Raw genomic sequence first — 135112 nt, forward strand, 5'->3', positions numbered from 1 at the left:
AAGTGAACCACGAAAAAGATTCTTAAACGAGCGCCATCGACTCAACCCCCAAATGAGTGTTTTTATTTGAGGATACACATCGTAGAGTAAAAAGAAGAATACGAAGAACAATTTGCAACACCATCGGCTTTGGTAATACACTGCGGGAAATTGTTGTGAAATTAAGCAATTTCTTTACTGCTTTAACATCTATTGCATGTTAATTAGTCATCCAATAAAACCGCATTGAGGTTTACGTATTGTGTGCACGTAAAAGAAGAATATTGTATGATACTTTCTATTCATCCTCGTGGTAAAGATGGATGATGAAAAAAGCCGACAATCGCCAGCAGAAAAAAGTAAGTTTGAAGTGGTTGACAGCATTTGGTGCAATTAATGATGTTATCTTATCCTACAACGCGGTGCTAGGTTCTAAGAAGAAAAGTGACCGGAAGTCCCGTTCCCGTAGCCGTAGCGTCAGCCGTACAGAAAAACGCCGCAGCCATTCTCGCAGTCCCACTTATCGCCGGCGACATGCCGGAACAGGCTCGTCTAGCCGGAAGCGTTCTCGCAGCCCGCCTGTTTACCGTCCCAGACGTAGATCACCGCCACCTATGCGTCGACATAGTCGAAGGGGTAGACGCAGTCGCTCGCCTACAGGAATGGGAGGAAGGGGTACAGGTGGGATGTCAATGGACATGATGGGTGCCGGTGATCCGGGAGGTGGAGCATATATGATGCAAGGTGGTATGTACGATCCGTCCTGTTATGGAGGCTATGTCAATAATGGCGTGTATATGGGCGCCTACGGTGGGTATGGCTACGAAATGGGATATGGCACCGGAGCGATGATGGATCCATCGCAAGCCATGATGATGGGAGGAGTGGCAACGGAATGGGTAGAAGCACCTGTTCAGCAGGTTGTTCAGGAATCGGAAGAGGAGAAACGTAAGCGTGAAGGTAAGTGCGTGTGAAGCCTTTTCCGATTATTTATGTAAATAGTATGAAGTTCGTAATTTATCTTTGTCCAATCAATGTTCCATTCCTCGTCATTCATTATTCAGCTGCAATTACATATGAACTGTTGAACCAACGGGCGGCGTTAAAAAAACAACGTGACGATTACAAACAGCGTGGTGGGGCATTGAAGCGTGAGCTAAAAACGCTCAAAGAGCAACGATCAGATCTCTGTTCCGGTCGAGAACCACCGTCCCCGACAACAAACAATTTTATAAAGGAAAATGACAAATTACAGGTAGGTGTTTTCCTTATTCAACGCATTTGAACAATTTTTCTTGTTTATGCGGCGGTCGCTAGATATTGAATTTAGACCGTTGTAGTCTTTAAGAAACTTTCTTAAATCTTGATCCAGTCAGCCGAAACACATAGAATGTTTAACGTAATCATTCTTAGTAGCTAGCTGGCTTGAACACTGTTTACACTCTCTATGTCAAATACGTACACTATCAAACATGAGCGATAAATCTTTATGAAACCCATAGATTTGCCTACTCGCGACCACGGGTCGCACATCTGGAAGATAGTTTTCTCTATTTCTCCACTTCTCCCACAGCCTTTTATTGATGATTGAGAGATGAAAGTGATTGCAAATTGCAACAGGAGCGAACATACTGCACACAGGAATGAATCACACACGTAGACGGAGAGGGATGAGCCCTCGCCCGCCATCCGTAATGCTCCCTTTAGGCTGCGGACAGCAAAAGGTCGAGAACGGCTAATGCATCTGCACACGATGATGCTATAGTAGGATAACAAAATTGTCAATCATGTATTCTGTAAAAGCATTCTCTGTAAGAGTAGGATGCATTTTGAAGACCTAGTGGCTAGTTGGAATTTTATAAACGTTGTAATCTGCCTCTACTCTTCAGAATACGCCTGCTCCTGCCCGAATGTCCTGGGGCACAACAGTTGTAAATTAGTGTTTAAGCTTCTGAACATCTCCTGTTGGCCTGTGGATCATTCGAACAGGATGTTCGTCCTTCTGCTGTGTTCGGGAACCTACCCCATAGAGACATGAAACGTGTTGTCATTCACCATTCTCATCCTTCCCAACGGTCCCACCTTTGTGATGATGCTTCCGACCACGACTGCCGCATCATTTGTAAGACTTCTTTCGGTGAATAGTTTTAGCAGCTTAGTTGACTATCCGTAAGGATAAAAACCTCTCATCTGAAGCAGCACACTTCTTTCCTTTATGGGTCTTCGGTCGTGCCGTAGGTGATACTAGATGTACCCTGCAACGTCGGTCATGCAAACGATTTTCTAGCACCAAATAATCGTACAAACTATACGTTCCTAGACACAGCACCATTTGGTGGGTCAGTGCTGGTCACCCGTTTCGTCCGTTCATCCAATACCAATACGCCGTGTTCTGCTTTTCGTTAAGAGTCGGATTAAAGAAAGGTTTTAAACGCATCTTCGAGCTCTTCCAAATGGTGGCAAATCGAGCCTAGTCCCGTATTAATCTGTGTGTTTTTCTTTTCTCTTTTCTGTTTCGCATCTCCTTATATTCGTCGAATCGGTTGGTGATTGTGATTGTTGGTGAAACTAGTCCCAGATATTAGATAAGATCAAAACGATCGAAAACGTCATCGATATGCTGGATGGCATCATTGCAAAAGACAGAACACCGTCACCACCACCAATTCCAATGGGTTCATCACTTCCTCCGCTTGTCACTGTTCCGGATCCAACAGATGCATCCTCGTCCGCTGTTGGTGCTCGAGAAGGTGACAGCGAACTTGCTCATCGAACGCACACAGATCGTGTAGGTACGGATGGTCACGAAGGGTCCGATTCGCCTTCATCTGAACGACTTAAAAAGGAGGTTTTGGAGAGCATGCACGCACGCGGAAAACGTAAATCATCAGACAAACGGTACGTTTTTAAATTTGGCATTCCAAACAAATATTGGAGTACTCGAAGGACTCATGAATGCATTAAACCGAATTTGCTCGATTTTTTTTCTTTTTTCGCAGACTCTCCGATCATTCCGAGGGAAGAAAGAAACTTTCTCCTTACAACTACGTGCATTATGACCCAGAGTTACATTGGTGCTCCTCGTGCAACGTATTCCCCAAAACGGCCAGAGACTACTTGACGCATCTTCAATCAGAACAGCACCAAAGCCAACTTGTCATGGACGATAATGCAACTGAAGAACAACTGCGAAAAGTGGCGCCTTGGCGCTCACAACTGGACACCGACGACACCATGGTTAATCCTGAGGCACCGACAAAACGGACACCAATTCGTGGCCTGGAATTTTTCGTACCAGCTTCGGCTTGGTATTGTAAGCTCTGCAATTATTGGATGGGGGATTTGCATTGTGCTTCGTGGCATTTGAAATCACAGAGTCATACGGATGCATATGGCGTAAGTTGGGGTTCAAACACTTGCAAATGGTTGTCGTGGATAGTTCTCACGAGGAGTGAAAAGTTTTTATAAGTTCTTGTGGTTAGATTGCCTTAAGATATTCAATTATTTTCTCTACTCAACAGGAATATATCGACGACCATAAGAACTACGAAAACGATTGGATGGCGGAGCGACAAAAGGCTTTTGAAGAATTCGGCCTTTCATCAGCCAACCAGGAAGTACTAGGAGATGGAGAAATCCCAGCGCCGCCTCCACCGCCGACTGCTGAAGAGTTTAGGCTTGCTTCCTCCGATGCGCACAAAAAAGAATTGTTAGAAAACTCTTCTTTCCAGATCGCCCCCAAATTGAGTTCTTTGACGGAGTGTCCGTCGCCAAAAGACGAAACAGCAGCGTCAATGAATGAGCTACAACCGTTGTCCTCAGGAGCGGCAAAGAAAGCAAAGAAGAAAAAATTACGAAAAGAGGAACGGAGAGAGAAGAAGAAAAAGAAGCGTTCAAAGAAACGGAAACGAGCGGCCGCCGCCTCATCGAGTTCCTCTTCAAGCAGCAGCTCGGAGTCGTCTGATTCGGATTCTGAGTCGGGTTCGGAACAGGGCAGTAAAGAAAGTACGAAGGAAGTGAATCATTTTAATCCAGCTAATCCCATACACGCAGCCATGCGTGATATTTTAAATGCAAAAGAAGTAAATGCTCGGGAAGTAATGGCAGCAGCGGCCGTCGCAGCTGTTGCTGCAGCTGCAGCTAAACCGACAAACGATACTGGTGAAATAGGTGAGTATACGAGAGTTTCAACTTCAAACTTCCCATGGAGCTTCCCAAACATTTAATCGTTTTTTTGTTTATAGGTAAATGGACCGTTGTTCATCCGGCCCAAGAAAGGAAATCCGGTACAGGTTCGTCGGGCTCGGCTTTACCTTCGAACTCCTCGGAAATGGACACGAAAAGACGCAACGAACGTGAGAACGAAAAAGAACGAGATCGCGACAGAGATCGTGATCGCGAAAGAGACCGACGAAGTCCAGAACGTAGAGATCGATGGAACCGTCGCGATAGCCCAGATCGTTACGGTGGACGAGATCGCGATCGTGGAAGACGTAATGATTACCGTGACTATCGCGATCGGCGTGATCGCCGTCGTAGCCGATCAAGAGGTCGTAGAAGCCGTAGCGGAAGTGGTGGCGGCGGGCGGCGGTTCCGTAGGCGTTCGTATTCCCGCTCACGTTCGCCTCGTTCTCGATCACGCAGTCGATCACGATCAAGCCGGAGTAGTCATCGAACGATTGAAAAAGCGATCGTCAATTTCCCCCCAGAGCCAAAAATGTCTAAATCTGACAAGAAAACACATAAATCAAATACTAAACCATCCAGTCGGATAGATTCGGGTACCAACGGGGGATCTTCAAGTAAAAAGAACAAATCAACTTCGGGGAGCTCATCAGGGGCTAGCAAAGGAACATCAAACAATATGAACGCGGTTCCGAAAAAATTGCCCTTTATTGGTCGAATGCCAGTGTTTAAAAAACAACAGGCTGAAAATGCTAAAAAAGAAGAAGCAGCTGCGGCAGCTGCCGCTGCTGCAGCGGTCGTTGATGATAGCGATGCTGCTCAAGCTGTTGATGTTGCTGAGGCTGGCGATGCGGTCGTTTCTGCTGTTATGGGCAGTAACAGTAATTCTAATGAAGAAGCTACAACTGGTGCTTTGCTTTTTGCTCATAGTAGTGAGCAAGAGTACAATGCTGCAATTGCTCAACAAACAGACTCTTATCAATACACGACTCTCCAGATGGAGGGAACAGTTCAACCCGAAGAAATGGATATTGCAAGTGGAGAAGATGAGATGTGCGAAGAAGATTCATCAGCTCATCATGAGGTTCCCGTGGAGGAAGGTCTACCTCTCATCCCCGCCGAGGAGGACCCTGATGCGGTCGTCACAGAAGATGGGATTGGTCCACTTCCAAAAGATTTCCAAGAAGCTCTGGACATCATTTACGATGGTGGCGATAAACCCAAGCGTGCTGATGTCATTGCTAAGGAGGCTGCTGCTGCAGCCGCCGCCGCAGCCGCAGCAGCAGCAGCCGCTGCAAAACCCCCGGAAATGGTACCGGCTCCGCATGAACAGGGTACACTTATGTCAGGTATGGGTGTGCCAATGATGATGGACCACGATCAACCACACATGATCGTTCCTGAAGCGATCGATATGTACAACCAGCAGTACGCCCTCGAATACGGGATGCATCCCGCCGCGTACATAGCGGCGGCGGCTGAAGCAGCAGCTGTCCACGGCATGATGGGCATGGGTCACGGTGTGGTTTCAACCGAGATGCACTATGTGGAAGACGAAGCGCAGAATCAACCACTCGACAATATGATGTTCGGCCCGATGCATGCAACCTCTGGCGCAGCCGCAATGATGCACCACCATCAGATGGTGGCGACTGGAGCAATCGATCCAAACGCAGCCGCTTATGCTATGGCAATGGCATCAAGTGGTGGCTACGCGCCGGAAATGATGGCCATTCCCAATCCAACGACAGATAGTGTATCGGAATCACACGATCATGCGTTAACGGATGAGGCTACTTCGGACGACGTATCTGCAGAGCAGTACACATCCGAGAATGCATATACGGAACAAACGAATTTAGCTGATTCTTACGCCGAAGGTCCGAATGATTCAGAAGAGGCATCGGAAGAAAATAATTTCGATAAAGAACCCAATACCATGTTAGAAACTGCATCGAAAACAGATGAAGAAAACGATGTGCCAAGTAACGAAGAGGCGACAGAAACAGGTCATAAAAACCCGGATGAAAGTTTATATCAGGAAACTTATCAACATGTTGAGACAGAACCAACTGTCTCCGAAAATGAAGCCGATCAGAGTGTCGAATCGCCACAGGACGAACAATTCGAGGAAGAAATAGTACTGCCTAATGAAGGCTTCGAGCAAGTCGCGTCGTATACCGTAGAAGAGGTTTTACCTTCGCAGGACGATTTTGTGCATACTGAAACAGAGGAATACAATACAGAAGAGGTGCTACAGTCTAATGAAGATTTTGCACAAGCGGACTCGTATGAAACTAGCAGTGAGGAGGAAGGGGTTGCTACGAATGAAATATTTGAATGCGCGCCTCAGTCCCAATCAACTCTTGATAATATGGTAGTTCTCGCGATGGATGAATATGTAGTAGAAGACACTGAAGAGCAGTCTCAAGATTCCTAAAAATTCGGCATCAAAAGAATAACACCTTCGGTTTTGTAGATCCGATTTTTCTGTCATAACCATGTTATTTTACAAAATTATGATAACTGCCCAACGGCGCATTGCTACGATTGGTATGAATTCTCCACCAGATTAGTATCCTAACGTATGTTTGCATAATCTTTTCAGTTCATTAATTCGGATACCCATGAATATTGTGTCTTTCTATACTACAAAATTCGTTGGTTTTGTGCAGCCTCCATGTGTTGAAAATTTCAATTTCACGAATTATCACGTGTGCACATTCGTTGTAAATACAAAAGATTGTGCACTCTAAAAATATAATTAAAATAAAAATAACAAGAAACGGAAATTATAATTTCATTTATTTAATCAAGGCCTGATGGCTTGATCAATTGGATACTGCAGCCTGCAGTGCATTAGATGCAACCGGTGATGGAGGATTGCAGTTATATACAGGGCGATTTCTAATTTAATTAGAAGCATGGTATAAGTATGACGGGCAAAAAAAATCTTAATATCTTCAAAAAAACAAAAAATCTTTGAATTCTAAAAAATCAAATCTAACTAGTTTTAGAAAAATAAGTTTTTATAGCACCATCATCTACGTATAACAGCTGCAACTTTTATGCTTTTGCCATTCGGACCATAAATTCAAATGTCAAAGACCGAACGTCAAAGCCAAAGCGCTCGGTGCGTCGTATTAGGAGAAAAATAAGAACATTTTTTTGCATCGTTGTTATTATAACAATAATCAGTGTGTGTTAAAATAGGATAAGTTAGCTGATATATTATCAATCATATAAACTTTGCGTAGAATAATAACGCGTAGTGGTACCGAAACACTATGGCTGACGCAGCAGCAAGACAGCTTCAATACGAATACAAAGCGGTAAGTTGCGGTGTGCATCGAATGCCGGGCATCTTGGAGCCCGTGTACCGAACATAAGTTATAAAAACATACATTTTCCTTGTAGAATTCGAATCTCGTACTGCAAGCCGATGTTCGCCTCATCGAACGACCGCGGCGTGATGAAGCGACTGGTGAAGTTATTTCTCTGGTGGGCAAACTTGACGGTACACGCATGGGTGACCGTGCCCAGCGTAGTAAACCGGAGAAAACCGAGGAACGCAAGGCAAAGCGACAGAAACGTGATGAAGCGCAATATGATTTTAATAGCATGAAAGGCGCCACCCTTCTTTCCGAGGGCATCGATGAGATGGTCGGCATTGTTTACCGACCGAAAACGCAAGAGACCCGTCAAACGTATGAAGTGTTGCTTAGCTTCATACAAGAAGCAATCGGTGATCAACCGCGTGATATTCTGCGTGGTGCTGCAGATGAAATTCTGGCCGTGTTAAAAAATGACCGCATGAAGGAGCGTGAAAAGAAACGTGAAATCGATGGTCTGCTAGGGAGCGTTGCAGATGAACGGTTCGCCTTGTTGGTGAATCTCGGTAAGAAGATAACCGATTTCGGATCTGATGCTGCTACCGCCATCGGTGGAGCCGGCCAGGCAGGACCCGGTGGAGACGAGCCGATTGACGAAACTTATGGTATAAACGTGCGGTTTGAAGAATCCGAGGAAGAATCGGATGAAGATAAGTACGGTGAAGTTCGTGAAGATGATGGACAGGATGAGGGCGAAGAAGCTCGAGACGATGGCATTTTGCACGCTGAAAACCTTGGAGGTGGGGAGGATATGAACAAAAAAGAAAAAGCACTCGATCCGCGGGACATCGACGCACATTGGCTACAGAGGTGCTTGCGAAAGTATTACAACGATTCTATGATGTCCCAGGCGAAAGCGCTCGAGGTATTGAGCGTGCTGAAGGAATCAGGAGACGATAGAGAGTGTGAGAATCAATTGGTACTGTTGCTGGGCTACGATTGCTTCGATTTTATCAAACAGTTGAAGAAAAATCGCCAAATGATCTTGTACTGCACAATGCTGGCGCAATCACAAAGCGAGAGTGATCGAGCAAAAATTCGCGAACGGATGAAGGCAGACGCAGCTCTAGCAAAAATTTTACGCCAGCTTGATACAGGAAAGCAAGACACACATGAAGGACGGGAATATGCGAACGGCGGTGGTGATGGATCAGATACAAAATCCAATCTTCGGTCACGCCGAGACCGTGCCATCGATGACAGCGCCATGGACGATTTGGATGGACACGCCATGGGCGGAGGAGAACGGAAAGGAACGGGTGGTGGACAAATTATTGGAAACCGAACGGTGCTTGAGCTGGACGAGCTTGCTTTCACCCAAGGGTCGCATTTGATGGCCAATAAACGTTGTCAGCTGCCGGACGGTTCGTTTCGTAAACAGCGTAAGGGCTACGAGGAGGTACATGTGCCCGCTCTCAAACCGCGTCCATTCGACGACGATGAAGAGCTCATTGCGATCGAAAAGCTACCCAAGTACGTCCAACCCGTTTTCAATGGCTTCAAGACACTGAATCGAATTCAGAGTCGACTGTACAAGAGTGCGCTGGAGAGTGACGAAAATCTACTACTGTGCGCACCGACAGGTGCTGGCAAGACGAACGTCGCTCTCCTAACGATGATGCGCGAGATCGGAAAACACATCAATGACGATGGAACGATCAACGTGGACGAGTTTAAAATCATCTACATCGCTCCGATGCGATCGCTGGTACAGGAAATGGTTGGAAATTTTGGCCGCCGTTTAGCAACGTACAACCTAACTGTGGCGGAACTTACTGGTGATCATCAGCTGAGCCGTGAACAGATAGCTGCAACGCAGGTCATCGTATGTACTCCTGAAAAATGGGATATTATCACACGTAAAGGCGGTGAAAAGACATACACACAGTTCGTGCGATTGGTAATTATTGATGAAATTCATCTACTACACGACGAGCGTGGCCCGGTGTTGGAGGCGCTCGTAGCTCGTACGATCCGTAACATTGAAACCACGCAGGAAGATGTGCGTTTAGTTGGTCTTTCGGCAACTCTGCCCAATTACCAGGATGTGGCAACGTTCCTGCGCGTCCGGCCGGAAACGGGCTTGTTTTACTTCGATAATAGCTACCGACCCGTAGCACTGGAACAACAATACATTGGAGTGACGGAGAAAAAGGCACTGAAGCGCTTCCAAGTCATGAATGATATCGTGTACGAAAAGGTGATGGAACACGCTGGCCGCAATCAAGTATTGGTGTTTGTCCATTCGCGTAAAGAGACGGGAAAAACTGCACGTGCCGTTCGGGACATGTGCCTTGAAAAAGACACGTTAGGATCGTTTTTGCGAGAAGGTTCTGCAAGCATGGAAGTGCTTCGATCCGAGGCGGATCAAGTAAAAAATCAAGAGCTGAAAGATCTTCTCCCATACGGCTTTGCGATCCATCATGCCGGAATGACACGTGTCGACCGTACGCTGGTAGAGGATCTCTTCGCAGATCGTCACATTCAAGTGCTTGTGTCAACTGCTACACTGGCCTGGGGTGTGAATCTTCCGGCGCATACCGTCATCATCAAGGGTACTCAGGTGTACAACCCAGAGAAGGGCCGATGGGTCGAATTGGGAGCGCTCGACGTGCTGCAGATGCTTGGTCGTGCCGGTCGTCCACAGTACGACACGAAGGGCGAAGGCATTCTCATTACGAACCATAGCGAATTGCAGTATTACTTGTCGCTGCTAAACCAGCAGCTGCCGATAGAATCCCAGCTCATCTCAAAGTTACCGGACATGCTGAACGCCGAGATCGTGTTGGGTACCGTACAGAGCGTTAAGGATGCCGTCACGTGGCTCGGATACACCTATCTCTACATTCGCATGTTGCGTCAACCGACACTATACGGCGTTTCAATCGATGCCGTGCAGGAGGATCCACTGCTTGAACAGTTTCGCGCTGATCTAATTCACACGGCTGCTCTCCATCTGGAACGCAGCGGGTTGGTGAAGTATGATCGAAAGAGTGGCCACTTCCAGGTAACCGAGGTCGGACGAATTGCTTCACACTACTACTGTACGCACGAAACGATGCTAACATATCACCAACTTTTAAAACCTACACTGAGTGAAATTGAGCTGTTCAGAGTGTTCTCGCTGTCGGGCGAGTTCCGCAACATAACCGTGCGTGAGGAGGAGAAACTAGAGCTGCAAAAACTGATGGAACGCGTACCCATCCCTATCAAGGAAAGCATGGAGGAACCAAGTGCGAAAGTGAACGTATTGCTGCAGGCATACATCTCACAGCTGAAGCTCGAAGGCTTTGCTCTAATGGCTGACATGGTGTACGTGACGCAATCCGCCTCACGACTTCTTCGGGCTATCTTCGAGATCGTCCTTCACCGCGGTTGGGCTCAGCTGGCAGACAAATGTCTCACACTGTGCAAGATGATCGATCGGCGTATGTGGCAGAGTATGTCTCCATTGCGTCAGTTCCGCAAAATGCCCGAGGAGATCGTAAAGAAAATTGAGAAGAAAAATTTCCCCTGGGAACGCCTGTACGATCTCGAGGCGAACGAAATTGGCGAGCTGATCCGTGTGCCGAAGCTGGGTAAAACGATCTATCGTTACATTCACCAGTTTCCCAAGCTAGAGCTTTCAACGCACATCCAACCGATCACACGTTCGACATTGCGAGTGGAGTTAACCATCACTCCCGATTTCCAGTGGGATGAGAAAGTGCACGGGCAATCGGAGGCTTTCTGGATTCTGGTTGAAGATGTTGACTCCGAAGTGATTCTACACCACGAATATTTCCTGTTGAAAGCCAAATACTGCGCCGACGATCATTTGGTGAAGTTTTTCGTGCCTGTTTTTGAACCATTGCCCCCTCAATACTTCTTGAGGATTGTGTCTGATAGATGGATCGGGGCCGAGACACAGCTACCCGTGTCCTTCCGGCATCTGATCTTACCGGAAAAGAACTTGCCTCCTACTGAGCTGCTTGATCTGCAGCCGCTACCGATTAGTGCGCTTCGAGATGCATCATTCGAAGCGCTGTATGCGGATCGATTCCCGCAGTTCAATCCCATCCAGACGCAAGTCTTCAATGCGGTGTATAACAGCGAGGATAACGTGTTCGTAGGGGCCCCTACCGGGTCAGGTAAAACAACGATTGCAGAGTTTGCTGTACTGAGACTGCTCTCTCAGAACCCGATCGGACGCGTGGTGTATCTGGTCGCACGCGATCCCCTCGCGGAGTTGGTGTTCCACGAGTGGCATCAACGTTTTGGACAGTCCTCCCTAGGATGTAAGGTGGTGAAGCTAACGGGCGAGACCGGCACTGATCTGAAACTGATCGCCAAGGGTCAAATAATCGTAACAACAGCCGACAAATGGGATGTGCTGTCTCGTCGTTGGAAGCAACGTAAGAATGTCCAGAATGTGCAGCTATTTATTGTGGATGAGCTGCAGCTGATCGGGGGCGAGGATGGCCCTGTGCTCGAGGTGGCCTGTTCACGAATGCGTTACATTTCATCCCAAACGGAACAACCGATACGTATCATAGCACTGTCTGCCTCGTTAGCCGATGCACGCGATATTGCTCAATGGCTCGGATGTAGTACTAATGCTACATTCAATTTCCATCCCTCGGTACGACCGATTCCGCTGGAACTTCATGTACAAGGGCTGAATATAACACACAATGCATCGCGTGTCGCTGCTATGTCGAAGCCAGTGTACAACGCCATCGTCAAATACAGCCCGCACAAGCCGGTCATCGTGTTCGTTACGTCCAGAAAGCTAGCTCGTCTTACGGCGATCGATGTGCTGACATACTGTGCTGCCGAATTGCAACCGAATCGATTCTTCCATGCTGAGGAGGACGATATCAAACCATTCCTCGATCGTATGACTGACAAAACACTCAAAGAAACGCTGTCACAGGGAGTAGCTTACATGCACGAAGGTTTGACGGCATCCGATCAACGTATGGTGGAGCAGTTGTTCGATTCTGGCGCAGTTCAGATTGCTATTTGCACGAGAGATCTCTGCTGGGCACTCAACATAAGTGCCCATCTGGTCATCATCATGGATACGCAATTCTACAACGGACGCAGCCATTCCTATGACGATTATCCTATTACTGACGTGTTGCAGATGGTTGGACGTGCTAATCGACCCCTGGAGGATGATGATGCTAAAGCGGTGTTGATGTGTCAAAGCTCAAAAAAAGATTTCTACAAAAAATTCCTTAACGAACCGCTACCGGTCGAGAGCCATCTTGACCACCGGCTGCATGATCACTTCAATGCAGAAATCGTCACCAAGACTATCGAGAACAAGCAGGATGCGGTGGATTATCTGACATGGACGTTCTTGTATCGACGACTCACGCAGAATCCAAATTACTACAATCTACAAGGTGTCACTCATCGTCATCTCTCCGATCATTTGTCGGAGTTGGTCGAATCGACACTTTCCGATCTGGAGCAATCGAAATGCATCGGAGTTGAGGACGAGATGGATGCACTTCCCCTCAATCTGGGCATGATTGCGGCATACTACTACATCAACTACACCACAATCGAGTTGTTCAGTCTGTCACTTAATAGCAAAACGAAGATCCGCGGTCTGCTCGAGATCATCTCATCCGCCGCTGAGTATGAGGATTTGATTGTGCGGCACCATGAGGATAATATCCTACGCAGCTTAGCATCGCGGTTGCCGAACAAACTAACTGGACCAAACGGCACAACACCCAAGTACAACGATCCGCACATTAAGACGAACCTATTGCTCCAGGCCCATCTGTCGCGATTGCAACTCGGTGCCGAGCTACAGGGCGACACGGAACAAATCCTTGGCAAAGCGATTCGCCTAGTGCAAGCGTGCGTCGATGTTCTTTCGTCGAACGGCTGGCTTTCACCCGCGGTAGCCGCCATGGAGCTGGCTCAGATGGTAACGCAGGCAATGTGGAGCAAAGATTCTTACCTCAAGCAACTGCCGCACTTCACCAATGAGATCATTAAGCGGTGTCAAGAGAAGAGCATTGAGACGGTGTTCGACATTATGGAGCTGGATGATGATGATCGTAGCCGCTTGCTTCAGATGACCGATCAGCAGATGTCCGACGTGGCACGATTCTGCAACAGGTATCCCAACATCGAGCTAACGTTCGCAGTTCTAGACAAAGACCGTATCCATTCGGGATCGTCCGTCGACGTGGAAGTAACACTGGAACGTGAGGATGATGTCACGGGTCCGGTTATTGCGCCCTTCTTCCCGCAGGTTAGTAATAGATCGTTTATTTACTCTAAATATGGCACATACGGGAATATATCGAGGGTGAAAACAGAAAAAAAGAATATGTTAATGTCGCTTTGAGCACATCAAACATGTCGCTGTACATAAGCACGACTATACTGTTTTCGAAAGTTGTACGGTGCTTGATAAGAAAGCTTGTTCGTATTTCAGACTGCTTTTGCACCCTACGATTTTAATCTTTACACGATGGTTCATCATTACTGCATACCGGTGCATCGTGTGGGAGCATTGTTTTGATTAGGCGCCATCAGGCAGGATGGTTCTCTGGACTTTGTGATCAATAAACAGGATGTGCCAGTTCACATTGCTATAAAAGTATCGCTTCAGCTGTTGATCGATAGTCCCTCTAGTTGATGTGGATGTTTCGTAAGATTTTATAGATTATTACACCAACCGGAACTGCTACACTGCTGTTCTGCGACAATTTTAGATCATTAATCTGCTGAATATTTAGCTACAATAGTTAATTTTGGATGATGGAATAAAAATCATCAGTGTCAGCTTTTTTTAAGGTTGACATTTTTTTAAGAACTTGGTTACATGATAATGTTGCGCTGTACATGCTAACAAGCCAACATAGATATCAATCGATTATCGAAAGTAAAGAGCAAAATTAGCATCCTTTGGCGCTTGTCGTATCAGTCGATTTCTCTCATTGGGCATGTGTTTAGTGGTGGCCACGTGTAAATTGATCCCGCACCAATCGTGCTCCATTGGTTCCGTAAACGGAGTGAGAAGGATCGAGACATTATCGATATAGTAAAGAGGAGCATGTGCCCAATAAATCAGACGAAGATTAAATAGCACCTTTTCCAATAATCGATCATTATTAATCGGCTCCAAGCGCCCGATGGTATCTGATTACCCGCGTATCAATTCGACAGAAGGATGAAATCAATGAAAGCCACAGAAACCACAATGCCCTAAAAAATTGGGCTGACGTTCATTCACTTCAAAACGATCAATGATCGCTCGTTTTAATGTTTATTTTGTACTAAAAGTTTCGCTTGATAAACTACTGATGCGATTTCAAAATTTGAATATTTTTTAGGCGAATGATTTTCGATTCAATTTTTAATTAACTTTATTTTTCTTGTTTAATTATTAAAACTGTCTACTTTCTCTTTCTTTCTTGTGCAGAAACGCGAAGAAGGCTGGTGGGTTGTGATCGGCGATCCAAAGAACAATTCACTCCTTTCCATTAAACGGCTTACGCTGCAGCAGAAGGCCAAAGTAAAGCTTAACTTTGTCGCCCCGAGTCCAGGTCACCACGAGTACACGTTGTATTACATGAGCGATTCGTATCTGGGCTGTGACCAGGAGTACAAATTTTCCATCAACGTCGGTGACTTCCAATCGGAGAGCGAAAGTGAATCCGATTAAATCTCTTGGTAGGCCACACTTTGAAGCCCATATTTCATTGCAACTTTCTTCACTACCGGATGTGGGGGGATTGTACAAGATTTTAATTAAATACTTATATGTCATAATCAGAACAGCGTGAACAATGGATTTACATGTAATTATTAGAAGAGTCATATGTAATAAAAATACAATATAAAACACAAACTAAACGACTCTATCATGATTTGTATGTTTTTTTTGTTTGAGAAAACAGTGCATTGTCGTGTGAATATCACTTTGTCCATCGTATACCTAGGAAGCACCCTCGCTTCTTCGCGTACAGAAGACATAGGTCATGTCCTTCCGGTATTCTTTGCACCTTTCCGCTCCGGATTCAAATGTCAAGACATCAATCCACGAAACCCAATCCCCGAACGTATCTAACATTTCGTCTCAGTCGTCGTGTGCGAGGTTCTACGAAGTGCAAAAAGTCGCCCGAGTGCATTTACCAACGGTTGTACTCCACGTGGTGTAACACCACGGAAGATGGCGCAGAATATCAACTAATCGATCGGATTACAATCTAGCAATGAAAACGGCCCCACACACGAAATGTGCGCCGAAATTTAAGCCGCATCGAAAAGCTTACCCAAACCCAGTCAATTGATATTGATTACGAAACGAAACCCGTGAATGGTTGCGATGGAGTAGTGAGCATTGTTTGGATCGACAGAATCTACCATCTTTGGGTCCACAGGGAGCCAATCCTGTAGGGTGTCCAGCGCGGTCTCTGCTTCCTCATCCGATGTCGGTTCCGGTCGAAACGACACGTTTCTTCCGTAGAGTTTTACGGATGCGGTGCTGCGAAAGAAAAAAAAACCAAACGCTCGTACATGGCCAAAAGCATCGTGTTGCATCTCGTACTTGCGATGCTTTAAATGCCCTTCGGCGTTCTGCCATTTAACAGAGAGAAATATTGTGCTCTTGTGCTTTGGTGAATAAAAATGAAGTAAAATTGTTTTCCAGCTCGTTATTAGTTGGCGCCAGCCACACATCCTGGCAAAAGATCCGTGAAATGTTTGACAGCTTCAAGGCGCATGCAAGCGCCCTAAGATCCAATCGCTAATTGCCGTCCAGTTACGGATCAAGGGTTGCGCGTGTCGGCTGATTTCGAAATCTCGGTCTGATCTTGCCACGACGCGGCTCTAGTACAGCGCTAGATGCTGGTAATGATCATTTTTTGATTGATTCGTAGCACATACAGAGCGGGTCGTCATTGATTTATTGGCAGAGAGATTATATTTCAAATTCCTAGAAATCTAAATACATCAGGGAATGAAAGGTTTACTACTGTTTCCAGAAAATCCCATCCAACGAACCTGCAACCTATGCAGGTTGCTTGGTAGAGACACGTTTGTAAACGTAGTTTTACAAATGTTTTGTCATGTAAATTTCTTGTCGGATAAATCTTTGTGCAACACCGACTTGCATTGATTGATGAGTACGGGCTCCCGAACGATGCATGCTGTAAAAGGTATCGGTGGATCGGTGAAAAGGAAAAGGGTTCCTCTTTTTCTGAGAAATAGACAAGAGGACTGAAGTGTTTGTCCGAGCTCTGGATCCATCGAATGCGAGCTTAGGCGCCCCAAGCTCTTGTTAATGACGCACGTTGGAATGGATGCCACTTTTCTATTTTCTTGACCGTAAACCGAAGCTGGCGAGAAAACCACGTGATGGAGCAGTTTTTTTTGGAATGCACTCATCACACAATCTCTCGGAAGCAATTGTCAAGAGCATGGTTTGTGCGTACCCGGGATGCACGGAATTTAAAACAATTATAGCTTGTTCCCCGCACGGAATACGAATGTAAGTGAAAGCCTCGTTGCGAGCCAGTATTTGCCACCACCCAAGGAGATCACACTGAGACACAGGCTCCCAACACCTAAGTTGCATGCAGACACCGGATGACATCTATAGCCGTTGGACGGAGATGTCGACTTGAGCTGGCAGTTTGAGAGGGGCACAAGTGGGCCCCGGGAAGGAACAGTGCCGTGACGGAGAAAATGCAAACAAAACAACCAACCCAGAGGTGAAGATGAAACCCGGAGCCTGAGAGGCATGCACTCGCTGCATGATTTGTTTATTTTCGGAACTACATGCAGTCGTTCGTTTGTCTGTCTGGCTGACTTCGTGGAGTCTCTATCGCGGCACACTATCGCAGAGATCACTCGGTTGCAATCGGGTTGGGCTCTCGACCCTCTGGAAACACACTAGTTTAGTATGTGTGCACTAGTGCCTTGCTGGCACACACCTTCGTTGCACACGTTGCTTCAGTAAGCACTCCTGTTGCAGCACAGTTTAAGGCCGGGAACGTGCTTAAGATTCGTCTACTCCAACACAAAAATGTCCTACTCTATATTGGGTACGAACGAATCCAACGATGCTTCATCCAGTTTGTCTCAACCCATTTCGGTACCACCGTCATGGACATGCTGGTTCGTCTCATTATGTAGGTGATTGACGTCAATTTGAGTAGGCCGATGCTTCGCACTGTTTCGGAAGACTTATGCTCGTTAAAGGCACTTGGGTTTCTATTATTCTCCCGATCTATTGATCTCAAATCCACGAGAATGTAAATTACCGTGCACCTTTTATAAACAAAAAAGAACAGCAGAGTTGATCAACGCCACTGCAGAGTGACGGTTTTAAACTAGCATATCCTTGTCGCTTATCACTACTAATATATACATCGCTCACTACTAAGGACTCTTTGACACCAGCACTGGCGCACATCTTCAAGAGTTACGGATCGTGGGCGTTTTGGGGCAAACCCCAACGCATCCGATCAGTGTGTGAAAAGAAAGCATGCCGTGGAGTTTGTAAATGGGCCAATGCTTAGTTGCTTTAGGCTTTGCATGCCAGCTTACAGCCACGGCGTGGTAAATTTTAAGCTAAGTGTTGATTTTAGTTTGTTTGCTTCGGGATTGCAATTTGTAACGACAAGCATCGTGTGTGCGTGCTTTTTTGTGTGTTTGTTTGTGATATTTTATGAAAGGTGCTCACCGCACCCAACATGCATTAAATGCATCATAGTTTGTGATAATGGTAGGTGTTACGTTATTTTACAGCCGAAAAGCAGCCCTGCGCGTTGCGCGATCGCAGTTGCATAAATACACCCATCCACGCGCAATAACATCCTGATAGCATCGTGTACCTGTTCGACCATGGTGACTACGGTTTGATCCCCGTGGGGTCATCGCAGTAAACGTGCGAATACACGCATGAGCCATTTTGTTTTGGTCAACCGTTTGCGGCTGAAGGCACACGCTGGATGAAACGTGAACTGCCATGTGCCGTACGCCTTTGGGTGTGTTATCAGTCGAAGGACTGCACGCTCACGTAAACTTATGCAGGCTCCCTGTCAGGACGCGTGGGTTCACCTGCAATACACAACCGGTATGACATAAGCGTGACCTCTGTGGCTCGCTACGATAGACGCTTGCAGGTACGGTTTCCCGAGTACGAGCTATATTTGGAGGAATTTCACACGACTCCTCGAACACGTGCGCTGATTTATATTTAATGATGGAACACACCCACCTACCCAGCCGATGGTAAAGGGCAACAAACCGTGATGAGGATGATTTACGGAATTGAGTTTGTGAAAATACACTCGTTGCAAGTGCGGTACAATACAGGTAGGAGAGGTTAATTTAACAACCGTTTGTTTTGGCCTTGCTCTACCTTGCGCGCTCGGTTTGTTTGGGTATGATGGTTATTTTTAAGGATCTGCCTCGGAGATCCTCGAGCTTTTACGCCCACGCGGTAGCTGTTGTGAGCGCGTGTCGACCCTCTCGTAGGGGGTGGCAAACATCCGCACACCCCTAGCAAAGCCAGCTGGCACGATGTCACGGCGTGAGCTGGTGGGCTTGCATCAGGAACTCGAGCAAAACGATTGACCATGGCGACGGCGGCGAAAGGGCGCGATAATGAACGTCGCGAGTGCACTCCCGCCACAATAGTTGTGTGCCGATAATGGCTGATGCTATTTTCCCAAGATCAGCCCACGTCTGACGGTGAGGAAAACGTCGCCCGGGCGAAAAGGGCAGATAAGCCGCATTTGCCGTCGGCGCTTGATAAGCCACCCTCGGTTGCTTTTCCATTAATTTTGTTGCTCTCGACGCATGCGTATCCTTGAAAATTAAACCGCTCCTTTAGCCTTGGTCGAAACACGAACGACTACAGAAGCTACAAAGCAGCATCCTTGTGTATGCGTTTGATCTGATCCTTCAATCACGTTGTACGTTATCCTCCCACGAAATTCCATCGCTTGGTGTGCATCAACATCCCGCCGACACCCGCGCACGGTTAGAAAGAGCAAGAGAAAACATACACTCTCTCTCTCGTTCTCTCTTCCTGACGTGCACTTTTGCACCCCATGCAAGAGTACGAAGAGAGCCGTTCGGGTGAGAGAGACTTAGGCTATTTATACACGACTAGCTTCTAAAGTCCTTGCTTTTTCTTACCAATATATGAAAAAATAAATTTGAATGAAATGTACAACTCTCTGCTTGTGTTATGGCTAAATGAATGACGAGGATAGCTGGTTATGTAAAGCATCCAAAAAAGGACACATTGAATTGCTTGGATTAAGGTTGCTTATCAATGCATTTTAGTGTAGCAGATTTTTACCGTCAATAACCTTATCGTTGTTTCGGAATTCAAAGAACCTCAAATCCTCCCAATATTACCAATCATAACCCTAAAAACGTTGTAAAAAAGTTGCCGAAGAAATCGACAAGTAAAATAAGCACAACATCTTCGGCTCAAAGTTATGTCAGTCGTGTATACGAACCTTAACGCTCTTCGACGCGCGCGCAACGAAAACCGAGTGCTCTCGGGCGCATGAATGAAACTAGCATTTAATTCGCCCGCTCGGCGCATCGATGCACGTACTTTTCGAAAAACGGCCGAAGCTAATGGACGTAGCTTTCTGCGCCCTGCCAACCGTCATAACCACGCCGTTTTCTGTTCCACTCGTGGTCCTTCTGCAAGGACGTGTTGCGTGTGTACTGTGAACGTTTGCTGTATTTTTTTTTTCGCGCAATCCAAGCTCAATACGCAAAGCGAACGTGGCGCATCCTTCGTGTGGACGGAACATCATGTGCAGCAACAACGCGCCCAGCTGTGCCCATTCGCAGCTGCTCCTTCGGTCGCCGTGCTAAAGTTCGTGCGTTTGTGTTGCCGCGTGCGGATCCGGGTTGGGGGGAACACTGGCAAACGCATTCGAGTCCTCGAGTCGGATGTGCCCATATGTGCAGGAAGTGATCGTCCATTGCAAGCTGGCGTCCGGAATCGGCGTTTATGTTTTCTAACTCGCTTTCCTCCGCGGACTCTCGCCTCTCGCCGGCGGGAATGAATCCCCGCGGTGTCTTCCGGACGGTGGAAACGCATTCCTCAAGCAGCTGAGGTCGGTGTGGTGAAGTAAACGCGGTGCCTGTGACGAAAGAGCCTGGACAGAAATCCTACGTACGTCCGATTACGATCCTTGCTTGACGAGCCTGAGCGCGAAGGCTTCTGGCTAAGTTTCTAACAACCGCGAAGCACCGAATTCCGTGCGTGCGTTTAGTGACGTGGCAATCTTGCATGACCGGTGAACTTCAGCTAAAAATATCGCCGTGCCTTCCTCCGGCACCGTGCGTGTGGTTGGCCAAGAAACAGGTGCATTCCACGTCCGTTTCGTGGGTGTTTTCCTTCCCAATTTTCTTTCCGACTCCGAGCTCGGTCGGAAACAGGCCACAATAGCCAGCGGCCCAGCTAGAGTGTTGGTGTATGTGTGGTTTTGGGAGTTTCGGACTTCCTATCCGGTTGATGGATTGTTTCGGAATTCGTGCGTTGCGGGTGTGACACGCGTATGCTCTGGTTTGATGAAACACCGCTTTGACGCGGTTGCAGGTTGTTGAACAATTTCGCCAGTGGCCCCAATAGAAAGCCGGTACGCGTTTTGGCATACCGAATACCTCGTGAAGGAAGAAACGCGAACGATAAGGTGAAATTAAACCACCGCAATTGGAAAGAGCTAATTTTAGAGGCAATCATTCAACTCGTACGATTCAACGTAATCGGTAAGTTCCGAAACCTCAATTGGGTTGTGCTGTAGCTTCATTTTCCCACAAAGTATACTTTTAAGGCTTCGGTATGCACCTGATTGCAAAATTGTAAAACAACTCAACAACCCTAATAGCTTGCAATTCGTAAGGTAGTAAATTCCTCTCCCATCGATGTCTAGGGTTACTTAGACTTTAATTTATCACATCCAACGGTCAATGAACTCACAACCATGTAGGGCATATGAACGAGGCCTTCGCGATCCTTTCTTAAACAAAGTGTACAGAGAAGCATATTTGAAATGCCACTCGACAAGGTACCAAATCAAACACTCGGCAACATATCTCTCGGAAAACCCACGCACAACCTCTCGATTTGCCTACACAATCGTTCAACTGTCCAACCTTGTTCCCGTTAGGCTTCAAACTTTCCCCATGCAATGCACTTCCAGTTCAAGGAAGCCAGACGACATGGCTCTCTAATCCAATTCGTCCCGCACGGACAATCCCATTGGGGGCAGGACAGTCCACAACATTGTGCCAACGCGTTTGGCATAATTTATGCTTTCACCGCCTACGCGCGCACATCGCGAGAAAATTGCACATGGCCGTTCTTTGATTTCAGTGGGTGCTTCTTGGCGGGAGATTAACAAATTGCTTGCGATTATTGCTCCAATCCCGGCGCAATCGAACACCAGGGTTATTCCGCGGGCGTTGAATTATGGCTTATGCTCATTCCACCGACCCATCGGGATTTTCTCGCGCGTTTCTTCATGGCAAACATGTCGATAAAGAGCCACTGGCCACACTGTTACAATGTTACGATGTTCAGTATTTCAGCCCTTGCTGCCTCTAGGGCTTTACAGGATGCGAGGAGGCGTGCCCGATTCAATGGGGTGAATATTTATAGAACGTATCCAAACGTAGCCCATTCGTGTGATGATGCCGCAGCAATCGATCGGACAAGGACTCAGGACGATAGCCTTTGGTTTCTGTAGCGCATGTGTACAGGAACTTTGAAAGATTAACCTGTAACGCCCTTGAGTTTGTAAAACTGTTTGCATCAGGCCAGATAATTTACCCTCATTTGTTACACCACACCCAGGGAAACTCCCACTCAATCAATCGCGAATGTTTTACGGGACACTCGCTCCCGGTGAAGATCCCCCAAGTGTGCGATTACACCACCAGCAAATAGGCTCATAACAAAACCGTTAATTCTAATTGCGTGACCTGATAACGTCTTTTCACCGGCGTTCGTGATAGGTGAGTGGAGGTGCGAGTACACTCTGTCCATAGTCAGGAGGACGGTGGTCCACATCAAGGATCTGCTTCGTCCGCAAAAGGTCATCGGAGGTAGTGGCCATCATTCGGCCGCGACAGCAGATTACAGTCAAGGGTCACGTTCAGCCAAGCTCGGGCGAGCGTGGCCAGCTCGGTTGTCCCGCAACCAACTCGAGCGAAACTTATCAAACTGGGCGAGCGTGAAAATGAAAGCAAAAAAAAAGCAGAAAGAACACAACAAAAAAACGACACAAGATTAACAAACAGTAAACAGTGGAGCCAAAAAGGTCACGGTGGCAAACATCGCTCGGAAGGCGGACACTCTTGAATCATTCGGTGGGCGAGTGATTCAACCAACTGCTGCGGTCAACCGATCGCGGATGGTGCCCGTTGGGGAAGCGTATTTTTGGAACCGGGAAATTGTAGTAACTCCGATTAGAAACCAACCTGCCGCGTGTGTGTGTGTGTGCTTGTGGCGCTTTTACTACAGCTTGGTGCCAAATTGTTTCGTGCAGGCTCTGGCAAAAGGACCAATCGCTACAGTGGGCCTTATCGCGGGGCAACTTACGATTTCCACCCGCCGGTGGCTCTGAAGTTTTGTTGTCAAAATTTCACCTCCACCAAACACAGGGTCTTATCTAATCGATCCAGGCCAGAGTCATTGCGCTTGAAGCGGTCAGCGACCGGCCGTTTGGCGAGTGAAATGTAGGTAAATCGAATATCGGTTGTCAGGTCATTATCTACGAGTACAACAAGGCATGGTAGAAGAAGCAAAAAACCACCCATTTATGGCCTAAATTGATGTTTGGATTTTTCTATTTTTACCATACCTTCGCTTTGTTCCGCTTAGCGTTTCAACGGTTACTAAGTCGCGATTTTATCACGCATCTGTCACTCGGACTGGATGCGTTTTATGCGTCAAAGGCTGAGTGTAAAAGCTTAGCTGTAGCATTTTTAATAAAGCTTGTTCAATCATAGACAGCCAGCTGTTTTGCGTGAACTACTTGTGACCGTTTCACTTTTCAATCGTCACCTACCTAGCCGTGCAAACCTCTTGAAAACGCATCAAGGCTAGCAAGTTATAAATAATTCATACGCACACCTCGTGAAATTGCGTCCCCATCACGGTGTTCCCTTCTCTGGGTCCGGCAACACGCGTTGCACGAAACGTGCACAAATCACTTCCTCATCACGCGACAAACACGCGTAACCTACTGACGAACGGTGACCTCGGCTCGTTGTGGTCGGAAGTTCAAGATCCTTACGAACCGCAAGTAGACTGGCCGTTTACTAACGGTATCTGAAGCATTCGCAAAAGGACATTAGTAGGCACTGCTTCCGTTCACCTGTGTAGAAGCTTTTCGGATGAAACCAGGCTCAAAGGGGCCCGAGATAAAAGTACGCATTAAAGAAATTGAATTTCTGCAGCGTCCTACACTCGAGTTTTCAATAGCCTGAACCAATTTAGTGGTGTCTTTTACGGAAAATTATTTTTAAAAAGGTCAACCTGCTTTACATAACACAGCCGAGGTTGTGCTTGTTGGTCTTGTTGTTGGGTGTTCGCTCGTAATTCCTACGTTAAGAGATCCAACATTCATTGCCACCGGTGGAACCTGATAATGGTATTGCAACTGCGGTGATGGTGAACATTAAAACCCATGAATGACTGGCGCAATTGGTGCACAACCCAAGGCAAGCCTACGTCCTCTCGTATATTTTCATGTTGCCTATTATTGGCAACCTCACATTCTGTAATCAACGCCTCCCGAATGACCTCTCGGTTCGCCCTGGTGACAGTCGATTACCGGTGGCCCTTGGGCTGATAATGGATGGTACATGAATGGATCGAACCCACGGGACACGGGACGCGGCAATGCCAAAAAGGCCGGGCTTTACACTTAACGACGTTATCGTCACGTTCCATAACCACTAGGTATGCAAACAGCAAACTGCAAGGAGCCCACACTGTGCGAGAACGATAACTTTCTCCCAACCGATGCAGGCTGGGAAGCGTTTCGAAAAGATCCCGAAAAAAAATGCTGGTCCCATCGGTTTCCCTGCGTTTCCTTCGAAAAACTCGTTCCGGCTCGATCCGGCAGGGCGATAACCGAAACCCGAGGGCTGTCTGCTGTCGTTTCCATGTTTCCCCCTAACTCAAACCACATCGAACCACGAGGTTCACGTGATCACCGCGTGATCATCGCCACAACCTCGTGGCGGTTTGAAACAGGACGGCTCATGGCGCGTCCGGTGACGCCGGCCCTCAATTAGGAGGGCACGGGTCTAGTGGTTCGATAGAAGAAGAAAGATCCCAACTAGATCGAAGGCAGCATCGGGCGCACTATCGCGAGCATGGCATGGCGATGTTTAACTCGGTTCGCGGTTGAATTACATAATCGCTGGCGCCTAAACGTGTTGCGCCAACGTCAATAAAAGTATCATTGGCAGGCGGTTCTTCTTACCGTCAGCAAAACGTGCCCAACAATGTCAGCCTGGGACGTGGGAAGTGAAATGCACACCGAAGTCTGTGAATTTTTGCTGACGAATGGAATCTTCTCGCATGCGAGAAGCTCTCGAAACGCAAAGTCTAGAACAAATGGAATGTCGTCCTAGAATGTAGATGATTCGAGGCGCTTCGAATGGGTCGAAAACCCGGGTAAGCAAAGAGAAACCGATCAGCCAACGATCATTAATCTATGCGCATGTCAAGCCGACGTGGAATTATGCGTAGGAAGCGCATCCAGTTCGATGAGGGGGATGCATAATAAAATCTTTCCCGAGCCGTAAATGGGTTTTAAAGCACCACTCAAAGGAAGTTTTCGTACGAGTCAACATAAACCCAATGCCAGACACAATAGGGCGTTGATTTACGAGCCACGAACTCGAATGCCTTCCACGGGGTAGCAGCTTCTCGCGATCACTCCGTCGGGGTGGTGCACTTTAAGCCCTGGCGCTATTAGCATATTGATGAAGAAAGCCGAGACACCAATTAACTCTCTCTCACACTCGGTTGTCTCGACCGTAGCTCGGACCGTGACGCCAGTGAATGCCGTTTTCGGGCTGTATGCGTTCCAGCTGGGAGGAAAGAAAATTCAATCATACACAAATATAGAATTAAACATGTCAATTTCTGGCTGGCCAACAGTGCAGCTGGCCGGCGGTTGTTGATCGATGTTCCTTCCCACATGCACTCTCGTTCCTGGGGTTAAACCTATCCAACGGTCGGTTTCAGCGCACACCCACTCGCCCACATTCCGAACGCTTTAGTTGGGCTATTTTTAAGCAAATGTATTTAAAAAAAAGTACACCACGCGAAAATGGAAACCCTACGCGATCGGAATGGTGACGTTAAAAGTGCAGGCTGATTCGAGACAGTAGAGATGTATTTATGGATCGCGGATAAGCTTGTGTTTTCTCCTTTAAAAAAAGACATAAACCCTTTGCTAGACCCACCAGACTCCTTTCCAAACCGATCGACAGTTTGGAATGGTTTGGAAAACAGTTGGGAAACGCAGTTGATCGGCATGTGGCGTGTAGCAGGCATGTTGGGCAATCTATCATCGAGAGGGCAATTCAGTAGGCTTTCCTACGACCCACGGGCAGCATTTGCGTGGGCTTCGAAATTCCACCAAAGTATCCCCGGGTGACAACCGAGCGCTGCACATTTGCGTGGGCTCGATCACCGTGAAGGATCAGTCGCTGGAAAGCGCACAACAGGAACAGGTTCCAGCATCCCGCCGATTAGGCACTGCTGGTGAAAAGCAGTGCTCTGTCCTTCTCTACCATCGGTAACCATTGCCAGAAGGAATGCTGGGGAATGAATGGATCAACAAATCCCATAGACATAGGTTCAAGATGAATCTGTCACTCTCGCAGGGATGCCTTTCTATTCCATGCTCCGGATGTTTTCACGCAACGATTCCTACCTGCGTATCCAGCGTCCGATCATCCTATTTCCACGTTTTTCTCCTGTTCTTTTTCGTCCGATCCCTCGATAGTGCGGCTCCTTGCGGGCGGCTTCGGAAATAACCATGCACCGAGCGCGTGATCGTCGACCGGCTCGACACGGCACGAAGACCACCATGCTGAGCCAAAGCACGTGTGTGGAAGCGTGGCGAGGATGCCGCACAACCAAGCGAACCGGGAAAAAGGATTAGGGGGCGACGGGCTATAAAAGCTGTTCAACCTCGTAATCTATAATTACCACCGCGCCACCGCGGCCACCATCGGGCTGCGAACACTGCGCAGAAGTGCGCTGCAAGCTTGGGAAGTGCACCGACATGAGATAAGACCTCGACATCAGAATGCGCCAACGCATACCGATACCAACGGTGCGCCATAACGCGAAGTTTCCATCTTTTTGGAAGCCTCAATAGCCGGAAATGGTCTAGCATCGTCGACCAAGCGCTACGCGTGCGTACTATCCTTACATTTGACGTCAATTGGTTCCTGGATCTTGCGGGACTTAGCGAACCGGAACAACTGACACACTTTCCGCAGCCTCCGGGAGGCGCGAAGGCTAGTCTTGTGATTAAACTTCACCTTCTGCGAGGTGGCGGATGGTTGAAATCGAGTACGAAGCAAATCTAGCGTCCGCTGGCAGGATCGGGTCAGGACCTCTAGGTGCGGGTCGTAGACCTATCTTGTCCCTTGCCTGGCGCACTACCGGGAACATGGCGTTTGAAAACCATGAGTCGGAGTAGGAGTGTGTGTCTGCCGGATCGAATGATAAGCACCGACGACGGAATCGTATTTGAGCCTGATAAGAGCCTGCTAGGGTTCCTATCAGCTGTTTACCGTGCGTCACACAGCTCAAGAACCCATCCATCGGTTCTTGTTGGAATGTGGGTCAAGGTGTGTACGGACACGGATTGCTTAGCCTTCCTGTCTCGGCAAGGACGATCTAGAATCAGCTGTAAGGAACCTTACACCAAAAATGCCCAAACATGTTCTGTCAATCTTTCCAAAAATTCGTTCTAAAGGACTTTTCGAAAACACACTTCCAAACCATCCCCAACCACTACGAAAGGGCGATACTACTTCCCTTTTGCACATCGGATGATTTAGTTTGCTAAAAAGCGGCTTAAAATAGGTGGCAACCGCATATTTAACGATTTTCCGGTGTGATCTTGAAGCCAAAGCAACCGCAGCAATCGTTATCTTGGGCGCCAGGGCTTATCGTGGCGAGATTCCCAAGCAGAATGCAAAATGGCGCCATTCGCTTCGAACAGTGTGCACCGCGCAATTGGGATGCATTTTTCGCGGACGTTATCGCCAGGGTGTTCGGTTTTGTTTGCGTTAGTCAGTCGGCCCGAAACAAGGGCGATCATGTTTCATACCTACCGAGGCATATAAATAGCCAAATTTACAACAAAATGGCTAGACCGAGGGCGAGAGGGCCATATAGACACAGAAGTGTTTAATTACTTTGACTAAGATAAATCCTGGCAGTGTGTCAGGGTGATAAGATGCTGTACATGGCGCTAAGGAGATGGAATGCACCACGAGCGCAAACATATACTACAGTAAACGTTTGCGACCTAAGCATAGCGTGGTAACTAATGACATTGAATCAGCTGTAAGAGCAGCTGTCCTCTGGTCTGCCAGAGAAGAGGCCACGAGGTATGACAAACCGCGGTTTGGGTGTAGTAAAGCGACTTAGATAACGACCACGAACGAACGAAAGTAACACAATTCACCTTGGGCAGCTCTGGCATTGGGAAACTCTATGCGCTAATACGGCGGCTGATGGTCGAAACGATCGGGCCCATGTCGAGCAACGATGAGCAATTTGTGTACATTTTTTTTTGCTGGCCCAGACGATGGCCCAGTGGACTCCTATCTCAGACGGGCCAAGTGGAGACGCCACCATTGCGATCTCGAGCAGAATGCTTCAAGATGATTATATTTTTAGCGAGACGCGAAGCGTTGAACCGTCCCAGTTGCCATGCGAAAGCCGCGTGATGGGTAAACTATAGTATCTTCGGTTGGTGTAGTTGGTGGCAGTAGATCTCGATAGGTTCACCTCCGCGCTGGTGGGCAATAAACGCCACACGGTGATGTTGTTAACAATGCCAGGTCGTTCGCCCCACGATCCCCTTAAAGATGATCCATTATAGATGCAGGTGATCTACGTTACATGAGATATTACATCGGCGATCGTGGAACCGTATCGGGTGGAACTGGAACGATTGTCACGAATTAAATAATTTCGATTGCACAATCCCTTCGATCGAGGGATCAAGTGTCTCGTCGTCTTGGTGTAGAATACACCAGGCATACGAGATGGTTTGCGGTGGTGTTCCTCTATCGCAGCTCCGGAACAGACGGAATTATCACGCGTCATTGCGCGCCGTTTGGATTACGATCGGAACGCTTATGTAAATAGCAGCTTCTGTGCATTGCGAAGCGTATGCCGCGTACGATTTATCCTCTTGTACAAACAGAGTCGTTCCAATAATCCATAACCATTCCACTTGACGTCAAAGCCCCCATACGAGACGGGTGTAAAATCTGCCAGAACAGTTTCGCAAATCGACAAAAATAGAGATGAAGAACAGATAAATTTCGTCGTAGGTGTCGTGAGTAACCTATAGACTGTCGGGTTTGCACGTTAACTGTAACCGATTGGAGGGGAATGAAAAACCATGGAACCAAACTGATAAGACCTTACATCTGAGTTCGCGACCTTTATTGGTGGCCGCAAGCCTCCGAACCATGGGGACTAACTCAAGCCTCCAACAATCAACCGGAGCGAAGTTTTGATAACAAAATTGCCCACCATTTCCAGCAAGCTTTACCGGTCGGAGCTGCTGCTGCTGATTCGTGGAGCAACACCGGCAGTTGATCGTATGATTCGAATCTATTCGTTAAACAAATGCCAGCAGCATAGCATGGAGCTGTCAAAACTTACGGTTCCCTTGATAGTGGAACGCGATCACAATAGGAGTGTTGCCTCGCTTTTTTTTTGGACGATTGAAGATCGTACCTTGAAGCCTGTCCATTCGAGAAGGTTTTGTTCCGCAAGACAATAATAAATTTTCCTTGTTTACCGTCGGCATTTCGGGGCGGAGATAAAAGCAAAAACACACTCAGCCGATAACCTCCTTTCGCTGTTGCGTTGCACTTGGTACAATGGCTTGGAATGGCGGGATTTCGACTGGATTAACCTCTCGACAGAAGTGCAAATAACATTGCAAGAAAATATTCATCCCTGCCGTTGCGGCAACTTCGGATGCACGAGCCAAACAAACCTAATTCAACGGAGGTTACTTGATCGGATAAATATCGTGCATGTCTGATGCGCCGTGAAGGTGAAACATATCCGACGTCGCCATGTGTGCTGTCCTGCTCGTTCCACTGCTTTCCCTTCTGGGATGCACTGGCTCGATGCACATTACTTCAATCGCCATCAATTGGAATTGTTCAAGCTCGTGCCATAAACCTCCCGATGGGAGGACGCCATTCGTCCTTCTGCTTGTGATGATACCGTTTAGGGTTACGTCTGCTGTTGCCCTAGAAAAGAAGAAGAAATTGAGATAAATTGTCGTCATGTGCGTTGCAGAGTTCGTGCACCTTTCTTCTCTCCACTCGTGACGGAATACGATAGCATCGTGAACGGTACTTTCATGCGACAGTAACTACACCTTGATCACGCGCAATGTAGGACATTAGGCCCCCTTTGATTGTTTCGCCCGGCTCTGATGACGGTTCAAGTGCCGTTTTTGGTGCAACGGAATCCTAGCTCACTGGTGTCACCTTACTGTGGGCGCAAGATTACCCCGGCTGCATTTCGTCCGATAAATGGAAACTAGCAGGTTGTTTGCAGGGGAAAAAAACTTAGAGACACGTTAACGCAGGTTTGCATTTGAATTAAACCGTTCCGAAGCGTGTCAGGAAACCGTCCAATGCCTGTCACGTGCGGATGTGTTTGATTCACATGTCAATCTACGTTCATGCCATGTGGCCGCGTCCTCCAAGTGGCTGGACCACCGATGATAACCTTGTGGCAGTCGTGGAGGAAACAAATAAAAAGGGGCATCTCAGAAATACCCATTTCTTCCACCTTACGCTTCGCATTGCTGGTCCTCGTGATCACCGCGCGCGAAGGGAACCTATTTATGGCTCAATCCTTGTACAGACGGCAGTCATCTTATCAACGTGCGGCTTGCGGCCGTTCATGGATGCGCCATAGGGTCCGCTAATCAGTAACTGATCTGCCAATGTATCAACATAGGCGTTTATACGATTTGTTATTACTCCCTAAGTTCGTGGGATCGCAGGACAAAACCAATAATCTCACGCCTGGGTGCTGGCAACTCAGATCAGATCAGGTGGCATGCTGGCGCTAGGTGAAAATCCCAGAAATTCGGTTAGAAATGTTTATTATAACGTTGATGATCTTAGAGATTTGGTGAGTTCATTGATATTTCAAGCTGATTTTTCCATCCATCCGTACATTTTTGACGATTGAAGTGCATTTTCGAATGCATGCGTCAACACAAAACACGTGGAAATTGTTCAGCTGATCACTTCATGATCGCTTAAGCCCTTCGTTGGTATGATAAAACAAGAAGGATGCAAGAGAATTGCAGTGGTGCCTAAAAATATGACCTGCGCGTTGCGTGAATATCTCCGCATTTTTTTTAATGTACTACGCAAACATTTCGAAGCAGAACGAAACAGTTGGACGGACTCAAAAAATGCACCATCGAGCACCATGCTTATAAGTCAACAAATAAATCCTGATTACAGTGTGTGCATATCTTGAACCAACCACCAGACATCATTGCGCATCAGACGAAGATAAATATGTAAATCGTCATGATGCACTTCCGGAGCGGCAATTAATGGTGATGACTTCTTTCTTTTATCTTCGAATTGCGTCGAAATCAGTTTGATTTGGTGGTATTCGTACCTCTGCTGCCGTTATGCGATGTCGATCCCGAATAAGAGTACAAAATTCGGATATTCGTAGTCTCGGGTTGTTTGTTTTTCGAAATTGTGTAGACTTACGCGATTTCATTCATCGTTCAGTAGCTGAAACGTAAACAATTCCGTTCAGCTCATTTGAGAATTTTCAGCCAGTGGTGTTTAACATGCAATTTCTATGCTATTGGTGTAATTTGCTTTAATAGGTGTTTGGTTGGCACATATTCAAATAATATGGATAATGTGTGTGTCTTCCATTATCATGAAAGCAAAACCTCATCAACTCAAAGCCCTGTGAATAGAGAAGAAGATTGCGAGCGTGTCCTACTTTTTAACAAGCAGATCTAACCATGTAGGTTTGTTTGCAGTCGCTGCACCATTTCGAACAAATGCACATCCGTCGGATGCGCTAAGAATAGAATTTCCACAAACTACAACCTGCGGCCGTCACATGGCGACGGATCTTGGCCTTTTTATTTCGTGTATATTCATCCGTTTAACAAATTACCTTGTTCTGACGTTCGGCCTTTACTGTCGGATGGTAGAAGATTGAAGCCATATGACCAGCTAAAATCTTTGGACGCATGTCGTTTGGGAAATAAGGATAATACACAATAACGCATACCAAATGGTGCAATGGAACCTAAACATCGTAGTAAGGGTACACGCTTCCTTCCATCTCCTTGAAAATCCATTATTGGAAAAGCTTTTTATTTTTTTCCAAGAAACCACGGGATCTTAATCTGGCATACGTCAATAATCCTATATAAAACTCATGTAAAAAATGATTAGCCATACAATGAAAAACCGCAATCGCAACTAATGGGTTTATTGTTTTTCTCTTACGTTTCCACCTGTATAGTTCCGGAACAATTCGATCGGTATCTTGCAGAGCCTTTCGAATTCGCATACATCTTTTAAACCTAACATCACGTCGGATCCCAAAATCGTCTGAATGCCAGCGTTCGCAGAAATGTTGGTTTCGCAGAGTCCGCCCGTGTACAGCCACTCGTTGGCCACGGATTATAAACCCGGCGGAGGTTCTCCTGGCGCTAGAGAGGCTGGAGACAATGGTGGCGCTGGAGGCTACTACTGTAGGCCAGTTTCGTTGCAGTTCAGTTCCGGACCTCCGCCGTTCCAGCGACAGCTTACACCGCCCTGCCTTAGCCCAACTGGTGGCAAGTTGCCAACTTCGCCCCGTCGGTCGTGTCTGGTTGTACGAACGGACGAGCCTTCCACGCCGGAAGAGACGGTCCCGCCGCGCGTGGCAGTGAAGTTGATGACCTTGGCAGAGGACGAAACTGTGTCGGCAATGGCGGTTGGGCGCAACAAGAAGAAAGTCGTGTTCGCGGACGACCAAGGTGGACAGCTGACGCAGGTTCGCGTGATGCGGGAACCATCCTACATGCCACCGATATGGAGCTTGCAATTTTTGGCCCACGTGACCCAGGGTATGATCAGCCCGGTACCCCAAGAGCAGTGGATCGTCGACTTTGTCCAGCCGGCAAGCGATTATGTGCGCTTCCGACAGAAGCTGGACGACCGAAACGTGTCACTCGAGAATGTGATCATTAAGGAGACGGAGCAGCTGATCGTGGGCACGGTTAAGGTTAAAAACCTTTCCTATCACAAAGAAGTCGTCATACGGTCGTCCTGCGATAGCTGGAAAACTCATGAGGATACTTTCTGTACATACAGTGTGGTAAGTAGACGCTATCAGGGCGATCTAGCAAAGTCTAGGACGATCAACAGACAGGAGAACTCGAAAGTTGATTGATTTTGCCTTATTTTATTAGACAATGTGTGTAGAAGTGGACTGATGCTTATCTTTCTCCTCCCCAGGTCGGCAATGGAGCGGCTTCCGCTTATCTGATATTCGACACCTTTTCCTTCAAGCTAACTCTTCCTCCTAAGTCCAGACGGATTGAGTTTTGTGCCGCCTTCAAGTGCGATGGCGTCGAGTACTGGGACAACAATGATGTAAGTGTCTCTTGCCGAGTGCAGTCTACCAATACGTTCGTATCCAATTTGATGAATGCGTTCGGTTTCTTCTCATTTTGGCAACAGGGTCGCAACTACTCCCTGACGAATCGCATCGCCCCCCGGGAAAACTCTGGGGCATTCCTGACGTCGTCTTCTGCCAGTGCCTTTAACAACAGCAATGGCGCCCGCAACGGCATAACGCCGGCTGCCGAAGGCTTCTCGTCGCCATACGTGGACCCCGGTGCGGTTCTGGACACGTGGACCGACATGAGCGTTGAAACGCAGTCAGGGCCTTACTGGTAATTGCCAAATGCCAAGCAAAGTCAAAGAACCGCTGTCCGCCACACACAGAAACACGTTCCATTATTAATCGAGTAAACGGCGACACCCGGATGCACCAACCACCGACCCTGGGTCGCATTTAGTTTCAAGAAATTAGAAAAGTGCCGTTAGGAGTGGGTGTGAAAATCAAAAAACTACTAGCTCGATCATCACATATGGCAGGACTACGGTACAGATCGCAACAGGATGCATCATAGAACTCATTTGAAAGATACTCCCGTGGTGGTATGCTGCTTTGCGAGAGAACATTCCGTCTGCAGGCAAACAGGAGATTAAGGCATATTAAAAAAAAAACAATTCTTCTGGGTTAACTTGAGATTGAGAACATTGGCAAAAAGACCTTCGATGCATGTCGGTAATATTTCCTTGAACAGCACAGCAGCGTTCCGACATTCGAGCGGTGGAAAGACGGGAAGGGGTGGGTAACAGGAGCTATTCATGCTAATTGCATATACCGTACTTAGTGAGGCACACGAGCGTCGAGCAATAGTACCAAAAAAAACATCATTTAGATATTTGGAAAACATTTTTTTTAAACACAAGCGCACGAAACGGTATATGAAGAGATTGTACAGACCACCGCCTTTCCACTGGAATACTGTTTTCTAAATTACGACTTAGTAAAACTAGTGTAGCAGACTTTAAGACTTAATGCAACTCTAAGCTTCCTTACTCTCGACGGTGCTTGGGCGAGGAAGCACACCTTCTGTGTTAAGTCTATGTTTTTCTCGTTCCGTTGAGAGAAGCAAATAAGAAAACAAGTGATTAAAACTGTTGAAACTGTTAATAGACCACAACAGTTACTAAAACTTCCTCTAGTGACCTCTAACGTACATTCGAGACATGTTCTTCAAGGCGCGAGTGTTTTGAAATATTTTCCCCGGAGACAAGGACAGAAGGAGAGAACAGAACAAAAAACAAGCGAACCACACGCACTCGTACGCACAATCGAAATCGAAAGTGTAAATTTTTCTGGTTGAAAGAGGTAATTTTTCAAAATAAGTTTCATTGCCATAGCTTTATCATATTTAGATATTTCCTGCTCCCCGCTCCTCGCCCTGCTCCACGTCGTTTTCACTGCTTGGGTCATCAATACTAAAAACAAACCCGAACTTCTAGTACACTCGCCTGTATTAAAACATATCAATAGAGGGAAATATTTGTGGGTGTAATAGGAGTAGAGTTCGCAAAAGACTTTGCAGACGTAGTTTGAATAGTGTTGTTATTAACCAGTTATTGAGGTACACTTACGACCATAGGCCAGCAACAGATTTACATCTAAACATAATTTCACACTTTGCTCATTTGTAGATAGTTTAAGGAGATATGTGCTAGCATTAGGCTTTTGATACTAACTTTAGATTGCTTGATTTGCATGCATACACATAATCGATGAGGTAGATTGTCGATTACGCACTAGGTCAAGAGGTTACGCATCGTATATCGTGCGTTTGGCATAACCGTAGAGAGAGAGAGAGCGCGCACAAAACCGGTTTTCATGTTGCGTCCTTGCAATCGGTTAAACCTCCATAAAGCGCTACCATTGAGAATTAGCTTGCTATCCTCTTTTGGGGTGAATGATCTCGTCAACTCTCCGAGGTCTACTACCCACGTTTACTTCCTTGTAAGCATTTTACCAGGGCGTGCTGCAATCGGACGAAACAATCGTTGTAGTATGTTTTCCTTCAAAAATACTCCCAGACACTTGATGAACCATTGGCCTTTGTGTATCATGAAATCAAAATCACCAATAATCCACTGTCTCATTCAAAGTGATCTGGAAAGGGATCATGAGACTGTAGTGCACCTCACTTGCAGACTTCAAGTCATACGTCTCACGTCACATGCTTGGTTGGCGTTGCCTACTTGATGCTGGTCCAGCCCTTAATACGAATCACTTGGTGTTAACGGCTTTCCTTGTTTTCCCCCTTGGTTCCGTTCCCTTTTCTAGCTGCTTCTGCCGTTGCTGGAACTGCGTGCAATCGGCGTTCAAGTGTTTGTCTAAGAAAAAGATCAAAGAACCCAAAGCTCCCACTAGTTTGCACGACTAGCAGTAAGTTGTTGTTGCGTGGTTTTTAGTAAAATAGATTCAGTTGATACAAATCAAATGCCATTGCTTAGGAATGAACGCTCAAAGATAACCACTAGTTATTGTAGTTTTGGAAAATTATGAAACTTCTCATCCATATTTACAAACCCAAATCAACGGCCATTGTCAGCTGCAGGACCCTTGTAGCATATGTCCACAAGGGATTCATTCTGAATTACATCGCTTCATTTCGTTGATCCTTTAACATAGCTCTTAGTATTAGGAAGTATTTTGTGTTTGTGTGTGTATTTTTTTAATTGCGTTAGTTGTAGAAACACAGCTCCCTTGATTATGAGAATCCGTCATGCAAGGTTTCATATGTTTTAATTCTTCCTTTACGTGATGTACCTTTACAGCAATACCTTTGACTGTTCGCTCAACTACTGCTCCAATTATGAGGATCACAAGGCAAAGCATTTCGCCGGGATGCATCCCCAGATGAAGCCAATCAGTCTGAACCTGTCATACACGCCGAGCACAAGGATGACGATCACTGAGACGAATATTACCAGCGAGCGGCGTGCAAGTACTGGCGAGTTTTTTGAAAATAAAAGATTCAACTACCCTATCAACTCCAAATCAGCCCCTCCTCTGGGCCGTAGTGCCAGCAGTGGCAAACTGTTCTACATACGTGAACGCCAAGAGAGCGAAGATCTCCTCACTAATCTGCTTCGTTTGCGCAAGGTGATGCTGAGTCAAAATGTAAATATTTGAGAGATATATTCGATCAATTACTACATCGGCTAGGTGTTTTAGGCTATGGTAGGTAAAATAGAATTCCAATCACGTCACTAGCGCCGTGCCAGATTTTTTTTAAATCGAATTCATTGCGAACAAGTAGTACAACATCTGAGTGATATCGCATGGAGATTAAATTATGATGCGTGTTGTATGACCGAAGAATACTCAAAATGAACTGGACGATTTATTGTTATACAAGCATCACAAGCTGTAGTAACAGTCGAGGAGGAATTTCATAAATCTTGTCCCGACATGAAATAGAGAGAAAGTGGCTTATTCTAGAATATATAATAAGTGATACATTCACTATGATATATTTTCGTACACATCAATTCGGTCCAGGGATGATTGCAATAGAAAAAACAACAAACAGATCCTTCACACTTACTAAGCCTACAGTGCAGTGCAGTGAAGGTATTTAAGATCGAGGCGTCCATCGAGAAAAACGGATATTGCCTGAGTGATAATTTGTTTGTAAGCAATGGTGATAAGATGCCAGGACATGAAGAGAGGTAATGAAAGATATATCGAATAACGCCGAATGAAACGGTAAAGGATCCGATTTAAGAAAAGAGCACGGCTAGGAAGATAATAATAACTATTAATTTAATAATCATATATACGGCAACTAAAAGACTGATTGTGTCCACAAGGTAAATTAAATCTGGAACAAAGTGTGTTTAAAATTTCGGAACAAACGCATGAAACATAGCACAGCGGTTCCGTTCGGTTTTGATAGAAGTTTATGGTGTCGGTGTAGCTGACATGTGAAGCACAGCACATGCATGCCACGATATTGTAAAGCACCACGTGGATAGCGGATGTAGAGGTAGATGAAGAAAAAAATATATAAGTTTCTTCTGATAGAAAAATGTTACAGCGGATTTGGAAGAATACTGGCGGGTGGCATCATTAATATATGCCATATATGTAATGTGGTATCCACTTGCGCCACACAGTTTTCTTTATCCAACGTTTTTATAAAATGACAGAAAACACGTCTGAGAACAGTGATTGTAGAATAACAAAACCATATTCAAAAACAAAGGTGTAGGGTGAATCAGAGACTTGAGTAAAATATTCAGTTTCGACAGAAAACAAAATAAGAATAGCTGTTATGTTTGAGAGTGATTTCTGAGTCAACTACAAAAGTGAAAACTTTGCGTCCCTATCACAAACTATGGCCACAAGTTATGTCCAGCATATAAGAGCACATTTAATTGCGTATGCTTTCATTGAAAGACATTATTGTTGTGTAGTTGGTCTTATAATTAATAGATTTTTAAAATACTATATATGCTAGTGATGCTGACGCTGCTACTTTGCGATTAAACTGTGCTTTATTAGAATTGTATCAAATCACCACCCTTTTAGGATCTATTATAGTAAGCAACATGACCGTTGGGAAAATATTGGGCACTTTTATTTGTAAGCAATCTGTACATATTTCCTGATACACGCTTCATTAAGAAGAAAAGTGTTGTTCTTTTGTTCATAGACTATTCGTCGAAACTTTGTAAATCGATGTAGGTAGTTGTTCACCGAATATAATTTAGTGAGTAATCTGTTCCTCCTGTACTGATCTTTATGATCACAAATAAACAGAGTATAAGTTTAAATGACTTTCGGTGTTGCATTTAATACAATTAACATGTTTGTGAGTGTAGGTTTAATAATGAGAAACGGGACACAATCATTATTGTGTTCTAGAATAAATACATACGAGAGCTGTAGTGGATCACAACTATTGCGCAGCCTCACATGGGATCGATGCTGTCTATCCACTGACAGCATTCGAGGATCGGATCAGCTTAGTTAATATTCGATCTCACGATCCGCTGCTGAGGAGCGAGCATTCTTCTTCTTCTTTACTAAGGTTTTAACACGGTACGATGCAGAAGTCCAGCTACCTGGGCCCTCCTGTATTAATCCGTGTTCTGACTCCACTCAACCTTAGTAGTAACTAGGACCGGCAACTAAAGGCCATATGTCCAGGGAGCGAGCATTGCCAATATATTTTATTGTCCGCTTGTTCTTCTTTCGCTTTTGCTCTGTTAATGGGTTAGGATCCGACGCCTCTAGAAGGCTACACAGGCTCTCCTTTCCAACTCCTATTCCGTCACGTCCCCGACGTGCAGAGCGGTAACATGTATCATCGTATATCTAAGCTTGGGTAAACGGGCTGGTTCCAACCCCTTGGGCGGATGGTGACGCATGGCTAAACAGGGGGGGGGTGGGCAGCGCGGGTAACCGGGCTGTCTGAACGTCGGGGGGACAGCCAGACGCTAAACTTAACTGCTCCGAGGCCCTCCAGAGGTACTGGGGGCTCGAGCGCGGGGCCAATCACCCTGCCTCGAGTAAACTTAGACTACGGAAAGCAATCAGGACATTCTGCGAACTGGACTCAACGGCAACCGACCCCTGCAACGCCCCCGGACATTGATAATGGGCTCATGGAACGTACGCACTCTGCACAGAGCCGGAGCCTTGAAGCAACTAGATGACGCCCTAGCCACACTGAACATGGACCTTGTAGCACTACAAGAAATACGATGGCTAGGGAATGGTGTGCTAAACAGACGTGGTGAAAAACGGTACCACTTGTACTACAGCTGCCACGACCGCCACCATATGCTCGGAACGGGTTTCGCCGTGGGTCCGCGGCTGAAATCCGAGGTCATCGACTTCAAGGCTATAGACGATAGGCTATGCACCCTGCGCATGCGAGGCAAATTCTTCAACATCAGCCTCATAAACGTTCACGCCCCTACCGAAGACAAAGACGAAGAGGAGAAGGACCTTTTCTACGGCCGCCTCGCAAAAATCATTGATAAGTGCCCTAAGCATGACCTCAAAATCATCTTGGGGGACTTCAATGCAAAAGTCGGTAGGGAGCCAATGTATCGCCAATACATTGGTGATCACAGTCTACATGAGCACAGTAATGACAATGGTAATAGATTGGTCCAACTTACAGCAGCAAGTAATCTGGTTGTGGGAAGTACCAAGTTTGCGCGTCGGGACATCCACAAAGCTACTTGGGTGTCCCCAGATGGAGCCACCTCCAACCAGATCGACCACGTGCTGATAAGCCGCCGAAGACAGTCGAGCCTGTTAAACGTCAGAACCTATAGAGGAGCCAACATCGATTCCGATCACTATCTGGTTGGCTTAGTGATACGTTGCAGAATCGCCCGTCCCCGTGACAAAGGGGATGAGGAAAAAATGCAGGCCCGGCTCAACACGGACTCCCTAAAGGACGCTAAAGTCCAACAGGCATTCGAATCCGCTTTAGGAGAGTCTCTATTACCAGCAAATCCATACAACACTACGAGCGAACGGTGGAGCGCTCTAAAAACAAAGATATTGAACTGTGCAAAATCCACACTACCACCACGTCGGGGCAACACCAAATCTGGCTGGTTCGACGACGAATGTAGACTTGTGACGGAACGTAAGAACTGCGCATACCGAGCAATGCAGCAGCGGCATAGAACGCGGGCATGCGCAGAGAATTACATACGGCTCAGACGAGAAGAAAAAAGAGTACACCGCACCAAGAAACATCAGTGGGAAGAACAACGAGTGCAGGAGCTCCAAGGAATCAGAGTGCGATACGGCCCAGGAAAAAAGTTTTACCAAGAGATAGCAGGTCATCGAAAAACCTTTATACCTAAGGTGACCTGTTGTCGAAATAAGGATGGAAATCTGGTCAGCTACCAGCCAGAGGTCCTCTCGCGATGGGCTCAGTATTTTGATGAATTACTAAATGATCAGTTCAACGAACAGCTAGAGGCTCCACTAGCGGATGATGTCATGCTACTGCCACCTAGCATGGACGAAACCCGAAAAGCAATCCGTCGGTTGAAGAATAATAAAGCACCCGGCACCGACGGAATATCAGCCGAACTGATCAAAAACGGAGGTGCAGCACTTGAACGCGAAATTTATCAAATAATTACTGAGGTGTGGGATAGCGAATCGATACCTTGTGATTGGAATCTTGGTATCATCTATCCCATATACAAGAAAGGAGACAGGCTACAGTGCAGCAATTACAGGGGTATTACGGTGTTGAATACCGCCTATAAGATCTTCTCCTTAGTCTTGCAAGAGAGACTTGTCCCATTCGTAGAAGAGATAGTGGGAAACTATCAGAGGGGATTCCGAAAAGGAAAATCAACCGCTGACCAGATCTTCACCATGCGGCAGATCTTGGAGAAGATGGCGGAGCAACAGCTCCAATCTTTCCATCTCTTCATAGACTTCAAAGCCGCATACGACAGCATAGCCAGGGTAAAACTTTACGACGCAATGAGCTCTTTTGGAATCCCGGCCAAGCTTACCAGGCTTGTTAAAATGACCATGACCAACGTCACATGCCAGGTGATGGTGGATGGAAAACTCTCAAGGCCCTTTGCTACCACCAAGGGTCTGCGCCAGGGCGATGGGCTTGCCTGTCTCCTTTTCAACCTGGCGCTAGAGAGGGCCATCCGAGACTCAGGAGTGGAAACCTTGGGGACCATCTTCTACAAGTCAATCCAGATTCTGGCATACGCTGATGACATATACATCATTGGTTTGCGGCTCTCCTATGTAGCAGAGGCTTACAAACGGATTGAGCAGGCGGCTGAGAACCTCGGTTTGGAGATTAACGAGGCAAAAACCAAAATGATGGTGGCACCGTCAGCGGCCCTGCTAACAAATACTAATGCGAGTCTACGCAGGGGTGACGTACAGATAGGTGAGCGAACCTTTGAAGTCGTCCAAAACTTCACCTATCTTGGGTCAAAAGTCAGCACCAACAGTAGCATAGAAGTTGAATTACGCGCAAGGGTGCTGGCAGCCAACCGGTCATACTACAGCCTGAGGAAACTTCTCCACTCAAAATACCTGTCGCGACGGCTGAAGCTGGAACTATATAAAACACTCATAGTTCCAGTACTCACATACGCCTCTGAGACATGGACCTTGTCCAAAACTGACGAAACCCTCTTAGCCGCGTTCGAGAGGAAGATGCTCAGAAGGATTTTTGGCCCCGAATGTGTGGAAGGACAATGGAGGAGCCGATACAATGACGAGCTCTACGAACTGTACGATAGCCTCACTGTCGTGCAGCGAATTAGACTCGCCAGGCTCCGGTGGGCTGGTCATGTCATTAGAATGGCACCGGACGACCCAGCCCGTAAAGTCCTTTTAGGCTGCCCACATGGACAGAGGAGGCGTGGTAGGCCCAAACTGAGATGGAGTGATGGCGTGGATGCGTCCGCCAAAAAGGCCGGGATCAACGATTGGCAGACGACGGCGCTCGACCGCGAGCGGTTCCGGTTTCTCCTGGAGCAGGCCAAGACCGCCAAGCGGTTGTAGCGCCTGATAAGTAAGTAAGTAAGTGTTCTTCTTTCGACTGCAAAAGTTTTCTTTATTCATTATTGGAGCTATTAGTCGTAATACAATATCAAGACGATGATATTGTAATGCTTGTTAAGTTTCACATCTATAATTTCCTTTTTACATTTTATCTCATATTTATTTTTTCATACATTAAAATAAAAAAGGTGTATTTTTATTGATATAAAGCTCTTTTATTAGAAATGCAAACTAATAATTAACGGAAATACATTTGACAGCATGGAATTTTGAATATCTACTGATGTTACATATCTGTCGTCCATTGACAATTGTCAAAAGCGTGCATCTAGACGTGTGTGTTCGCGCGATTGTTTTGGAGGGTAATGTTTGCAAAAGGTTTTATAAATTTTTTATCCATATTATCGCTCATACCGATATTCCTTTCAGTGTTTTTGAACAACAATTATCAAAAAGTTGTATGGATTATGCTATGTTCGTGAGAAAACCTCTGGGTTGTTTGGTGTAGAGGACGATATCGTACTTTGTGAAAAGAAAACGAAGAAGAAGAAGAGGACGAAGATATCGTTCAACACCCTTTCTGTGCATATTGCTAAATTCCAATGTGCTGGCGTTGCTGATTATTGCTCATTTTGGCTCTGCCAGCTTTGTAAAGGAGCTTTGGGAACGTTTATTTCCCTTTGGGAATTATTCGTCCAAACTACACCGTTATCCTAGATAAACGTAGATTTCGTTGATTTTGTGTATCTATGCGCGGCAACAGCAATTTGCACTTTAGTAGCGTGCGGATGCATTCCGTCTTGCATTAATACAAAACAAACCTAGCAACTGCACATCGACAGCTCCCTAAAAACGCGGTTCTAGCCTTTTTGTGACGAAATGGACAATTGTCACAACTATGCCACCACTTGTAAGTTGCAGAACATGTATTCATTTAGCACGCAAGATTCATCTGTTTGATGTATTTTTTAGCGAAAAAAAGAAGGATACCGATCTCTGACGATATACATATTATTATTAAAAAATTTCGCGATAAAGACAAACATGATGAAAAGCCATGTAAGTGTTGATCGGTATTTGCATTGTATACAGTTATGGATGAAATGGATATTATGTCCACGTCTATTTTATCTTCAATCGATTTCAGCAACATCGGGCGACCATGACTACGACGATGACCATAGCATGGACTCGGAGGAGCTACGGCGAGTACGGCACCAAGAACCGTCATCGTCGTCTAATTTAGTCGGTGTCACGTCTAACAGCAACAGCAACAGTACAACTTGCCCCTCTGGCAGCACTTTACAAGCGGTCGGTCTCGGGAGTAATCACACGGTACAGGTGCAACTGCAACCTCAGCAGCAAATTATCATTGGACAGTCCCACACCGGACTAACCGCCAGCAGTAGCGCTAACTTAGCATGCCAAAGCAGTAGTAGTGGAGGAACCGGTGGTGTAGCCACAAACACATCAGAGGACATCAAGATGATACTGAAAAAGTTGTCCAACATCGAAGACCTGTTGAAGGTGGTTGCCGAACAGAGTTTGAGCCGCTTGACAGCTCTGAAACAAGAAACGGGAGTGACTCTCACGGCAGCGCCCGGTGGCCACCTAACCGCAGTGGAAACAACTCCAGTTATCCACCAAACGACACCATCGGTTTCAGATAACGAATCGTGTTTCAAATTTCCGATTCGTTCATTAAAGGAGTTAATTGAGCTTAATAAGAGCATCTGTGGCGACGAGTCACTGTACAACAAGTTGTTCGAGCATCTCACCAAAATAAGACTGGATTGTGACCAAAACATCGTCATCAATGCACTGACGTCGATCGTTAGCGACGAGGTGCTCGATGCCGTTACGTGGGACACTGGCAAAAAGTTTAAGTTGTCCTCGGTCGTGCTATTTAGCGATTCGCTGTACGGTGAGCATAGCATGCAGAAGGAGTGGTGATAGTTAAAGCTACTTTAAACACAAACCCTAGCATTGATTTTTCCTTCTAATTGTTCTTTTTGCAGTCGCCTGGTTTAAGGATAAAATGAAGTACGATGAGTACGTGACCGAGATGAAAGATGCCATTGAGCGATCGCACAAGCGCTATGCCAAGGTTAAAACGAAACGAAATCAACAAAACAGCCAGTCCTTGCAACAACAGCAGTCTGCATCAATCATGCACTCTCCTCTAGGAACTAGTAACAGTGTTAGCGCAACAGCTCCAACTGGCCCCGTCAGCTCGATTAGTTGCGATAATAGTGCGTTAATACTAAAGATGGAATCTCTTGAATAGTGAAAAGCAATGTTGTCCCTCGAGATGACACTGTTCTGTTGCTATCGCATAATTTTCCTAGGAAAAAGGATCTAGACACAGTTGATTGAACTAGTTTGCCTCTCGCCCTTTTCATATGCCGCAATAGAGCGGCACATCGCACTTGTGTTTCAGTTTGATTGTTATTTTTGCATACATTTTCACCTTTATATTTGGCATCTCATATCGATTTTTCGGCCAGTGAGTCCGAAGTAATCATGTGCTGCAAATAATGCATTCACTCAAACCATCATATTTTCAAAAACTTATATTTTTCGTAAAGCGAAAGATGGTGTATTTTTCTACAACCGCAAATTAGAGCAGTTAGGGACGAGCAGGATAAATGCGCTACAGCAGAGGAAGAAATACGGTGGCACCACCGGTATCTGGTGGAAGCTGTTTTAGTTATAAATTTGTTTCATTTTGTTTTGTTTTGTTGTTAGCATATTCTGCTAGTGTGTCCTTTTTAGTAAGCAAGATCATAGAAAAGATAAAATAGTAACTATTCAACAACATCAAAAAATGCACTTATTTTGAAATCAGCAGACGACGAAAGTGCAATACATATAAGTATGCGGAAAAAGTTTAGGTATAACATAAAAAGATACGATGCTGTAAAACAAAACTCAAAAAAATAAAACAAAACAAGAAACCCTCATGTGTCAGGAAAAAGGTTTTCGATTGATTGATTCTCAGTAACCGTTGAAGAAAATTTTCAAGCTGATGAAGAGCACCGATCGTTACCTTGAGAAATAATATTTAGTCAAATAGCAAAAATGAAATTCAGTTTTAACGTTCGGAATTGCTTATTGCCGGAGACAAGATGGTCATATCTGTTGAAATACATACCACTTTCCTCCAGCGCTCCTTTCGGAATATTTTGTTCAAAAACACCGTTCGGTCAACAGAAGTACAATACCTTTTTGCGTACGTCCTCCTTGTTGTTGCTGGTAAATTAAACAATGTTGATAATAGATTCTAAACGAACGAAATATTTTTCATTGATGCCTTTGCCTCGTTACAGATTCACAGTTTTATTACACTTGTGGCGCTGCTTTTCAGTCGTCCGACCCCGAAACGAGACGTTCAGGATTTTGAACTAAGTTGGAAACGGCAATACGCCCTCATCATTTGGCAGTTATTTTCCGTAATGATGCAAGTTCACATACATAATACAATTTCAATTGTAAGCACAAAACAATGGCATTTGAAACATAATCAAACCTTTGAAAACTGCGCTTTTTCATTCCTTATTAGGTTCGAAATGAAGCTGAACCCCTGTTTCTTTCTCTGTTAAGAATTGCATTAACTTGGGTCGACTTATGTTGTTGGATTGTTGTGAGTGGAAGCCTCAAAGAGGTATCGCAAAATATGTTTAAATCTGTAATCGCAGTCCAACATTTCCTCGCATGGACAATATTGGTGGCCGGTTTATTCTGCTGAACTGTTGAGCAATATGTTGATTGCATATTCATTCGGTAAATGCTTGAGTAAAAACACACGGAGCAGTGTATTGAATTTTTGCATTTCATAATTCGTTTCATTCGCAATGATGCTTTTAATTTTAAAAGAATTATTTTAGGCTATATTGTGCATGAATCTTGGATAAATATTTTTCAATTCATACGTTATCTTCTAGATACATTCGTATAATCATTGATTCTCTACATCAGTGCCGTTTGTAACGGCATTTGCAGGTCGTATAGCGTTTCCTATTAGCACCTTATCTGCTAGAACTTTCCGCACGGCTTGGCGCATAGCGGATATAAAATTCAACATACTTTCCGATTCCTTTTTCACGAAGAGTGCATGTGCCAGAAAAGGAATTTTACGCAACGACCGGCCGCTCAGTCCTTCCGATAGTTGTACGACTTGCATTAACATGTCGAGCACCGTACTATTTGGCTGGCTCGTATCGGTTACTTCTGCGTACGAAGGAAATTCATAATTATCAGTTAGTTGAGGTGACTTTCGGGTCTTCATTTCCTCTCGCGCAATAATTCCCGTGGATACCAGATGGTGCAGTGTCATACGATAGATCTCGTAAATACCATGCGCTGTCGGATTACCGATGTATTGCACGAAATCGGCGCGATCCAGAAACGCTGCATCAATGCTTTCCGTCAGATTAGATGTGGCTAGAATAAACACATTCGGAAAGCGTCGTAAACGATCCAGCTGCGTCAAAACAGCATTCACCACGCGTATGCTATCAGACGGTTCATTTGCTACAACAAAAATTGCACGTTGCATGTAAAGTATTGGGCAAGATAAAGGCTAAACGAAAGGTCATCCAGCAACGCTTGATCCTCTACTTACATGAGATTTTGTTTCTCGCATATGCGATCGATTCAATTTCGTCGATTAGTACACAAACCAGCGAAGATTCATCTTCCAACAGTGCTACAATTTCGCAAAACACCTTCTGTACCAGCTTGCCACTCTCGGAAAACCAGCGAGAAAACAGGCTGTGACTGTTGATCTCCACCAGGTGCGCATGTTTGTAGTTTTCGGTCAACTTAATGGATAACTTTTGAGCGATGGCCTTGCAAAGGCTTGTTTTTCCAGTGCCGGGCGGCCCATGGAACAGAGCCAAACGGTTGCATGTAACCAAATTCCTGTCGACGCCCTTCCGAGCAAATAGCATGGACGTTTCAGCAAATGCTAACATACCATCTTTAACTTTCTCCTCGTAGATCAAACTCTCCCACAACCCGTGCAGCTCACGGGATGGCAGTAGCCAATGATTCGATATTTCTACCTCTTCATCGCCATGGCCAATAGTTTCCCGTACCGGTGTCAGGTCTTGCAGCATGTAGAAGGTAAATTGCAATGCCGATCGAGGCGTAAATTGATCAATATTTGTGCAGAATTGCACCTGCAACACGAATGGCACCGGTATGGTGAGGATTGTCCCCATTGGAATATTCTCACGGTCTTCAATGATAGCGTGAACATGCTGATAAACGTCGCTTCGCTGCTGCAACTTATTAAACCTACAAGAGGACAATGGACGTTCAGTAGGGCTAACTTATGATGAATATAGATTCGAATTTAATCGTGATACCCGCGTGCGCACGCCACTTCTATCAGTATGGATGGAGTAATTTCACTCATGCTAAGTAGATCTTTCAATAAAGTGATAAGAAAATCAAGGACTAACCAGTGTATAGTTTGCAAACAAAAAGGTGTGCAATATTGGCGGTTTTGTTGAATTTGATTTGATCGTTCAAATTTCAAAAACAGGTTTAGTAAAAGGGACACCACAATGGAGAACATTTTCAAAAAATGACATTTGTCCAAGCAGATATTATTGATCATAGCCGTTATATTTCTTTCCAGCACTATACAATTGGGTTATAAATATAAAATTTATTAATTAAATAAAGTTCTTTAGTGTTTGGTAAAATAATCGCTTATAAAAGCTAATGCATTATTGATAACTTGATAAAACTAATGCATTATGTTACACCATAACGCCATTGTTTTAAATCCAATATGAGTAAGGGCAGCATCATTAAATGCTTCACATATTTCACAAATAACGACTACATATTCTGAAACATTGACTCCCAAAAAACACGATTTTATATTTGCTTTTAAAGTATACAAAAATTATTATAAAATTATACTCTCTTAAGTGAGAATTTATGAGGGATTGGATTAACTTTAACATTTTTTGGCTACGGTAAAAATATAAATGAAGCTGTTTATTAAATACTGTAAACGCTCATAGCTGAGGACGATGTATAACTAAATGTAAATGTATATTCCTTGCATAGTGACGCGCTTTTTTCTTTTTGCTTTGAAGTACTTGCATGTAAGTGATAAATGGAAACTCCTAGTATTTATGTTTTCAGGAAATGATCTTTGGTTCGAGAATGTTCCTTATAGATACAGATTTTATGACCTGTAAAGGTGGTCTAGAATTCATAAGGCACGTGCATGCTATTTTTATGATAACCTGCAACGTCTTTGTGCACAACAATGAAACATAGAATGTAATCCATAGAGAGTGTTTGGATGTCCTCACTGCCATATGCTATGTAGACCAACCACATTACAATAGCTGCCAGTACGTTGATTAGTGTATGAAATGCTGCTGCTCAGAAATGCTGATTTTTTTAGGTTGAAAATTGAGAAATATATCTTCCAGAGAAGATTCACTAATCGAATAGTTTACGATATGTTCCCCATGTTTCTCTTTCAGCGCGATAGCTAGATCGAACAGATTCGATAGTTTTACAGAGAGGCTTACGACAAATTTCAACAAACCCTGCAAATAAAAAAAAACAAAATGTTGTAAATTAGCTACATTCCATCATACAAGCAGTCAAACGCTTTATCCTTCTACTCACCTTATGTTCCTCCTGTAGCGAAGCTTTAAAACGCTCTTTTACTTCTAGAATTAGTTGCTGATTATCGAAGGCTACGTCGTGTTCGTTAGACGCCGGTGTGTTGTTCAACTTGAGTAGGAAAATATATCCCTGGCCATAGCGTTTCTTCAATTGTGGTATGGTGCCTATGCAAGAAAGTCGACCATCGACCATTATGGAAAGTCGATTACAAAGTTCTTCGCATTCGTCCATGCTGTGGGATGTCAGGAGTATCGTTTGATTTTTTCGTTGAATAATTTTGATAGTCTTCCAGAGGAAGTGTCGAGACTTTGGATCGACACCCGTAGTGGGTTCGTCTAGCAGCACAACGGAAGGTCCTCCAAGTAGAGCCAATATCGTGTTGACCTTGCGCTTGGTACCACCCGAGCACTCTCGCAATGCGTGGTTTTTATACTGTTGAATGTCAAGCTTCGCCAACCAATTCATTATGAGGCTTTCTCTAGATGAGAGACTTTTTAATTGCGCGAAATAATCGATCACCTCGTACACCGTCATGAAATCGAGAAGTACGTCCAGCTGTGGACAGTAGCCATATTGGCGACGGTATTCAAACGCGTTAGCGTCGTGCACCTCGCATTGCTGTAGGTAGACCTTGCCGTCCGAGAGCGGCAAGTTGCCTGAAAGCATCTGGAACAGAGTCGTCTTGCCTGCACCGTTCATTCCAAGCAGACCGAAGCATTCGCCCTTCTTCACGGCAAAACTGACGCATTTAACTGCCTCGTGATTAGTATAGTTTTTTTTGAGCCCCTTCACTACTATCGCATACTCTTGCTGACTAGCATTGGCTGAATCCAACAACTTTTTAACCATCTCAGACTCCTTATCTACGTCATCATCGAAAGGACCGGGACTGTCGATTTCATCTTGCCCACGGCGCTCGGGATCTTGCTCAACTTTTGGACGCTCGTCCTTTCGCGATATCGTACGGCTTACTTGTCTGTATACCTTCCGAATGTTTTCCCCTGCCAATTCACGACTTTGCTTTACTTTCTCCATCATGTAAATGTTTTCTACACCCTCGTTCAATACGACTACAAGAACAAGGAAAATAATCATAAAAGTAGCATAAAATATGCTCGGATAGATTCGGTCCTTTAAGAGCTCGTGCGCCTTAGAATGGCTGCCGGCGTGTTGTTGGCTTGCTAGATGCTCATATAGCATAAGCTTCTGATTTTCATACACCACACGCATCGAATGCTTGAGTGCAAACTCGGGTACGATGTGCATCATACCTATCCACACCGCATTATTTTTTATGTTATCGTACTCGCTAGAGAGTAAAAAAACTCCGCCAACTAAAAAGTGATAATATATATGCCATTGAAAGTATAGTAGATGCTCATCACGAGCTAATTTTTAACAACTTACCTCCCACTATCATAAGATAGCTCATGATTGTGATGGCAGTGTTAGTATTTGCCACACATTGGCTAATGATGTACACTACCAGCAGGGCCAGCATGCCATACAGCACAAGAATTAAAAATATATGCCTACACGACGAAGTAGAGAATGCATCTTCACGATCTATTAACACCACTAGCGCAATTACCAGTGAGCAAATCGTGAAATGAATTATCAAATCGAATGTGTATGTACTAATCCAGTACACATATCGATTGATATTTTGCAGCTGTCGGAAGCCAGTCAGATGCTCTTGCAAGGGCACTTGCAAGTATATTAGGATGTAAAACATAAACGCTGAAGCAAAACAATCGAAAATACGTTATAAATTGCCAAAGGCGGTTATAGATGAAATTGGTACCTATCGATACGAGCTCCGTGAAGAAATACGGCGTTTGAATGTCTATCAGCTGTTTTCTAGTAGAAGGAATGTTTTGTACTTCAACCAGAGCTTCGGAAAGACCGGAATGATAGCGAAGAAGTATTGTAGTGGCTATTGATTCCGCAATTCCGGTACTATGAACGAGATTGTTATTGTAGAGTACCAGCATTTCCACGTCGTCTCTCGTAATGTTACACTCAAGGGCAATTACCAGCCGGTCGCGATATTCGATGTAATCTTTATCTATAAGTTCCCTAAGGGGCAATCCGAACAATGATACATTCTCGTATAATATCAGCTCTACACCATTAATCCACATACGCTCCGTATCCTTATTAAATGTTTGAAATAAATAATCCTCAGCTGCCATGTTAATAACCAAAATACCCAATGGTTTTTTGATGTTGTCCGCTTTCAAAACCACGGCCGGAAGGGCCGTTGCTGCGTCAGCAATTCCATTGGTAAATGTGAAGCATAGTGCGGTCACTATTAGAGGGAGCGCAAGAAGCCAGCCGTAAATGTGCTTGTTGGATTTCATATGGATCCACTTTTTACGCCATATTGCTAGGCAAATGTTTTTGATCTGCATTGGCGTCATTTTGAAACCTTTTTTAGTTGATGAAATTGACGTCGGCGAATCAACATTGTGAAGAACAATTGGGTTGTCTACGTAATCGACACTTTCCGGATGATGCTCCAGCTGAATTTTTTGGTTGCTAGAACTAAAAAAAGTATTTAGTAAACTTTTGATTTCTTATTATTGATAATCACTTACTTTAAAAACACCTCTTCGAGGGTCGCATTTGCAATGCCAATAGATTCGATACCCAAATCTTGTTGACCCAGCTCTAACTCCTTCAATAAAGATGGATATTCAGTCATTTCGTCGTAGGGCAGAGTGACGGCAAACACTTCTTGCACCGAATCACGCATGATGACATGTGGTACATGCTGACGAATCAGTTCCCAGGTTTTGTTCTGAGCAAAATTACTCGACTTGAGCAATTTTAGTGTGTACCCCTTGCCGTAGTGATGCTTTAGGTATAGGGGTGACCCAAACGCTACTAGCTGGCCTTCTTCCATGATCGCAACCCAATCGCCGAGTACGTCAGCCTCCTCCATAAAGTGCGTTGTCAGTAAGATCGTATGATTTTGGCGTAGCTTCAAAAGCACATCCCAAATGTCACGCCTCGATTCTGGATCCAAACCGGACGTTGGCTCATCTAGTATAAGTAACTTCGTGTGTCCAATAATGGCGTTTGCTAAACTTAATCTCCTTTTCATACCTCCCGAGAGTGTATGTACGAGAGATTCACTTTTGTTCAGCATGTTAACTTTTGCTAGAACTAACCTTGCCTCTTCTCGGGCTTCGGCATTATTTAAGCCACGCAGACGGCCAAAAAATTCTAAATGTTCGCGACAATTTAAATATGAAAAGAAAACATCATGCTGCGGACAGAATCCAATTTTTTGCCGATACTGGTTTGGATTACACTCGCCATCCACGATGATCGACCCGGACGACCGTGGAAGTATTCCAGTGATGATATTCATCGTGGTTGTTTTGCCAGCTCCGTTGTGTCCCAGTAGCACTGTAATGCTGTGATTGTAGATAGAGAGCGAAAAATCCTTCACAGCCACTTTGGCTCTTCCAGAGCGACCATTGAAAACCTTGTTTAGCTTAGAAATGCGAACGACGCGCCGTGAATCTCTATTCGGTGTTTCTTCAACATGTTGACTAATTACACCCTGCGTTTCTTCTGGGGCTTGATCTATGTTCTCCAAGCTGATAGATTCAAATCCGTTTACCATGTCATTGCTGTTGGCCGAATCATGCTGCAGTTCGTGCTGACTTTCAGCATTAATTTTATTCTTACTCTTTGTTCTGCTTCGAGCACTACTTTTCACCGTTTTCCAGTAGCTCTGTGATAAAAAGAAGTTTTTTGGCTTTGGGGTTCCGTACTGACCGGGAAAAACGTTCGAAACGTAAAACCATAGAAATACCCACAGTACAGCCCCGTGCAGTTGTACGACGTACAACCGAAACAGACTTATTTGGTCTATTCCGGGATAACCAATAGTGAAGAGATCACCTGCTCGAAACAAATGGCCTGATGATTTGAAGGAATCAAATATTTTGCCACCATAATAAAGCCCGTTGACGGGAAATATGCAGAGCGGTAAAATTAGCTGCTTGCTTAGACCCGAGAATATCAAAGGAACGAAAACTGTTACGGGAGCTACAGCGGTCGCAATGGTTGAAGATGCTAGAGTGGTACTTAAGAAAAAAGTGAACGCAACATGGTTCGTTATGAATTCAAACCCCAGTACGAAAAGATAAATCAACTGTGCTGGATTTGTTTCCCACACGCCACTGAAGATAGTGATCGCTAGACAAACTAACAATACTAAGCTAAACTGGACGAAATTTATCATGAACAGTGCCCCTTCATTCCAATAACTTGCGGATGTGGCTATTTTCAAATATTCTTTCATACCATTCGCTCGCTCCTCGACCAACGGTAGGAGCAGGATATACGTGTTCATTATGGTAAACCCTACGGCAAGAACTGCAATGACAAGATTTATCTTCGACGGTTCCTGTGGTCCTTGTTTTTCCTTCACTGGAATGTGATCATAGCGAATTGTAACACGGGGTGTTTTTGCGATACCTTGCTGTCGAATTGACGTAATATGCATCACGAATGCCTGATCAATCGCATTTTGCAGCGCCAAAAATCCACTCTCGATATACTCGTTGTCGCGTTTTTTGTAACTGAAAAATACATCGCGAGAATAGATTGTATCGGTCTGGAAATTATTGTTTTTAGTACGAATCGTGTACACTAGCACGCCTTCTTCCGATACATTGTGAAAGCTAACCCCAAAGCAAATATATTCGTTATCTAGCAGGGCAAATTCTAACTCGCTTTCACTTTCAAACGGTTCAAGTCCTGCAATAGAACGGGCAAATCAGTAGTACAGATGAATGAAAAATATATACTGTTACAAGTACATACGCTCGTCCACAATGTACAGCGTTTGACGCACAGATTCCATAATATTTTCAGTCATTTCTGTCCGTGGAGTGTAGTATACTTTGTTTATGTGTTCGCCTGGAAAGTTGTCCGCTAACTCATCCTGTTGGAAAAAGACAGAAATTTGAATTGATTGTTATTCTGTTAAAGTTGAAATCTGTTGAAATTTCATTTTAAGTCACGTCCTCGTTTTGCACAGGACATGTGACATCGTGTATGCAATATCCTATACCTCCATAGCCCGGATTTTCCGGCTTTGGGACCATGGAACGTATGAACTATATAAGGAAGAAAAGCCTTTAAGTATTTAGATGACGTCCTAGCCACACTATGAAATCTGTGGGTGAAATAACAGTGCCACAGGTGAAATCACTTGCATCCAGACAGACCGCCATGAGAGTGCAATACGGATCAGGCTCAAAGCTCATCAGCTACGAAACCCTCTTAGTCGCGATAAACACGAAGATATTCATAGGATTTTTAGTCTCGTATTTGTGGCAGGACAATGGAGCCATAGTTCAACCACAATAGATCCTTATCTTTTGTTTTACGCATGTCAATCATGTTGTCACATATCATGATGTTCAAAATACGGCCAGGCCGTTCTTAAATAAATAACAATAACAATATCAGGATGTGCATGAGCTCTTAATAGGTCAGTTTTTGCGATAAATATAGTACACACGATACACGATTCATATGTACCGATAACTAAACAGTGATCGACATATGAAAATCCTTACATACCTGATCAATGCTTCCACTCTTCCAGTTCTGCACGGCAGACGAAGCATTTTGGCTCTGCAGTATGTGTACAACGGCAATAACAAACAGGATGGTCACAGTGCTGTTGACGATGTTACGGAAAATATGTCGCTTCTTTTCTGTTAATCCTTTTCGAATGAATAAAACCAACAGGGGCGACATTATAAGATAATAGAACAGCACTATTAGGAGAAAAACTAAACAGATTCAGACGACTCGACAATAATAAAACACGCCTGTCAAAGTAAAAACTGTCATCCTCAGGCACCATCGATGGCAGTCGATTTGAACAATTAAATTATAGCATCTTTTTTGTAATACTATAATAATACTAAATAAATTATGTCGATTTAGTAAATAAATCAACGCTCAAATATTCAATAATTTCAAATACTTTAATACTCCTTCCTATCCTTAAAAGCCCTTTCTACAATCGTATTTGGATAATATGTTGTTGATATAAACCAGAAACCTGTAGAAACTAGGGATACAATTTGGATTGGGTTGATAGTAAAACAATAATTTGTGTGTTGTGAGCAACAATTTGTGTGTTGAGTGTAATTTTCTTATCATTGTCAAACAGTTTTTATTAGTTCTATTGCATATTTCCTCTCCTACACCAGGTTCCTTTGCTTTGATTGTGCTTTTTTAATGAGCTGGGATTTGTAAAATGCCGACCACACAGCTTACACTCATGCGGTCTTTCTCCCGTATGAACTCGCAGATGAACTTTTAATGTGGATTTTCGCTTGAAACTTTTTTTACAATATGTACAGGGAAATTTTTTCGCATCGCTGTGCACTACCTGAATGTGTCGATCATATGAACTTTTGTACGTAAAATTACGACGACATGTATCGCAGTGATACAATTGTTCTCCCCGATGGATATTTTCATGGTCTTTCAACGCAATTCGTTTTTTGAAAATTCGATCACAAAAAGAGCAGGGATAGTTTTGCGGTTGATTCTTGTGTGTATTGTAGTGATGCTTTTGCCACTTAGCTTTTGATGTAAACTTCCTTTCGCACTTTAAGCATTGATACAGCTCGACAGGTACCTCATTGTGCACCGTCTCTATGTGTTCTAGAAGTTCCCTGTTGAACTTAAAAATCTTTTCACAAATACTGCACTGGTTATGTTTTTTGATAGCAGGTTTGTGTACTGTTAAAATATTTTTTTTGTGCAATGTTCTATGCTGACGAGCAACAATTAGCGAGGAAAAATTTTGGTCACATAAATCGCACTGGTGACTAAATCCGTTTGGGTGGTGTTGTTCAAAATGTTGTTCCAATTCTTTCCTATCATGGAACTGGACATTGCAAGCCACACATTTTAAGGTTGCTATAAGGTTACACTGGTCATTATTACTAATCAAACGTTTTACCAGTAACATTCGTTGTTTCTTAGTAGCATTACAAAATGTATGATTGATCAATTGTGAAACAAATAAAAAGGACTTTCCGCAAAAAATACATCCGTACCCAGAACTGCATTGTCGATGGAGATCAAGATCTCTTTGCGAGTCGAACGACTTGTCGCAGAACAAACACGCGAATGGAATACGATGACTATGTATGTGAGCATTAAGATCGGAAACACTTTCTAAGGTCAGTAAACACATTGAACATTGGTAAGGAATCTTCTGCTGGTGGGTCGTATTCAAATGATGCTGAATGGCGACAGCGTTTCCGGAAAACGAATTGCAAATGAAGCAATTTTGCATTTCAGAACTATTCCGATTGGAGAATATAGCACATACGAGGGCTGTTTCTGGCTCGTTTTCTATATTACATATAAACTCATATTCGTAATCTTCGACCTCAGTTTCTTGACACCCTTCGGTTTCAGTTTCGATGCTTTTGCTGAGCAATGGTTGTTCGAAGACAAAGCTTTGACCCTTTGTTTCAATATCAATTGGTACCAAAGTATTTTCGACATCAGTTTTTTGACACTCTTCGTCTAATAAACAAACTTTGGTTACTGGAATGGTTTCAGTTTCGATGCTTTTGCTGAGCAATGGTTGTTCGAAGACAAAGCTTTGACCCGTTGTTTCAATATCAATTGGTACCAAAGTATTTTCGACATCAGTTTCTTGACACTCTTCTTTTAATAAACAAACGTTGGTTACTGGAATTGTTTCAGTTTCGATGCTTTTGCTGAGCAATGGATGTTCGAAGACAAAGCTTTGACTCTTTGTTTCAATATCAATTGGGTGCAAAGTATCGTTTTTCAATTCCACTTCGTCCGTTCCTTGTACAAGACTTTGCTGTTTCCTGTTTTAAAATTGTAATAATATGTTGTAGTTTAGTGACATGTTAAAATGTTAGAAAGGATTTTTTATTACTCACTCCAATAAAGAACAAAACAATCTATTCGCTCGTCGAATCTCGTTCATAACGCTAAAAGCTATGTCGATCTTGGATTCACATTTACTACAAATATTTGCGTAAGCATCTGTTGGAAGAAGCTGCTAAAAAATAACATATCAAACGTAGGGTTTACACAAATTTACACCAATTACGATGCTATTCAAACCTCAGTTCCCAGGAGACTTTGCAACTGTTCGTATTCTTCTTCCGAATTAAATCGCTCAAACAGAGGATTAATTGTTTCATCTTGTGATAAACAAAAGCGACACGTTTTAAGCGATAGTTCTAGGGCCATGATAACCAGCTTATTGAGTTACAAACGTGAAAAGATTAAATCAAATTCCTACTAAACATTTGTTATCCTTTTTCACATCGTTTTGATGTTTGTTTATATTTTCATTGAGCACTATAGGTAGCTTATCGGACATATATATTTTTCAGCATGACAAGCATCATAATATTTGAATTTGAGTGTTGTTTGTGCGGTTGACAATGGTTGTAAGAGTTTTCGTATAATTATTCCAATTCAGTGAGTTCAGTAATTATTTTCAGAAGTTCATGGAACTAGAAGAATTTTACAAGCGCATCACCGTGCATTGAATAGATGATCGGTTTTCCTGCTCGTACAGTAAGAAAACCTTAAAACACTTCTTTCAAATCAAATCAAAATTAGAATCTGGTTTTAACTAAATAGAAAACAAAAAGAAGCGAATTTTATTCTGAAAGATACATATTTTTCAACATTATTTAGCATATCGAGCATTTGAAAACTTGTGACATTAATTGATTGTTGTGAAATTAATTTTTAATTGATAATGATACAGATGTGCTTTTAAAAATCCCAACCACGATACTCTTTAACCACTGCATTATTATCCTTACGCATTCGCCTAACTGCACTCGCTTCACCCTTTGGAACGAGGCGTTTCTTCATCTCTTTCTTTTCGCGTTGTTGCATGTCTCCCTTAATTCGATAACTGATCAACGAAGGGGCAATTGTGCTGGCTGTTGTGGAATATGATCGAACGCTTCGTGCATCGTCCAGAAGCTTACGCACCATAGCCATACGGTACTGACGCGAGTTCTTATCAACTTCTGGCTCGCTTTCAGGATCATCGGATTCTTCAGCCACGTTAACTTCTGTATCGAGTTGATCAAACCGTTCAGAAAATTGTTCTCCGTGTTTTTGCTGTTGTTGAATTACTGCAAGATTGCAGGGTTCAATGTCTTCTTGTTCATTGTGATCGGGAGTTTCCAATTCTTCTTGCAAAGACATAGATTGAAGATAGCTAAAAATGGCGGCATTAGGAGCATTTTTCTTGGAGGCCTTTGGATTTGCCTTTTCTTCAGAATATTTGATTTCTTCCTCTAGTTTATGACGATATTCTTCCAACTCTTTTTCATCAATTTTCGATTGTTCTTCTTGCTCTTCATAATTTTCTAATGAAGTTTCCGACAAACTATCTCCCTCAGCATCCGATAAGTCGCTTTCATCATAATCTGGTTTACCATCTGCATGATACTCTTGTAATAGGTCATTTTCCATTTCCTGCGTAAATCCATATCCCGAACATAACACTTCTCGATCGAGTTCATCGTCTCGTTCAAGATCGCAAAATCGAGGAAAATCTTCGCTTTCATATCCAAATTTTTTACGAAATAATTCTCTCACGCCTTGCACATCCCGATCAAAATACATCTCGGCATTTGGGTGTGAGGTTGAAACCATCTGGGGAAAGTCAATTAGCACCGGTCGCTGATCTGTAGTGATCATAATGTTGAACTCATTAAAATCTCCGTGAATTACTCCGCAGTTACCAAGTCGTACGACTAGATTCATTAGATCATCATAGAGTCCTTCAACATTGCCCACTTCAGACACATTCGTCAATGGATAGCCATCAACGAGCTCCATGATGACGCAGTGGCGATTAAAGTCGATTGGTTTAGGAACAGGAAAGCCACGGTCGTACAACGCTTTCATGTAGGCAAACTCACGTGTTGCTGAAATACGCGACAAGTAGAGCCAACTCATTCTATGCCGTTTGCCGTGGTAGTCACGCTTTTCCCGTACATTACGAAAACACACACGTCCAAGTCGGTGCAGTTTCAGGCACAGAGCAGTTCCCTCTACATCCACTACAGTGTAGATATTGGATTCTTTGCCGACGCCTATTTGATTTCCAAATCCTGTGATGGCTTCTCGTAGAGTGAGAGATTTGAGAGCCAAATAATCGTAGCCCATATTTGTTAGGCGATATCCGTCAACTGAAATCGATAAAATGGCATTACAAAAGACTATTGATATAGAATAATACCTTGTTGTATGTTTACTTACATCGTTTTCCTCGCTCGTATGACAAAAGTTTGTGCTTACACAACTCACGTAGCAGTTTATGAACACCTCCTGCTTTTATACTTGCGATAGCCGCTACCAACACTCCTGGCACAAGCTCATGGTTTTTCATGCCCATCTCGATCTAAACGAATGGTCGCTTTAGAATGTCACAGTAGATTTATACGGCACACTTTTACTTACCGCAGTCAATATGCGAAAATCCTCCTTGCTGAGGTACCGTAGAACGGCTACATCAAGTTTACCCATCGTGATTTCCGAGCACTTTTTGCAATCAACAACTAAGCACCTCTATTGATTTCTGAGTTCTTCCTCGTGTTTTAAAATTGTGTTTACGTTTTACTGTCAAAGTTAACACGTCAATAATGCAAGATAAATAGAGCCATTATCATTGACATAAGGTTAAAGGTATACATAGTGTGAGATGGATTTGTCTTATTTAATTTTCCGCAGAGAACGTTTAAAAAAATGTATCACATTTTAATTTAAAAATATTTTTCAATGATTTTTACGGTGAATAATACCGTTGGGCACCTCTAGAGATATGGCATAACAAAAAAGTTAAATCTTTCTACTGCTCATATCAACGACAGGAACGGGGGTAAGGACGGGAAATAAAATAGTAAACGTCACTACTGTGAGTTGGAAGTTATGGTGGAAGCAAGAAAAAAGTGGTACAAATTCAACCTGCTGTGAGGAAATTTTGTTCGGTATTCGTGTTAAGGGCCCATCTGGCTTCCTGGTGAAAATGTCTCCACCCGGAAATGGAATATTTGTGGTCCGGGGTGAGATGTCCACTTTAACCACGGCGATGCGCCGAGGATCCAGGTGGAGCTTCAATACCTACCAGGTATGGGTGAAAATTCGATAGACCATATATCCCCATCTGGAATCGTCCACTATGCCACGGCAACTTGTATTAACGTGCTTAATCGTGCTAACAAGACCGGGGTTTCTTAATTTATGTTGTAGGATGACGATAAGGATGTGCTGTTGAAAAGTTTTCAAGAGCTAAAAGAAATGCTACTGCAAGTAGAGGATCTTCGGTTGGTCGAACCAAACGTTTTCCTAGCCCCATTTCTCGATGTCATTCGTTCGGAGGAAACAACGGGGCCGGTGACCAGCCTTGCGTTATCGGCAGTAAACAAATTTCTGTCGTATGGCCTGATCGATCCAACACATTCGACGCTGGCGGCTACGGTGGAAAACATTGCCGACGCAGTGACACACGCACGGTTCGTTGGCACGGATCAGACATCAGACGGAGTAGTACTGATGAAAATTATTCAAGTACTTCGTACGCTAGTGCTTAGCCCGGAAGGTAGTGCGCTATCTGATGAAAGCATGTGTGATATCATACTGAGTTGTTTTCGGCTGTGCTTTGAGCCGCGACTTAACGAACTTGTTCGTCGCACGGCCGAAAATGCGCTGAAAGACATTGCGCTGTTATTATTCATGCGATTGCCACAGTTTGTCGAAGGAGGAGGCACGCTCAAGACGCTAAAGATGCGATCAAGTTCGATGGAACAATCTAGCAACCGGAGAAAATACAGCAAATCGCACACGAAGGATGAACCAAAACCATCTACTACAGCACCAAACTCGTCAACGTCTACGGTACCGATCCCGAAAATCGTCACTGGCTCTTCAGCCGAAGATCTAGCAAATCAGCCTGGTGCTACCGAAGAACCAGTTACACCTGTAATGTTAACGGCGCCTAATCGTTTGAAAGCCCTTCCACTATCCACCACCCCGGCTACACCAGCCGGAGTGATCGTTGACCTACAAGGGACAATTTCACAAACACCTAAGCCTCCGGAAAGTCAGGCAGTGTTGCCGTCCGGAGAGGAGGCAACAATCGTAGAAACCGAGCAGGAGGAAGCTACAACTTCGCAGCAGGGCAGCGATCCATCGTTTGTAAACTCTGTTGGTGTTCGTTTTACTTCCCAACAGCCGGATGAGGAGATTCCAGTAGTAACAAACAGTGCACCGCTTTCTCACGTTCCGTATGGATTGCCTTGTATAAGAGAACTCTTTCGTTTTCTTGTGTCACTGTGCAATCCAATGGATAAACAAAACGGTGACGTTATGATCCATATGGGCTTAACGTTACTTACGGTGACTTTCGAGGTTGGTGCAGACAGTATCGGACGGTACGATTCGTTGCTCGCAATCGTAAAAGATGATCTGTGTCGCAATCTATTTGCACTTCTCGCCACCGAAAGGATATCGATATTTGCGGCCGGTCTGCAGCTTTCGTTTCTGTTGTTTGAAGCGCTACGGGCACAATTGAAATTTCAGCTCGAGCACTACTTGACCCGGGTGGCGGATATGATCATGAACGATAGCCCGCGAATATTGTACGAGGCTCGTGAGCTTGCGATGGACAATCTTTTGCAGCTATGGCGTATTCCTGGTTTTGCTGCCGAGCTGTACATCAATTATGACTGCAATTTATACTGCACGAACCTTTTCGAAGACCTGACAAAGCTGCTGTCGAAAAATACGCTCTCAGCGACGCAAGCCATTTACAGTATTCATACACTTTCGATGGACGCGCTTCTGACGATCGTCGAGTCCATTGAGCGCAATTGTGTACAGACTAAAAATGGACAGAAACCGAAGTACATGCGACACTCACGAAACAATTCGTACTCTACCGCCAAACTCGTCTTAGATACATCCGCAGCTCGGAGCAATAGCTCGGGACAGGTGGCAGAAGAATTGGAGAATGCACCGGGAGATGTCGGTGAAGATATAAATGGCTCTGTAGAGTTGGTAGTGGCCGTGGAAAACATAAGCAAATTTCTACACTCTAGTCAAAGTGATCGATCATCTCGGAGAGCGGAAACAACCGGTGGTGTTGAATCAATTGAAGATACCGGAGATAATGCCGGCAGCGGCGAGATGACGCTGATGTCACCTCAAAGGCTAACGCACGAAGAGTTGGCTGCTATCAAGCGCAAAAAACGTCTTCTAACACAAGGAACAGATCTGTTCAATCAGCGACCTGAAAAGGGCATACAGTTTTTACAGGAGAATGGGCTGCTAAATCAGGTGCTTGATCCGCAGGAAGTTGCACAGTTTTTACGTGAAAATTCGGGATTGGATAAGAAAATGATCGGAGAATACATTAGTAAGAAAAAGAACGTCGAGAGTCGCATCCTAGAGGTGTTTGTCAAGTCATTCGATTTTGCTGGTTCAACAATTGATCAGGCACTGCGGTTATATCTGGAAACGTTTCGCCTTCCCGGTGAGGCTCCGTTAATTTCGCTCGTGATGGAACACTTTGCCGATCACTGGCATGTGAGTATTTGGTATTTCAATTGAGTGCACGCTAGTACTGATAATACTGATAATTCTTTCTGACGATTTACTCTAGGAATGCAATAATGAACCTTTTGCCAATACGGATGCAGCGTTCCGGTTGGCGTACGCAGTCATCATGCTCAACATGGATCAGCACAACCATAATGCAAAGCGTCTAAATGTACCAATGACAGTGGATGACTTTCTGCGTAATTTACGCGGGCTGAATGGAAATTCTGACTTTGATCAGGAAATGCTTAGTAAAATTTATCATTCAATACGGTATGTATGCACCGCTTTATCCTTCGAGCGGAAATCCTTGTCATGTTATTTAATACGCTCATAAACACAATCTTTCAACGATAGAAACGAGGAAATTGTAATGCCAGCAGAACAAACCGGCCTGGTGCGAGAAAACTACCTCTGGAAGGTGCTTCTACGCCGTGGAGCAACTAAGGACGGTAATTTCCATCACGTTTTCGGCCCACAGCACGACCGAGAACTCTATCGAGTAATTCAGGGATCAACGCTTGCGGCGCTTAGTTTCGTTTTCGATAAATCGATCGACAATGTACCGCTCTATCAGAAGGCGATTGGAGGCTTCATCAAATCGGCAGCCATCGCGTCACATTTCCAGCTGCACGGAGACTTTGATGCGCTCGTACTCACTCTATGTAAATTTACCACACTGTTAACGCCTCCTCCAAACGATGCCCACGAAATCACGGCCAGCGTAATGTTTGGACAGAACGTGAAGGCGCAGCTTGCCATGCGCACCGTGTTTGGTCTCATTCACGAGCATGGTGATTGTATGCGAGAGGGGTGGCGACACACGACGGATGTACTGCTGCAACTGTTCAAGCTTAAACTATTACCGAAGGCTCTAATGGAAGCAGAGGATTTCTGTGAAGTCAGTGGGAAAGTGGCGTTGCTTCGGGAACCAAACCCCCTGCCAAAGACCGAGGCGGGTCTGTTTAGTTCGCTCTATTCTTACCTCGCAAACGATGGCCAGCGTCAACCATCGTACGAGGAGCTCGAAATAATCAAGCTGTCGCGAAAGTGCATTCGCGAATGCCAAATTGAGCAAATTATAAACGAGTCCAAATTTTTGCAGCTCGAATCGCTGGACGAGCTTATCGGTTGCTTGCTAGCGATGATGGTACCTCCGGAAGCCCACAAATCCGCCGCACAGCCGTATGGCGAGTGTACGGTCGTGTTTCTACTCGAATTATTGGTGAAAGTGCTGATACAGAACCGCGATCGTCTTTTGCCAGTGTGGTCTAGGGTGCAGGAGAAACTGTACGCTTTACTGGTGGCTGCCTCAACGAACGAGTATACTTATCTGATGCAACGTACGACAGTTGCGCTGCTCAAGTTAGCCATCTATTTGATGCGTAACGAGGAAATTTGCTCTACCATTCTGCAAAGCCTGCGGATGGTGCTGGCACTTCGGCCCGCTGTCATATTGGCCATATCGAAGCCTGTTTCGATCGGTATGTACGAGCTGTTAAAAACGAGTGCCCAGAACATACACACCGAGACGGATTGGGCGATTGTGTTTACGGTGTTGGAATGCGTAGGGGCGGGTGCAGTGCCACCCGAGTACACTGTGGAGCAGACATCTGCGGTGAGTGCCGCCAAGTCCGATAGTGCGCTGAGCAGTGAGGAAGATTCGGGTCTGCCAGACCGTGGCAGCATTTCCGAATCCGAGCTTAGCTCGATTACACCGCTACCTCTATTGACGACGACAACGGCTTCTACACCGCCACCAGCCGTACCGAGTAGTCCAACTGCGGGCGATGCCTGGATCATGGTTAACAAAGATGCGATCGATATCGTGTCGGCCGGATCCAGCGGTCCCGCGCCCCCGAGTCCTGTTCATCATTCAATTCAGTACCATTGCAAGCTGCTCGAACACTCTCCATTTGCGTTGGTTAAATGTTGGGAAAGCCTGGCTTTCATCGTGCGTAATGTCGCCCACATCACGCCGTACAATTTTGAAAGCTGTGTTCGCTGTATTCGCACTTTTGTGGAAGCCTCGATGAGCCAACAGCAGCAGATGCATCGAGATTACTATACTACGAAAAAGAAGTCTGGTTCGACGAAAGAACGTCAACGGAAACATGGGGCCTCAGCAAGCATCCAAGGTGCAGGAATTTCTTCGTCGTCGTCCTCGTCCGTGGCGATGGACAGCAGCGACAGTGAATCTGAAGAGCTGCCCGAACGCTACCAATCAATATCGATCCAGCTGCTTGACCTCATGCATACGTTACATACGCGCACTGCCCAAATCTTCCGCTGGTGGGCTGAAGAAGGAGGTGCCGTGCCTCAGTGCTCGTCCCTCTGGTCACAGGGATGGTGTCCGCTGTTGCAAGGTATAGCTCGTCTAGCAACCGACCAACGCCGCCAAGTGCGGACAAGCGCAATCACTTGTCTACAGAGAGCGCTGCTCGTACAGGATCTTCAAACACTGACCGGGCTCGAATGGGCTGGCTGTTTCAAACAGGTAAATAAGATTGAAAAAAAAAACAAAACTTGTTACTGTACTAAATGGCTACTCCATTCGTGTTTAGGTTTTATTCCCGTTGCTTCAGGAGCTGTTGCATGAAAAGGCGAACGGTCCGGTAGAGGTGTCGTTGCTCGAGGAATCACGTATTCGAACGGCCACTATCATGTCAAAGGTGTTTCTGCATCATCTGACACCACTGATTGCGTTGGCTAACTTCCAAGAGCTGTGGCTTGAGATTCTGGACTATTTCGAACGATTCATGGCGGCTGGTTCGGACATGCTGTATGAAGCGGTATTGGAAAGTCTTAAAAATATGCTATTGGTTATGCATTCGGTACGTAGATTCTGCTGTGTCCTTTAAACTGTATAGCGTATATAGAAGGGTTAAAGCGTGATTATTTTTCCGTACTGGGTATCGCTACAGGTTTGCGTATTTCACAATACCGACGGCATTACGCATTCCATGCTTTGGGATGTTACTTGGCAACGGATATCCGGCTTTCTGCCTAACCTGAAAGATGAGCTGTTTAAACACGAAGGTGCGGATTGGTACAATGAAGCAGAAGGAATTTAAAATGCAACATTTTTGGGCATGTTTTTCAATCATTTTTTTGGTTCATTATTGCAGCCGTCCGTCCATCGGTTAGTATAAGTGGAGGAAACAATGGAGTTGGAGGTAATGGTAGTGGATCGGGTACAGGAGGAATTTCTCATACCAACAACTCTCAGACGACGGTTGCACCGTCGCTTGATGGAGAACAGCGGCATATTTTAGAAGGAGGCCAAATCAACAACAGCACACCTGTGCTAGACAACATAAATCCGCGAATAGTGCTACAATCTGCACAGCCGAATGTTGCCGCTTTAATGTCGTCATCTCCAGATTCGTTTACTGCTCAGTTTGGTCTATCTACCAGTCATCCTGTTCCGCCGTTGGAAGTGCATCGAACTCCGGTACATCGAGTTGCGCCGAATAATTTGCTTATGAGTAGCACAGCAACGGCTGATTTTAGTGCCCTTCCGATGGTGTTGCCTGGTGTTCCTGCAGCGTTGCCTCCACACCAGCAGGAAATAGGACGAATCGAACGTGATAATCAGCTTGATTCAATCCACACACCTCCACTCCAGCCGGCAACTGGAAGAATCGATCATAATAATCAGCTTGATTCAACTAGTGCTTTGGGGATTATTTCACATGATTCATCAGTTACACCGGTTCAAGGGGGTTATCCAAATGCTATGAGCGTGACCGATATACCCAACAGCAACGTACCATCAGTACAGCGTCCAGAATCTGTACCAGTTGCAAGACTACCGGAAGATATATCAAGTATACAACCTCGGCATGGCTTCGGTATAACTGCTGCCCCACCAGTTCCTGATATAGAGTCTGGAAACGTTCCTTTGAGTCATCTATTGGCCGGTTCACAGTACCCCTCACTTCAACACGTGCCTATTGGTATCGCGCAAAGCTTTGCACCCATTTTCGTGCAGCCAAGCTCAGTTCCAGCCGAAACAAGCGACATATACTCGGACTACATCAACGATCCTTACAACTTAACTCTGCAAATCGACAGCGAATCCGACCGTGTGACTACTAATACTACAGCGATAACTACGGACACAGCGTTAGGATTGGTACAGGAGACAAAGCAAAATTTTACCATGGCCACCACAACGATGGCGACGGCTACAACGACAACAGCTACGCCTGTTCAGCTGGCAAATGTGTTCCAATCGGCGCAATATTTTAGCTTTCCTCCCGCTGGTCACATACCTCCGGGATCCGAAATGCTCTTCGGAGAACCGTAAGCCGAACTTGGTTTTGGAATACATGGTTTTGTTTTTATATTTCAAACATTCCTAACAACATCCTTACGGTGGCCTGATCCTTTGGCCGAAATAATGCGTTTTTGTATTGATGGGAAATTGTTAAATAATTTAGTATTCCACGCATAATTATGATGATTTTGAGGGTGTGTATGCCAGCGCTTTAAATATGAGCGATTAGTATGATTTTCCTTTTACCTAGGGACTATTGTTATCTTTCAACTGAGATGCTCTTTTCATTTTTGATCAAACATTGAAGCAGGAAGTAACGAGGTATTTATTGGTGCAGTTAAATAGACCTACCCCGGCTAATTTGAGCATAGTGTAAAGTTATATTGTCTATATCTCTAGCCATGATGGTAACAATTGTTGATCAATTTTAATAACAGTGTTTTCGTTTGTTTTCTTTTGCTATTTAGATCAATCCATTTTACCCAAGAGTGAAGGATGTAGCTATAATTAGCCACATAGTTCTTGGTTTTATTATTTCTTGCGTCTATTTGCTATTCGTTCTGGACAAAAGGAGTAGCTGATTTTTCCAATCTCTCAGAGAAAAGTATCCACTGCATGCGTAATAAAAATGGCCACATGCATACATAGTGTCCTAAAGATAGAACGGATGATGTTCAATATGTTCGATAGCAAAATGAGATCAAACTATAAGAAATAAACATATTACAAGTATACTTACTTACTTATCTTGCGTTAAACCCGCTTAGTTGCCCTGCTCTGCTGTAAACATGCCAAATCTTTATCCTGCGGCGTACTATGCACTTACTTCCTGTTTACCCATGTGTCATCTTCCGCCTAAAGGATGAGGACTAGCACGTTAACTCAAGATTAACGACAGTACATATTGCCGCTATGCACGACGAAGTCATAACGGAATAGGATCTGGGTAAAAGCACATATATAATCTTGAATCAGCTTCAGATCTTAACTAATGTGAAGTGTTTTGAGTACATTCATTTATTACGACGGGTTCTTTACGTCGCTTTCCTAGTTACGTTTCCGTGGTCGCTTCGGTTCGAAATATGCTTAACAGCTGTTCCGGGCTATGTTGGCAGCCACTTTTGTCGAGCACGATCGTTTTCTGTCGCGATTTCGATCCTCGATCTAGACTGACGTCACTTTTTCGCATGTTCAATAACTTTGACAAATATTTTATCAATTCCGTGTTCGCCTCACCATCGATTGGTGGCGCAGCTGAAATATGTTGTTATAACATTACATGTAGTTTATAACGTTTCCAATAAATCAAAGCTGCATCGTTATCGCCTACCTATTTGGCACCCAATTCCTTCGTCGCTAACATCGGTGATTCCGCTGGTTTTTGCACCCGGTTTAGCTAAAATCTTCACGATTAAATTTCCTGTCTTTGTATCCCTCTGTACTGGACCGTTGTTTGTTGCAGAACTTTCAGGATCCTTGTTGGTTTTTGAATTTTTACCACCTTTGATCGGTTTCTTTGACATGGTACGACACGCGATAGTAGTTTGTTTTGTGAGGTTCGTTGATTTTATGAGTGTTAAAGTTACTTGATGATACATGCAAAAATGCAATAAAGCGACCGTGCGATGGATGCACCTAAGATTCGTGGCTGTTTGAGCTGGTATGTTTTGTTTATCGTCAGCTGATTTTGACAATTCACGATGCGTAAATAGCGGTAACTGTGCTAAGCCGGGCTATGATTGTAAGTTGTTATTTATATTAGAAAAGATAACAAATCCAGATTGGTTAGTTTGATTATACCTACAGAGTGGACTGGAACGAATTAATACAGGACGTGAGTATTTTAATAAGCATTGCAGAATGCTTATCAATCAGTATGAAAGCAGGTGATCAAAGGAAAGCAATCTTTCCCCCTGACATTGATTGGTTTGACCTCAATTGAATAGTAAGGCTTTATCAATCCATGTAAATAGCAGCATTATTTACCAGTGCAGAGATCATACGGGTGAACTCAGTTTGTTCAGAACTGCATATGTTTCAATAGTCAATTATCGTTTACTCGAAGATCGAATTTTTTATGTTAAACGCTGAAATAATATCGTTATGTTCATGAGACAAATTTGTTGTTAAAAATGAAATGGTAACTAGTGGCGGGGTGACATTTCTTAGCAGTGGTACTACTCCCGAATAAGCATCGTCCTTTCCTTGAAACAGCAATAAAAGCAGTCGATGTACACAACCCTTATATAAGGGCGAAGCAATCTTATCGATATACAAACAATTCTTTCGGCGATCATTGTGCGATCACCTATTCGATAGCCTTCTATTTAAACCAAATTGTAGCATTCCTATAGGTGTTTACTTTCGTGGAATGAATTCGGTGTTTCGACAGTTTTCCGCAGTGCTACTCGGGACTAGTCTGAGAGGGTCAATTCGGATTAGTACCGATCTGGTATTATTGAGCCATCTCCACAAACGGAACTCTGCATTACAGACGGCGACTTTGTTATTGAGGCGAGAATTTTGCTGTCTCGAGATGAAACCAAAAGTATACGTGACTAGAAATGACTACGCAAGAATAGGATTGGATCTGCTTAGAGAAGAGTATGAATAGTCTAATAAGTATGCTTATGCATTTACCTTGATAATATAAACATTGTTTTCAGATGTGATATTTCATTGTGGGATGAAGGATATCCAGTGCCGAGAGACGAATTTCTCAAAAATGTTGCTGGTAAGGATGCGATTTACTGTTCACTAAACGATCGCATCGATAAAGAGCTACTTGATCAGGCGGGTCCTAATCTTAAGGTCATCTCAACTATATCTGTTGGGTAAGTGATCCAGAAATGAAGCTTCATTTTTGAAAATTAATGCAAATTTGCTAATCATTTCATGCAGATACGATCATATTGATGTGAAGGAGTGCAAACAGCGCGGTATTCGTGTCGGTTACACACCGGACGTGTTAACGGATGCGACAGCAGAACTGACGGTGGCTCTGCTGTTGGCTACTGCTCGTCGAATCTTCGAAGCTAATAAACAGGTGCACACCGGCGGGTGGAAATCATGGTCACCGATGTGGATGTGTGGCAAAGGGGTGAAGAATTCAGTGGTAGGAATTTTTGGATTTGGCCGCATTGGACAAGAAATTGCAAAGCGATTGGCACCCTTCAAGCCTTCACGCATTCAGTTCACCAGCCGGTCGGATAAGTTTCTCACGGCGGAAGATTTGGGAGTGACACAGGTACCGTTCGATGAGCTAGTTGAAACGAGCGATTTTCTTATCATTGCTTGTTCATACAACATTGAGACGGCCAATCTATTCAACGATGCTGTTTTTTCGCGAATGAAACCCTCTGCCATACTGGTGAATACAAGCCGGGGCGGAGTAGTTGAGCAGCATGATCTGATTCACGCCCTGCGAGCGGGTAAAATTCAAGCAGCCGGGCTAGACGTAACCACACCAGAGCCACTTCCGTTGGATAACCCTCTACTGACACTACCAAATGTGGTCGTATTGCCACATATCGGGAGTGCTGATATCGAAACGCGCATTGAGATGTCGCGTATAACAGCTTGCAATATATTGGCTGGTTTAAAGGGAATAAAAATGTTGTCGGAAGTTTAGGAGCTTTGCTCATTCTCTCTTAACACATTTCCATATCGTCCTCATCACAAAAATGAACTGATACTGATTGAATGTTACAAATAAAATGCCAGAATTGCCGGTATTTCATGCCATGCAGTCGTGTTCAGATAGTTTTGTTACAACTGCATCATAATGTCGTTTAACTTCCGACTCGCATTGGAGGTGACACTAGTATGACTCCATCGCCTCGCACAAACAACATTGGAATGGTGCGTTTGGTAGTTTTGTAAACTTCCTCGTATGTTTCCTCGTCGATTTCTACTGTAGTAACAGTTTCCTCGGCGTCCCCCAAAACCATGTTAAGATGTTGATCAAATGCCTATGCGCAACGAAGGAAAAGTTATTCGACCAGTCCTTTAATACAACTTACTCTAATATAAACCGATGGTGACATACATGTAAGCGTCCTCGCAGTTCTCGCTCGTAGCGCATTTTCACGTATATTTTTTCGTCCAAACTAAGCCGTATAAGATCCAAAGGTTCCTTCACCGGAATAATGGGCATCTAGTGTAAATGGACAAACAAATAGATAGAATCTTGTAAAAAGAATAATAGTTTGATTCTTACCTGTTCTTCTTCAGCCATTTTGCTAGTAGTTTCGAATTATAAAAAGAATACAATATACGATGGCAAACGCCGCCTTTTATCGAATCGAATTGACGCTATTTGGCAAAATGTCAACAACATAAACAAATAGAAGCTGCTACGTTTATGATACGTGCTCAATTCTGGATTCAGTTCATAAATATGCACTAAATGACAACAAAACAATCAATCGTTTTGAACTATGATTTATCATGGGATCATAATGTTTTTTGACACACTCTATTTGATTTAATTATAAAAATAAACTAGGAAGATTTGAATGGACTGAATTAGATTAAAACTGGTGTTTTTCAAGAAGTATGTTAGCGAAATGACAACCATTAAAAATGCTATATTACCACCCTGTTGATCAAATTGACAGCAACCAGAGCAATCTATGTGTGGACGAGGAGCCTGGCACATGGACTTGATAGTTGCCTACCGAATGTAAATATTGTAAACATGTGCTTGATTGTTTAGGATGGTGGCGACATCGTAACTATCTGCTAAACAAAATTACTTCTATTCAACTATTTGCTTGACTTACTTTCTTATTTGACCATCAGATTCGTGTGCTATTAATTTGTGGTAAGCATCCCTTCCATCCTATTTGCTTCTGTTATTTCAAACTAGCTTATACCGGTAAAAGCTACTTTGTACAAATATGAAACATGTTTATAGTTTATTAATATTAGCTTTTGCTAAATAAACATGTTTTACGTATTATTTTTGAACTTATCTTTACGCCTGCCAATACAATGTTGTGTGGCAACTCTACTATGTTAAAATTGACCAATCTGCTAAATATGAGGCATAGCAAACATAACCTCACTAAAACTGTTGTGATCTTTATTGCAGTTTTTTCGATATGAGTTTTCGTGGCCGTGGAGGAGGCGGTGGTGGACGTGGTGGGGCACGTGGTGGTGGAGGTAGAGGAGGAGGAGGTGGTTTCCGCGGCGGCAGAGGTGGCGGTGGAGGACGTGGAGGCTTCAACAACAGAAATTTTGACGATGGCCCGAAAAATATCATACCTCTTGGTTACTACGACTATCCATGCCAAGATGAGCTGATCGCTAAGGTGGAAGTAGAGAATGTACCGTTCTTCAATGCACCAATCTACATGGAGGGAGAAAAGCAAATAGGCAAAGTGGACGAAATTTTCGGCAATTTAAAAGACTTTTATGTGTCGATCAAGTTGAATGAGAACATGAAACCCGACGGTTTCAATTCGAAGCAGAAGCTGTTCATCGATTCAGCCAAGCTCTTACCGCTGACACGGTTTTTGCCTGGAAATCAAAACCGTAGACCGGCCGGAAGGGTGGGAAAACCAGGAGGTGGACGTGGTGGACCTGGAGGACGTGGAGGACGTGGTGGTGGTTTCCGTGGTAGAGGTGGTCCTGGTGGTGGCGGTGGAGGCGGCGGAGGAGGTGGTTTCCGCGGCAATCGGGGAGGTGGGTTTGGCCGGGGTGGAGGTGGTGGCGGATTCCGTGGAAGTCGTGGTGGCGGTGGTGGTGGTGGAGGCAACCGTTGGTAACACCTACATCGTTCAAATTGTGTAGGTTGTAATTCTAAGTGTACTGAAGAATACACTGTCTCGGTTTAAAGACTTTATAAGTGCTTAATGTTTAAGAAAGTGAAAATATATGTTTTTTTCCTATCATAGAAGAAGCATTCTGTAAGCAAATAGTATGTTTTATAATTCTTCTAATATAATAGTTATCACATTTGTACTACACTTAAACACTGGAGCAGTAAGGCTACATGCATTATATAAAAATAAATCAGGACATGTATAACAATATTTCAAACAATATATTTACACTTCGAACTTTGTGTTAAGGATAATTTAGTCATGAGCAATCACATCTGCAGACAGGACAGCATTTTTTCTCCTGCAGCCATCTGTTGATGCAATCCGCATGAAATTGATGGGAACATAGGTTCAGTTCCCGGCAATCTTCGTCGTCGATGGTCTCCAAGCATATAGGGCAGATTAATAACGATTGGTTTAGAATTCTTTTTCTGAAGGAAACATAAAAAAGGAGGCATGTATATGAAGTTATAACATTACGAGGATCACACGTGGTCATTCGTACGAGTTTGAATCCTGATCGATGGGTACGTCCAGTAGCGAAGATTCACCGCAGAAAATGGTAGGCGGCAAAAAGGTTGCCAGAAACCGAATGAGTTCGAATTCATCGTTGCAGCAGAAATTCTTACGTAGCTGGTATTCTTCCTGGTACTGATGCGTGCTGGCAAAACAGTGCCTACTCAACATGTGATCCGCAAGGCTTCCCTCGGAACAGATATGGACGGCTGCATTTTCTAACCTGAAGCACACGCATACTGGACAGTAAACTTCTCCTAATCGCGATTCTCCAACGGCGGACGTATGATGCGCAATCCGCAAATGCGTGAAGAGTGCGTCAACGGTCAGACGGTCAAGGGCACAGTACGGGCAGGTATAGATCTTGATACCGTCATGCTGGTCTCGATTCATCTTCCGCGCGTATTTTGCGATCAACTCATCGTACGAAATCAGACGCTGCAGCGGGTGTCGATGCTCTAAACACGCACCGGACGTTGGACAGACCAGACAGCTAAATGCGCGACCATTCTGAAAAACTGTAATTGCTTTCTTTTTGAGTTCTAACTCACAGTATCTATCGGTGTTGTGTTGATTGTAGAGCCCTTAACTTGGGCAAACGAACACGAAACTGCTTTAAAAATCGAGCAGGTACTTCGAACTTACGGCTCATTGTTAGTGCGAACTTTATTACTTCTATGCTCACCAGCGGAGACCAGACGAGTAATACAGGCTACAGTCGGCTAATGCTGAGCAATTGAAGGGATGGTGCCACTGACAATGGCAAAGGCTTGCACCGATCCGTAAGACTGATAATGAATGATTTGACGAAGATCACATACAACGAACTGTTGCAAGCGTTCATAAACAAACATCTCGCCGTTTTTACAGTCTGTTTCATATTCTGCGCTACATCATTTGGAAAGAATGTCCTACATTGGTTGGTTTGTATAATTTGAAAAATAATTGAATACCTTCCCATCTGATTTATTTTTAAAAATTTTAAACTCTGCAAGTATTACTTCATTAGTTTTTATCTGGTGGGAAGTGCGCATATTTTCAGTTAATGTGTAATAACATATTTCAATAATTTGCAACATAACTATGGAAATGCGAGCAGACAACTACTAGACAGTGAAGAGAACTAATATTTTGCACACCATGTTAAAGCAGCCATAATAAAAACACCGAACAAGCGATGCTCTTGAAAAGAAGTTTGAATCTTCTGAACATAATCTTTTGCGCGTGAACCTTGACGATCAGCACGTGAAGCTGCTGGTCGGCACAACAATGATATTTTCAAATGCCCTATGCATGTGATTGATGTTTGATTCCTGAATGATGCGCGGTTTATGGATGCTGCTGCCTGTAATTCACCTCATTTCTCCGCCAGTGTGGCGGAGAAGTTCACCATAGCGGGGTTCTCATTTTTTAGAGTTGGATGAGAACGAATTACTAAAGTACATCTTGTATTTGCTGTTGCACATAATAAACTTAACATACACTAACTTTTGAACTTTGAACATGGAGTGATTTTTTTTTACAATTAAATTTGGAATAGTAGTGTTTCTATACTAGACACAATAATACATGTTTCTGATTGTAAAAACAACCAAACATACGAGAAAACACATAATTTTTAATATCTTTTGGTTAAAGTAAAAATAAATGGAAAGCAAGGTTCCAACGGAAACAGGAAATGGAAGGGTTTCCGATGGAAACACGTTGACCGCCGGTGGCTAAAGATAGAGTTAACATTCTAGAATGCTTTATGATATGTTTTTTTTACAATACAATCCAGTTCCTGCTGGTTTCTTTAAAACATCGTATCGTATTTTTCATTCGCTGAATTGTGCTCAAAGAATGAAAGCAAACATCTTTACATTATACATACTTTCTACTCATATTCCTTCTACATCTTGGATTCACAAACGAAGCAAAGCAAAAGGGATCCAACAGAAATGCAGACATGTGCTTAACACGATTTTCCTGTTCAAACCAATGAATTATGTTGAACCGAAGATTGTGTGTGGAATCCAAATTAGTCGAACAGTGCCATGTCACATTCTGGATTCGAACGTTTTGGTAATATTTCGAAACACATTGACTATGGAGTTAAGAAATTCAATTATAATTGAAAAAATGCTTCATCGTTGTTACTTTGAATTAAGCGCAGTGTGAATCCACCGAGCGGATATTAATACTAAATTAATGAGATACGTACATAGGATTTACACCAATAAGCAAAATCAAAAAATTAAGGAGGATTTTGATAACCGATAAGACAATTTAAAGTATAGCCGGGAGAAGTATCCTTATGATTAGTGACACGTGCCAAAATGCATTATATCAACAACATAAAAACGCCTTAAATTTGCTTGCTGACAACAAAATGGCTGAAAATCTGTCGGAAAATATTTACCGAGGTTCGATTCCAAGACCCTTTTTGACATTCGGCTGCAGATTTTTTTGCGTGGTTGTTTTTATTGCTCGTGTCTTGAACAGCTTGTAGAGAATTCTTTCACGCCTATATTTGTGAATGGATTCGATAGCGAATTCTCCTTTGCAAAGATGCTTTCGCAGATCCTTTCCGGTTTGGGTACGGTAGGAAACGCAGGGAAAAAAAGGTTCGGACGTACTTTGGCCGGATGCCGTCCTGTTCGACGTGATAGCGTAACGATAACGTACTGGCATTGAACGTGTTTGATATTATTTTTCTGGCTATTCTCCAAGTATTTGCTTTAACATTCTTGTAAGGCATTTTCGTGGGGCGTCTGGCGTTGCTTTTCCTGAAAGGTTCCATTCACTGTGGTCGTGCGTCGTACAGTTCCGATTGCCGTATAAGAATACCGCTAGGAATGTTCCAGAAAGCAGTGAAGAATGTGGCCCAAAATTTATGAAGCAATTTTTTATTTCCAGTATACGATTCTTTACTAATTTGCACCTGTAGCGAGACGCAGTCCAAACATTTGTATGCTGCGAATACTCGCCAGACAGCCTGATAAGTTCATGATTTTCCTCATATCCCTACCTGTATGGATGATATGGTTATGATTGAATTTTGCGTGTCTCTTATCCTTGATAGGCTGCCTCAACTTCACCAGCTCTCCGATCAACAATGCTTGGAATAATAAATTGCATATGGTTGAACGACCGACTCAATGTTGAGGCTTCCATTGTTCGTCAAGTTCTTTCTCTCTGTTGTAGGACATTCTTGATTGATTGATGTCCAACACAAGGGATCGGTTACCTTGACCCTGATGTTGAATATGAACTTGATACTTTGAGCTTATTTCAGTCGCAAATATCGACCCTTGTTTGGCTTTTCTCAACAGTGCAACGGATTGAATCTAACAAATATTATTTGGAACGACACACATTGAAAACTCAATTTATTGAATGCTGATGTTTTGAGGCTGTTCACAATAACATGTAATTCGAAGAATTGTTTCCAAATTCCAGGACAATCCACGAGTTCACTTCAATGTCGAGGTTTTGCATGGATGGAAAATGAAATAAAAGCTAAGATAATGGAATTCTTATATCGCTTTGAAAATGTCAATCCCCTGATTCACGTAACTGAAGAACACATGCGTTTTACTAAGTGTTCTCACTTTGTTCTGCTTGTCTCGAATACTAAGGTTTTCCATATACCAATGGGGTTTCAATGGGTTGGGAAACCTGCTATCAAAGACGTTACTGGGAATCAAATTCTTCGAGTATTTCGTTGCAATCTTATTTGGATTGAACTGGATTGGAGAGTACTCTTCAACTCCTTTTTGTGCGATTGACTATTCGTATTATTGGCTGATGATCACTCCTTGAAAATAACATTGGACGGGAACTGAAAACGAGAAGCATATTGTGTTGTTGTGTAGCTTATTTTTTTATTTCAGTATGACAAAAAAATTTAGTTTCCTGCAGTAAAATTTCCCGTTTTGTAACAGTACATTGGTTATATATTACAACTCCATTACAAGACTTTCCAATCATGCCAAAGTGTTATCAGTATCGGTAACGCTTTTCAATTAGATACTTTCCATTCCACATCAGATGCGCAATGCATGGAACAAAAACAAAGCACCACTTCCAGGAAGCCACTTTATCTCTCGGCTGGAACATATGATACGATCCATTAAACGACGCCCGACTGGCGTGCTGGGCATCAAATTTTCCACTTCATAATCCACAGCGTCGAAGTGATCTTCGACGTTGAAACCGTATGAAAAATTGGAAAAAGGAGTACACGAAAAACGGGCCCTGAGGGAATACCGTGCAGCCTAAGGTTGCGTGTTGCGAAAACAAGCAAAAAAGCCCAATAATTTATCACGTCGGGTTTGCGAATACGAGCCGTGGATTAATTAGCACTGAGGCTTTCTCGAACGAATTTGCGGCAGCTTAACCGATGTTGCAGGATCCCGATTGTTACGCTTGATAAAAGCTAGCTTTATCGCCGCCTTTTTTCGCCATAGGTCGCCGGGTTCAATAGCTCGAAAACTTAGATGTTGATCGCCCCTTGTTCATACATGTTTGATGTATCAAATCATCAAACAAAAACTGTGGATGCCGGAGGATATTCTAATAGCCAGTCAAATGATCGAATGTGGGAGTTGTTAAGAAGTGTTTGCAACGCGTGGGAGGGATGATGTAAAACATCATGCACAACGTCACCCCACATACATGAAGATGGAACGTAAATAGGTCGTAAAATTTGTTACAATGCGATTTTGATTGTAGGCCCCTCTTACCGTCCACTCTCTCTCGCGAAATTTCCATCATATTTAAAGAAGTGAGTAGAACGGAGGAGGTTGTTGCAGGTTGTTGATGAATATTCATGCAAACAATATGAATTTAATATTGCAAAATTGTCTTCTGCCCACGAATGTGCTGGAAATGGTTTCCATCTACGAATGTGAAATGGTTTTCGTAATTATTTGACTGTATTATTATGCTTCAGAGAAAATAATTGCTACGCATTTTCGTTGCTGTTAAATGAAGCGGTAACACGTGAGAGTGTTGATTAGTGGCAAGAATTGATGATGAGACCACGCTGCTGGGCTTGGCTCGCGCCGTGATAAATTATTTTCGGTGTAATTTTTGTCACTCTAGCAGCCATTCGCTCATTTATGCCAGCACAATTTACATTTTTTTTGCCACCATCCTTGCGTTCGTATGTCTTTCTCAAAGTTCGTGGAAAGTCGTTATTTTGTGAGAGTTATGGCACCCTGCTTGGTGAACGTTTTCCCTTAAGCACATCATCCCGTGAACGTTCACACATTCTTATTATAAATTTTGGAACACCGCGGCGAAGGTGAAGAAACAAACGTCGTGGTGATAAATATTTGCTTGCTAGTGCATCTTCCGTTTAATGAGTTTTATGTTAATTCGCATTCGCCAGGTGTTTCCAGACAGCTCGCCGCCCTGCACGTTTATCTGTGGACGCGAACGGTTCCAAAGAAGTTGCCCGGATGCGGTCATGATGTTTACCCGGGAGGTGACATTCGCCGCAAGTGTAATAGCTGTCCGTGTTATTACGAACCGTCGCTTTGCTTGGTAATCGTAAAAAATGCTACAGGCTCTCGAAATAAAAATTAATTTCCATCGTAAATGACCAGCCAACATCATTCTTGTGAAACTTACGTGGCGGTGGGAAGAAAATTACCAACGCTTTCTTCCCTTTCAAAGTGTTGTAAACGCCAGGACTATAAATAGCTCCGTTATGCTTCGTTACGTATTGTCGTTACGCGTTAATTATTTGTTGAAAAAATAAATCGATTACACAACGAGTTTCGCTTTTGTTGATGCATTTATCATCAACACAGTTTCCGGCGACCAGGGGCAATCGTTGACACAGAATGTCTACTCCAAGCAACTGCATTGAAGGAGCTTTTTTTCCACTTGGTCAACACAATTTAACCAGTAGCAAGCAGGATCGTTTGAATGTAAACCATTCTACACGAGGTTTTTAGTTGGTGAGGAAAGCAAAGAACCAGGAAATGCAATTTGCGCTTAACTACAAATACACGGCGGATGGAGAAAGGAAAACCAAGTCCGTGTCAAACGACGAAACGAGAAACTTGGACTAATTTTGAAAACAAATATACTTCAGCTGCTGTGCAAGAGCTTGTGATAAAACAACAATTTGCAGTCTTTGCGCCTTTTTAACCTTATTGGATGAGCGCTCAACTTCCACACCTTTGTAGGTTGAGATGATCGGTTTAAGTTAAGGTCGCTTGTTCATTCAATAAAAAAGGCTACTCGAGCTTTTGCAAGATAAAACAACGTTGAGAAATATGCAAGACGAAGGTAAAGCTGCGAAGCTAAATAAAAATAAAAACATTCTGCTTCTTAAGCAGCCGCCAACGGCGGGGAGAGAGTGAATGAAGATGATGGAAAATGCGAGAAAAAAGGTCTTGAAAATTAAAATTTGTGCCACAGAAAAAAACAGAATGAGGAGCGCTATCAAGGAGAGCTTCTCGCGAATGTTTGCCACAACTTCCTGCTGTGAAAGTGTAGCTTTGGTAGAGAATTGATCGCAGGCGGATGCCGTGCTCTTTTTCTCGCAGCGAAAAGTCAAAGAAAAGGCAAAAAACTATTTCCCATTCAGTGGGTTTCGTGCTCCACAGGGTAAACAAAATCCCATTCGTCTAGATCGTCAGTTCATCCTCGACGGAATTTTGGAGCTCAAAAAAAAAATGCAAACAACGAATGGACGGGGAAAATTTGCCCAACCACATTTGCCTCACTTTTTCCCATCGTTTTACAGAAAATGAGTTGTGGGTTTTTGCTTCCACGTGTTGCATCAAAATCTTAAACCAATCGTCCAGAACTGGTTCAGTGCTGGAAATCGGGCTCTGAAATGGTCGTGGGGTATTTTGTTTTTCTGTCGACGATTTTAATTGAATTTTAAACACACCGGCGTAACAGAGTGGTGGTTTTTTGGGTTTTCCTTCTACCTCCAAGAGGTGGATGAACGACAAATTACAACGTAATTTATACCGCCACTTTTGCGCAGTTACGCTGTATTTCGATGGCGATGGATAAAACCGTAATCGTAACCGTTGAATTTACCACAGATTTTGAAACACCTTTTTACGACCATTCAACCGGTTCCAGTTAGTTCGGCAAATAAAAGCGCTGAAAGAGTATTGTTTTAATTTCCGATCGATGTCCAAGGAAAAAGGGATCGATCAATGAAACGGCGAAGGATACCCCTTTTGGGGTGGATTAGTCTAGGCACAATGTCTGGCCATTATCGGTAGTTAGCATATTTCAAGCCGCACAAAGATAAATCGTTCGCTTTTCCTGCAATCTCCACACAGGAAAGCTTTCACCGCACGCTCCGTTTGCTTCCCTTTAAACTAGAAAGCCGGGTAAATGGGATGTCCTCGCCTGGCCCATCCGAACGGTATCGAGAAAGCACGAAAGGGGAAGTTGTTGATGAGCGTTAATTTATGTAAGAGTCGTGTCGGTAGAGCCCTCTGCTGTTGGCCATAAATTTAACGTCAATATTTGAACAGCACGGATGGTCGAACCATGGTGCGATTCTGCCCGATTGGATGATCTCGCCAGACAGTAGGCGAGCCAAACAAGTGATGAAAATCACGTGTCGGCTATCTTTAAATACCGATCCGATCGTGGGCGCCCGTACGCGTCTGGTGGTCCCTTTGGAACGGCTCTAATGAAGGTCGACGGAGCGGAAACGAGAAGTCCGTGAAACGGCCGCACTTCACGATGGTTTCCTTTCGACCATTCGGTTTAGGCCAGCAATGATACACACATTGGAACCGCTACCGCCAAGGTCAGCCAACATTGGGTGACTCAGATACGACGGGCATTTCCACGAGGGATGCTCTTCGCAGGAAAAAAGGCCACCCTCTGACGGGGCTGCGCAACGTAATGCGGAATGGGCGCACGTGTTTGCGTGTTGGAATTTATCTTAGACCCCATCAAAGCGGTCGTGATTGATCAAAAGGTGCAGAACGGTGCTTTCTGTTTGCTTTCTGCCTTCGCACCCGCGAGCCGCAAGGGATCAAAGTGCTAGAAATGGTAGCCGCAACGAGTCCACGGTTGAAAAGTAAATCAGGCCCGCCCAAAGGAGCGGTCGATTTTTGTTTGCGCTCCGTTAAACGTCCCGCGGACAGATTCAAGTGATTGTTTCCATCTCTAACGTATTGTTCTATGTGTATGCTTTCTGTTGAAAGGCGTCATTCATTTCCCTGTCAATTGAGTAAATTATATGATCAATCGGAATTCGTTAGTTGGCGTTGTTTTATGCGTCGATTTTACACAGATTGATATCTTTTCCTTGGCTTTAAAAGGCGTTGGGAACACTTTAATACGTTGAGCATGTCTCATCTGGTGAGAATTTCTAAAGAATAGATATTGTGCTAGTCGTTTTGCAAGGCGGAATTGAAAAGGACTTTCTCGAATGACGGATTTTCTTTGATGCTTCCTGGTATTCAGCTAGCAGGCAGCTGAAGAAGGATTTTTGAATGGTGCGAGAAACAGAAGAGTCGACAAAGTGCAAAATTATCAAAGCTCACATCAAATTCTGCATCTGAACCTCATCAGCAATGCAGCTTAATCATTCACACTTCTTCATTTGCATCACCATGGTTTGTTATATATTTTGGCTGAATCTATGCTTTTCATTCGAGGCGTTATTACCATTCAAAGGCTAGAAGAAAGGAGATCTTCTAGAAGTGAGATTTCCGACAGAGAAAAAGAAACGCTTTTCAATTACCGAAGAAAATATCTTTTTTCTAATGCATTTTGAGCTGCGGCAAATAAACGTGAGTTCCATTTCCGATCTCAAATAAAAAAAATATTATGTGCTTTTGATTGAAACTTGATTTGGTTTGAACGCTTGCAGGTATATTGTGCGGTAGGAATACTACATTCATCGGATTTTTCACATAACGATTGTTCAATAGTTCGTAGAACATAAAATGCATATTTGATGCAGTACGGAAAATCCTGGATCACAACAGCTTTATACTTTTTTTGAAACCTCGATAGAGCAATGGAGCTGGTTTCTATTTTGGATTTGCTAAAGCTCTAAAAGACATTTTTGCGTCAGCTGGTTAGCTTTCGCTATTTTATTTTACTTTATTTAGGTAATCGTTCCAAGTAATAGCAGTGATAATCGCTTTAAAACTTGCTGTTTGTCCGTTCAACAAAACAAACAGTTCCATAAATTCCCTGAACAGGCACCCGCTATCGCTTCCCATTTCAAGATTTCAACGATATCAAATTCATAAAAATTTAGAAGTAAACAAATTTCCTATGTGATAAACTAAATAACTTTGCCATTAACGTACCTTATTAAACGTTAAGAATATGATTTCTGGACTGTCCCTTCAATCGGTTCAATACAAGAAACGAATTTTAAAAGTTTCCACTGTGGTTGGGCAGATGTACAGGCAATACGTTTTCCTTAACGAGCTTTTAGAGGCGTTAGTTTTCATCCATTGTTTATCCCTTTTAATGTTTGTTGCAATATGAGAATCTCAGCGTTTCTTGACCCATATGTATGATGTGGCAAATTATTTAAAGAAATAAAAGTAGAACAAATGAAAGAATATAATTAAAAGTCTATAAAACAAAAATGCAAACTGACTTGAGACACATCAATTCGAATAGCAGATCGTTAAGTTGAAGGGTGCGAAATTATAATGTGTGAAGGGTCCTAAATGTGTTTTTCTGGAGTTATTACTGGTTGCGGAAAAGAAAGAGAAAGCGAGAGAGAGAGAGAAAGAGAAAAAAGAGATGGCCGAAACAACCCCATACAACTACACTTTATTGGATATCAGTCGATCGTGACGATCAAAGGACGTGAGACGAGTGGCATTTTCTTGTAATCAACGTTCGTATTTATACACCAAACTGCTCCTCTAAGCGATGAAACGAATCGATCTCGCGCTTTAGAAATATTGTGACAGCTGAAATGGCAAAATGTAGAAGCTTTCGCACGTGTTCATCTGGGATTTGATTGTTTGCTCCCGGGGTGTGCTAACGCTCGAAGCAATCGATTCGAGATTGGCTACACTTTCGTTTTCGTGGTGCAAAAAAAAAATTGCTCCACAAAAATAAATGTAAGAAAAATGCCGAAAAATCCAGAGGGCCAAATGATGTAGTCTCGCTGCAAGCGGTGAATATTTAATAAAAACACAACGGATACAGCCCTCGCTGTCTCGATGTTTCTGTTGCTCTTGATGTTCACACTGTAAGGGTACCTTCGAAACTTCGGCTAGTACCTATATGTAAGGCAGAAAAGCAAAAAGAAAAATACAAGCCGAGTCATGAATCGCATTTCTTCCGATGGCATTTGCGCAAACGGCTGGACGAACGGACTGGTAGTCGCAATAAAACGTCGGTTTCACATTCCAATCGTTCGTACTACGGTGTGGAACCATTTATTCATAACATTTTTTTCCCATTTCAAGTAATGCCATTGGAACAGGCTGGGATTCCGATCCGGCTGCAACTTTATACTGGCACTTATCGACGGTTTCAATCGAACGCGATGTCACTGAGCGAAAACGCTGAAACAGGAGTCGGAAACAGAGCGGTAGTTGCCAAAATCAGGCGCGAGAAAGGTGGGACATTTTCAACCGGATGCAGGACGTGATATTTCCCTCGCAGGGAATTCCACCTAAGATTATACGAGTTTTCCCGAGTGGGCGCTAAAATGGGTGCAATTTAACGTCACTTTTAGCAGGTCGTTTCATTCACTTACCTTTTCTAGCTGATCTCTGTTGAGGAACTTTTTCATTTGGAATTTTGACAAGGAGTCATCTTCCGGGACATCGCTAGGACATTGGTTTTGTTCGATGCCAATGTTTGCGCACGCTGCTCACATTACCATGGACCACTGAAGCAGGGTGTGACGGTTACGTTTCATACTTAATTTCAAATGTCAGCCCGTGAAACCTTTTCATTTGACGGGATCTTATCAGGTAGCACTTTTATTCATTTTTTTATTCTATATGCAAGCCTATTAGTCTTATGAACGTGTTTCATACTAATAACCTTGTGAATAACAAAGAAGTTGGTGTTACAAAAACGTTTGGACTGATGAAAGATTAAACGTGAAGAATTTTCCAAGCAATGAAAAAATGACAACGCACCCATCACGGACATGGTTTCTCAAGGACAGCGTTTTCGTAACACTGTCAAAAAGAAAGGAATGTGCGAGCCCAAAGCTGGAGCAGCCATTCTTCGGCACGACGGTTTTCCCCTATGGGAACCTTTTATGCAAAGCAGGTCAGGCAAACAAGCAACAAGGCTCAATTATTCAGCTTGTTGGTGTGATGTTCGGGGAAATTATCACATTATCGCAACCTTCGCTCGCTGCCGACACTTCGAGGTCGGAAGGAAGCGTTGTTTCTCGGTTGTTTCTTGGCCAATGAAAATGCAGCGCAATGGCTAGCGGAACCAGCAACGGCCGAACTACTCAAGACCAGGGCCCAAGGATGTTGTAAACTTTCCCATCTTTGTCTTTTTGTGAAACTTTCCATTTCACTTCCGCTTGCGCATCAGCATGATATTTCGAGCACTAATTAATTTATCGCAATGGTGGGTCACGTTGAGGCATTAAGGCGAAATTATGAGCGAGTTTCGTTGGAGCCTTCTGGTCGTTGTTTGATTTTCCGGCGTGCTCCTATAGGTTGACCTAGGTTTACTTCTCACGCGATGATGGCACTACAAGAGAATCGTACTTCAACTAAAGTTAAAGGAACGAGCGGTGCTAGGACAACTTGTTCCGCCATGTTTACGTCTAGGTTTGGGTTTATGGACGCAAGGTCAGTCGTGCCATCATCGCTAGCGGTATAGGGGATGTTTGACGTAAAAATTGATTAACTACCCCTATTTGCGGAGAATGATGAACACTCCTCAACCACGACCATCGAGCTGCTCCAAAGATCGGACGAGTTTCCACCGATGCAAAAGTCCATCATAAAACTGCGCGAAAGCTTTCAGTATGAGCAAAGAATGCCATCTTCTTCACTAGCCGCAGTGAAGTTTGAGTTCGTGGAAGTGCAGCTTAATTTCCGCTACTGAAACAAGAAAAGGTTCCGTTGCGAGGGTGGCTTCAGAGGGACTCATCTTTGTACTCACACTGTACATGAATAATAACTCATCTGGGAAATGGGTAGTGAGTGCGGATCTTATACCGTTGTGCCTTCAGGAGGGTCGCAATACCATGATGGGCCGGTCTGGATCTCGAACGGACGGCGGCTTGTTTTTTGGCTCAGGACTTCCATCGGGGGCCCTTGAAAGCCTCGTCGGGTGCTTTGAAATTGAACGCCGAAATCCGTGAAACGCCGCCTAAGAAGGCGGTACAAGATTGGAAGGTAGCAAAATTAATTTAGCGCAAAGTGGGTCTTTACAAGTTTTATTGTAAAGCACTGCTCAAAAAATGCTTCTTTTCTGTGATTAATCAAACTACCTGCAAATGCACAAGGCGTTCGAGTTTCGAGGTTTCAAAGGTGATCGGGACCTGGGGCTGAAAACAGGTTGTCAATAATTAGTGGTGCTTCCATTAAAATAAAGCACCATTGCGTTTTGAAGTGTGGATAATTGATGTTTCGCATGACTTCCAGGGTCTTGAGGATGGAGAGGGATCCACAGGTTGCTAGGATGCACGGCCTATTGACGTTTTTGTTGTGTCCCATCCTTTGGACCAGGCAGTTTGGACTCGATTGCCGTTATAATTGGAACACGAAGCGGTAGCACGCAGCCAATGGCAAAAAAATCAGAATGATTTTGAACAGACACGCTACTCATGTTCGCTTGGGTCGGCCAATTACTTGTCAACAAATTGTTTTCCTGATGGTGTCTGTTTCCAACCAAAGCTCGAAGGGTCGATGTTCTAAGACTTCGTTAGTGTTTTGTATTTTTTTATGTATTCGACGAAAATCAAAGCAGATTAGATTTCATTCCAACATGTGAGTACTACATTGCTAAAGTATCTGGTGTTGTAAAACAGATGGCATGGTGAAAACAGCCTATTATAAGTCTCTGTGTATTGCAGCCTTAAAGGTTGACTTACGAATTAAATAAGCTATAGATCAGAGTGCGGCAGGAAATATGATGCTTTGTTGGGTGTTGTTTACCTGTGCCTCATTTATCTGTTATTCATGCCTCGTCGAAAAGGTTCTTCTCTACAGTTTACATCTCAATTCTTGACCTACTCATATGGATACCAGAATTCAGCGAATGAAGGAAAAGAAGCTCGCACGAGTTGAATGTTTTATTTCCTGGTATTTAATGACTCCTTTCGAGATTACCGAGCAATTGGGTCTTTCTCGCTCGTAGAACGTTACTAGCTGAGGTTACGTGCTTTTAGACTAGAGCTCAACGACAGGTAACACCGATGTCAGCCCAAGGGACCGATTGCTGGTGCAGGCAGGCGCAAAATGAGATTAATTAATCGGATAAGCAAGAAAGCCCTCCGTTCCGGTGGTGGTTGTCTTCTTGTGGGATTGGTGTTTCATTCTGGACGCTCTCGTTTCAACACCGGAATACGTCCCGGCTCAAATTTCCATTTGTGACTTTGAATTTTGCTGCCGTCCCAAGGAACGCTACTCGGAATATGCATCCACGATTCATGTGGCCCTGAACGACGGGATGAAGACTAAAAGTCCCCATCAACCATTAGCATGAACATCTCAGCTCGGGTCCAGGGGCTTTTTTTTATAGAAAATGAAGATGTGCTTATGGCAGGGATGGAAGAATGGGCCAAATGGCGCTCCCAAAAAGTTGTTCCCAAATGACAAGGGTTTCTCTTCTGTCCACTCCACCAAACCTGCCTGGTCACGATAGAAAGAGGGCCATTTAGATCGTTTAGATTCGTGATCCTTGAATGTCCTGTCAGGCAACGGAAGGATGTTTTTTTTGTGCAAGATACTCAAACCTCTACGGAAACGGCAACAGGTCGTTACGAGCCGACATGGCATTCGGTTGGAATTGCCAGAATGACTTCGATGGTATCACTGTTTTGGCACGTAATGGTTGTGAGTATTTCTAAGTCTGCATTTATGGATCCTGCATTCGTGAAGTGTCGCCGGCTTGAAGCAAACTCCCAAGATTACCAGCTCATTGTGCTACAAAAACAGAATCCATTCGAAGAGTAACCGCGCGTGACATAGGCAAGGTTGTAAGCTCGTGTATAAATTTCGATAAGCGGAACTCCGACTCTAATAAATACGATATGGATCGCTAAAAGTCATCGTTCCGAAACTGAAATCCAGCCCGAAAGTACGCTTCGGGAGTGTTAGCTGCAAGGTGCTTACACACTGTGACATTGTTTTCTCTTGCGTATAATTCTCTTACATTAAGCAAAATGTTCAAGCGGTGATAAAAAAAAACAACTTAGCAGCTGAGCTTAGCAATATTAATGATGTTTTATTTTTTGTTATCATATATAAAATATATAAAAAATTCATGAACGCAACTTTATTTATTGTTCGTATTGATAAGTGTTGCATACGTTTTCAATCAAATCGGATTGTAAACTGAAATGGTAATGGTAAATATTGTATTTTTGGTTATTATTTCAACACCCAGTAAACTAAAATGATAATGCTACAATATATTGCATTTCCGGTCGCTCTTTTAACACCTGGCTGCGTGTCTGTTTTCGCGACGGTTAACTGAAATGATTTTGATTGTTCGATGCCTCCAGAGTAAATCTACCTTTATGGCCACAAACTCATTAAGCGCTGTGTTGTTTATGTAGAATTTATTTCTGAAATCTTCCCATCCGTTGGTGAAGCTATCTCAGGAGGCTGAATTGGGTGCGATAATGATTCGAACAGACGTGCACGTGTTTAAAACGCTGTTTAGCAACACATACTCGAGAAAAACAAAAAAAAGCAAACTATTCTCTCAGGACCATTGGCAATTAATGAGGATGCTTTGTTGCGACGAACGCATTACGGATGCTTTGAATCAAATGCTGATTGAATGGTGGGTTCTAGAATTTTATTCGACAAGAAATGTGATGCAGTGATTGCTTGTTAATTGTTTGTTATGGCTACAATTTTCGATGTTTTTAGATTCCAATTAGTTAGTGTTGTCTATGTATAATGAGCAGAACGAAGAACAGCAATCAAGGTGTTTTAACTTTAACGAAAGAACTTTTTTTGCTTTTCTGCATGTGATGTTTCCTCAAAATTAAGTATAAAATAAATCGCTAGATGCAACAGATTTTGTGTTGTAATTGAAGGTTTGAAGAAATATGCACCATAAAAGATTCTCCCATGAACACCCGAGCTTCAGGCGGTATAAATAAGCGATTAATTTTGATCAAAAGATTGAAGCCAAGTTCGTTTTACTTGAAACACGACAACAAAATGATCAAAAAATGTCAGCAGAGCCACAGTAAGATAAATTGGAAAACTGGCGTGATATTCATGTTTTTGCTTGCTGTACTATTTCCACGAAATCATTGAACGCTGACCAGTAGCATCCCATTGGGAATAGGTAAATTATTGGTAGCCCTAAATAGAAGCGCTTTTTACATTCCATGAAGCTGCTTCACTGTTCCGCACCATAGTATAAGCATGCTCTTTTGTATCTTTTATCATCAAAATGGTATTGATCTGCATACTGTCTTCACCATAATGCTAATTGACCAAGAGGATTTCAGAATGTTACGCTGTGGCAAGTTCATAGAAAAACAAATATCGCATGGTGCTTTTCATTAAAAAAAATGCTTGCAGAAAAGCACAAAAGCGAACTTTTTCTATAGATGAAATTCAGAACATGTGCCTGTCACAAGCTCCACGTGTTTGTCCATTCAACAGTTTCTTTCAATACGTAAGCGAAACAAACAAGCATTAAATTGTTAGTATATTTTATTTTTCATTCTTGCTAGTGAGTACCACAAAGGATTTGAATTTCATATAACGTTCATTAAAATATCCTCTTCTCTTAGCGGTAAATTGTTTTTCCGTTGAATTCGTGAATCGTTTCGATGAAATGACGTGACGGATGCCGTCATCGCTGCGTGCGGTTTTTATTCACCATAACGCGTCCCAGTCCATTCTTTCACACTCATTTGCCAACTTTCATTAGTGGCTAGCTAGTTTGTATGGTTTTAATTTCACTCATCAATTGGCCATAGAATTTGTACATATACTCAACTAATGCTATGCTAAGAAAATTCGAATTCAGTGTCACAAATGCGTGTAAAAACATTTTCCGGAAGTGCTCGCGTGCACGTCCGCTCGCACCCATACAATCCGGCACGCAAACGCTCTCACTTACAGGGTGCTGATAAATTTATTTTTCTTTGTATCCTGCGTTCCGTTGCATCACAATTCATGTTACACGAACATAGTCGGCCCATGTTTCGCATTCTAATCGACCTTCGCAGTAGGTCGCACTGAAACCAAAGCCAGCGTATCATGGTTGTAATTATTTTCGCAGCCCTCTGCTGCATCCGACTGCCATTAGCTGGGAAGGAAAGGTGTAATATTTAGCGCTGTTAGCGAGTGGTGCCTCGGTTCCGTTGACCCTTCCATGGAGTTATCTGCCCCTCCTTAACGTGTTGGTCATCATCGCCAGCCTCCGGTGTCCAGGCTACGCGTGAGTCCACACTCGACCGACGAGTCAAGCTCATGGGGGGTCGGATCGGAGTAGAAGGATGGCCGGGACAGCATGATCGAGTGTTCGTCCGCCAGCATCGCGAACTCGCTGTAACTCGACTGGGCGCCCTTACCGGTGGCACCGGACCAGTACCCACCCATCCTTGAGTGGTGCTACATGAATGAATTGAAGGCAAAAAAAGGAAAAAAGAGCTTTCGTCAAAATGTGCGCGAGTCAGGTATGTTAATTACTCGCAACGGAAGGTTGGGCAGGACTTTGCTCGGTTGGAACGCGCGAAAAATTAACACACAAATTGAAACCGGACGCTCTTTGATCTTTCATGGAACAAACGTCCGGTAGTTTAAGTGTACTCTTCACTTTTGGTCGTTCCTATCGAAAAGTGATGAGCCAGATTGAACTCGCACCATGGGAGATTTTCCTATAAAACCCCAACAACGTTAATACCCCGTCGGTTTCACTTTTAGTTCGTGGATCGTTCAACAAACTAAGCTGTTAAACATGGCGAATATTTAAACACGTAGCTAATGTTTAACGAGCAAAAGCGGCTAATAGGCAACGGTGTGCGCACAGCTCAGACGAGTTTATTGAATTAATAAGCTTTCGCTTTCATGACTTGGATGAGGTGAGACCCACGCTGTTTATCCACAGCTGCTGTTTTTCTTTTATCCTACCAACTACCAAACGGGGGCTCAGCAAGAGCCAAGATTGTTTGCCCTTCGGAAGGTAAACATCGTGGGTTCGGTAGTTGAGCTCTCACGGTTTCACCCACGTTCGATAGCATCCAATCCGCTACCAATGTAACAACCCGAAAGGTTGTGAATACGTCAGTGACTTGAAAAAAAGTGGAAGCCTTTCCGTCATCCGGCACGTGCACGGCCATCGGGCGTGAAATTACCAGTTAATGGAAGAACTCGAAAATAGCCCCGAGAAGGCGAGGAGTTATGCTACATCCAGTAGTTTGACTGGATTGGATCTGGAACAGCCCTCCCCAACGGAGGAGCAATAACCTAGTGAAGTGCCAATGAAACCTACCTCTTTTTCACCGCTCTTCCGGTGGCATTCTCCAGCACGTTCTCCTCCCTGACCAGAGCCGGAGATCATTCCCGAGACGGGCTGTCTGGCTGCGTTGCTGTGATAGTTGGTGTGGTTGGTCGTGCCGCAACCGAGCCGGTTGTAGAAGCGCGTCGTTGCCGTCTTGGCCGCACCGTTGCTACCACTTGAACCGGCCCCAAGTGGCCCACCGCCTCCCGTCGATCGTAGCAGTGATGCTGTAACCCGGAAGCAGATGTCAAGTGGGTGGGAAGAAGGAAAAAAACAACCAGAAACCAAATAAATTACGGTCGAACTGTTCAGTAAATGGATATCGTGTGCAATGTGGTGGGTTGATGAGCTGTAACGGATCGCCCAAGGGGACGGAGCTCACGACAACTGTTGACAGCAATTTCGAGGAAGACTCAATTTCAAGTCTGCTTCGGGCGTTGTAGTTCTGTCAATCGGGAAAATTTTCGTTCTCAATAGGCAAAATTGGACTTATGTTTGTAACTAAGATGCACAGTATTGAAAGTACGATAAAACGTCTTTTTAATTTCATGGGAATATTAAGCAGTAAACGCACACAAGCACACGTGTGGATAAACAGAAATGATCCGTCATCGTAAGTGTGACATATTCAGAACGATGAAGTTCATTTAACGCAATTGCTATTGCAACTGTGTTCTATTGGAAACTGCAAATATATGCATTCGCATAATGAATCATTTTGTAAACAATAATACCACTCTGCCAGTCTAAATTTGATGCCAATCGAATGGAATATTGTACCGCAACTGTTGATTGGTTTTGAAAAGCGAGATTACTCAGCTAGAAGAGCAATATCGTGATTGATTGCACTAGGATTCATCGCAGCTCTGCCAACCGGATTCGAATTTATCAATGACATAGTGCGAACGGTTTCCGCGCTTTCTGCGTACTGTTACGTTCTATCACACTGTTGGACAGTTTGTATGGCAAATGCGGCTGACCCCTTTCAAACAAGTGATAATCAAAACGAACGCCGACATCCAGTATCCAGAGGACATATTGACAGAGAGTCGAACTGACCCTTCGATGGAGACGCCCGGTAGTTTATACGATATGGAGGTGCCTGGTACCGCGGATGTGAGGAACGTGTCAATGCATCATATCTCGAATACTGTGCGAAGCGTTACATAGCGCCCGAGAACTGAACTGAGCCTTCGATGGAGGCGCCCGGTAGCGCATAATACGGTATGGAGACGCCCGGTAGCTCATAATGCTGAATGGAGGCGCCCAGTACCATGAATGTGAGATAAGTGGAAATGCTTCAAACCACGGATTTTGCATTGCGGAATAGAATTTCCGTATTACCTGTCGGTTGTAGGAGCGCGATTCCACCGTTCTGGTTGAGATGGTTCATCGTTATGCTCCGGTGGTCGGCTATGAGCAGCTCATCTTTATTATCCCGACCGGTCAGCCGGTCCGAATGTGGTCCGATCATTCCGGAAACAGCATCTAGAAGTAGAATTCATAGTAATATCCCATACCTTTCATTCGACGTAAAATAATTCAGTTCTTTTTTAAGATACAAATGAGATGAAAATATATCCAAAACACGTAATTGTAATATGTAATATGCATAATTGTTGTTGTTCTGGTGTTTAAACAAATTTAGAGTTTAAATCAAATTTAAATTATGTACGGCCTAGTTGAACAAATCAAGGGCTCAAAATCAGATACGTGCTGAATACCATGATGCTTTTATTTAAGTTGGCACACTTTCCTGAAAACTTTTGACAATATCGACATCGTTTCGCGCTATAATGCGGGAATATGGTGGTCGTGTTGGAAATGGTATATTTCTAATTTCGAACTTGTCACCACCAACACCTTTGCAATTCTGTGGAATCAGTTCCAATTTCATCGTGGGCGAGTGGTTCCACTGCTTTTAATGAAAGCTGTGACTGTGAGTAGTAATTTTCTACCACGCGTGGAACCAACGTGTACTTTTATGGAAGGTTTTTTGTTTTACTTTCATCGAAATGCACAACATGTGAATCATTTTGTGATAGTTCAATCTGAGCAGATATTTCGATAGAAATACGGATGAAGCTATTTTGTATTGTTTTGGTGGCGCATGCATGTGCATTCTGAGCAATGATTACTTGGTTTGTGACCTTGTGATGGTTTGACGATGAGTCGATGAAAACAAAACGAAACCCCCATTGAAAATTTAGTCTGTGTGGTCTGATCATGGTAATGTTCTTTATGACAACTGTATGGTCGTATCTGCAAACGTACCTGTAGAGCGCCGCTGGGCTGCGTTGGGAGTTTGGGCCCCACCAGGAGTGTTACGTCTCCGACATGGTAACCGACATTTCATCGCATACGAACCATACACGAGCGGGTTCATGCACGAGTTGGATACCGCCATCAGAAAGAGTCCGTCTTGGACGGCAACGTCCACCTTAGAAGCACTTTCACGGTCGAACATGTACCTAAAAGGGTGTATTTTAAGGATTCGTGTCAGATAATTAGTTTCTTCGGGATGAGGACCAACCTACCAAAGGGTCATGACGACGTACGGGGTCCAGCACCACACGAACACGACCACAATGGTGATGGTGAGGCGTAAGGTGCGCTGGCGAGCTCGTTCGATATGCGTCAGGTCGTTACATCGCAGCCGCATAGTGCCAGTTGTGTTCGAATCGCTCGTTTCTGTCGGGAAAGAAAACATGGATTAGTGGCTTCAAAGTAAGCAAATTGTTAAACAACGTGAACATGCGTTGTGGCAATTACGTAACGTATTTTTTTGTAATACCTCCTCTATCATCTAATGGCTTAACGATTCTAACACATGCCTTTAATGTGCTTTATTCGCTAATGCATCATCAAACGGTAAATATGAACCACAAAATAGTGACATCAAACGGTGTGCGTTTTTATTTACTCCTCACCATAGTGTCGCTTTCATGCTACGTTAATTAATGCGGTAAGTTGTTAATAAAAGCAGTCTCAATTACGATCCTACCCGGGCAGCCGGGCATGAGTTTGGTCGAGTTTTAAAGTACACTTTGGCACACCTGGCAACGGATTGAGGACGGCGTTTAGCTCAGCCTTTTAGTTGAAATATTACCCTTTCAGCTCGGTGTATGCGTGCACGTGTGAGTAAAAACTGTATGGTGGAAGGGCACTCGAGAGAGTTTCCTTGCGAACAATGAAAACGGTAACGAACGTCGGGGTGTAATGTCCACGGTCATAATCCGGGCGAATGAAACCGTAAAAAAAGAAGAACACTTACCCTTTTCCCGTGACCGGTTGGAGATTTCACACAGGATCACAGTGTAAGCGCCACTGATGATCATCAGCGGCAGGAAGTACATCGCAATAACGCAGAACAGATTGTACGCCGTCTCCAGGCCGGGCGTCGCGAAGAAGCCAAATGTGACGCACTGCGTGAAACCGGGCACCTGCGGGTGTTGCTGCACGCGGAAAATAATACTCTGCCAAGGAAGGAAAAAGCGAGCGAGCACATGAGACCGGTGAAATTGGAGCCCTGGGGGTGAGCGGATATAAAATTAGGCGTCCTTCAGCAGCATGGATTTGTGCCGCGGGTGGCGTATGGCAAGACGTCGAGTGCCATTCATAGGGACGCACGGTTCGGAATAAAATAGTAACGACACTGTTGCCGACATGAAGATGACGTCTGTTCGTACAAGAAGCCAAAAGCATCCGTCCACTTTGCTCGAGTGTTGGCGCACCCAACCGAAACCTGGCTACGGGAAGGCTCGTATCCGCGCACCCGGCCGTAGCCCAGATCGGAGATGTTCGATGACAGGAAGCTTTTCTTCTGCTGACGACATCCTGAGAAGGACGGTACAGCACCCGGGCACTCGCTCGGCATGACATGAGGATAAATTCCAACAGATTCATTTATATTTGTCCATTTCCTTTGGCATCTCTGCTGGGCGACATCGACACGTAGACAGGACGGAAAAGCTTCGGTACATCGCAGGGATGCACGGTGTGAGTAACAAAGCCATTGCCAGAAGGTAGCCTAAGCTTGCTTAATAACGGATAAATATGGCGCGGCTGTAAGCTATCATTCATTTCCATTTCGCGTAAAAAAAACACGAAAGGAAGCACAGGGCGTAGGTACAAACCGCCCAGCCGAACCTTGGGTCCCATGTGTAAGATGACCCGCCCAGATAGGAAAGGATATACCCGAGGGGGTTTTGTTGATTACGGAGCATGACGATTGGGCATTCATTTCCTGGGATGTGATAAATAAAATAAAATACCGCTCAACAGGGGAATCCTTTTTGCCGCGCTTTCATCATCGCTTGGTTGCAGCATCAATTATGCCGAATGTTACTGGTGTAACGGAGCTTTTTTGGTAACGACGGAATATTGTTGGGATAATGAGCTATATAAATTGGCATTGGAAAAAGTTTTTTAATTAGTTTTCTCTGAACATCGAGTGCTCATTTTATGGTCCGTGGAGTGGAGCGGTGCGAGCATGTCCGATTTAAGTTAGATTGGATTCGTCAGGTTCGCTGGCATGCCGGCCTTCGGGCGATTTGTGCGGAAAATTTTACGTGGTCCATTTTGTTTTCACGAAATGATAATTACCCGTTCATCGTGCTTCCGAGGGGAGTTTTATTATGTACTCAACCTCTGAGGGAAAACTTGCATCGTAGTTGTTTCAATAGGGTACAAATGATGTGTCAATGATGTATTGTGTCGAGCTATAAAAATGGTATTTGAATTACATGCATGTTCGTGATTGAGTTGCGGTGACAGGATTTCCCCACAATACGACACAATACATCGTTTTTAGTACTGTAGCCATTGCAACAGAGAACGTTTTATAATGCAGCAAAAATACATATTGTAGGTGTATGAAGTGAAGATTTATTGTTCGCAGAACGAACGTTCGGTGAGACTAGTGAAAGCTGGTATCACGGTACCGAGCCTTGCAGTTTGAAACAGTTTTCCTTACCGAAAACAGTACAAGGAGCATTTTGGTATAGAAACAATGCAGGGGATAAAAGAGACGTTTTTTGTGTATGCAATTCGTATGTGTGTTTGTAGCAAATAGCAGGAATTCTAAGAGCAAACTAGTACAAAACGCCTTAGCTTCAGCTGTGTAGGAACTGCAGTTGTGTTATGCGCAAGAACAGTCTTCATTTTATAATCTCACAACAGTTTTCTATGAAAAACGACAAGAAAAACATTCCTTCTTCGACAGAATAGATCATTGTGGGCTCGAAGGGCAAAGTTTATTACTGCAACTTTGCCTAAGTAAGGAAAACATAGTTTGCATGCAGTTTGATATGCAGCAGTTGCCGTTAGCGTTTATTCTTAGAATGTTTATAACAACCAACAAATACAGGTTGACAGCATGGAATGCACATCCGATTTTATCAAAGACGGCTTGGAAAATTGCTGTTACAAAACCATAAACCGATCGGTGGTGGCATCCGGGTTTCGTCGAACCATACCTAGTGCCATCCGTTGCTTTACATAGGACAAGACAGGAACTTACCTGTGGCATGGCGTTGACGAAGGCAATAAACCACGCTCCACCGAGCATGATTTTGCCGCGCTTCCGGGCCGCAGATACGCGCAACGGGTATATCACAGCAAAGCAACGATCGAGAGACACACACACCAGCACGTTGGAGCTAAGATACAGGCAGAAGGCTCGCATAAACAGGAACACCTTGCACGCCACGTTGCCGGCGTGCCACTGCACCGTGATGCGCCAACCGACCTGTGGGGGTAGAATAAAGGGCACGCATTATTTATGCCTTCGTTTGCCGTCGTCGAACCCATTCCCAGAAGCTGTGTAGGTTGGTCTTCACGATAGCGCCAACGCTGGAAGGAACGAACGAGAATTTTCGGCAAGGACATTGAACTAATGATGATGCGACCTTTGGGTTTCTTGGATCGCTTCGGGTTCGGGTTGCGACACGGTGGCCTACAAATCAGAGTCGAATAAACTTTGGGACTTTTAATTGCGATGTTTGCTTAACGATCAAAGCAACCATTGATGGTATCCTAAACAACTGTTGGGATTCGAAGAAATGTTTGTAGCCGTTTTTATGTTGTTACACACGTTATTAATCAAATTGTCGATTTCTGCAACTTGCTTTTCACGTGCCATCATTTAAAAAAAAATTAATGAAACACAATTTCATTTTGAACGGCGTCGTAAGCCAATACAAATATTTAGTTAAGAAGTGCAGTTCTCTTCAGCAGAATGCACTTCATCGACACACAGGCTCTATCGTCAGGAAGGAGGGCTAATTCCGCTTCATGATTTCTACTGTTTACCGAACCCAATATGGAAGGGGCGGAAGGAAATTAGCACCGCCTTCTGCTAGGACGGAAACAACAGAGACGTTTATTCGCTCCATTTATAGATATTCAAATCAGCAGACGTGCATGTATCGACAACTAATTAATCGGCTAATCGAATCGTGCTACAAATCAGCATCGAAATAGCGTCAAGCAGAATTACGTATGCCCGCAATGCTTGAATGTTATTATGCGCAGTGAAGCAAGTTAGTAACAGTGTGTATTCAGTTCAAGTCGGTCAACAGCCATACTTTATTGAAACTAGTGGGCAGAGGGCTCGAAGAATGCTACAATGTAGAAAATGCTGTGTACCTAAACGTAAGGGCTGTATTGGAAATCGAGAGCTTTTTATGTTATGAAGTTTACTCTGACTACGATGGTTGTTTGTTCTCAATCAGGGACAGTAAAAACAGTATCGCTGAGGAGCAGTACGCACAATTACCGTTATTTGGAGTGTTATTGGAATGAAACAAAGTTATATAACACCGACTTTGAGCCGCTTAGCTCTTAAGGTTGTAATTAGATAAATGTTGTAAATATCAGTAAGTTTTGTTCAATGCAATAGGATACTAGCAACGCAGCTAGGAAATAATCCACTCTCGGAACATATGCAAGACGACATAATCTTCATCCATCGTATTCTGATTTCGATCAATTTTCTAACCATAACAAATTTAGCATATTCTAATTACGATGGCACGCTAAGTGCACTGTGGGCTTGCGGTCTTCGGCTTGATACTGAATTTCACTTACCTCCAGTGGAATCATGATGAACGCGACCATCAGGTCGGCTACCGCCAGATGGCAGATCATGAGACTGACACGCGATCGTCGATGGCGCCGTGAGCGAAACAGCGTTATGACAACCGACAGATTGCCGCCGGCCGCTATCACAAATAATACGCAGTACACGATGATGACGGCCACGGTCGAGTCGGTGTGTCCTGGACATGGAACATGGAAGATAGCGTAGACCGAGAGGGAGAGAAAAAGAGAAGAAAAAAGGATAAAATTACGTATAGTGCGGTCATGAGCTTAACGGAAGCGTAAACTCGTCCTGTTTCTGCATCGGCAGAGACAGCATCCTGGTTGCGAAAACACCTGTCTTGCATATTCAGCAATTTATCCAATGTTTCGAGGAACACATAAGCCGGTGAAGACGACTTTCGCTTGAGCTTTTGTATTAAGGAGAGTGACACCTTTTTGAAGTAATCTCTTTTCGGTATAATATCACACGTACCAATATGGGTTTGAAAAGTTTTAGAAACATGACACAGGATACATACACAGGGATCAACTGTGATGAATTGGAAGCATGTTAGATTAATGAACAAGGAGGAGAAAATTCTCGTTTAATTATCTTCTTTTATGTACATAAAAGTTTTAATGGAACTGGTTGAAAGCGAACTGCATAGTTTGCTTGGAGTTTCTCTACTGCATATCCTTTTGCTGTGGATAGGACCATTTAACTGGTGTCCCGCACCCGATACAAAAAAAAAGAAACTGTTTAGAACCAAGGCTACTTGATGGGTTGAGGTGCTTCATCCGGATCACAGCACACCAAAATCATCGAACGTTCCTCATGATTTGATTTCTTTCAGCCACATCCAGCACCATTCGCATCACCGGAGCTAGAGAGTTAGCGTCGCCGTTATTCAGGTTCACGCGAGTGTGAGGATTAGGTTTCACTTAGTCGAGACCGCATTGCCGGTTCACCAGCCAGAACACGAAGAATATAGGCAAAGTTTGGACGTGTGCCATTCGATTCACGACGATGGTGAAAGATACAGATACCGATACAATACGGGAGTTTTCAGTTGCGCATCATCGACCACCACGGGATCGATACTTCAATAAATATCCTGAAGCATTCCGATGGGATAGGGAAGCAATGAGATTTATGAGATTGAGGAGGAAAGAATAAATTTATTGCATAACTGAAATTGCTTTCTTATTAAATTGGCGTAAAGATCAAGTTCAAGCGAGTGCTCCATTTACAACGTGGGAGGCAACAAAAGACAATGATAAATGCAGCTTTATGAGCTAAGCTGATCCTAAAGGATCTGAATCGATTTAGTAATTTCAATTATTTACTGTCCGTTAAATTGAATAACGTTAAACGGTAGCAAAATATATATCGTCTGCTTCCGTTTGGTCATGTTGATATATCATCCTACGATGGAGGAACACGAAGGTCCGTTCTTGGTAATCAGAGACAAAATCTCACTTTTCGGTTGCAATAGTTCAGTCATTTCTCAATTTTTTTTGCAAAAATTTTATTTTATTCTATATTTTATTTTAAGCCCATAAACCCACGTAAAATTGACATTACGCCCATGTATCAGCCAGCGAGATGTACGAAGAACAACGTCAGAATGTCAAAAATCAAAAATACTTTACCATAGTAACAAGCGCTCTTTTCACCTGGGCGACGATTTCAATGGGCTGCCGTGCATTGTTTAGCAAACAGGCCTCGTAAATTGGGCGTGAAACGTTGAACGTTTATTGCGTGCCTACGGACTCGATCCAGCATAGGCATTGGTTTACTCTCGATTTGCATTCCATTCATAAGAGCAAAAACCATTTTCAATCGCACTGGTATTATGAAGAGCGTTTTCAACGGTTCAATGCGCAGATGCTGAGCAATTCTTTTCATTTTCTTGATGTGGCACAACAAACAGAATAACATCAAGCACAGGAAACTGGAAAACTTATTGCGATGGATTTGTTCCATAAATAGCCGAATGATGAGGGATGAAGGTGTCCGCACTCGTCGCAATGGTGCTGCTCCTTTGGCGACAATTCCTATTTATGTTTATTTATAAGATTGTTTGGTCGCATGAATAGAAGCTCGTGTACGAAATTCTCAAAGCTTGCCAATAGATCGAACGTACCAAGACGTTACGCAGCGTCGCTGGGGAACTTCCACTAACGGAGCAGCCCCATTGATCTGCCCGTTTGGAAACCAATTACATTTGGCTCCTTTTACAAACAAAACATTAATGCAGAAAAAATTGACAAAAACAGCTAGCAAATTTCAATTGGTGGAAAATTTTCAGAATATTTAACGTAATACTTGAATATACCTACGAACGGCCCAGCAAAATTACATCTAGTACTGAATGGAAAAGTTTATCAGCATTCCTGAAATATTTGAGTGTGCTAATTTCATAAAATGTCCTAGATGAAATGTAGAAAAATCAAATAATTTTATTGTTATTGAAAAAAAGTAAGAACAGAGAGATAGTAAGAATAGCTATGGGTCAACGTTTGCACGTGACAAAGCTTTGTGGTAAATCAAATATTGCTGGCTTGCGGTATCTTGCGGTTAGGTCAATCTGGCGTATACTAGATAAACGTCTAATTGGTTAGCCGTTCCTGATGGTTCCAAGTGTTGGTCGGTTCTCCGAGTGAAATTGCAACCTTGATGAAGTGGGCAATTATTTTCTCAAAAACAGCACGGACCGAATCGTGACCGGTACCAATCAAAGTTAGTGCGATTCGGGCTTGATGGTGGTGAATTTCCACGAAACCGGACGATTGATTTGTTATTCTCAATTCCATCTGTCGTCTTTTCAATCTGTTTCGGCAAACGTGACGTGATAAATTTGATGAAATTCTTACCCACAAAATGGTAAGCCATCACACTGTCTGCACGTACACGTAGTCGTAGCTACCATTAAAGCAGCCTCAATCTAATAACTCATCTGTTTTAATCTCAATAATACAAAACTACGACTGTACTACGACATTTTTTAAGAGGAAATAAAGTTGATATAAATTTTTAAAGGATATAAGTATGTGTCATGCATTTTTATTGCGTTTTAGCATCAAATTTTTATCGTCGAATCGAAAAAGTGTTGGATACATTCTTTGAATTTCACTCATTAAAAATCCTTAATGACAATTCGTTGTTTTTCTTGATTATGCATATATCCTACGGCTTGATTTTGACGAATTGCGCTTTACATCGCGAGTGTATAAACGCAAGGAAAAGATAACATGCCTGAGGCGGCAATCTAATTGATACAAACCATGGTCGTATCTTCGACTTTTGTTTGTCACTCGTTTCCCAATCAAGAACGCGAGTGAAATGTTAAGGTATTATTTATCTAACATTGATCTCGCTCAGACCAGGAATTAAACCTATTTCTCAACGATATTTGCTGATTGCCGTTCCATTCCTACGCGTTCACAAAATCGTGGAAGAAATTTTCTTCTAAGTATCGCGTAAAGAACGGTACTGCACATCGGCAGAATTCTCACGTAGCGAACATTGGCTGGAAAGTTTCATTTTCTACCCCTCGCGTTTTTCGACGCGATCTCAAACGAAGCACGCAGAAATTTAAGGGATGTAGCGGGCGTTTTGGTGAGTGGGTGGAAAGAAATTAAACTCCATGAAAGATGCGAGAAATTTTCAAAACCAAATTGACACACCTTGGCCCACTCGTCGACAGTAGTGAATGTTCCACTCTGGGAAATTCTTCCGAGCTCTTCTAGCGGAACTTGTCTTTTTCGCACACAGTGAAAAGACGCGCATGAAGGAATAAGTTTGTTTCGAGGCTTCTGAGTTTTTGCTCATAAATCCACTGTGAACGTATTTGAAGCTGGTAGGCGAATCATTCACTTACCTTCCACGGCGAGCATAGACTTCAGCGACAGTAGATTTATCCGCACGTGGTTGGGCAACTTTACGCATTGCGTATCGGCATTGTACCGTGTACGCTCGGAATGGAAAATCGTGAGTGCTTTTCAGCATCAACGCCACGAGTATAACTTAGAGCGGACATATTTTGTTTCAGTTCCATAAGCGTTCTCCGTTTTGTGTGATGCGTCTGAGCGGTATTTGTTAATCTGATTAGCCAATTTAAAATTTCGCTTGGGGTATATAGTATATTTCTTTTTTTTTCAAAAACTTGTTAGCGGTTAGTGTTATTTAATTATATAAAATGGCTATGAACGAAGTCCAAGCGGTATGTAGTTTCAAATTTCATAGGACATAAATATTTGAAACATATTATAGTAGGACTTGCAAATCGTAATGATCGCATTATTCAAAAGAGAATGGTTTTATTTTAATAAGAACAAGTGAAATTATGGACGCAAATCGTTGGATCTTTTCCCTTCTCAAATCAAAGCAAAACAAAATTAAATTAATTTCATGAATAAAAGCAAAATGCAAAGAAGCCGTAAATTGAAATGCTGCTGCAGTAACACGTACATATAAACCATTTGTTTCGCGACGGTACTTTACGCTTCTTACAACGAATGAATAATAAATTTTATTTGCAATTTTGAACCTTGGGCTATATCATTTAGCTTTGTACATCAGAGCTAAGATTTGCTGTTCATTTGGGCTCGGATCAACATGCAAGACTCAGCTATAATGAAATGATACTTTATATTCTTAATCGTGATATCAAACGTGCTCTTTAGTATTTTGGCCAGAAATTTCAGATAGATTAAAGCTTAAAAACAAGCTAGAATTTCCTAATATGCAATCTCGGTTAGTAAATTCGTACTAAACATGCTTACACCGTATGTATTAGATAGAACGAGATGAAAATAGTATATTATATCAACGTATTACTTGAAGTTTTAGGCAGGTTTAACTTTGAACATTGTATAACAAATGGATTATACTTATATATCCTCCGTAGGTAAAATGGTTGAATAAATGTATGATAAAAAACGAACACTTTCCTATGCAAGAATTTTCTTTACAATAATAGCTAAGAATGCTTCACACTGTTGTGGGAGCGTTTACATAAATCATGGTACAAATACGCGGTTCATCTAAATTGATGTGGTCGCCAACAATTTTGGCCGCGGTTGATCACTGAACGCTATGGAACCAGCACGAAAATATGCCAATGCTTCAATAAGCCGAGTACTTATAGCTTGGTGCTACTATTTGGCATCCGTCCAATAGTCCATTCTTCCAAAACCGCGAATCGTGATCAGAAACCTCTGCAATACGCGTGCCAAACCATGCAAATTTATGAATTCGTTGTTTCCCCGTGCGTAGTCTACGGTTGCATGAGTCCTCGTGCAAGCTACACCCACATCGAGTTCTCGTAATTGAACCTTGTTTGCTTCCTCGAAGAGCCCGTATGACCAGCCATAATCGCTCTAACCGAAGGTTCACCCATGCATTACGCTAAACGTGCTGTGCAGCCTATTCCATGCATCTGCTGTATACTAATTGCATCGATTGCTCGAGAAGAAGTGAATGCAAATTTATTGAATTTAAAAATTTAATATTAACAACATTTAGAGCAGTCCTTAATCCACTGCTACCTCATTGTTGCATTGAGTATCAGTCATAACTAACTGTTATCTGATGGAACAATAAACTTCTTTGCAATATACGTGCCTAACGGTAAAAAGTTGGTCTGCTTTATAATTGAAGTTGCATACGTAGCGGAACTGGTAATCGGAATAAATTTTATTTACCAAATTTATGGGGAAACACGTTAACCGGCAAACGACGGCATGTTTCCGACATTGAATGCTTCCTTTGCGTATAATAAAACACATTTCCCAGTCGTCCAAACTGTCCACTATGTGGATTAGAACAAATTCGGACCAGCCACACTGGCCAAGCACGATCCTGCCGGTTCAGCTGGTCAGTGTCTACCATTATCAAATCGCGCCACAGCATCCGCCGGAATAGTGGGTATTTAATTAACAGCTGGAGCAAACACGCCTGGCAGTGGCCTTTCGAAACGATCGCACAAAATTCCATTCCGACTTAATTTGTTTGTCGTTCGCTTAACGGCCCACATGTGGAACACTGTCCGCTTGTCGGTGTTGGAAAGACAATGGCCATGCCCGTGGACGGGGAAAACGAACACCATCTCTGCGACGATTAAATCATCTGTTTCGTGATTATTTTTTTGCAGAACACGCAACCAAATGTGCGGCCGAAACTTTCATTCGATCGTTTTGTATAAGCAAACCATTATGTTTGTGTTTGGTCTATCGTGGGTTATAGTGCGTGAAAACTAATTTATTTTTCCCATAGCATTATATTAAACGATTTTTTCATCACATTGAGCTATTTTTCAACTATACCATATGTCGTAACAAATCAATGTTCTCAAATAACTTTTTATTGTGCGTATTCTTGGGAGTCTGAACTCAAATGCCACCAAAGGTTGTCTTCACGTGCGTAACACAAATATCTACTTTGTCTGAGAAAAAAGTCCTCCCAGACGCGTGCGTCAATATTTAAAAAGCTTTAAACGAAAATTCGATTGGGCAGTCAAAAATGTGATCATACACGTGCCCCATTGTGTTCTTCATACGTTGGGTAACGGTTTTTCGTTGAGTAATACTTTATATAGTACTTGTAGCGCCAATCAATTCCCATTTCCTCCCCGTATCATTATCGGGCTGTCCCTGATGTCGCGAAGGTTCGGAGTGATCCGTAATTTGCGTAAACAATTTCTGCAACAAGTTATTTGCAACGGTATTGATACTTTTTTTTCACCTCATACCTCACCTGTCGCTATCGATAAGGATAACGATAAGTGAAAACAGCTCCTTAATGATGACCGACATGCTCGAGGTGCTTATTGATTGAGCGTTTTTTGTTCGATTCAAACGCGATGTCTTGTCGCATTTGTTCGCCTCCATCGTTATAGATGTCAATTTTGATGTACTTCATCGCAATCGCATCAACACCTGTCTGGGGTGTGTGGAAACGGAATCGTTGCAAAATATGCTGGAAAACAAACAGCAACATTGGCAGAACAACAAAACAAACTCTCAGATGGTTCAAATAACAAGCAACATTGTGTAGACACCGGTGTAAACAAGTCAACCCAAAGGAGCTTCTACTCATCTATCTGCTTGGCATCCGGGTACCCTGGGATGAAGATATGCAATGATTAGGAGTAAATTTTTTATATTAAATCAAACGTATGACACTGTAGATCAACAAGATTGGCCCTTGGCCTTGACGACTTATTACCCACATATTATGGAAGAAAGAAGAAAGGATTGACCCTTCTCTTGTTCACATTCTACGGGGGTGTTGTGTTCCTGACAAGGTTAAGGGAAAAAAATATTACGAACACACAAAGCAAACATCGCCGCAGTTGATTCCAGTGTGATAAACTGTTTGCATGTGAATAAAACCGCCTTCTCGTACAGTCACGGTCTGGCTTATGCGAATGACAAGTACATGCATCATTTTTGTTCTTATTCCCTGTTTCCCCGGGCTGATGGACAAAGCAAAGGAGTAACGCTCCGTTAAACCCGAGACATTGTACTTCTATTTCAAATTAAAGCCGTGTAAACTTTACCCATGTTATCGGTTTTTTGCCGCAGGCCGTATCCTGGGACGTCCCGACGGAAATGACTGTTAAACGGCTTACATTGTCATTGTCTGGGAAATTAAATGGAAGAGCAAGAAAGCGTAACATAAATTGGATCCGCTGAGCTGAGGGTGCTTGGTTAAGAGTTAAGAAAACCACGACAAAACCCGGCGAGCTAACAGCAGCTCTAAGTGCAATTTTCCACGATATAGTCAAAGGATTTTCCATCTGAACCACCGTTCCAGTGATGGCTAACGGCATGGAACAGCACTGGGCCGACGTTGACATGCAAGAACCGGTCCGGGTTCCGGCAGTCCGTTTTGCTTGCAGAGGACGACCGCAGTTTTACCGCAGTTCACAGTTAAGGCGTTTAGCTGAGAAAACCTCTAAAGCTACTTAATGTGCAGCTGGCGAAGAATTATATCTCTTCTCAATCTTTTGCCGAAAACTAATCCCATGTATTTTTCTTTAAATTGACCTTCGTTTTAGGATCAAAAAGTTTTCAGATCTTCGATCTAGATCTGTCTCATTCGCAAAGCCATTATTTCAACAGCGAGACACAATTCAATTGCGGAGAACAACAGAATCGCGGAATTGGTTATTTGCTAGAAAACTTTTCAATGTTACCAGCCGAATGATGAACAGTATCTTTGAGAGAAATTTTTGAAGCTTTTCAGTTAAAACATCCTAACTATAATCGAGGAGGTCTGATGAACACATGAACACTTCTGATGATGAGAATAACACTTCAGGTCTAGGAAATTCGTTTTAATAACGTTACTTTACTGTACAATGGAAAAGCCTCAAATACGATTATGAAATTTGGCGCTAGTGACTTTCACGGCCTCTGGAAGATCATAATTGACTTTTGATGGAACCACGTTTCTGTTTGTTCGAAGAACGACGTGACAATTTCATTCAATACTAGGAAACTCATTCAACTCGTGAAATAAATTATTAATCTACATCCATTTGCAATCTTGTTTGTGTGTTACATAACTTTCATTGTGTGTTTCACATAACATTCGGAAAATGACATGTTAGAGGCTACCTTTCAGCCTTGATTCCTTGTGATTCGTCCACGTGTACTGATGTTTTGTGTGCACGTTCGGGAGAATAAATTTCGTATATTTATTACAACCTTCCGTACATCACAAGGCCGCTGCACGTGACCGCCAACAAGGATAATAAGGATACTAGCCCATGAAACCCACCGTGATGTAGGAGCATTTTGAAACGTTTCATGCAAGTACACACATTTGCTCAGTTGGTGGTGGAAGAGATCCGTCAAGGTTGAATGATAAAATATCCTGCTGTTCAGATTCTAAACTCGTTGATGCATCCATTATGCTGTATTTTCTTGTGAATTACGGATGCCATTCAGCGGAATAAGCACGGCTATGCACAATGACGGAACAAATCTGTGGAATTGGCATGTGGTTTAATTGGGTATATAGAGCTTATTCAATTTTTTAAAGTTAAAAATGAACTCATTGTTTAAAGATGTTTTGACAAAAAAGGTCGTCATTGGATATTTTTTAACACTAATTCTAATTACATAATACAAAGTTAGTGCAACACCTGTTCATGATGTAAAATAGAAGCCTATAACGCGCGATAAATTTAAATTTTATACGTGCGGTAATCTCATAAACAGTGACGAAAGCTATGAAATTTGGTTCGATTCACTATTTTAAAAATTTTATATATATTTCAGCTTATTGGTTTTCTTGTGTGGTATACTAACAGTCTCGAACCATTCAAAGTTTTGGATTTTTTTCTCATTTGCAAAGCTCATAAAACCTTTAAATTAAAATGTAGCATAAACAATTTTTCCATTATAAAGATGTTCTCATAATGGAGATCATAATTTATAAATTGGCACCACCTTTCACTTTGTGCTCATTTTGCTCGCCGATCGATAAGCCGAGCTCCTCCAAAAAATGAAAAGCTATTTAATTCATCCCAATCTCTGGGGTTATTATCATTGGCTTGAAAATTATGCGTGTCCTTAATGGGAATGATGTAATAAACGAACGACGGAAAAATGTGCTCTCGTTCACGCAGTTTTATTACTCCTCCGCGGTCGAAACTGATAAGTATTCAAATTAGCACCGTTAGTGAAGGCGAACGTAGAAAGGATGAAATTATCACCAACATAAACACCTTTCGCAAAGGCATACTACTCGTGGGTGAAAATGAACTATCAACAGCGTTCTCGTTCAACGTAATTAAAACCCACGCACGTGCATCGATCGGTGTGTTGTCTTTGCGCTGCGGTCGTAAAAAGGATTTATTGCATCCCGTGCAAACTTCATGCCTCACCGAAATCAGCAAAAAAATATCAGCAGTACCTCAAACGAAAGCGCCTCCGGCTTTCTAGCCAGCACCAGGCGATTGTGAAGAACGGGGCTGTTCTTTGGTCGTTCAGTTTCACTTCTTGCTATCTACAGGATGATGTTTTGCTTCTGGAATTACGATGCAGTTGACGTTGCTGGGTCACCACGATACCACATGATAAGAGCAGTACAGCTATGCGGCAGTAAAGGCAGTGATTTTCTTCTTTGCTCTGTATAGTGGCATCGACACAATGCTGCGCTGATCGCCTTTAGGCTCGTACCACTTTCCAGTTCACTTTACAATTTTCACACTATAAAAGATACTTCATCCTTAAGCAAACCCTTCTTTTGACCAACCGTTCGAGGAACGTTGGGGTTCATGGTAAACGTACAGTATTTTAAGTTTTTTTTTTGCTCCCCCATTCGAGCGAACCAGCTGCTGTTCATCGGAATCCGAACATATTTTATGACCGGCGTATGCCTGCAAAATGGGACCCTTGGGAACGTTGGCTCGCATCTTGTTGGAAGTAAGTAAAAAAAAGATACATATCATATGCCACACACCAAGACGTTGATATTGTTTCCCCAGCGGTAAATATCTCCTAATATCAATTTATGGTGCATTTATGGTGCAATCTTGGGGCTTACCGCGCTGGGCTATCGAGCGTGTCTTCCCGAGTGGCTATTGATAGTTCGTTCACGCTCGAGCTCCCACTGTTCGGAAATATCGAATCGTGCCCGACAGCGAAATGGTTCTCATTATGTTCGCTGGCTGTTGAATTAAAATATCATTATGATTTATGGCTGGCGCGACCGAAGAGGCTTGGGAAATGCAACTCGATTGCCTTGAACGAGCCATCAATTTTCAGTGTTAGCTCGCTTATTTTATACCGATTCGAAGCTGGTGGTTCTTTGAAAAATGAGCAATTATATGAATTTCAACTACTTTTAATAAGAGCTGAAAATTGAAATTCCTCAAAATTCAGTTTTTAATAAATATTTTCGTGGAATAATAATTCAATTTGCTCAACCCGTTGGCGAAAATCAAGGGCCGTAAATTCGCTGCTAAATCCGAGAAAGCTATAACATCACAAACAAGGACTTGCTGGGCTAGGGCTCGCTATAAATCTAACATCCTACATGATATAAACGATAAGGCAGCTTTCAATATTTCACGCAACTGATAGAGAACCTTCTCGCTTCACCTTCGATTGCAAAATGCACTACCGTTTCCAGCATGGTTACGCCGTAACCCAACAGACTGTAAATTCAATTTCATTTCAAGATAAGCAAGATTACGGATCCAATTAGCCAGCACCGGCAGGATTTAGAACCTGAAACGTGACTGGGTGAAACTCAATCATTTTCCAGCCAAACAGCTTATGTCAGTTATATTCGGTTTGCAGAATTGAAACGAAATGTGGTTAAGCAACGATGACTTACCGCTTTAAATACATTTGTTAGAAATCTATTTACAATTCATATGTGTTTAACGGTGTCTTCCATTGCCAACAGATAGCATGCAAATATGTTTTTCATTTTTCTGGAGATGACTGAAATACAGTTCAATCAAAAACTCGAAGTACTGAGTGGAATCCAAATCACTTAGTTCTATCGGAAGTAATTAAATGCGCCTATTTCAATTAGCGGAAAGCATATTTCCCAAACACCTGTCGCTTAAGACTAAAAACGATCTATGCGATCATGATTAAGCTCTAGTAATTTATTAATGAGCGGATAGCGGTAATTCGGCGTACACGTTGGGCAAATTTAATGAGAACGGGTAGCTAAACCATGATTCGGTGGCTAGTTTATGGACGGTTCAGAGCATTCTAGTCATCACGATATGCTCGTGCCACTGAATAATTGCTATCTATTAGATCAGAAAAACCACAGGAATTGTTTGATGGAATTGCTGGTATTGATGTGATTATAAGTTCCTAGCATTATGAATATTCAATGGCCTACACATTAAATGCGTTGTTAGATTTCAAAGCAGTTCAGGAGCAGTTTGAAATAGAGATAATCTAAATAAACTTTCAAGTGCGCTTATGATTTGAAAATTGAATGATACACACGAGGTATCGGAAAAAGCACCAAACTCTATGATTCTTTATCATGTGAAGCTAAAAGCTCGATACCAGCAGAAAAAGCATTCACGATTCAGTTTGTATTAAAAGAGCTTCAAAAAATGTGTTGCTTTTTCTTCGATGAATAAAAGCAAAACAAATGAAATCAAAATGAACACATTCTCTGCTGAAATCGCTAAGCTTTCTTTCCGCACAATAAATTTCTCACAAACGTCGGCACGTCCACCTAATGTTTGCAAATATGTTGCGCCAATCTCAACAGCAAGAAACTTTATCGTTCAGCTTTGTTCCGTTGAACAAATTTGTAGCCTGTTCAAAAAGCCTTGCAGAGAACGATAAGGCTTTTAGCCTGTTGAACGAAGCTCTGGCAATGGTTGTAGAAGTCGCATAATTTATGTACCGAAATAAACTACAATTTATACTGCCACGGCTAGCCCGATATTAGCACAAACTCTGTAGCGTGGCCTACCCGGACATTTCGACCTACTCGGTAGCTGAGAGCGTTTGGGCCAATACTTTCACGGCGTCCATTAACATTCTTCCGGTTCTCGTAGCATTGCGGCAAACAAAAAGGGTGATCCAACCAGCGGACTCGCATTGCGCGGGTTGCTCCGGATGGATAGTTTTACGACTCCCTGCAGTAGTCAATCGTATCGCGATTGACAGCAAACTGGCAATCAGCGAGCTTAGCGAAACGAGTTACATGTTTGGCGAACGTTTCGAGTAAGCTAAAAGCGGTTCAAAATCGGCCCGTAATGGTTATGGTCATATCGATCGATCGTCGGTGGAATTACCTGGGGCCGTGATGGTAACCTCGGAGCCATTCTTGTCTAGCCCAGCCAGTACGCCGGATCCGTTGGATGCGAGCCCGCCAAACATCGATCCGATCCCGTACGGGACGGCACCGGAGAAGTTGCCCATGGCGGCCGCACTTTGAAGATACTCCTGCAGGTATTCATGCTGAAGGGAGATATCCATGATGTTGAGGAGGCCAGCCGCCAGGTACATCCAGAGAGACTGCCTCCGTCGGCAGCAAGACCCCACTATGGCACGCACAAAACCATGCACACACGCAAGTTCTTCACTCGACTATGATGCCTACGTACAGTACTTGGACGCACCAAAACGACCCATCCCAAACCGAACCACACGAAATCGTTGAGGTGCACACTCACACTGACCATGCCACAGCCATTTTCCACAGCACCACTTTCTCACTCGCTTATTTGCTCGTTTTTTCTTTTTCTTTATATTATTCACTTGATTTGTTTAAACACAGCCCTGGGCGATTCTGAGCAGTCGCGCGAAAACCCCACACACGTGGTCGAGTGGTAATTTGCAATTTCCACAACGATCACGTTTCATCGGTATTTTGGCAAATTTCTAATCGAACGAAGGAAACCAACACACTGGCAGCGCTTCCTAAATGACCGACACAGCCATCTCAAAGGACACACTGTCACTAACCGCTAGAGCACTGCTTGCTAATCGCACATGAGACAGACACTCGATAACTACCAAATGTCCGGTGCATCACTAACGCTCCAGCAGGAATAATTTGCCTATCCAACTGTATCCTGTTTCATTCACCGCGTAACGGTTTGCGCGTTTAAAACTTCGCGGAAAATCGTCGATGGTGTCGCCCCAACAACGTGCACGTTGCATGCAGTTTGAAGTCGAGAAGATGACTGGCGTGGTCGATGCGTTCCAAGGCTCCTTGCCTCGAGCAAAAGGGATGCTGCGTGGTTCGCTGTCGGATGGGAACTCACATACCTCCTTTGCTGGCGCATGCGAACAGGCATGCCGAGCCTTCCACGACCGCAGGACATCGGCTGGGGAAGTTCGGAGCCTTGCGCAAAAATCCAAACAGGGAGACAAACTGTTGCTTGATGGCGCGAGTTTCCATCGCCTTTCACTTCATTACGAGGGCCATTGTGTGGGGGTTGTCGCTTATGTTTGATCGAAAACATGCTTTAAACTCCACCAGACGCCCAAGGGGCTGCGAGTGGAGATTGATCGATGTTGACAGCGCTCAGTATTATCCATGCTTCCGGGAATCATCGCAACGCGCCCCCGGAAACTCCTCAGCACTCGTTGGCGTTTGAAGGGGTAGCGCTTGCGGATGTTTCATAATTCGTAATCCTGTTTAAGGGAGGCTCGTTTGCCGGTGACGCTGCAGAAGCTGATAGGTGATTTCCGAGCCGTGAGTGGGAGTCATCATTTCCGACACAGCGGCAATTGTGCCATGTTTTTATCGCCACCATTTCGATTGGAATGCACTCGTTCACGATTGCAATTGCTTCACGGCCGCTAGCAGGTCGGGCTTATCGATGTGAAACCAAACGGCAAGCAAACGATCAATAAATGTGGGACAAGAGCCTCGGAATTGAACGGGACCGACCCGATTTCAAGCGGTTGTGCGGTTTTGTCGAGCAAAATTCATACGATCGTTTCGAGCCGACGTCAGTGCGTTCGTTTCGTGACGGTATGCAGGAAAAGTAGTTAGCTTTTACGTGATTGCTTCGCGTCTCTCAGATTTGCCAGGAAACGTATCGATGCGGCCTGGAAGAGCTAATCCTATCGAGTGTACGAAATGATGGGTTGTGGCTATATGGCTTTACCGATTTATGCGTCCTCATCCAGTCGGTAGTATTGTCGCTTTCAATCTTCGTTAAACGAAACGGCAAAATTTGTCATTGTCGGTGGTTAAAAAGATATTAAAGTTAACAAAATCATTCGTTTGAATGTATTTTATTTTCTTAACTCAAGTGATCTCGGCTACGCTTTTCACGAGATATAGGGTATGCTTTTCACGAGATATTCTTAAGAGATATATTCCAGATAGTGCCTAGTGGCTGTTTGACTTTTATCAGTATGCTCTAGCCTGTGAAGTGCGTTATCAGACACATAAGAGGGCCACCGTTTAAACACTCGTGAGTGCTTACAATAATCCTAATTACCGATGCACGTCATTCGGAAGCCACAACGGGCGACAAATTGCGGGGAAATAAATCACAGCAAGCGCGAGATACAGCACACCCACGGAAGCGCGGAAGCCGCCTACGAGTACGGTCGCTTTAAATTGAATTTTATTTTTCCCAACCCAGTTACACAAGCGGTTCGCGGGATTCATAAATCGACGTTCATGCGTTATCGCGCGTGGGTTGTTCCGTTGAGATACGTTTTCACTCCATTCGGATTAATTGAAAGAAAAAAAAACATGGCGAAAAGCCGCGGATTCATGATTTCCGTGGTTGTTTGATTGATCCAGTGCATAATATACGTCACATGACCCCATCGGATGAGCTTCTCGTTCAGTTTGGCTTTTCCCCACTAGTCAGTGATGCGGCAATTGCGTGAAATTCATACGACTCTTGTGACCCTTCGGTTGCGAGTTTGTTTATTCTGAGGTTGAATATTTCCATTCAATACACACTAAATTTTAACCTAGCATCTCAGGGAATTTATTACTCCGCTTTTTCCGCTAGTCATACTAAACCATTACCGATGGTTTGCGATTGCGGTAATGGTTTTCCCACTTGGTTTATTTTATTCGTTTTTAGAAAATGTACTTCCTGGTTGTTTTTGGAATAGATATGCGAATGCTGAATATTTACTGATTGATGTTTGAAATGAAATTTTATCTTCTGTAGGAAACAGCTTATTCCACCATAACGTCATCAAACGAAATGGCTTAGTTTCAATTTAAAATGATGAAAGTGTTCAACCCTGTCGTACAGTGTGTGGATTTGGAGCCAACATAAGGTTCACTGCGAGCCCGTGAACAGCCCCGTGCTTCGTTGAAATCCTTTTATTCAAACTGCTGCATCTGAGACAAACCAGATCCGCTAAAACCCATTGCAGCAATGGAATTGAAATCATTACCTTATTATGGCTCTCTTGCGCTATCTATAACCGCGCCTTGTGTGAGACAGTTTCTGGGCACATCGAAGCTTACGTGCTGTTGGCATTAGTTTCGTCGTATCTGTGCCACATGTGCCATGCTGAAATCTCGCGCAGCTCGTAGAAAATCGATTTGGCGCTTGGGAAAACCTGGCAACGGAAGACCATATCATGGAGACATTAATTAATGGAAATTAATGATAAAACGTAGTATATCTTGTTCGATTTGGGCTTGTCAGAACGATTTACTCACTATTTAGGCATTCAATGCATGAACAAGCGGCTTTACTAGAAACTAATCGACATATATCTACTTAAACATTAATGAAAGTTAAATAGCAATAAATTGATGGTAGTTTAAATCAATTTCACATTGAGCTAGTGAATAATAGCGAAATAATACTGTTTCTAAAACAGGCCCTTTTAAATCAATTCTTTGTCAAAGAAAGTAACAACGCCAAAATGTCAACGACACATTCCTACTAACGCCTTCGGACTTTTTAGCAGAATAAGAGTTGCAATGTTACCTTTTTTTCATGATACTTCTTGCCGCGACCGACCTACGGGTCCGACAGTGACCTTTTTCCAATCTGATGGAATCGATTGTTACGTCGTGCGATGTGGGTTGTTTAGAAAATTGTTTATTGATGAACAACGGCGCGACCATTGAATGTAGGGTGGAATGATACGGCTTCGTTTGAAAGAAACCCTTCAAAATCATTGTTCGTTTATTATTCAGTTAGCAACTGTGTCCTCTGGTGATATTCCCGATTCGCTAATCGGTCGTAATGCGAGGCATTTAATTTTATATCAACGTCGTGCTACGCGTGTTCCAGATTACTTATTCTTGTGCGATTGAAGTTCAAACAAGCTATTGAACCGATACTCGTTAATTCTGGTAAAATCTGTTACATTGCTCGAATGCTGTAGTTGTTGTTCAAGTATAGAGTAAGCTATTTTTTATCTAAAGGCAAAAATGACCTTTATTAATGTGCATGTTCAGTTGGGTGAGCAAACGGTCCATAACCTTTCCAGTTGGGATTGATTTACAGTATTCGATACGAAGGAAAATAAGCAATTCTAACATCACTTTGTAGCATTTAGCAAAAAGTGAATTGCTTTGTACGTGGTGTGCTGATCTTTTTGAAAGAAAATTTAATCATTTCTGTATGTTGACTACGCACTAGGATCCTAACTGATAGAAAAGATGATATCATGGTAATTAAGAAAAATTGTTGAAATTTGTAATAGTGGATATAGTATGTGGTAGATGTATAATTTAAGAATAAATGAGATGATGGACAATAATAATTATAGAATAAATTTTCAAGTGTACGAGTATTGGAACAATCAACTAGTACGATAAATTTTTATGACCAAACACTTTCCGTACATCATATATCCTAAATATACATTATTTTATTTGATCACGTAGATCAGATTCCTTTAATTATATTTTATCTCTTTGTGTCGGCGCAGTACTAGGAAATAAAGATTAACCGTCTGCAGAGAGGAGTCGAAAATCGGACTAAACGGCGACTTTTTTTGTTCAGATTTGTCAGGTGGCATTAATTACCGCTGTGCATAATGTCGAACAAAAAGAACTGCTTTGGAGATATTCCTAGAACGACGCAGCAATTGCGCCTATTCATGACCCATTCCATAGGTCGTACGGGTCGTTGGTTTTCTAGCATTACCAAGGATGGTTCCACTTCATAAAATCGCCTGCTCGTTCACAATTCTCACGAAGGCATGAAAGCGTCAAGGAAATTCTTGTAAAATTCAGGCAACAATGCCACAACTCCATTCGAGATGCTAAGACGACGACGCTGGTTTCCGGTGGCTGAGTTCTTCGGAAGGATGAGCGAAAATAGCTTCATAGACAGCAGCTGGGCCCATTTTTATAAAAAAGCCTTTTACCCGCCGGATTGAATTAAGATAGACGACGTTACTTAACACCGCGAGAAACTCTGCACATCAAACCGCTTCAAGAAGGTGATTCAATTTGACGCTAACGTGGTTTTATGCTTGTTTTCCATGCAACAGGATAGTATCGTTCAATAGTCGGAAACCGAAAAAATACCACTTCAGTACGGTATTCTGTAAAACGATTAGAAGGCTTTTATCAACCACCGTTTGTTTTACTATCACATCGGAGGACTCAATACAGTGTGATACTAAACCGATCGGATAATGGAACAGATTGTTTTTTTTATGTAATGTTTTTGTTGGAGGTTTTTTGCTTCTTAAATTATGAGTAAAAAAGCTTCAATTTCGGAGCATTTGCTTAAAGCACCGGTAAACGGAAATTAAAATGAATATTTGCGGTTAGCTGTTTGTTTGAAATGGACGGATAAGTCCTGTTGATGGGCATTGCATCAAGCTAACCACTTTCCAGGAAAATGGAAAGAACGTAGGCTGCGACAATATCACGAGGGCTACCGGATATTGAGCTCGTCTGGTTAGTTTATACATTTACCGTCTTCCCCACGGTTTGTGACTATTTACTTGTCTGAACGAAGCTGAAACCCACGCATTATTGGGTACAATTCAGCTTTCATTTTATTTTTTTAAGCTTTTTAGGTAACTCGCGTAAGTAGAGGGAGTGTTGGTGGGCGAAGAGTAAAGACAGGATAACTCCAAAACGGGTTAAGCTCACCTAATACTCGATTTCTCGCGAAGGAGAGACAATAAACCGAACCAGATCGGTAAAGGCATATGGGAAAGCTAGGAAATGGAAAAACACTCACCCAACATCATTTCCTGCGAAACTGAACTGAACTGGGGAAAGGTGAAGAATTGAAAAGCTTCAAACCAAGTAAAAGCTCACCCAGCATGGTTTCTTGCGATTTCTAGTGAGAAAATGCACTTCATTTGAAATGACGAAAACAAAACAACACAAAATGGATATTTGCTTCTCTAGTATAATCTCTAGATAGTGGCAAAGAAACGTTAAAAGAAAAACAAATGAAGAACAAAAACCACAATTTAAACCTGATCAAAAGCTCTCCAAGTACTATTTCTCGCGAATGGATCAAAAAGGAGAGAGAAACGTTCAAAGCAAAAGAAACTTATCAAACATTTTAGCGTACGTGAGAAATTGAATGGAAACAAGAACGAAAAATTGAGTTCAAAAGTGGGGAAATAATTTACGAAATTCCGTTTCTCCCGATAATGCTCGATATCGGGTGAGCTTTTGTAACCTTCTTTTCTCCCCTACGCCATGAACCAACACCCTGTACTTGGAAGCAACAAGCAACTCTTTTTTATATAAAATAATTATATTTCTACTAAATATTCGATACATTAAAATAAAATGTTAACTCTGAATTTCATAAAAAGTAAGATCAATCAATAGTAAATTTAGAAAAATTTAAAAAAAGTTTTCCGTTTGTTTACTTGGTGAAACTGTCAAACCATGTATCCGCCTAGTCGCCCATTGTGATAGAAATGTCAACATTTTGTCAACAAACAACGAGCCACAACATTTTCCCTGAATAAATCAGAATTTTTATCATCATCATATATTCTTGCAGTATTTCGACTCGGTGCATTTCTGTACAATAAATTACAGTTAATAGCTGACCAAAGTACAATAATATAGTTAAATATTTGAAACAATTTGAGCTTCAGAAAAAGGTGTCCGCTAAGTGACTTGGCATGTTGTGTGTTGCTCTAGTGCTTTGTTATTGATACCGCTACTTCCGTGACCATTCCTCTTGCTGATAAATCCATGACGAAAGGGTCCCTAAAACTACAGCAACCCTTTTAAAAATGTCTTGCGAAGTGAAAATTCTTTCCAGCATCGAAAACTTGTCGGAAGTGCAAGAACAATTCGGACTAATTTCAGGTTTGTACCAGCGCTGCTGATTCAAGAGCGCGATGTTGGTATATCGTAAATATGTTTTTATTTTCCTGATCTGCAGAAGAAAACTGGTTGAATGCAGTTAGCTACTCATTGTCTCCTGCGGGGGACATTCTGGCCCTCGGACATGGATCAATATTGTTGGTGCTAGCATCCCGCTGGGATCGTCAACGACAGCTGAACGTCTATAAAATGGCCTGGCGAGGGGCGATCGATAGTCCCAATTGCATCATCACGAGCGTACTATGCGCGCCAATTGTTGGCCAGGGTCAGAGTTCTCAGACAATGGTTGATTTTAGTTATATTATAGTGGGCCTGGACGATGGGCAACTGTTGTTTTACGGCGAAAATGGGACGCTTATCCATTCGCAAATCTTTCACCAGGAGTCGATTCAGGCTATCAAAGCGCAGAGCGGAAAGCATATCAACGAAGAGCTGTATATAATGTATCCATCATGTTCTGTAATATTGCAAGGAGCGCAAGTATTTCCGTTGCTCCGCAGCTTGCGGCAGCAAATAAACCGATACGGAGTGGGCAGTCCGAAGGTTAATGAAGCACAGGAAACGATCGCATGCCGTAAGTGGAGTTACGAGAAAGGAATGACGATCATGGATGCCGTGGTTGTTGGACCGCAGAAAAGTTGTACTTTCGATCATTTGCTAACGGCCAGCCTGGAGGGTGGCTTTTTTGCTAAGTACCGCCATGCTGCCCCACAGAATTCGCTCATTATCGCTGCCGGAAGTAAACCGTACGTTGGTTTCCACTACGCCAAGGAAGGGTTCACTCAGCCGGTTTTGGCCGATGTGGCTCGAGCTGTAGCTAGCAAAATAAAATCTGCTCTCCCGTAAGTACACATCGATGCGTAAACGAATATCCTCAGATTCCGTACTGAATATTTTTTCATGATTACAGTTCTTGGCTCGGCGGAGGAGGATCATCCACACAGCAACAAACCGCCGTCGAACCACAGCTTCCCCCATCAGAACCGTTAATCTGTCGATTCGGGCTCTGTGATCAGCAGCGAAATGCATTTGCCGTATGGTTAGCTCCAAATTATCAGCTTGCTGCCGTTGCAGACCATCTTGGTCGCATCATTCTAGTTGACTGCCAACGAGGAATTGCTCAACGCATTTGGAAGGGATATAGGGACGCGCAGTGTGGGTTCGTCGAAGTACCGGAAAAGCTGCCCAAGGATACGTCATCCAACGCCGGGGTAGTTCGTAAAACCGAACGCCGAAAGGCACTTTTTCTTGTGATATATGCTCCGCGCCGTTCCGTATTAGAAGTTTGGTCTCTTCGTTCCGGGGGACCAAAGGTAGCGGCGTTCAGTGCCGCTAAAAATGGTCAACTGATCTACAACACGCATAGTCAAATGGGGGTTACCAGTGGAGCGAGCAAAATCAAGTACACTGGTCATGGATGCACTTTTCTCGATCCATCCGACGGCTGTCTCAAGGAGATCGTTATACCTTTCCACTGCGCGTTGAGTGATTCAAAATCGAAACTAGCAAAAGATTTGCATCTGTTGAAACGGTTGAAAGTATGCCTTAAATCGGGTGATGGAAGCGAGGTAGAAGAGTTGGAAGAAATTAGCGATATGTGCAGGTGTTTCGAAACGGACGAGATTCGTCTGCAGTGTGTAGAGATGTTAGCTAAGCAACGCAAAATTCGGCCGAAACTGTTCGCAGCAGCTATAGATATTTTTGCTGAAGCTGCAGTAGAAGGTTCGACATTAAGCACTACGATTGGACCATCGGAAGCATCGATCGTGTTCGATGATAACACGGAAGACGATCTGGATACCCGGTCGGTATGCGTGCCGGCATGCAAAAATCCGTTGCGCGTAATGTGTGAGAATTATCAGAAGCTAGTTATGTTTTATCAGTACCTTCATGGAGATATGCCTGTGATTGATGCAGCAGCGCGGAAGCGGAAGGAGACGGACGAGCAATCTATCCATGTTATAGTGGACGACGAGTCCAATGTAGAGAAAAAAGACGACCAACAACAAACGAATGTGAAGCTTTCAGATCAGGAGCTTACCGTTATCGAACAACTCATCGACCTAATTCGAATGAACGATAACGAGGTAGTGCAAACCGGACAAAACGGTGTCATTGGCACAAATAGTAATAGTACATTGCGTGGTGTAAAGTTTGACGAGAGTGTCAGTTCTGGTTCACGAAATTCTAGCTTTTTGGATTACCTTTCATCGTTTAACGTATCAAACGAGGATCTGATTTTGTTACGAGATGAATGCAGCGCCAGTGGTCATGCAGGCTTAGGAAAAATTATCTTTGAGAAGCTCTATCGAACGGATTCAGCTCGGCTGGCTGGGTTCGTTGAGGCGGCTGATGCTTGTGGCATGATGTCTGAGGATTTGTTGCGTACGTTTCTCGCCTATTGGTTACGTTTACCGTTTAACTATCGCGACATGGCAACCCTGATTGACGATCTAAACCGCTTTAATGGAGTCCTGCATCAGATATGCTTGTTGGCAAGGGATAGAATCCTTTTCGAAAATAACGCCATCTGTCTGTGGTGGCAGTCGGTACGGGAGTATCTGCTTGAGTCCCCATGTGCTTTACGCGGTCTACTAGCTGCGCTGATGTGCCGCAATGAAGCGCTGCGACACGAGTGCCGTCGTCGAAGTGACGAGGACGAATCGGCCAGTGAGCAGTTTGAACAGGTATCCCAAGAAGCCTGTCAGTGGATGTTATTGATCTACAAATTGGAGGACGTTGCAATATTGGGAAAAATTTTAGCTGAAAGTGTACGTTGTAGAAATCCGCGGTGTCCTATGTTAAAGTATCAAAAACCAGTGGTGAGCTTGAAAGAGATATTAACCGGTGGAAAAGGCATAGTGGCTGAAATGGTTTCAAAATGGGTTGCGTCTACTGGCATCGACCCAGCAATGCTCGTGATCGAGATGCCTTTGGAAGCTACGGAAACGGAAGCGAAAACTGGCGAGACAAAATCGTTATCACCCGACAAGGAATCAGATAAGAGTGACCGTAAAGAACGAAATCGTCGTTTAGCGCTGATAAAAGCAAACCTGCTCCTAGCATCCGAGTATGGTCCTAACAAGGAGAGTGGGGAACAGGAGGAGTTTGATCCGGTGCTATATAATTTGAACATTCTTCGATTGCACTTCCCATTCAGTCTCGATTGCGGTCAACTGCTGGCGCAGCTCGCATGGGAATACATCGGAACGTGGAGCAAAACGATGGCAAATGTGGCTTGTCTACAAGCTGGATTAGCGGCGCTAAAAGCTATACCCAGACTGCAGTACGCCATCAAGCATGGTCTCTGTTGTATGATATGGAACGCACACCTTAAGATTCCACTGGAAGCCACCAAGAAGTTGGTAAACAAAGTAGGTCGATTACCTAAGGAGAAGCTTTGCTTGCAGGACATTGGCATTAGTGATTCGCTAGTGCCACAGTTTCTCGAATGTTGTCTGGAGTTTTTCGATCAGTTTGCTGGCAGCATTGATCACGACAAGCTAGAGCTACGCTTCGAAGATTTGTTACAGGATGGTCCGATCCCTCTGACGGCGCTGGCGGTGCAGCAAGGCTCTGCCAATATGGCCCTGTTGCGGTTACACCAGGAGCTAACAAACGTGCTGCTAATGCTGACGTCCTTCAACGTGCGTTACGCCAACAAACCAATCCAGCAACTATTCGACGGCATGGCGAATCAGGCATTCTTTTCTGAAATCAATCGTCCGCAAAACACAACCAACGTGCTTCCGAAAGCTGATCAGTTGCTGCGAAAGACACGAGTTGAATTCTTGTGTCGCACGGTGACCGCCACGATGGATTTGATTCACGAAGATTTGGAAAACGTCTTTTACACTGATCATAATAATTGGATGGACAGGATCGAACGACTTGCAATGGCATGGGAACTAGAATTTGGCGATATTCGCAAACATCAGGTATGCTTGTATAACATGTGCTCGTAGGCATCAACTGGTAAATAGAAACAGTATTCAAATCTCATGCATAAATTTTCTGCTACGAGAAAACTGCTGAAATAAGCATATATGTTTTCTTTATTTCGAACAGATCATCGAATTATATGCCCATGGATGGGATACGTATGCACATGAGTTACTCGAAAATGTTGTCGCAGACCAGACGTTTGCCAACCTGCTGCTCACGATAGCGGGACGACGGTTGGCGCTGTACAGCAAAACAAATCCCTCTGCTTGGGGACAGATTGCTGCAGTCGGGCCTCTTCTCACCGACTATCTCGATACGCTAGTAAGTGTTAGTCAGGTGTTTTATTTGAACCGTTAATCATCACTGATTCACCGTTGGTGGTAGCCAAAGAAGCACATAACAATATAACAAGATTTTAACTACATAAGTCTCTGTCTCTCTCTCCACTCACAACATCCTTGATATCCTTTCCTCGACATCCTCACCCATCCACACCCACTCCTTGATTGTGCTATCGATCATTGGTTGTTTTTGACTCATAGGTAAGCAACAGCAATTACGGACCACCGCTGCGTTTTGTCGAAACAGACGAAGCCACGCTGGCAACCGCAGCCGGTGGTGATTTATTCATCGATAAGATAACCCAGCTGACGGAGAAAGCCTTCAATTGCCTTTCGATGCTGGCGGTAAATTCGAAAGGCACTTCTAAGGAACTACGTGTTGCTGGATTAATATTCGACGCCTGTGCCACGATCAAAGACCACCGGCATTAGACAGAAACGGAAGATGTTGCCCTGCGGTCTAATAGGCCGCGTGATGTCCGCTGAGATTTTGTTTATTTGTAACACCATGGCTGTAGCTGCTCACACAATACCATAAGTCTTAGTGGAAATAAGGATTCTGTGTTTTAGGGCACATAATTATTGCGTATTTTGTTGCATGATTTCTTAAAGGATATCGAAAAATTGAGTTTTTGCAACACGCCATCTCTAAAATTTTACGTTCCTTTAGAGTCGATGAGACGGTTCCGATTGTGCCCGATTCAATTGTATTGCACATCTAAGCTGGTCTTCAAACCAAAATGTTCATACCAATTCAACACAAACTTATCATATTCGGAAAATGTTAATAAAAAGGACCTTGTTGATTTTAATGAGACGTGTATTTTAATTGTTTAGTTTTAACTTCAACTCACGGTGCTCCCGTTTGAACTGTAAATTGATATTCCCTTTAGGGCCAGTAAACTTTTCCTTATGTTTGGTAATTACCTAATCCCACCTAGACAACTTTAAAGCAAGCGTCTGAAAGAAATTAAAATGCAAATTTATCTGGATTTCCTACTGCCAAGGCCTCTGCACCGTACTGACCTGGTAAGCATGAGCTGCTCATGGAGGTCGGGGAAAATTTTCCACAGAAACGTTATAATATTCCCGCGGATTCAATTATGCGTAACAAATATTTACCTTCTATTTTCAAACGCGGCTTCTTTTTATTTTCAAAACATTTGGAAAAGCTTTTTTTTATGTAAACGTCTGCCCCAAAGCAAAGATTATGAGCGACATTGGTTCCTCGGTAAAGAAAAGTTCAGGTTACGGTCATGCCTGTTTACCTTATATAAATCGAGTCTGGCTGAAGGCTAATCACTCTCGAAACCACAGGCTGTGTCAATTAGGATGCCAGGAAAAAGTTGGTGGAATGGCAAACGGAACGCTTCTCCTCTTCAACTAACTTTATTCATAAGTATCGGGTCCAACATGAGCAGTTCCGATGCCTAACAGTATTAAAGTGGGAGACATATGAGAAGTTTAGCTACGTTTTCCGTTGTCGCTTTAAAAAGGGGAATAGTAAATACTATCCTGGAGAAGAAAAAGTTTTTCTTTGCCGAAACTCTTTCATGAACCAAACATAAATCCTCATCCTCCCGGTACGTGCTTGTGTACGTAATAAATTTGATCATTTTGTTGCGATTTGTTTTGAATTGTTTGCAATCATTCATGCTAACCTAAAGCTGTCGTGAGCCAACGGATGCAGACTATTGATGTCCTTGAAATAACTCGTCGAATCAACGTTAAATCATTCTTGCACAGCTTTGATTATAAAATTCAAATTTACTTTTCACGCTTTCTGGATGATCTTCTCCGTTTCAAACAACCCCCTTTGTTCTTGCGCAAGGACCTCCGAGAGTAGCGAGATTGGAAAGAAAAACACTGCATCGCAAAGACAACGGAAAGGCTTTTCCTGGTTCTCGTTAGTGGCTCGCGGATGCTTGCTATGCCATTTATAATGGGAAAATGGCGTGCTTATAACAAGTGTTTAATCAAGTTGTTCATTAATCAAGGCGAACCATTCATTATAGCAGCATAGCGTCTTCTTTTAGCCAGATAAATCGATCGGTTGAATTGAATGTCAATATTGCATCAGAATCAAAATGCCGGGCTAAAACTCAGACTCAATCTGATAACGTACAAACGAGTCTTATAAGTTTGAAACATCCCGCACGTTTTCAACACTCTGCGCCTCCTATCGAGTGAATAACATAGTTGTTATAATTTCTTAAACTGATTCTTAAACAGAAGAAATTTTCTTAAACAGTATTTTTAATCATTACTATGAATTAAAGCAACGGGACAGTACTAACTTAGTCTTTATGTCTTAACAATGCATCGAAGATATTATTCAAATGTAATACAATACGTATCCAGATCGTGGTTTGTGATTTATAATAAAACATGCCATTTCGTTCTTTTCGTCACCATTTTATCCCAACGACTAAATTGTATGATAATTCTTTGACGCCTCTACAGCAGAGAGGGCTTTGCACTTACATTAAAAGCATCAAGAAGGATTGATAAGTAAACAAAATTTTGAATCCTCCTCTTGCTGTCTATCGTCACTGAACACCGTCTGGAAATATTATGCGCTCTGATGAAGCAACAAATTGAGTTTTTGGTAGCGAGCCTCGTCCAGGACACGGAACAGCCGGGTGATATATTGATGGACGCATTGCTTCAATATAAATATCACATTTCGCATGCTTGCCTACCATGCAAGAGGCCTAATGCTGACGCGTAACAGTAGATATTTGAGGTAGAAAGGTAAAACAAAGTTATACCAACTGATTACTATTGACGCCATAAGTCACCAATCGTTGGATTTTGGAGATCGTGCGATAATGATCGACATCTTCATCACAGGTTAGCCAGTCTAATGGGCTGGAAATTGTACTAATCAAGCGTTAAATCGATCCGTTTTGCGCAACTATGCTAGCGCCATTGGCGTTGGTGTAGGTGTAAACAATACGCCTAATTTTTAAATTTCACAATGGCTCAGGCGCATATTCACAGAAAAATCAAGAGAACCACAAGGCTCACCACATGACGAACACCGCCTGTTGTATGTGGCAAAGACGGTTTTCTGGTTAAAGCAAATTAAAACATTCAAAAAAGTAGAGTGCTCAACGAACTCATGCTCATTGGGGAACACTTTAAAGGGAACAAAATGAAGGAATTTTGCCGGAAAATGAAGTCATTTCCCTGTGGAGTAGTAGCAGAAAAGAGCTTTAATGGTGGTCTGATTACATCTTCCATTGAAAATAAGACATACATTATGTCTCGGTGTAGACCGTAGTAAAATGTTGTTAGTCTTGATTTACCCAAGAAGATTTGAATGGTACTTGAAGTGGGTTTTGTATGCTTCATAAAGGTGGTTTATTTGTTTAACTTTTTCTTTGTTTTCTTTGGAAGCCCAGTTTTTGGCGTTTTTCCAAGATCAATTTGAAAAGTGTAGTTATCATTCGTGAGTTGAAAAGGATTTACATAAACCAATAAAACATCGTAAATCTGTACAGTTAAAGTTTACTTTAAACATACACCTTTGCCAGTGATATCTATGCTACCGGCTTGTGGCACATTCGCTCAAATTTAATGTTTCATGTACCTGTGGAATTTGCACCGTCGATTTACCATCGTCATGAAATATTCATGGCATTCTGCTACATAATTCAAGCCTACCATCGACCTGCTTAGTATAAACAACGTAGCAGATGCGTAACGATCCTTCATCAGAGCTTTATGCGTACATAAGGTTCTTCCGCTTGCTCGTCAAATACTATATTTATGAGGTCCCTGTCGCTCGAGCATTTCCGTGAACGCGGAACTCCTTTTCTCACGCGGACCCACGATATTCTGCACTGTTTACGAAGAAACCGTTTTACGAAAAACAGCACTGCAACTAGTTACGCTGCTATGTTTATGTATATACCAGCGGGAATCATTCGATAAGCGCCGGAGGGTGCTTCTCGAAGCACAATGCACTACCCACTTTGCCAGTATGGAGCCGAAGAGCATGAGTTCATCATGGAAACAAGTTGGACCCCGGAGGATGTGCATCTATAATATGGTATTTTGACCTAGAGCAAAGCACAAGACCGAAGTTTTACGCAACTCATACGCATTCTTCATCGCTTTTTGGATGTATTTCTCTTTGGTCAATGCTCTACACAGCTCCTCACATTGAATGCGCAGAGGCGTCGACACAAATTTCATTAAACAAGGACAAAAAACTTGAACTTGTGGAGGTTGTTCACCACACTAGAAATGTTCAAAAGCTATCTCGCCTTTATCATATATCGTCTAAAAACCTAAACCCGCACATTCCTTGCTCTTGGTTGCGAAATTCACGCCTGGAAGCTCGTCGTGTGTGAGCAGAAATTTTTGGCGTACCATGTCGGTTTTTTTCATATCTGTCGTTCTGGAGCATGAGTAAGGCTGTGTTAAGCGGAGACCAAAACGTTGGGGATAATAAGGCTGGAAAACTCCCCGTATCCTACCCGTTTTTCACACTGCAAGAGGCACGAGTTAATCCATGGGGATTCAAATAATATTGTTGCTGCTGTTTGGCCTGTCTGGTAGGGATAACGCAGTCAGAGTGGGATTTTTTGTACACATTTTTGCTTCGCATTATGTGCAATCTAAAAATGTTCTACGAAAACAAAAAAATAATTAAATTACAGGCGTATGGAGCCGTTGCGCCTGTGTTGGATTATCAAGCTGATATGAAGCGGGTGAAAGTTCTATTTTTGTTGACCCAGACACATTTTCAAATATCTCTCCTGGCGCCAGCAGAAAATGACGGTGTTTCGCAACATACTGACCATCCATTTCATTTTTTGCAGGACACTGCGGCTTCAACCCTAATTGGTACACATGAAGCACGTGGAATAAGGAAATTGAAAAAAGGTTCCGTTTTTTATAGTATCTTCAGATAAAGTTTAAAAAACAAGCGAACATTTTATGCATTTGCAAATAGAGACAATAGCATACGTCCGAAACATCCGAAAGCAAAAAAAAACCTTATCAGTTTTTGGATTATTTTTCGTAAAAATACGATTTCCATCACGATTTTCCGCTTTGACAGCCGTTGGAAGTTTCACATGGCCTGCTTGCTGGTTTGTTACATCCATCTCTATGAACGCCGTACCATTTCACGTTATTGATTAACCCAGCATGCGTACCGTGCTGACCTGGTATCCGTAGGAGAAGGGATAGTGAAAACACACGCTTAGTTTTTCCGCAGTAGTAGCGTGGGTACTGTTTTTACTGGGAAACACAAAATATTAAAGAATGAATATGGTAAAAGCCTCTTCGGGCCTCCATTACGGTTGACACGGGGTGCCCACTGCACCGGTGAGTTGAAACAAAAACGCAAACATTCGTCGACTTGAGCTGATGAAAGAGTTGCTCACTCGGCTGTGCTTTTGCGTAGGTATGAAGTTGCCCTCAGTCAGTCTATTTTTGGCAGCACCAACGGCTTGCTACCTTTCTAAAAACCGTACCGTTTCATACAGTGAGGAAATGTTAATTATCGCACGCAAAGTTGTGTCCTTTGCGAGCAGAGAAGCCGCCAAAAAGCGTTCGTGCCAATTGCGCGCGTGAGGGCTAATTGTGTGACTAAAACAAAGGATACGGAACATAATGGAATTCCGGGGCGCGGCAGGCTTTAATTTTAAAAAGCGAAAACGTAACGGTAGCTATACCGTGTACGCAGGACATAAGCTTCCACAGGAGCCCATGAGGGAAAAGTTAAAGCCCCGTCTAAAGGCATCATTTTTTAGCTGGTTTAACACACTCGACGGGACCATTTTGCTCTCTTTTGAGAAAGGTGTGAATTGCGTGCTGCTTTGTATCAGTGCGTGGTGTGGTCACGTAACTACTTTTCGAAGAAAACAAAGCCGCTTATATTTTGTATTTGCCAAGTTATCACATGCGACCTAACGAAACTTTCTCCCATCGGATGAGCTAGAAACCTACGTGTTATGGGCCTTTCTGCTTGGGTATGGTCACATGTTGATTGTAGCTGTTTTTGCCAGCGCACTGAAGCCATTGGGTGAGATTGGGTGTCGAGTTATTGGGGGTTTCAAGTAACATGAGCCAATTTTTGACGCGGTTTCCCAAGGAAGGAAATCCTGAATCTACCTTCCTTGAAACACGTGGGAGGAACGAAAACATGACATCATCGAGGAAGTGCTTGACGTGCTCGACCGTGTGTAACTTTTAGGTTCCGGTAATTCCACGAATGGAAAACGGTCTTTTGATCAGTTATTTAGTGGTTAGGTATTTCGAGACCGTATTAGACATGCTACATTCCTCTTGTTCGTGCATTCTTCGAATGAAACATAGTGCATACATATATGAATATTAATAGCCAAAGGAACATGAATAAATGCTTGGAATGCAGTGTGCTCAGTGTAGAAAAAGCGCGTTATATTGATAAAATAAGATAAACTGAGTATACTGAGTTCCGAACCCGACTATATGCGAAAGGAGCCTTAAAGAGCTCTTGTATCGACCTCGCCACATTAGGGATATTCGTTTTCCATATCTGACCATTCCTTTTGGCATTTACGATGCTGCGTTGAAAAGAGCCATGATAAACCACAAAGGTTCATGGAAATCTCCACTTCGTAGGAGGGGATTCATTCAAAACGTTGAGAAAAATAAGTCATTTCACGTTGGATGAGATTCTCAAAACCGGTGCGGAAGGATGCAAAAAAAGGCTCTACGCCAGTAGTAGATATAAAAAGGCTAACAGTTTGCTTCGTTTACTTTTTTGATGGCACGCGTTGTTTGGACGTTTCCGGAAGATGTTCGTTCAGTAGGTGTTCCTTTTGGAGAAACACGAAATAATCCTTCCATTCAGTGTACAACTTCGTCCACAATCAAAAGCGAACCCAACGGTGTTTACCAGAAAACGCATGCCTCAAACGTTTCAGGCAAAAACGGACCGGGAACCAAGGGGGGGTTCCAAGCATCCAGCTTATTTGCTTGGTTACTTCCATTGAGTTTTCCGGTATCGCAAAATAAGAGCAAACAGTTCGGTAACGAGTGCGGTTTTGATAAAAAAGCGAGGTTTTGGTACAATCTGTTGTTTGTGTCCATTATACCATGAATTTCGAGCTTCACAGATAGTATTTGCTGAATAACCACATTGGTTTAAACTCGTTTTTTAATATGTATGTATCTATACAGCATCTTAAACACCAATTCGCGTACTTCTCAACAAAAAAATGTTAATGACTCCAATATCTAGCAGATCGTGTTCCCAGAGCTAACGACTTTATCAGCAGCATTTTCAATCACGGCCTCGAACATTTTCTCTAGAGTTGCCATTCTCGTCCTAGTTTTTTGCGCGGGAAAGCCATAATCCAACGAAACGTATTACGATCCTGCGCTCCGATCCAGCAAAGAACGACGATCAAAACAAACCCTCGCAAATGGTTTACTTTAACAGGAAATGATGGATTGTCGCTTGTCCTTCATTAAAGTAACGGCAGACGCCGTACGGGAAAGCGCCAGACCCGAGTCAATAGGAACGTCTGTCGGTGCGAACTTGAACTTGTCACGACGTTTGAACTCCCATTCATCCCTCTCGTCCGGTATATTGCCTTTTCCAGCCACTTTCGGGCGTGCTCCTGTGACACTTGTTGCTTATGAGAGTCTCTTTCGCATCGGAGTTTTCACGCAATGAAACGAAAGGCAACTCATTTCCCCTTGACGAATTTCGATTCGCACGAGGTTGAGGTGAGTTTGCGCATAGGTTACTACTGCTGGCGGAGAAGAAACGATGTCGCTACAAATTTGCAACCTCATACGTTCGGTTTGTGGGTGTGCTTGTCTTAAATCGTTTCGTTCAAATGTTCGTCAAATCTTGCACGGCAACGTGTTCCCCAGTGTATAAATGAATTACCGAACTCATTAAACATCCTTAATTCCTACAATCGTTCGTGAAATAAATACAATAAAATTTAAATTGATGAACCGTGTCTTGTTAATTACATCGTTTGAATTTGGCCTGTATACATGTTGTCAACGATAAAGGATCCATCGTCATATTCATTTGTGCACATATGTTCTTAGCACATCCATGCTCCGGTCATCCCACGACAATTTCTCATGCTGATTGATGAAGAATTAAGACCTTCGCATAACTTCGAATCAGTTGTACGATTCACATGGGTTATGAGTTAATTGTACTGCTGTTGTAACGCCTGGTCGTTTATGACTATTAAAAATGCTTTTATTTGTTATCCAGTGGCTAAAATCCGGGCGTTTTATCTCTATACTTAAATTACAGACGCTTGCTGATAAGATGATTTTAAAGTAAACCTGCATGATGTAAGCGTTCTTTTCAGGCATATTGTTTAAAAAATCCTTGTTTGTTACCGAATCGAAAGATGAGCTATACGTGACTCGTATTCTCCTCTAAGATGGAGAATACATCATATCATATTCCCTTAGAGTTGAAGATAGCTTCTAGTAGAACATAAAAAAACGTGACCTTTCCGAAAGGCCGATTGAAATGAAAAACATCGCTTCAAAGCGTTGGTCTCCGCGAACTACAGAGTCTCAAAGATGAGAAATTGTGTGGGGCTTCTTGTAGAAAGAACACACAATATACACATCTACTCACCGTAAGACCGGGCGCTGGTGGAATTGAGCACGCTGAGTGCATATTAAAATATCCAATTACCATAACCATCCGCATGGCAGGTGGAAGTGGAATATCTGGTATTGCACAGGGACGTGCCACAGAAAGAACAATATGCGACCGGCCGGTACAATGAACCGGTAAATGAGCGAAAATATGGAGATTTTGACATTTTGGGCTTTCACTTGCAAGAGGATAAAAAATCTAATCCTTTTCCCGCTGTCAAGGGCGCGGATTCAAGGGGTTATGCGGATTTGTTCGGTCAAGGTCCTCACGAATTCGACCCAAAGGTGTCCTCCGGTCCTTTGCGGTGTAGGTTGACTTGTTCCATTCGTGTAGTGTCTTGCTTGCAGAAGTCATAACTAACATCATATACAAGTGTTTGACTAGTATTAGGATGCCCATACAACTGGATGCTGGCAATGGTGGCGTTCAGTGTGGCACCTTCAGAGCAAGCTAACTGATGCGCTACGTCAGGAGAGCTTACATTGGCTATCACAGTTATAACGACTCGCTCGTCAAGGTCCACGCCGAAGTCCAGCCGGAAACCGGAGTGGAACAGCACTCGTCCAGTAGTCGAGCATTTCCACCGTCGAATGTTGCAGTCGAACGCTCCCACCAGATGAAGCGGCTTGAGGCGAGACTGTTCCACCGTCATTGACGCGAACGTGCCTTCGGACGGTTCCTCGTCAATATCCCGCAGCGGGACGATGAATCCGGGTCGTAGGAAAATCGGCAAATCGGACTCCACTACCGCGTACTGCAGAACGTCTTTTCCCATCATCTGTTGACCACCCCAGAGCTCGTAGAACGTCTCCGGGAAATAGATGGCGATCTGGGTCATCTGGGGCAGCAGCACGGGAGCCGCCAGCAGTGCCTCACCGATCATGAACTGCTCCCACAGTTCCGTGGTGTAGTTTGCGGCTTCTTCGTAGTGGTAAAACATCGGTCGCAGATATGGGATATCCTCGAGGATCAGTGTATTTAGGTACTCGAGCAACGAAGCACGCCTTCTTAGAGCCGTTAGCATCACGCGTTGTCCAAAACCACTGAAACGGTTGGGCGTACGATCGGCTGTAACTCGAAAGAGTGGCAGTAATGAGGCGAACTGATACCACCGGATGCAAAGCTCCTCTGACACGGTGCCATTTCCGAGAGGTGCATTTCCGCAGGCGGGTGTTCCGGTAAAGCTGATACCCAGCACCGATAGGCCAATGGTACGACCTACTTCGCGACGTAGGGAAATCCAGCTCGATGAAATGTTTGCTGGAAGTATCGCTGCACGACTGTGTATGTTGTGAGTGCTGGTAATAACCAGTGCGTTTGGATCGAGCATTTTCCGGACGGATTCCAGGGCGCTGACTCCAAGTTCATTATGACGCGAGAGGACCAGATGCGGACTATCCGACAGCAACGTGTTCCAAGGCAGTAGATCCAACAGAGTCTGGTTCAGTTGGTCTGGCTGATAGATGAGCTGTTTGGGCAAAGGCAGCGAGTTGTTTCGTTCATCACGAGGGCTCACTTCTTCCAATGTATATCCATCCGCACCCAGATTGATAACCTTCAGCCACTGCGATTCTAACCACTCGGTGAGATTGGCCGACCTAGTCGTGCGCCAGTCGACATACACAGCGGTACGGTTCCTCACTCGTCCTTGGTAGGCTAGCAGGTTTCCTGAGTGACGTAACAAGATGCCCTTTTCTCTAGCGTCTATGAAGGAAGGGTTTCCTCCATAAACCACTGTGAGCACTATCGAAGGGACAAACTTTTTGCTAGCGTTCTGCAGCAACTCTCGAAGAGATTCAATCTCAGTATTGATGGTCATCGGGTCAGATATCCAGAACAAATCGTTGTGCAGGCAGTGTGAATCGAACATCACTGTGTCGTTAAGTAAGCGCTCCAGATCACGCCGCACGATCGTGAGGTTACGCTTCTCGGATTGATCGCAAACATGCACGCCATATGTCCAGTAGGGGGGAGTGTAGTGATTTTGCAGTATAGCTTTAGACTGACGATATAGAGCAGCCATGGTAGGGCCGGCCAAAAATTGAAGCTCAAATCTCGCCCCCAGCTGTGCTCGTACTATGATCAAACGCGATCTGACGATTTCCACCTCGGTGAGGCCAGGCGCGTTAAACACCAACCCATTGAATTGCTTAAGTTTAGAGTCTAGAATCGGATAGTAGAAAATAGTTAGTATTCAGTACAGGTAGACAGATCCGGACCCATGTCCTGTGACAGCAATAGCTTACTGTAACCCATGATAATCGGTATCGCAGATATGTTCTGGCTGTTAAGTAGCAGATACTTAGTACCCGGCTCGAGGTAAGCACGTCCAAGCCCAAACAGAGTATCGGCGGCGAGATGCAACGTCCACTCTATGAAATTCTCCGTCAGAACGAGTGGACCTCGAGCAGTAGAGAAGATCACCTCTTGATCGGTCTTTCGCTGCACCTCGATAAAGAAAGTAGGACTAAAAACCTGCACCTGGAGATCCGCCGTTTCTAATCTCGCAGGTGTACCGGTGTAAGACGTCTGTACTTTAGTAGCGTTCATGTTTGATAGCAAAAAAGTAAAGCGTCCTCCTGCTGCCTCTGATACGGTAACATCGAATCGCACCTCCTGAAGAGACGGTATGCCATAGGGAGTATTTGAGCGATATGGGGTTAGAATGGCCGGTACGCCACTAGTCCATTCACTGCCAATTATGTACTGATGTTCAGATGGCAGCGAGTGGTAGCATGCGGCCTGACTAGTGTAGCAACATCCCAACAGATGGCATTCAGTCAAGGAAAGATTACTTGGATAGCCACATGGAATCCGATAGAGGGTTGGGTGACCACACGTGCCGATAATATCGCGTTTGTTGCCGTGACCAATTTCCCGCGAAAAGAAAAACAGATACGCAAAAGCTGGGATCACGACACCAGCAAGTCCAAGGACCACAAACAAGCGTATGGTTTTGTTGAGCAATAGAATGTGAATCAGGGCTGGTCCTAGAAATGGAAACGTAGGGTACAGTTCACAGCACATGCGTTTTTATAAGCTTTAATAGACAACTCACTTTTATCAAACTCTGGTATCGTTGTGGTATCGTAACGCATTTCCGTATCGTAACCTGTTCCGGTGCCATATTGTCGGGCGGATTTTGAAGGTTTCCCTTCCTGACGACGGAACATGATCGTGAAGTATGAATTTATTTGGTAGGATTCGCGTGAAAACTCAATCAATCAATGCCGCACTTTTCAGGATGGCCGAGTAAACTGTCACAAAACGTCGTGATTGCCTATTAATTACACTCGATGATATATGATGGCTGATAGGTAGAGCCACCGACTTGAAAGATAAGGTTTATCAGTAAGAAAGCGTCGATGATAAGACGAATCAGTGGAGGCATTTGCAAGCTTTATGGTGACATAGACGAATGCAATCATGTGTACCGTTTAGAGCAATTGTGCATTAATACCTAAGCACATGATTCAACTGATAAATGTATGGGAAGCTGCAAACCAATCTGGTGCATCAATGAAGAATTGAATATCATTTCAATAACCCAAGGCCCACCGGAATCATGTTTAAAATTTATCTATTGAACGGCAACATGAAATCAGTTCAAATTCATATCTTAGATACGCAATATTGTCCAATTTACTACAATTAGTCACAACATAATGCATCGACGATTTTTTTTATGTTAACTATTGAGTATGAAGTGATATGATGAATATTGCCTTTGAAACATCTATTTTCCAACTAGATTGTCAATCAAAAGCTTCTCATTACAGAAAGTAATAAGCTTTACCAGAAGTAATAGAGAATTTCGGAATTTAAACAGCATTCTAAATGTTTGAGCAACGGTTATAAATTTGACGGCACGGAAATTTTAAAATTACCAGCTGTCGTGCCACATGTGAAGTTTATTGTGTCAACGCGTGTGCAAGGGTTTGTGCGTGCGTTTGTGCGCGATTGTTTTGGAGGGTATTGTTGTTGGTGAAGAATTTTGCGATATTTGTAATTAAAATTGCTTTAATATCGTTTTTATTGTTGTGCAAATACGACAACAGTTATCAAAGAACATGGAAATACACATGCTCTTCAGTAAAACGCGTAGACGAGCAACTTTCAAAGCAATATCTTACTTCGCAAAAGTGTAAGAAGAAGAAGACTTGTAACCAAAAGCAGCGAAAAGTGAACAAACGCAGGCGTACAAGATCTAGTTTTTCCGCGTGAAAACGATCATATTTTCGACGGTAGGTTACAGAATATCTGTTGAAAATCGATTATCTTTCGAATACAAATCGGCAGTATGCGAAAATGTGTACGATGGAGGATTGAGTATTTGTCATAAAATGGAGGGCTGGTTGTCGTCACTGCAATTGCTTGCATACGCGCGAAAAGGAGAGCGTGCCTCACGCATGTGTTAAAGAGAGAGTGAAAGAGTGAAAAGCGTGCCGTGCAAAATGTCAAAATAAAAAAAGCAATGTGAAAAACCATAGTGCATTCTATGCTATAAAAGTGCAGTGTATAACGAAAGAATGAAAAAAATAACAGAGTAAATGGCCTTTGCTTTGGATGTGTGCTACAACCAGTAGCATTTGCAACTTATTACCCTAATTCATGAATCAGGGCGGGAAAAGGTACAAGTAGGTTTTCCTAAACCGTACCGTGGCATAATTTAGAAAA

General features: G+C 43.5%; 16 protein-coding genes across 17 annotated transcripts; 8 read left to right on the forward strand and 8 right to left on the reverse strand.

The window, feature by feature from the left end:
• Positions 1-280: 280 nt before the first annotated feature.
• On the forward strand, positions 281-7031 carry LOC128730515 (zinc finger matrin-type protein CG9776-like; the record flags this gene model as incomplete). Its single annotated transcript, XM_053823568.1, has 7 exons — positions 281-338; positions 409-939; positions 1044-1234; positions 2552-2877; positions 2979-3375; positions 3501-4149; positions 4224-7031. Coding segments are annotated over 7 exons (4533 nt in total), but the record flags the coding sequence as incomplete, so codon positions are not given.
• Positions 7032-7451: 420 nt separating this feature from the next.
• LOC128731993 (U5 small nuclear ribonucleoprotein 200 kDa helicase) lies at positions 7452-15393 on the forward strand. Its single transcript, XM_053825152.1, has 4 exons — positions 7452-7496; positions 7582-8701; positions 8783-13815; positions 14992-15393. The coding sequence occupies exons 1-4, from the start codon at positions 7452-7454 to the stop codon at positions 15232-15234; spliced, it is 6441 nt and encodes a 2146-aa protein (XP_053681127.1). The 3' UTR covers positions 15235-15393.
• Positions 15394-32472: 17079 nt separating this feature from the next.
• Positions 32473-36645, forward strand: LOC128720310 (uncharacterized). Its single transcript, XM_053813975.1, has 4 exons — positions 32473-33219; positions 33360-33497; positions 33585-33799; positions 36288-36645. Exons 1-4 carry the CDS (start codon positions 32473-32475, stop codon positions 36643-36645), a joined length of 1458 nt encoding a protein of 485 aa, XP_053669950.1.
• Positions 36646-42918: 6273 nt separating this feature from the next.
• LOC128721705 (uncharacterized) lies at positions 42919-45003 on the forward strand. The gene is made up of 4 exons (XM_053815485.1): positions 42919-42949; positions 43012-43098; positions 43187-43963; positions 44058-45003. The coding sequence occupies exons 1-4, from the start codon at positions 42919-42921 to the stop codon at positions 44324-44326; spliced, it is 1164 nt and encodes a 387-aa protein (XP_053671460.1). The 3' UTR covers positions 44327-45003.
• Positions 45004-45997: 994 nt separating this feature from the next.
• Positions 45998-47461, reverse strand: LOC128730524 (pachytene checkpoint protein 2 homolog). Its single transcript, XM_053823579.1, has 3 exons — positions 47412-47461; positions 46664-47340; positions 45998-46572 (listed from the first exon to the last, which is right to left on the reverse strand). Exons 1-3 carry the CDS (start codon positions 47459-47461, stop codon positions 45998-46000), a joined length of 1302 nt encoding a protein of 433 aa, XP_053679554.1.
• A 277-nt stretch (positions 47462-47738) lies between these two features.
• On the reverse strand, positions 47739-54492 carry LOC128721704 (phospholipid-transporting ATPase ABCA1). Its single transcript, XM_053815484.1, has 7 exons — positions 54313-54492; positions 53548-53668; positions 51303-53481; positions 50507-51249; positions 50110-50442; positions 48703-50036; positions 47739-48620 (listed from the first exon to the last, which is right to left on the reverse strand). The coding sequence occupies exons 1-7, from the start codon at positions 54490-54492 to the stop codon at positions 48429-48431; spliced, it is 5082 nt and encodes a 1693-aa protein (XP_053671459.1). The 3' UTR covers positions 47739-48428.
• A 3039-nt stretch (positions 54493-57531) lies between these two features.
• LOC128732175 (uncharacterized) lies at positions 57532-59345 on the reverse strand. Its single transcript, XM_053825345.1, has 3 exons — positions 59239-59345; positions 59038-59179; positions 57532-58967 (listed from the first exon to the last, which is right to left on the reverse strand). The coding sequence occupies exons 1-3, from the start codon at positions 59302-59304 to the stop codon at positions 57532-57534; spliced, it is 1644 nt and encodes a 547-aa protein (XP_053681320.1). The 5' UTR covers positions 59305-59345.
• Positions 59346-59803: 458 nt separating this feature from the next.
• LOC128730360 (Golgi-specific brefeldin A-resistance guanine nucleotide exchange factor 1) lies at positions 59804-67317 on the forward strand. The gene is made up of 7 exons (XM_053823406.1): positions 59804-59905; positions 60028-62361; positions 62438-62646; positions 62731-64870; positions 64938-65207; positions 65298-65412; positions 65502-67317. Exons 1-7 carry the CDS (start codon positions 59804-59806, stop codon positions 66683-66685), a joined length of 6354 nt encoding a protein of 2117 aa, XP_053679381.1. The 3' UTR covers positions 66686-67317.
• A 389-nt stretch (positions 67318-67706) lies between these two features.
• LOC128730361 (UPF0235 protein C15orf40 homolog) lies at positions 67707-68178 on the reverse strand. The gene is made up of 2 exons (XM_053823407.1): positions 67986-68178; positions 67707-67909 (listed from the first exon to the last, which is right to left on the reverse strand). Exons 1-2 carry the CDS (start codon positions 68176-68178, stop codon positions 67707-67709), a joined length of 396 nt encoding a protein of 131 aa, XP_053679382.1.
• Positions 68179-68689: 511 nt separating this feature from the next.
• On the forward strand, positions 68690-70388 carry LOC128730595 (glyoxylate reductase/hydroxypyruvate reductase). Of its 2 annotated transcripts, XM_053823670.1 has the most exons (4): positions 68690-68795; positions 69150-69259; positions 69322-69489; positions 69557-70388. In XM_053823670.1, the coding sequence occupies exons 1-4, from the start codon at positions 68793-68795 to the stop codon at positions 70284-70286; spliced, it is 1011 nt and encodes a 336-aa protein (XP_053679645.1). In that variant the 5' UTR covers positions 68690-68792; the 3' UTR covers positions 70287-70388. The 2 variants fall into 2 exon arrangements, with proteins under 2 accessions (XP_053679645.1, XP_053679644.1); XM_053823669.1 differs by lacking the exon at positions 68690-68795 and having other exon boundaries at positions 69027-69259.
• Position 70389: 1 nt separating this feature from the next.
• LOC128730596 (U6 snRNA-associated Sm-like protein LSm3) lies at positions 70390-70947 on the reverse strand. Its single transcript, XM_053823671.1, has 3 exons — positions 70875-70947; positions 70704-70811; positions 70390-70626 (listed from the first exon to the last, which is right to left on the reverse strand). Exons 1-3 carry the CDS (start codon positions 70890-70892, stop codon positions 70447-70449), a joined length of 306 nt encoding a protein of 101 aa, XP_053679646.1. The 5' UTR covers positions 70893-70947; the 3' UTR covers positions 70390-70446.
• Positions 70948-71760: 813 nt separating this feature from the next.
• LOC128731552 (probable H/ACA ribonucleoprotein complex subunit 1) lies at positions 71761-72426 on the forward strand. The gene has a single exon (XM_053824677.1). It carries the CDS (start codon positions 71761-71763, stop codon positions 72424-72426), a length of 666 nt encoding a protein of 221 aa, XP_053680652.1.
• Positions 72427-72742: 316 nt separating this feature from the next.
• Positions 72743-73651, reverse strand: LOC128730535 (uncharacterized). The gene is made up of 3 exons (XM_053823590.1): positions 73645-73651; positions 72989-73583; positions 72743-72914 (listed from the first exon to the last, which is right to left on the reverse strand). The coding sequence occupies exons 1-3, from the start codon at positions 73649-73651 to the stop codon at positions 72743-72745; spliced, it is 774 nt and encodes a 257-aa protein (XP_053679565.1).
• Positions 73652-89546: 15895 nt separating this feature from the next.
• LOC128730546 (adipokinetic hormone/corazonin-related peptide receptor variant I-like) lies at positions 89547-110736 on the reverse strand. The gene is made up of 9 exons (XM_053823602.1): positions 110523-110736; positions 97729-97919; positions 96161-96388; positions 93914-94115; positions 93177-93330; positions 92914-93110; positions 91984-92127; positions 90631-90866; positions 89547-89750 (listed from the first exon to the last, which is right to left on the reverse strand). The coding sequence occupies exons 1-9, from the start codon at positions 110734-110736 to the stop codon at positions 89547-89549; spliced, it is 1770 nt and encodes a 589-aa protein (XP_053679577.1).
• Positions 110737-117405: 6669 nt separating this feature from the next.
• On the forward strand, positions 117406-122535 carry LOC128732072 (rab3 GTPase-activating protein non-catalytic subunit). Its single transcript, XM_053825234.1, has 5 exons — positions 117406-117481; positions 117558-118341; positions 118410-121437; positions 121568-121765; positions 121987-122535. The coding sequence occupies exons 1-5, from the start codon at positions 117406-117408 to the stop codon at positions 122215-122217; spliced, it is 4317 nt and encodes a 1438-aa protein (XP_053681209.1). The 3' UTR covers positions 122218-122535.
• An 8165-nt stretch (positions 122536-130700) lies between these two features.
• On the reverse strand, positions 130701-133608 carry LOC128720777 (lysosomal alpha-glucosidase-like). The gene is made up of 3 exons (XM_053814472.1): positions 133494-133608; positions 132682-133425; positions 130701-132598 (listed from the first exon to the last, which is right to left on the reverse strand). The coding sequence occupies exons 1-3, from the start codon at positions 133606-133608 to the stop codon at positions 130701-130703; spliced, it is 2757 nt and encodes a 918-aa protein (XP_053670447.1).
• Positions 133609-135112: the final 1504 nt, after the last annotated feature.

This window comes from Anopheles nili, chromosome 2, assembly GCF_943737925.1.
Source record: "Anopheles nili chromosome 2, idAnoNiliSN_F5_01, whole genome shotgun sequence".
NCBI lineage: Eukaryota > Metazoa > Arthropoda > Insecta > Diptera > Culicidae > Anopheles > Anopheles nili.

Excerpts from the sequence above, each read along its gene's own strand:
- LOC128730524 (XM_053823579.1), bottom strand. The coding sequence starts at position 47,461 with ATGAGTGAAATTACTCCATCCATACTGATAGAAGTGGCGTGCGCACGC. Across the intron at positions 47,341-47,411 it reads GAAGTGGCGTGCGCACGCGG|GTTTAATAAGTTGCAGCAGC; the intron begins GTATCACGATTA and ends GTCCTCTTGTAG. Across the intron at positions 46,573-46,663 it reads TGCGAGAAACAAAATCTCAT|CAAATGAACCGTCTGATAGC; the intron begins GTAAGTAGAGGA and ends TTTTTGTTGTAG.
- LOC128730546 (XM_053823602.1), bottom strand. The coding sequence starts at position 110,736 with ATGTACCTGGCGGCTGGCCTCCTCAACATCATGGATATCTCCCTTCAG. Across the intron at positions 96,389-97,728 it reads TCATCATGATTCCACTGGAG|GTCGGTTGGCGCATCACGGT; the intron begins GTAAGTGAAATT and ends CTACCCCCACAG. Across the intron at positions 93,111-93,176 it reads TACGTCGTCATGACCCTTTG|GTACATGTTCGACCGTGAAA; the intron begins GTAGGTTGGTCC and ends ACACCCTTTTAG.
- LOC128731993 (XM_053825152.1), top strand. The coding sequence starts at position 7,452 with ATGGCTGACGCAGCAGCAAGACAGCTTCAATACGAATACAAAGCG. Across the intron at positions 7,497-7,581 it reads TTCAATACGAATACAAAGCG|AATTCGAATCTCGTACTGCA; the intron begins GTAAGTTGCGGT and ends TTTTCCTTGTAG. Across the intron at positions 8,702-8,782 it reads ATATGCGAACGGCGGTGGTG|ACGCCATGGGCGGAGGAGAA; the intron begins ATGGATCAGATA and ends ATTTGGATGGAC.
- LOC128730361 (XM_053823407.1), bottom strand. The coding sequence starts at position 68,178 with ATGTCAAAGAAACCGATCAAAGGTGGTAAAAATTCAAAAACCAACAAG. Across the intron at positions 67,910-67,985 it reads AGGAATTGGGTGCCAAATAG|CTGCGCCACCAATCGATGGT; the intron begins GTAGGCGATAAC and ends AACATATTTCAG.
- LOC128720777 (XM_053814472.1), bottom strand. The coding sequence starts at position 133,608 with ATGTTCCGTCGTCAGGAAGGGAAACCTTCAAAATCCGCCCGACAATAT. Across the intron at positions 133,426-133,493 it reads GATACCAGAGTTTGATAAAA|GACCAGCCCTGATTCACATT; the intron begins GTGAGTTGTCTA and ends TTCCATTTCTAG. Across the intron at positions 132,599-132,681 it reads ACCGATTATCATGGGTTACA|ACTCTAAACTTAAGCAATTC; the intron begins GTAAGCTATTGC and ends ATCCGATTCTAG.
- LOC128721705 (XM_053815485.1), top strand. The coding sequence starts at position 42,919 with ATGGACAATTGTCACAACTATGCCACCACTT. Across the intron at positions 42,950-43,011 it reads TCACAACTATGCCACCACTT|CGAAAAAAAGAAGGATACCG; the intron begins GTAAGTTGCAGA and ends TGTATTTTTTAG. Across the intron at positions 43,099-43,186 it reads CAAACATGATGAAAAGCCAT|CAACATCGGGCGACCATGAC; the intron begins GTAAGTGTTGAT and ends AATCGATTTCAG.
- LOC128730595 (XM_053823669.1), top strand. The coding sequence starts at position 69,027 with ATGAATTCGGTGTTTCGACAGTTTTCCGCAGTGCTACTCGGGACTAGT. Across the intron at positions 69,260-69,321 it reads TTGGATCTGCTTAGAGAAGA|ATGTGATATTTCATTGTGGG; the intron begins GTATGAATAGTC and ends CATTGTTTTCAG. Across the intron at positions 69,490-69,556 it reads ATCTCAACTATATCTGTTGG|ATACGATCATATTGATGTGA; the intron begins GTAAGTGATCCA and ends CATTTCATGCAG.
- LOC128730360 (XM_053823406.1), top strand. The coding sequence starts at position 59,804 with ATGTCTCCACCCGGAAATGGAATATTTGTGGTCCGGGGTGAGATGTCC. Across the intron at positions 62,647-62,730 it reads AAAATTTATCATTCAATACG|AAACGAGGAAATTGTAATGC; the intron begins GTATGTATGCAC and ends TTTCAACGATAG. Across the intron at positions 65,208-65,297 it reads TGCTATTGGTTATGCATTCG|GTTTGCGTATTTCACAATAC; the intron begins GTACGTAGATTC and ends GTATCGCTACAG.
- LOC128730596 (XM_053823671.1), bottom strand. Across the intron at positions 70,627-70,703 it reads AACTGCGAGGACGCTTACAT|GCATTTGATCAACATCTTAA; the intron begins GTATGTCACCAT and ends CGTTGCGCATAG.
- LOC128730535 (XM_053823590.1), bottom strand. Across the intron at positions 72,915-72,988 it reads ATCGATCAGGATTCAAACTC|AAAAAGAATTCTAAACCAAT; the intron begins GTACGAATGACC and ends TGTTTCCTTCAG.
- LOC128732072 (XM_053825234.1), top strand. The coding sequence starts at position 117,406 with ATGTCTTGCGAAGTGAAAATTCTTTCCAGCATCGAAAACTTGTCGGAA. Across the intron at positions 118,342-118,409 it reads AAAATAAAATCTGCTCTCCC|TTCTTGGCTCGGCGGAGGAG; the intron begins GTAAGTACACAT and ends TCATGATTACAG. Across the intron at positions 121,766-121,986 it reads CCGACTATCTCGATACGCTA|GTAAGCAACAGCAATTACGG; the intron begins GTAAGTGTTAGT and ends TTTGACTCATAG.
- LOC128731552 (XM_053824677.1), top strand. The coding sequence starts at position 71,761 with ATGAGTTTTCGTGGCCGTGGAGGAGGCGGTGGTGGACGTGGTGGGGCA.
- LOC128721704 (XM_053815484.1), bottom strand. The coding sequence starts at position 54,492 with ATGTCGCCCCTGTTGGTTTTATTCATTCGAAAAGGATTAACAGAAAAG. Across the intron at positions 50,443-50,506 it reads CACGGAGCTCGTATCGATAG|CGTTTATGTTTTACATCCTA; the intron begins GTACCAATTTCA and ends GTTTTGCTTCAG. Across the intron at positions 50,037-50,109 it reads CTATCTTATGATAGTGGGAG|TTGGCGGAGTTTTTTTACTC; the intron begins GTAAGTTGTTAA and ends ATCACTTTTTAG.
- LOC128732175 (XM_053825345.1), bottom strand. The coding sequence starts at position 59,304 with ATGGGTAAACTTGATGTAGCCGTTCTACGGTACCTCAGCAAGGAGGAT. Across the intron at positions 59,180-59,238 it reads ATTTTCGCATATTGACTGCG|ATCGAGATGGGCATGAAAAA; the intron begins GTAAGTAAAAGT and ends CCATTCGTTTAG. Across the intron at positions 58,968-59,037 it reads ATACGAGCGAGGAAAACGAT|TTGACGGATATCGCCTAACA; the intron begins GTAAGTAAACAT and ends TATCGATTTCAG.
- LOC128720310 (XM_053813975.1), top strand. The coding sequence starts at position 32,473 with ATGCCAGCGTTCGCAGAAATGTTGGTTTCGCAGAGTCCGCCCGTGTAC. Across the intron at positions 33,220-33,359 it reads CTTTCTGTACATACAGTGTG|GTCGGCAATGGAGCGGCTTC; the intron begins GTAAGTAGACGC and ends TCTCCTCCCCAG. Across the intron at positions 33,800-36,287 it reads ACGCAGTCAGGGCCTTACTG|CAATACCTTTGACTGTTCGC; the intron begins GTAATTGCCAAA and ends GTACCTTTACAG.